General features: G+C 42.7%; 8 protein-coding genes across 20 annotated transcripts; 1 reads left to right on the forward strand and 7 right to left on the reverse strand.

Moving 5' to 3' along the window:
* The first annotated feature begins 3486 nt into the window (after positions 1-3486).
* Positions 3487-8572, forward strand: LOC105031498 (transmembrane protein 50B). Of its 2 annotated transcripts, none has more exons than XM_010905967.4 (7): positions 3487-3657; positions 4667-4815; positions 5358-5470; positions 5757-5824; positions 6011-6103; positions 6408-6465; positions 6738-8572. In XM_010905967.4, the coding sequence occupies exons 2-7, from the start codon at positions 4717-4719 to the stop codon at positions 6781-6783; spliced, it is 477 nt and encodes a 158-aa protein (XP_010904269.1). In that variant the 5' UTR covers positions 3487-3657; positions 4667-4716; the 3' UTR covers positions 6784-8572. The 2 variants fall into 2 exon arrangements, with proteins under 2 accessions (XP_010904269.1, XP_010904268.1); XM_010905966.5 differs by lacking the exon at positions 3487-3657 and adding an exon at positions 3867-3990.
* An 803-nt stretch (positions 8573-9375) lies between these two features.
* ifngr2 (interferon gamma receptor 2) lies at positions 9376-14732 on the reverse strand. The gene is given in 7 exon segments (NM_001360751.1): positions 9376-9801; positions 11418-11575; positions 13232-13373; positions 13564-13709; positions 13908-14050; positions 14239-14350; positions 14584-14732. Coding segments are annotated over 7 exon segments (969 nt in total). The 5' UTR covers positions 14642-14732; the 3' UTR covers positions 9376-9591.
* Positions 14733-18305: 3573 nt separating this feature from the next.
* On the reverse strand, positions 18306-31391 carry LOC105031500 (interferon alpha/beta receptor 1a). Of its 2 annotated transcripts, none has more exons than XM_010905971.4 (6): positions 31326-31391; positions 25636-25762; positions 25115-25293; positions 24688-24851; positions 19764-19914; positions 18306-19656 (listed from the first exon to the last, which is right to left on the reverse strand). In XM_010905971.4, exons 1-6 carry the CDS (start codon positions 31348-31350, stop codon positions 19346-19348), a joined length of 957 nt encoding a protein of 318 aa, XP_010904273.2. In that variant the 5' UTR covers positions 31351-31391; the 3' UTR covers positions 18306-19345. The 2 variants fall into 2 exon arrangements, with proteins under 2 accessions (XP_010904273.2, XP_010904272.2); XM_010905970.4 differs by lacking the exon at positions 31326-31391 and adding an exon at positions 31158-31312.
* Positions 31392-37898: 6507 nt separating this feature from the next.
* Positions 37899-48977, reverse strand: LOC105031501 (interferon alpha/beta receptor 1b). 2 transcript variants are annotated; one of them, XM_010905972.5, is made up of 7 exons: positions 48695-48977; positions 45113-45239; positions 44791-44978; positions 43359-43516; positions 42619-42772; positions 40492-40649; positions 37899-38767 (listed from the first exon to the last, which is right to left on the reverse strand). In XM_010905972.5, exons 1-7 carry the CDS (start codon positions 48834-48836, stop codon positions 38396-38398), a joined length of 1299 nt encoding a protein of 432 aa, XP_010904274.2. In that variant the 5' UTR covers positions 48837-48977; the 3' UTR covers positions 37899-38395. The 2 variants fall into 2 exon arrangements, with proteins under 2 accessions (XP_010904274.2, XP_010904275.1); XM_010905973.5 differs by having other exon boundaries at positions 48580-48794.
* Positions 48978-49700: 723 nt separating this feature from the next.
* LOC105031502 (interleukin-10 receptor subunit beta) lies at positions 49701-60539 on the reverse strand. 2 transcript variants are annotated; one of them, XM_010905975.4, is made up of 7 exons: positions 60184-60539; positions 59671-59794; positions 56452-56621; positions 53489-53643; positions 52064-52175; positions 51413-51564; positions 49701-50094 (listed from the first exon to the last, which is right to left on the reverse strand). In XM_010905975.4, exons 1-7 carry the CDS (start codon positions 60248-60250, stop codon positions 49969-49971), a joined length of 906 nt encoding a protein of 301 aa, XP_010904277.1. In that variant the 5' UTR covers positions 60251-60539; the 3' UTR covers positions 49701-49968. The 2 variants fall into 2 exon arrangements, with proteins under 2 accessions (XP_010904277.1, XP_010904276.1); XM_010905974.5 differs by having other exon boundaries at positions 52064-52208; positions 60184-60536.
* Positions 60540-61224: 685 nt separating this feature from the next.
* crfb2 (cytokine receptor family member b2) lies at positions 61225-76460 on the reverse strand. The gene is made up of 14 exons (XM_034288871.1): positions 75667-76460; positions 75162-75345; positions 74362-74543; positions 73960-74099; positions 73543-73708; positions 70635-70747; positions 68357-69024; positions 66277-66281; positions 66050-66100; positions 65703-65829; positions 64707-64879; positions 64178-64335; positions 61684-61837; positions 61225-61418 (listed from the first exon to the last, which is right to left on the reverse strand). Exons 1-14 carry the CDS (start codon positions 75713-75715, stop codon positions 61273-61275), a joined length of 2316 nt encoding a protein of 771 aa, XP_034144762.1. The 5' UTR covers positions 75716-76460; the 3' UTR covers positions 61225-61272.
* A 7668-nt stretch (positions 76461-84128) lies between these two features.
* On the reverse strand, positions 84129-92447 carry crfb1 (cytokine receptor family member b1). The gene is made up of 8 exons (XM_029116056.2): positions 92230-92447; positions 91727-91825; positions 91043-91163; positions 89104-89261; positions 88776-88918; positions 86935-87094; positions 86598-86725; positions 84129-86080 (listed from the first exon to the last, which is right to left on the reverse strand). Exons 2-8 carry the CDS (start codon positions 91773-91775, stop codon positions 84806-84808), a joined length of 2034 nt encoding a protein of 677 aa, XP_028971889.2. The 5' UTR covers positions 91776-91825; positions 92230-92447; the 3' UTR covers positions 84129-84805.
* A 5318-nt stretch (positions 92448-97765) lies between these two features.
* Positions 97766-110139, reverse strand: LOC105031507 (uncharacterized protein C21orf62). Of its 9 annotated transcripts, none has more exons than XM_020041520.3 (3): positions 109904-110139; positions 102439-102611; positions 97766-100705 (listed from the first exon to the last, which is right to left on the reverse strand). In XM_020041520.3, the coding sequence occupies exon 3, from the start codon at positions 100640-100642 to the stop codon at positions 99905-99907; it is 738 nt and encodes a 245-aa protein (XP_019897079.1). In that variant the 5' UTR covers positions 100643-100705; positions 102439-102611; positions 109904-110139; the 3' UTR covers positions 97766-99904. The 9 variants fall into 9 exon arrangements, with proteins under 9 accessions (XP_019897079.1, XP_019897078.1, XP_019897077.1 ...); XM_020041519.3 differs by lacking the exon at positions 109904-110139 and adding an exon at positions 109571-109598; XM_020041518.3 differs by lacking the exon at positions 109904-110139 and adding an exon at positions 105752-106916.
* Positions 110140-125667: the final 15528 nt, after the last annotated feature.

Consider the following 125667-nt stretch of genomic DNA (forward strand, 5'->3'; position numbering starts at 1 on the left):
TGTGGTGGAACGGGAGCTTCGTGCCCTGGATGTGCATCCCACAAATCTCCATCAACTGCAAGATGCTATCCTATCAATATGGGCCAACATTTCTAAAGAATGCTTTCAGCACCTTGTTGAATCAATGCCACGTAGAATTAAGGCAGTTCTGAAGGCGAAAGGGAGTCAAACACAGTATTAGTATGGTGTTCCTAATAATCCTTTAGGTGAGTGTATATACAGGTGCTGGTCATAAAATTAGAATAGCATCAAAAAGTTGATTTATTTCCGTAATTCCATTCAAAAAGTGAAACTTGTATATTATATTCATTAATTACACACAGACTGATATATTTCAAATGTTTATTTCTTTTAATTGTGATGATTATAACTGACAACTAATGAAAATCCCAAATTCAGTATCTCTGAAAATTTGAATATTACTTAAGACCATTACAAAAAAAATATTTTTAGAAATGTTGGCCAAATGAAAAGTATGAACAGGAAAAGTATGAGCATGAACAGCACTCAATACTTAGTTGGGACTCCTTATGCCTGAATTACTGCAGCAATGTGGCATGGCATGGAGTCGATCAGTCTGTGGCACTGCTCAGGTGTTATGAGAGCCCAGGTTGCTCTGATAGTGGCCTTCAGCTCTTCTGCATTGTTGGGTCTGGCGTATCGCATCTTCCTCTTCACAATACCCCATAGATTTTCTATAGGGTTAAGGTCAGGCGAGTTTGCTGGCCAATTAAGAACAGGGATACCATGGTCCTTAAACCAGGTACTGGTAGCTTTGGCACTGTGTGCAGGTGCCAAGTCCTGTTGGAAAATGAAATCTGCATCTCCATAAAGTTGGTTAGCAGCAGGAAGCATGAAGTGCTCTAAAACTTCCTGGTAGATGGCTACGTTGACCTTGGACCTCAGAGAACACAGTGGACCAACACCAGCAGATGACATGTCACCCCAAACCATCACTGACTGTGGAAACCTTACACTGGACTTCAAGCAACGTGGATTCTTTGCCTCTCATCTCTTCCTCCAGACTCTGAGTCCTTGATTTCCAAAGGAAATGCAACATTTACTTTCATCAGAGAACATAACTCAGCAGCAGTCCAGTCCTTTTTGTCTTTAGCCCAGGTGAGATGTTTCTGACCCTGTATCTTGTTCAAAAGTGGCTTGATACAAGGAATGCAACAGCTGAAACCCATGTCTTGCATACGTTTGTGCGTGATGGTTCTTGAAGCACTGACTCCAGCTGCAGTTCACTCTTTGTGAAACTCCCCCTAATTTTTTAATGGGTTTTGTTTCACAATCCTCTTCAGGGTGCAGTTATCCCTATTGCTTGTACACTTTTTTCTACCACATCTTTTCCTTCCCTTCGCCTCTCTATTAATGTGCTTGGACACAGAGCTCTGTGAACAGCCAGCCTCTTTAGCTATGAGCTTTTGTGTCTTATCCTCCTTGTGCAAGGCGTCAATGGTCGTCTTTTGGACAGCTGTCAAGTCAGCAGTCTTCCCCATGATTCATTAGTTGTCAGTTATAATCATCAAAATTTAAAGAAAAAAACACTTGAATTATAATTGTCTCTGTGGAATGAATGTTTAAATTATACAAGTTTCACTTTTTGAATGGAATTACTGAAATAAATAAACTTTTTGATGATATTCTAATTTTATGACCAGCACCTGTGTATATATATATATATGACCAGCACCTGTATACATGTGACAACACTGTGTAGGGACTGAGATGAGGGTGTCCCTAGTACACCCCTCACATTTTTGCAAATATTTGATTATATCTTTTCATGTGACAACACTGAACAAATGACACTTTGCTAAAATGTTAAGTAGTGAGTTTACAGCTTGTAAAACAGTGTACATTTGCTGTCCCCTCAAAATAACTCAACACACAGCCATTAATGTCTAAACCCCTGGCAACAAAAGTGAGTACACCCCTAAGTGAAAATGTCCAAATTGGGCCCAAAGTGTCAATAATTTGTGTGGCCACCATAATTATCCAGCACTGCCTTTAGCTTTTTGGGCATGGAGTTCACCAGAGCTTCATAGATTGCCACTGGAGTCCTCGCGGAGCTGGTGGATGTTAGAGACCTTGCGCTCCTCCACCTTCCATTTGAGGATGCCCCGCAGATGCTCAACAGGGTTTAGGTCTGGAGACATACTTGGCCAGTCCATCACCTTTACCCTCAGCTTCTTTAGCAAGGCAGTGGTTGTCTTGGAGGTGTGTTTGCGGTTGTTATCATGTTGGAATACTGCCCTGTGGCCCAGTCTCTGAAGGGAGGGGATCATGCTTTGCGTCAGCATGTAACAGTACATGTTGGCATTCATGGTTCCCTCAATTAACTGTAGATCCCCAGTGCCAGCAGCATTCAATCAGCCCCAGACCATGACAGCCCACCACCATGCTTGCCTGTAGGAAAGACACACTTGTCTTTGTACTCCTCACCTGGTTGCCACCACACACACTTGACACCATCTGAGCCAAATACGTTTATCTTGGTCTCATCAGACCACAGGACATGGTTCCAGTAATTCTGGTCCTTAGTCTTCTTGTTTTCTGCAAACTGTTTTCGGGCTTTCTTGTGCATCATCTTTAGAAGAGGCTTCCTTTAGGGATGACAGCCTTGCAGACCAATTTGATGCAGTGTGTAGCGTATGGTCTGACCACTAACAGGCTGACCCCCCCACCCCTTCAACCTCTGCAGAACGCGGGCAGCACTCATACGTCTATTTCTCAAAGACAACCTCTGGATATGATTCTGAGCATGTGCGCTCAATTTCTTTGGTCGACCATGGCGAGGCCTGTTCTGAGTGGAACCTGTCCTGGTAAACCGCTGTATGGTCTTGGCCACCGTGCTGCACCTAAGTTTCAGGGTCTTGGCAATCTTCTTATAGCCAATCTTCTTTTTTTCAGATCCTCAGAGAGTTCTTTGCCATAAGGTGCCATGTTGAACTTCCAGTGACCAGTATGAGGGAGTGTGAGAGCGATAACATCAAATTTAACACACCTGCTCCCCATTCACACCTGAGACTTTGTTACACTAACGAGTCACATGACACCGAGGAGGGAAAATGGCTAATTGGGCCCAATTTGGACATTTTCACTTAGGGGTGTACTAACTTTTTTTGCCAGCGGTTTAGAGATTAATGGTTGTGTGTTGTGTTATTTTGAGGGGACAGCATATGTACACTGTTATACATGCTGTACACTCACTACTTTACATTGTAGCAAAGTATCATTTCTTCAGTGTTGTCACAAAAATGTGAGGGGTGTACTAGGGACACCCTCATCTCAGTCCCTATTTTTTACACTGTATTAGTTTTTGATGGGCGCAAGGGTCAGTTTGATTAATATGCTGATGTATCCTTTTGGATCTTAGGAATGCTCCCTCTAATTTGTCTGGAGTCCAGTTGAATCTCTAAGCTATTAGACCACACTTCAGGACAACCTGGCCGGATGATTTTAGCTGTCCCCGTTCCCAAATTCCACCAGATGGTGTTGGGGAAGTAGGTTTCCTCCAAGGTTACCACTCTAAAAGAAGTTGTTCCTAGCCATGTCACGACAACCAACAGTTTTATCTACTACAGATCCCCATACTCATGCACTACAGTCGGTTACTGGATATACAGTGTGCAGCAACCAGGATGTATTCAGGTGAGAATATGCACAGAGCTCGGATTCCCATTTGAATTAACTTTAGTCTCTATTTACCTGATCAAAGCCTTCAGTAAATCATTAAAACAAGCTTACATTTTATTGCTAGTAGTACAGCTACATTTTTAAACAACAGAAAGTATAAGACTATCAGTTAAGAGATCTGTTTGAGATACTTATTTAACACGACACTTTAAATTCGCTGTAAGCGGAACTTGTCATTGGTCACTCTAGTGTCGTAGCACAAACCTCCTTGATACAATGTAGTTAGCTAGTGCCTTGTTATTGTAGCTAATATTGCTTTTAAACCTAACTGAAACAATTGCAATTGAGGTGAGCAGTATAGTATTTTTCTACGAATAATTTAAATGCATTTTCATTCAATTTTGACACGTTATATCTCATCTTGTCCAGGAAGCGCTTAGCTATACCTAGCTAGTTGACGACAAAATACTCTAGCCTTAGCCAGCTAGCTATACGAATGGCAAATCTTATGATACAGCTGTTTATTATTTGCTAATATTTATAGCTAATGTCAATAATACATTTCACTGACTAGCTATTGTAACTGTTGGAATTTCGCATTTAACTAAATATGATTAATGTGATATTCACGCCTGGTATAGTAAAGCATGTGCCTGTGGTCTGAGCCTGCTAATAATGGAACTTAGCTAACAACAAGCATCTGACTAGCTAGCGAATCCTACTGTGTTTAGCTGGCACATACTGGTGACACTTGGTCTTTGCTTCTCCCACTAGTTTACTACACTTACTAGACAGACGTAAGCACCCCCTGTTCCTAGTGGAATATTCTACAGTATGGTCAGCTCTCTACAGTGCCGCAGGATTTTGTTCCAATCAGTGCAAGGGACATGTTTTCATAGTTTGCGAAGTTCCACCTTGCCACGTTCATTACTATATTGGACACAAACTTGATTTGATTACCAAACCAAGCCCGGAGAGTGGAGTGTACCAGTAGGTTAATGTTACACCTAAATGTCTGTCTTAGGGACTGACTGAGAGCACCGTAAGACCAACGTGGGGGAAAAAGGGCTGAAGATGGCTGGCTTCCTAGATAACGTACGCCTCCCAGAGTGTGAGTGCATTGACTGGGGGGAGAGACGGAATGCAGTGGCATCCATCGTAGCTGGTGTTTTGGTAAGTGGTGGAGGGGAATGTGTGTGTGTCTCTGTAACAACACATTTCCTGGAAATTTCAACAAAATAATTCTCTAGCACAAAAACATGTCATGTTTTTAACATGACATTTTCAACATGACATGTTTTAACATGTGACAATCTTGTCACTGAGCAATCAAAGCAAATTGGCATTGATCGGAATAAGATAATTCGATTCGCCACTGTCATAGTTCTCTCGGGTATTGTTGTCTTTTAATTTCCTCGATGTGGATGGAAATTGGTAAACATGCCAACAAATAACTTATTTTTAGCCTGTAATAACGAATTTATTTCTTTGATGCTCTTCTTTGATATATATTATTTAGTAGTAATTTACAATTAAAGTTTTATTATTTCCTGTCTAATTCTGCCGTTCTGTCTTTTTATCCCTGGCTTTCTTTCTCCCTCCTTCAGTTTCTTGTTCCCTGTGTGTTTCTTTCTGTGTATTACCCTCTCGATTAAATTCTCAAACACCTTAATTGGCATGGGAAGAAAAGTTTTTCCTTTCTGTGTCTCTGTCAGTTCTTCACTGGCTGGTGGATCATGATAGATGCAGCGGTCACCTACCCAACCCAGGTGGAGATGAATCATGCCTTCCACACATGTGGCGTCTTCTCCACTCTAGCCTTCTTCATGTGAGAAACACAACACACTTTCACTTGGCTATCAAAATGGAGACGCCAAAATTGACTGCCATTAACCTAACTTAGCCTAGCCCTAATGCCTAACTCTAAACTTAACCACAAACCCCAACTCTTAAGCTGACCTCTAACATTATTTATAACCTTTACCCTAAATCTATGGGGACTGATGAGAAGTCCCTCAGGATTAAGTTATTGTTTACTATCCTTAACTGCTCGTTAAGAGTATGAACACACAGTGTTGTTGCGGGCAACCAGGAGCAGTGTTTCTGTTTTCCAGGATCAATGCTGTGTCTAACGGCCAGGTACGAGGTGACACTTATGGAGAGGGCTGCTTCGGCCGGACAGGTTTGTTTTTCTTAGCATTGCTCACCATTAATTTAAAATAAATATAAAAAATATGATGTCAACAGGCAACGTTTTAGCAGATAGGAGATTTCATTAGACCATTGTCTGGTTTGTCTCTCCCTCACGGGTGTTATTTATCTTCGGGCACTGATGTTTCCTTTCCGTGTTCACATTTTGTTTCTGCAGGAGCTCGTCTATGGCTGTTTATCGGTTTCATGATGATGTTCGGTTCCCTCATCGCCTCCATCTGGATACTATTTGGAGGATTCGTGGTACCTAGTGAGTCTCCACATCTGACTAATGGCTTTTTCTTTCTGTTACAAAGACCAGGAAGGTATACACTGTCCAGGGAAGGGCTAATGACTTGCAGGGAGGCCAAACCTTTGCTGACTATTGGCAGGCAGTGGCGAGGCCGCATCGGTAACCAGGGCTGTGTTTCGCGTGACCTCTGGGTGACGTGCCGTCCAGTCCCTTTTTTTCCTTCGTTCGTGGCGTTTTCATGAGGCTCCATTTCCAGCTGTGATGCTTTTAGGCTTTTATATTAATGGTCTCTTTCTTTTGTTTTGTCAATTTATCTTTGTAGAGAAAGATGTGTATCCAGGACTGGCAGTGTTCTTCCAGAATGCTTTGATATTTTTCAGGTAAGTAGAGGCTCATAGGTGTGTAATAGCTGGTGCTGCTGGTGTTTTTCCACATCACTGTGGAAAAACACCAGCTGTCAGGCGGGAGGAAATTACAGTAGCTAAGTCCCTTCCATCAGAATTCAAGATCCAGACAGATTACTATACTGACACATTTTTGACCAAAACAATCTTTCTACCATTACTGTGTAATTACAAGTGTATATTAAGCACAATTTCTCAAGGAACCGAGCTAAACTCTTTACATCCAAACCCTTTCTGTTTCTCTGTAGCACGCTGATCTACAAGTTTGGACGAACCGAGGATCTGTGGGCTTAGACAAATGCACGCAGACACACACACTGTTGCAACCCTTGGTTTTACCAGTCAAGGCCAAAACATTAGCTTGGATCTGTTTAGCCATTTTCACATATGATAATTTTACTTTGTTTTCTCTCTCTCTCTCTGACTCACTCACACACACTCTTCCTGAAATAATTTCCTTTGAACATATTTATTATGTGACTATTTACCACTGTTCTGTTGTGTCTGAAGGTGTTTGTAATAGTCTGACAGTAGAAAATGAGTGTTGACATCAGCCTCTCGCACACACCTTGTGTTATGTGTTTCAACAGCACTGCAGAGTTGTAACATAGCATGGTATGGTTAGGGCAAAAATCACTCTGAGAAATATAATCTTAATGTTGTTTGATTGTCCTCGTCCACCCATTTTCCAGAGCACATCTTGTGTATTGTTGGTTATCCCTCTGTAATTTCTCATCTCCCCACAATAATGTATTTATGTAAATGTGTTGCGTAAGACTTAAATGACAAGAGCACAAGCCAACACAGAGAGAACTAATCTTCTTAAAGTTGTCGGTGGCCTGTAGTCCCATGCACTGCATTCTTGTATACATTTTAAGCGGTGTTTATCCGAAATCCCTTTGCTGTATATTTTAAACAAATCATTTCTGTAAAATGTCTTTTCATACCACGACCAGTTCTCCTGTTTTGAACGGAGTAGCCGTCGTTCCGTCTCAGGATTTGTCGTTTTTAAACAGTCTTGTCTTATAGAGCATTGAAACCCTAACCCCCCCACCTGGGTCTGAACACCTCCTTGTCATCCACATGGACATGGGTGCACTAGCTTAGGTCCAGTAAGGAGCTGCATCTGGATCTCATACTATTGTGGCAACTACTGTATTACTGTAGATCTACTAGAAGCTTCAAGTACTGCTGCGCTTACAATGCTATAGCTGTCTGTCCTGTATCTTAAAGCATGCTTTAGGTCAGGGCTGCTGAGTCCTGTTCCTGGAGAGCTGCCACCCTCTAGGTTTTCTAATAAGATTCTAATAATGAGCTAAATGAAAAGCAGGGGGGGTATGTGTATGAGTGACAGGCTCCCTCTAGGCAACATGGGTAGTGTCCACTTCCTAGTTAGCATTCAAGCCAGCGGACGAAGGCAAGGGCCAAAGCACAGAAGGATCGACTGTCGGTTTGGTTTTGTAGGGGTGCTTCTGACTACCCCTGACAATGTGTGTGATAACCGTTCTATTTAGGACTTGCGTTAAGAGCCGTGTGCCCGTGTCTGACGGTGCACAAACTATTCAAGCTACTGTCTTTTTTTTTATATATATATATTTTTGGTTTGTTTAAAGGGCGCGCATTTAAAAATGCACAGGGTTGAGCTGGAGGTGGACGTTGCAGTCGTCAAACTAACTCAGGAGCTGGGAAGTAGCTAGGACCCTCAATTCTACTTAGGCCATGAAGTCTTAAAGTAGCAGCATTGACAGATGCAGCGTGGTTGGTTCTATACTTCCAAGAAAGTTAAACACATGACTTGACTTGAATTTATTATGTGGCCTGCTAAACATCCAGTATTCATGTCAACATTAAGCTGAGTCTGTAGTTCAAAGTGAATGAACTATGACTGGTGAATGAGCAGCCATTGTGAAGTGTTATAGACATTATGTGCACATTGGTGTTATGTCTATGGAATATGTCATTGGCCAGTGTTTTGTAGTAGTTCTCTGACCTTGATCATTTACTTAACGTTACCTATACTTCTGAATGACGGCTGTGGAATAAGTGGTCATGTAAACTGCTTTAATAAACATTTTAGATTAAATGTTTGCATGTTATGTTTAATTGCTTCTTGGAAGAGTATAAATTAATCTGCAGTCTACAGTGTCAGGAAATGATAAATCTATTTATTACAAATCAGTGACAATCAATGCGTTTCCAAGACACTTATTTACGGGAAGAACCAAAGCAATACAATTATTCACATAAAAGCTGATTAAAAATGAATTACCTTAAATGTTTTAGTTAAGAAAAACATTATGGTTGACAAAATGGTTAAAAACATTTTAACATCTATTTTCTGTTCTTCTAGGAGACAGCATACCCGATTCAAAAAACATTAGGCTCTTCACCTGTGACACAGGCATGCTAGTTCAGGGACTACAACTAAACAACAGGACATCCAGGGGTCACTAATGCTCAGACTCTGTTTCAATATAAAGTGCAACAAATGAGAAGGCTCTGCGAAAGGTCTCAAGTTCAAAACCACTTTTAACATTTATGGTTGGGATTGTAAACTTTGCAATGTGACAGATGTAGCAACAGCCAGAATGAAGAGACTGCATGTGGACTCACCCCACTTTTGAACAATGTGTGTGTATGTAAATATATGGTACCTCAAACAGTAGTTTCAGCGATTAGTGCAAACTTAAAATAAAGTAAATTGCAGTATGTACAGATTTATAACATTATTTATATTAAACAGCAAAAATGTAACCCCAGCCCCAAAAACTAAATTAAACATGCTAGCTCAAGGATACACTACTGTTTCCCCAAATGAACCTGACAATACCCTCAAGTTTTCTATAAGATTGACTAATGGGTAATGGCACCCCCCCCCCCAAAGGTCTATTAACTGGCCTTCAAGCGGTAAGTCTATGTACTGCACCTCGGATCTTTCTCTGGCCTTGACCGAAGAGCATTCGAACAAGGACAGAAATGCCTACCAAATAGTGTGAGAGGTCTTATAAAATTGGAAACAGCGATATGGAGTGAAAACGGTCTACTGTGGTCAATCTGACTGGTGCCACACTGTTGCCAGGCTGAAATCGCAGGACGGATGGCTCATTCATAATGACCTAAGGAGGCAGCAGACGACTCTACTTCGTTAGGCGTGTTATAACCCTGTTCTCCGTCAGACGCGGAAGAGTTTGGACTAGAGTCAATCTGGTCATCTTCACTCACGACAATGGAAATGGTGTCATGGTGTTCTTCAGTTGGACTGGATGTGCTTGTGGGGAACATCAACTGCTGGTTAAAATCCCCATTGAAGAACTGGAAAAAGAAACCAATAATCAAAGATGTTAGTGTTTTCACCAGAGGCTGCACATCCTCTGGAAAACCCCATGTAAAAAAAAAAAAAAGTATTTCTGATTTAGCACACCTGATTAAGTTTCTAGACGAATCATCTATTAGGCGAGGTAGTTCAGAAAAACAATTATTTTCTTAATCCCATTATAATCCCAAATCAACTCCTAAACTCTACGTACTTCTGGAGATCGGAGAGGATTTGACAAGTGAGAGCTATCAGTTAATAGCTCTCATTTGCCCTCTGATAAGTAGGTGTAAGACTCATTGAGTCTGGACACGTTTGTGTTTCAAACTCCATTTTAATGGAGCAATGACTCCCATTGGTTAATTTCAAATTGATGCACCATTTCAAGAGATCCTCCCCCACACCACTGATGGCACGGGAACCGTTCGGTTCTCTTCTATTTGAACTTTACTTTCACAGCTCAGTCCATGATAGCCACCTAAGACAGCAAAGTCCTCTATTTAAACAATTTAGTTGTATTTAATATAGGCACTGTTGTTAATAAGATGGCTTATGTACGCTAATGCATACAATGTTTTTACAGTATAATTGTTGTAGTTAATTTGACAACCGTAATCATTTAGTGCAAAATATCCCAGCCATAAACAGATGTTGTGCAATGTCTTCAAATGAAATTAGACTGAAATGGAACAGAATCGTTAAAAGCTCATTTCTCCCTTATAACTTTTGACACAAGTCAACTTGAAAATCTTGTAATTTGAGTTCTGATAAATATTCAGATCTCAGTGATTCAAGCTGATTCGTATTCAGGAGAGTTTGTAGTTCCCCAAAACATACAGTCATAAAAATAAAAACGTCACCATCTGTTGGGTTTTCACAGGGCACCACAAAAGTGATGTACAATACTGCGTCAGGAACTACGTTCTGCTTTAGAAACCCGTCACCCACTGTTGTAGATCCTGTTACATTCTCTAAAGCTATGGTGAAGTCTGGCTACACCACTAGTTTTACCACTAGTATTTAGTCTGGTGAAAAGTTTTTCTTGACAGAAGCCTATGGTTCACCACTAACATGACAAGCTGCATCTGAGATAGAGGGCAAATGGATATAGTTGGGTTCTTTGGGGTGGTTCTTCATGTCTCCTGGGTTCAGGGCCTCAGAGAACATGTAAGGTATCTCTGTGAGGGGACATTTCTTATGTCCACCCATTTCCAACCTGTATTTGCTTTTATTATTTTCACCCTGTGGTCCATCTAAGACTATTAACTTAATCTCCATACATTTTTTGATGTAACATGGTCCAAAGTTTTCATTTAATTGGGTCCAGGCAACGGCCCGTCATTGGCAACATCAACACATTTTTGCTTCCTGTCCCCAATTTCCCGGCCGTCCTCAGAAAACTAAGACAAGCGAGACATTTGACTCGACTGGCGTGTTGCGAGGCCTTCTGATTACACGGGTGATCCTCGCCGTTCAAAATATAATTTATTTCAGCAAAGGGCGGCTAGGTCGCTGGGACAAGTACTTCGGGTTTGAGACACACCTTGACCAAGACACTGGTTTCCGTGGAACGGAGACGATGAAGAACGGACATTTATTTAAATGAGGAACCCACCTCGCGATAGTGATCTGGTAGCCGCAGGGGACGTGGATGGAGCTGTTTGATTTTCTCGTAGTGCTTGTGGAACAGGAATATCAGGCCTACTGCCACAGTGCCCAAGAGGACGGAAATGAACACGCATATCAGCGAAATCCTGATCCGTTTCGTACTTTCTGTACACAAAGACAAATCACACACAGGGAGACAGAGAGAAAGGCCTTGTTTAAACAAGTTATTGAAAAATGTTTTTCACCACCCATCCCCAAGTTCGTGAGGTCCAATGTTCTCTACAACGCTGCCTGATTCCATAGACTCCAAACAGGCTCCGATGAGTTTAAGATTGCGGCATGGAGCTCCTAGCCATTGCAGACCAATCACATAAGATCGTTCCACATCTTTTGTCTGAGCTGACCAGATTGGACAAAAGACCCATTATGTGGTTGTGGGGAAAGCAATGCATACCCAAATTCAGTTGCTACGTGGAGCTAGAGTGAGAGAGACAAAGAGGAATCTCTCAGCTGCCTGGCATTACAGGAGTAACTCAATTGGGATGAGAGGGGTTAATGTTGCAATGCTCTTAATTCTTTCAGTACTTTGGCAGGTATAATAATCGCCAGGTGTGTAATCATAAACACACGTTGCTATTTTGACAAATGTTGCTCCAAGAATTTCCCCCTTTTCAATTTCTAGGATTTTCTAGGCAGGACCAACAAACGTGTCTGTATAGGTAAAATATTTTTCACCAGTTCAAATGTTTGCTCAATGAATTCTGCTGTTCTCTCCTTGCGTGTCATGCTGTTCATTTAGTTGACATCTCTTACCTGGGATTGTCACATTTGGCATAGAGCCTGTAGCAATGTTTCCTTATTCAGCTTACCGGTTTTCCACCAGGCGCCTCTCTGCCTAACCTCTTAACCTATTTCTGTGTCTTTCTGCAAAGCTGAAGTCACTTAGCGCTAGCTTGTTACAGTCAATGCTATTACCAACCACACAAGCTATTACCAACCACACAAGCAGGTAACGCTTGCTTGCATTTCATACCAATGTAGCCATTGGTATGAAATTGGCTTGACCAAAATAAGTTGGCTAGTACAGCTCTGATCGCGGGAAAGGGCGACTTAACATCGTGCCACATGTTCCCCTGCATTGATAGATGTTGTTAACCTATTTAAAGACATGTTATTATACAGTTGCCACTTCAATGTCACTTTATCTGTGACATCACAATGAGGTTAAAGTGCACTGCCATGGCGACAGCTACACTGTCTGATGAGACAAAGCCAAGGAAAAAAAATCTACATTTTACTAGAGTTACTGACTCTTATTGGGGGTTATTTCTTAGCAAGGAATTAAGACGATACTTAAAAGGGAATAATCCTGCTTTAAATGTTTACAAGAATTGAAACAATAACACTACTTGTCTCCTCTTTTAACGAACAAGACCAGAATAGCATTAGGTAGTGTAGGTTGGTTTGGGCTGGGGAGTACTGCACGTGGCTAAAGCGAGTATACGGAGACTACACGTCACTGCAAACTGATAGACGGACCAGAGAGAAAGTTGAACTATGGAATATCTCCGGCTCTCCAAATAACTTTGTGGAAGTAAAGATTCAAAATAATAACTTAAGAAATCAAATGTAGATTTCTTCTGGTCATTTACCCATATCACTTTGCTAATAGTACAGTAAAGAATCTTACACACAGGCTCTTTTACACATCGTGTGAACCTTACACAGATCTGATTTCAAGTTCCCAGGCACTCAAAGTATTCTAATAGGAGTATCATACATCATGACGGCTCCAGCCAGAGAGGTAATACAAAGCCTCACCTGACTCCGGGATGATGGCACACTGCGAAGGGCTGGGAATCCCAAACGCCTTTTGGTAACAGGTATACCGGGCCTGTACACAGTACTTCCCTCCCACATCCAGGTTTTGTAGCATCACAGAGGACCTAGATCTTTTGGAACCCTGGTAAAACAAAAATAACTGAGATGTTGGGAAAGAAATGACGGAAGGCAGTCTACTACAGGCATGACGTGGCTCGCCAAACTGGCTTTTTGTTCCAGGAAAGCACCATCATTCCTGGTAGCTTGCCAATGGATTCAGCACTGTGATGAAAATGGCTGGTTGAAAAGCCTGGCTTCCAAATGCTACTCACTTTGAGCTCTTCTCCCTCTCTGCCGTATTCAACCTGGTATTGAAAATGGTCTGCATACTCTTCAGACAAATTGTTGTTCTTCCTCCAGGTGACCAACAGGAGGCCTGCCTGTGCAGTCAGCTGAACTTCAGGGCTACATGACATAGCTAGGTGAGCCAGAGAGGAGGAGAACGGGGGTTAAAATGTGATTGTAAAAAAAAAAAAGCCAATGAAACTTCCTAAAGCCAACCACTGTGCTCGCTATCAGTGAGCTGAGGAAGATTTTAAGCAGGGGTGACAAGACACTGAACAACGACATCTCGTTTATTATTAAGTTTCATGAGTGGAGTGGACTTATTTGTTACCATGGGTACAGGCTTGGACGGATTCGGATCTGTGGTTCCCTTGCTGAGCCCAGACACGCACCATCAAACAGGCAGAAACATTATCGCAGGTTGTGCGCTCGGTCTTAACGCATCCCTTAATGTCCCGCCACTCCCCACGATCGCTAAAGAACAGGAATTAAAGAGAAGGATCAGAACAAAACAATTGTCGTTTTTCCGTAGGCCAGAAGTCCTTCCTACTGAAGTGACCGGAGCCTCAGATGAACACACTGACGCACATAGGCATGTGTGACTATTGAACATGAGTGACTCGGTGTTACTGACGACCACAACAAGATACTAACATACTCACGTTTGGGACTGAACCGTATACTTCACCCCTGGCCGGTCTGTGTAGAGGCTCCAACGAACACCACTCGTGTCCACACGCACGTCACGTGGGGGGGGCACCTCCTGTGACCACGCTACAGACCAAAGAGTTAACAGTTAAAATATTTAAAAAGGTGATACAGTCTGTTAAATAAAATCGCGCCAGGCAACCGAGTACATTAAACAAATAAAAGAAACAAGAAATGCACTAGCTTATCTACCCACAAACGTTCTGAAGAAGTAACTTTAGCTTAGCCTCCAAATCGAAATCCGGAAGCCGTGTCAAGGAATAACTAACTTAATCCAAGAAAAAAAATAAACAGTTTACCTTGTGTGATGACTTGAAAGACAATCCAAGATGAGAGTACGCATTTCAGACAGAACATTTCAGTTGATAAGTCCAAATGTATGCGACGACAACATAGCTAGACGATGGTATTTACCTATAGCCTCATAGCGAAACCCAGCTAAATTTCTGGGATGTGTCTGGGTTGCCAGATTTGAGTATTTCCCCAGCGAAAGCCGAATCTGTCAGACTCCACTAAAAACCCTGACAAAATCCAAAGTCAATATTCATGCTATACAACCATATAATTAAATCAAACTGCAGAATTTTTTTTTCACGCACACTTTTAAAATACATTTATTTTATTTAACCAAAGAGGACAAATTGAGACCTGGGATGTTTCCCTGGGAACACTAGAGAAATGGCAAATAAATATAAATACATATAAAACATGCAAAAATACACAGACGTACACAGTTGCCAAAGGAGTCAGTAATGTTAACCGACCCTGTGACCTGATGTTATAATTTGAAACTCTGAGCTCCAACAGAGATGACAAGAAAGTTGGAAGTCAATGGAGAAGGGCTTTGTAAACTGTGAGTAGTTCAGTAGTCTATGGGTCTTTAATGACATCCGGCCAACTTTCTGGTAAAAGATGCCGTGATGAGTATTAAAACTGACAGATGTAATAAAAGGAAGACACTACGATAAACAGACTTAAGGGATCTCAGGCTCGTGTCTGTTGCACTTTGGTATATAGTATCTCCATAATCAAGAACCGGTAAAAATGGTGACTGACCAATTAACTTCCTACTAGTCAGGGAGAAGCAAGATTTATTGCTATAAAATAATTCCACTTTATATTTAAGCTTCTTAACTAGCTCCGTTACATGTTTCTTGAAGGATTTGTAAGCAGGTACAAGTTAAATTACGGAAAAATTTATTGAATAAAACGGCCACGTACGGGGGAGATTTTCCCACCTGGCAACATTGGAGTCCTTCCTACTTCCCTTTTTATTTACGCACTCTTAAAGGAGCAAGCGTTGTTAACATTTACGAACAATTGTCAGGTACTTTCTTAATTAGGCCATTTCAATAATTTACTGACAATGTGAGTAGTTAGATTACACGGGAAAGATAATATAAACTAACCTGGAAAAAATTAATACCATGGGGTCAGTAGTATCTCTATTTTACCACCACTCTTTACGTGGATGACATTTTAAGGTGATATGTTGTTATTCTCAGTATGACTACAAATGTATATAGGCCCGTGCATCTGGGTGTGAGTGGTGTGGTGTCTGTGGTGTAACTGTGGTTTCAGTACATAATGTAAGGACGAGGGGGAACAGTCAAACAAACCACACTGGAAACACCACTATATTCAAACATATAGGTACAAGTTACTATTATTAGGTTGTTATTAGGTTGTGTTTCAAAATGTTACATTTCCAAATTGGTTAGAATTTACAAAAACCAGTAGCTCCTACATAAAGGGTTTCATGACTGAGATGTTTACTTCGCTCAATTGTTGTTTACAGTGTGGAATATCCCAAAATGTGTGAAAGAATAATTCAACAGAGATATTCGTACCTGATCGATTTGGAAATGATAACTAATGTTGTCCACATTTATATGTAAGAAATTTGTGTCCTTTTGACTACCCGAACATTTGGGATGGAAGAGTGCATATACAGTAATCTGGCTGACCTTGTCTACACAACTCACTGTGAAGTAAGGAGAACCATAGGACAGCGCGCTTCTATTCCCTGTGACAGCATCTTTCTGTCCCCACAGTCTTTATTGTTTATCTATCAGAAATGTCTTTGTTAATAAAATTGTGAGCTTTAATCTGGAATATCTTTTTATTTTTTGCAGTAGCTGGGTTGACATCGCTTAATCTATACATATTATCATATACATTAAAAAACGGACCCCCTATATTTTTACAGACAAGTCCTAAATTCTGATCCCTGTAGATATTTACTGACTGAGTCCTACATGCTGGGTCCCCTAGGTATTTACTGACAGGGTCCTATGTGCTGGTCCCTATAGATAATGACTGACAGGGTCTTACATGCTGGTCCCTGTAGATAATGACTGACAGGGTCTTACATGCTGGTCCCTGTAGATAATGACTGACAGGGTCTTACATGCTGGTCCCTGTAGATAATGACTGACAGGGTCTTACATGCTGGTCCCTGTAGATAATGACTGACAGGGTCTTACATGCCGGTCCCTGTAGATAATGACTGACAGGGTCTCACATGCCGGTCCCTGTAGATAATTACTGACTGGGTCTTACATGTTGGGCTCATCAGATATTTGCCCATTCTGAAGGCCCTGCAAAGTGTGGTGAAAACCACCCAGCACATCACTGGTGCCCAGCTCCCAGCCATCTTAAACACCAGCGCAAGCGGCATCATCAGGGAACCTTCACATCCATGCCACAAAAAGTTTGTCCTCCTACCATCAGGCAGGCAGTACAGGTCTCTTCGTTACCCCACCAGCAAGCTCAGGAATTGTTTCTCAGGGACCTTGTTGCACTACTCCCTTTGTACTACTGGACTCAGTTGTTACAGGTGTGTCTACCTCTGGAACCTCACTGCTGCTATCTCTGCATTTCAGTTGCACATGCCACCTTGCACCTTCAATTTGCCTTCATTGCGCATTTAGAATTGCATTTTTGTTGTACATGTACATGTCTACCTCAGGGCCTCATTGCTTCCATCTCTGCATCCCGGTTGTACATGCTACCCCACCCCTTCATTTTGTCTCGATTGCACATTCAGAATGCCATTTGGAACTGCCATTTGTACCCACACAACTATTTATGCCACTTGTAACGTACACTATACTTAATACTTGTACACTTTCAATCAATCAATCAATCAAATTTTATGTTTAAAGCGCCTTACAACAGCCAAAAGGTGCACAAGGCGCTTTCCATTAAAAGCTTCAGTAGACAACAGAATATAAAAAATATTAAAACATATAAAAATATAAGATAAATAAAGAAAAATGTATATGTACATATATATACACATACACCCGCATACGCATATACACACACATACACACACATAAAATATATAAAATGAGCAGTCGAGTCAGAGATTACGTGTTAAAAGCCTGTCTGAACAGTTGTGTTTTCAACTGCGCTTTAAAAACACTGAACATGGTAATGTTACGCAGGGATGGTGGTAAAGCGTTCCACAGAGTTGGGCCCTGAACTGCAAATGATCGGCCTCCAAACTTTTTGTATTTGAATTTGGGAACGACCAGAGAGGTGTGTTCAGAGGAGCGGAGAGCTCTAGCAGGTTGGTAGACCGTTACTAATTCGGCGAGGTAGGCCGGGGCCAGACCATTGATGGCCTTGAATGCAAACAGCAGGACCTTGTACTCCACCCTAAACCGCACCGGAAGCCAATGGAGCGAGCAGAGGACTGGGGTGATGTGTGAGCGTTTGGAGGTGTTTGAGAGGAGACGTGCTGCTGCATTTTGTACCAGTTGAAAAATGCCTCCTCTGTTGCTTTAATTGCACATCTAGTATTGCCATTTGTACTGCATTGGCCTTCTTTGCACATCTGTACATTCCCATTGTAATATACATATACTTAATACTTGTACATTTTCTGCCCTCTTCTATTTGCACTTCTGGTTGGATGTTAACTGCATTTGGTTGTACTGTTCTTATACTTGTTCAATGACAAAAAAGTTTAACCTAATCAAATCTAATATGAAGCTTTCAAAGTAAATGTGGAAACATTTCCTTTAATTTGACAAGCCAGGACAGACTGGCGGACATACATACATACATTCAGACATACATACTGTACAATGAAAAAATCTATATAATATAAATGTTTTATACATTTACAATGTGTATAAACTTTGCATCAACATTCTCACTTACAGTGTACAAAATTAACATGATGAACATGACTTAGTAGTACCAGTCAGTTAGGAAACATGTCACTCAAGAGTATTTCTTTAGTTTTACTCTTTTGGTAGCAATCTTTTTTTTTTTTTAACAAATCAAAATACATTTCATATTGTAGATTCCTCAAAGTAGACAACTTTTGCCTTGATGGCAACTTTGCACACTTCGCATTCTCTCAATCAGCTTCATGAGGTAGTCACCTGGAATGCATTTAAATTAACAGGGGTGGCCTTAAAAATAAATGTGTAGAATCGCTTTACTTCTAAATAAAAGTTACTGTGGGTAGACAGAGGGTGACTGGGTAAGATAGGTTGGGTAACAGACACATCTCAACATCAGCTGTTTAGGAGACTGCGTGAATCTGGCCTTTATGGTGTAACATACCCTTGTAAATACTACACACATTAATGTAAATAATTCTAAATGTTTCAATTGAACCCCCTTGTCCAGTACCAGGCCAGTCAGGGAGTTAATACGTCCATGGCAAAAAGAGTTACTGCATAAACACCGCAATGCCAGTTTGAGTGAATAGAGCCCTTAACTAGAGGCAAAGTTCCTTTGTTTGTGGTAACTAGTCTGCACACATTGCATTGGCTGGCTCAATCGGAAGGGACCACTTCATTAAACTCTTTCAGTTTGGGGGGGGGGCAACCTGACATGGACACAAAAAATACCCTAAAAGTTTGGTCATGAGGTCTAGCCTGCCTTCTTCAGTGTAGCCATGTACCACTAGCAAATGCTCTCCACCCCATTTTACACCACTTTCCTTTCCAAAAAATATAAAACACCTGAGAAAATACATGGGGACGACGACAAGTCAATTAATTATTCCCTTTATCATAGGCTATCACTTACATTACTCTAGCTTGACTGGATGGTGGAAAAGCCATTGTGCTGCTCCGCCTCTGTGAATTCCTGACCATTGACCCACTGCTGTTGATGCTGTTTTGTCAGTTCGACCTGTTTAGCCACCACAGACATAACTGTGCAGCACTCCTCCAAAGGAAACAGGATTAGGGATGTGGGATCCTGCGATTTCTGCAGTATATTGCCAGGAAATGTGTATTTTGAGAGGATGCTTTTATTCCTCCGGCAGTAATTGTAGTACACCAGAGCCACACAGCTCAGCAGAATAAGCAGTACCAGCAACACCAACCACACATGAGGGTGTCCTTAGAGGGACAAACAGAGCGGGTGTCAATACGGATATTCACCAAAAAATAGGAAATATTTTTTCTTTAATACTGTGGATTGAAAATCGTGGGTAAATGGCTCCTACTTTTTCCCAAGGTCCTCACACACTGTGGCGATGTGGGGGGGCTGGTCTTGTTCCAATCTTTGTTGAATGCGTTGACACGCAGGCAGTACTCTGTCCAGGGTTTTAGAGGGGACAGTGTTCTCTCTGTGGTATCAACAACCTTCTCTTGCTTCTACATGAGGGAGACAGAAGAGGGAGCTAGAGATATTGAACCCTAGATATTGAACCCCATGAGCTATAGATGACCAAAGCACTGCTCTATGCCACAGAGTAAAGTTAAACAACCAAGTTGAAGGACCTAGGACTAAGCATAATTAACAATTATAATAAACCATTTCATTATTTAAACTGTTATGAATCAAACTGATTATCTAAACTATGATGAAATGTATGGAATCCCAGGAATGACAAATGTCAGTAAAAGGTTATTTGATGAGTAAATTATTTAAAAGGATAGTGACGTATAAAAAAAGAGTTGAATAATTCTTTGCCTACTATAAGCCAACAATTCATCATTCATTCATTCATCTTACGCTTATCCGGGGCCGGGTCGCGGGGGCAGCAGTCTAAGCAGAGAGCAGACTTCCCTCTCCCCAGACACTTCCTCTAGCTCTTCCGGGGGGACACCGAGGCTTTCCCAGGCCAGCCGGGAGACATAGTCCCTCCAGCGTGTCCTAGGTCTTCCCCGGGGTCTCCTCCCGGTGGGACAGGCCCGGAACAGATGGCCAAGCCACCTCTCGATGTGGAGGAGCAGTGGCTCTACTCTGAGCTCCTCCCGGGTGACCGAGCTTCTCACCCTATCTCTAAGGGATTGCCCAGCCACCCTGCGGAGAAAGCTCATTTCGGCCGCCTGTATCCAGGATCTTGTCCTTTCGGTCATGACCCAAAGCTCATGACCATAGGTGAGAGTAGGAACGTAGATTGACCGGTAAATCGAGAGCTTCGCCTTGCGGCTCAGCTCTTTCTTCACCACGACAGACCGATACATCGACCGCATTACTGCAGAAGCTGCACCGATCCGTCTGTCAATCTCCCGTTCCATCCTTCCCTCACTCGTGAACAAGACCCCTAGATACTTAAACTCCTCCACTTGAGGCAAGAACTCTCCACCAACCTGAAGTGGGCAAGCCACCCTTTTCCGACTGAGGACCATGGCCTCGGATTTGGAGGTACTGATTTTCATCCCGACCGCTTCACACTCGGCTGCAAACTGTCCCAGTGCATGCAGAAGGTCCTGGTTTGAAGGGGCCAACACGACAACATAATCCGCAAAGAGCAGAGACGAAATCGTGTGGTCCCCAAACCTGAAACCCTCTGGCCCCTGGCTGCACCTAGAAATTCTGTCCATAAAAATTACGAACAGAACCGGCGACAAAGGGCAGCCCTGCTGGAGTCCAACATGCACCGGGAACAAGTCTGACTTACTGCCGGCAATGCGAACCTCCTGCTTCGGTTGTACAGGGACCTGACAGCCCTTAGCAAAGGACCCAGGACCTCATACTCCCGAAGCACCCTCCACAGGATGCCGCGAGGGACACAGTCGAATGCCTTCTCCAAATCCACAAAACACATGTGGATTGGTTGGGCAAACTCCCATGAACCCTCCATCATCCTGTAGAGGGTATAGAGCTGGTCCAGTGTTCCACGGCCCGGACAAAAACCACACTGTTCCTCCTGAATCCGAGGTTCTACTATCGCCCGTATTTTCCTCTCCAGTACCCTGGCATAGACTTTACCAGGGAGGCTGAGAAGTGTGATCCCCCTGTAGTTGGAACACACCCTCCGGTCCCCCTTCTTAAAAAGAGGGACCACCACCCCGGTCTGCCATCGCAGAGGCACTGTCCCCGACCGCCACGCGATGCTGCAGAGGCTTGTCAACCAAGACAGCCCCACAACATCCAGAGACTTGAGGTACTCAAGGCGGATCTCATCCACCCCCGATGCCTTGCCACCGAGGAGATTTTTGACTACCTCAGTGACTTCAGCCCGGGTGATGGACAAGTCCACCTCTGAGCCCTCAGCCTCTGCTTCCTCAATGGAAGACGTAACGGCGGGATTGAGGAGATCCTTGAAGTACTCCTTCCACTGCCCGACGACATCCCAAGTTGAGGTCAACAGCTGCCCACCTCCACTATAAACAGCGTTGGTAGGGCACTGTTTCCCTCTCCGGAGGCGCCGGATGGTTTGCCAGAATCTCTTCGAAGCCACCCAATAGTCCTTCTCCATGGCCTCACCGAACTCCTCCCAGGCCCGAGTTTTTGAGTCCACAACCACCCGGGCTGCAGTCCGCTTGGCCTGCCGGTACCCGTCAGCTGCCTCAGGAGTCCCACAAGCCAACCAGGCCTGATAGGACTCCTTCTTCAGCTTGACGGCATCCCTTACTTCTGGTGTCCACCACCGGGTTCGGGGATTGCCGCCACGACAGGCACCGGAGACCTTACGTCCACAGCTCCGAACGGCCGCTTCGACAATGGCGGTGTAGAACATGGTCCACTCGGACTCAATATCTCCAGCCTCCCTCGGGATCCAGTCGAAACTCTGCCGGAGGTGGGAGTTAAAGATCTCTCTGACAGGAGACTCGGCCAGACGTTCCCAGCAGACTCTTACAGTACGCTTGGGTCTGCCAAGTCTATCCAGCTTCCTCCCCCGCCATCGGATCCAACTCACCACCAGGTGGTGATCAGTTGACAGCTCCGCCCCTCTCTTTACCAGAGTGTCCAAGACATACGGCCGCAGGTCAGATGAAACGACAACAAAGTCGATCATCGACCTATGGCCTAGGGTATCCTGGTGCCACGTACACTGATGGACACCCTTATGCTTGAACATGGTGTTCGTTATGGACAAACTGTGACTAGCACAGAAGTCCAATAACTGAATACCACTCAGGTTCAGATCAGGGGGGCCGTTCCACCCAATCATGGCCCTCCAGGTGTCACTGTCGTTGCCCACATGGGCGTTGAAGTCCCCCAGTAGAACGATGGAGTCCCCAGTTGGAGCACAAACGGCCCGTAGGCACAAACAACAGTGAGAGACCTATCCCCGACCCGTAGGCGAAGGGAAACGACCCTCTCGTTCACTGGGGTAAACTCCAACACATGGCGGCAGAGCTGGGGAGCTATAAGCAAACCCACACCAGCCCGCCGCCTCTCACCATGGGCAACTCCAGAGTGGTGAAGAGTCCATCCTCTCTCAAGGAGTGTGGTTCCAGAGCCCAAGCCGTGCGTAGAGGTGATCCCGACTATCTCTAGTCGGAACCATAAGCCAACAAAATAAATGAGTAAATGATAAATGGAAGAGTAAAATACATGATATAATTTTATTCATAAGCCAACAAAATGAATACAATTAAATAATGTATTTTACTCTTCCATTTATCATTTTTCTCACCGATTATATTTTTCAACACCTCACTTTGACTATTTTCTCATGCCTAGATCAGTTGAATAATTTATCTATTTCCTCATGAGACATTTCCCATTTCCTCATGTAAGATATCACATTTTCTTCGTGTCTCATTATGATTATAAAGATGTGTCATAAACCATGCAGGGTATAGATTGGTTAGATCTAACCGTAAATGCTGAATACAGACTAGAGAAATTATTTATTTATTTTTCGTCATATCCCCGTCTCCTCTCCAGCTGTTGTGCAATGTATATTAGTCAGACGAGTCTTAAAGTTAGCCTATGTGTGTTAGCTCTGTTTTGACACATAGCATACAAAGTACCGGTTTATTTGATTAGCAGCTGTACTCAATGTAGGCCGGAGTTTGTCTGGGCTGGCTTAGTCAATTAGAGGGAGCGTAAAGGGAGTGAGGTACAATAAGAAGAGAGGCGGCGCGAGACTAAGAATTTGGTTTGAGGATATGGTTGTTTCGTTCATTTGAACGACTGGCAGCGGGGGGTCTACCCAAGCTCGCAATACGCTGTTAGTTTTACGTTCGCAAAGAAAAATAGATCAAGGCAGTAGCATTATAAAGACCTGTTTGTGACTGATAATTATGTAACATGGTAGCAGTGGCGTAGTGAGGACGCCGGGCTGTGGTGCAACCTGTCCTTATAAGGCCCGATCCTGACGTAGATTTACCTCACAGCTGGCGTCTGAATGTGATAACCACATAGAACACAATGTCAAATAAATATACACAAAAATATTTAATAAACAGGCCAAGCACGGGCCCCCCCAGCCACCGCCTGCATCGCTGACAGCTACGACACTGCATGGCAGGTCTAACACAATTAATGTAGTAGTAGATGTTTTATTGTAACGATAAACACAGATGAAATCGTACACTGAGTGTAATATAAATGGTGAGTAAATGATAAATGGAAGTGTAATATAAATATGTATTTATTTTGTTGGCTTATACAGTAGCAGGCAAAGGAAATGATAAAAAAAATAATATATATCATATATATTTCACTATCATTTTAAATAATTTACTTGTCAAATTTGGCATTCCCGGGATTCCATAGAAATGTAACCTGACAGAAAGTTTGAGGAAGAACATTTGTTCAGCACATACTTCCTGTTTCCAGCCCTTCTTATAACACTTCTAAGTTACATAGCCTAACTACACAAAATGAGCACATTGAAGAACACAGAAGAAACAGAAATTTTGAAAAATGAAAATATTTAGCTTTGACAAAACGTTACACTGTTTCAATCTGCGTTTGTTAAAGTTTTTTATAACTGGTTTCAAGCATCCATTTAGTATGATATGGCAATCCTGGAAAAGGCAAGACAGTGTGTCTCAGAGAGAAGCTGAGTAAAGTGAAATTATTTCCGCTATTTAGTGCATCCAAATGGACTGCACTGCATGAACAATGGACTTTCCTCCTCAAGTTTTGCGGCTCTTCCATTGTATGAGGAAGGGAACATTGTCTTCACAAACCCCTACCCCTACACTACCTGTTTATACAAAGCCAGTGGAGCTACTGACCTGGCTAGGATGGTCTTTCTCCCAGTACTGCAGTGTGAAGTACAGTCTTGAACTCAGCAGAGAACCCATGGGGGTGTTCTTCTCAGTCATTGGCTCCCGGAAGCTCACGGTTACCATGGCGTCCCCTGGTTCCACCTCAACATGCGATGGTGGACCTAAGGCCGCTGAAACACAGGGACACACCGGCCTTTGTTACAAGCTATTCAGTGGCACTTAAAAGCATCCACTGTTTGTATTCCGTAGGCTAGGTTTTTTCCAACCCGGCACGTACACACCTAGTGCAAACTATCACCACAATACACTTCAGACCGTGGTTTATTTTTTATAGGCAATGTTGAAGCTCTTGCAGCTGGGCTGAAACAAAAGCCTGAACAGAGCCACACAAGCGTGGATGTTCACGTTCTGGCGCCGTGGCTGCCGGTCTCACCGTCTTCGTCGGGAACAAACTTCTTCCGGGACCAGTTTGACCTCTGACCCCCGACCTCCGCCATCACGGTCAGTACATATGATGCAGAGTACTCGAGCTCTTCAGAGAAGTCACACATCCGCTCAGTAGTCCTGACACACTTCCCCACAGAGAGCGTTGGGTCCCACTCGAGATTAGACCTGTGATGAGACATGGAGAAACAAAGTTATGTCAGCTTTTTGGCAGGGTTCTCGACTTGCCCCTCGTCATTCTGCTACAGCCTCAATAGTGAACACTCTTTTAAAGTCACTTGGATCCTTTCCTCTTGTTCCAAAATCGAGGTCAACTGGGCCTGCTCAGTATTTTAACACACGCCACAGAGCATGACAGGAAGTTAATTGCTTAATTGGGTCACGCAGTACACCAGTGTGGAAGCATTTGCATTCGTTATGTTCCCCCATTCCATAATTATAATTTTTTTGTCATTCGTATGTGCAGAATACTGTACATGCCCCCCCCCCCTAAAAAGAGGTTGTACTCACAAGGTGTATTTTGCAGTGAAATGGACGCTGTCATTGGTCAGGGAGTGATTCCAGTCCCATCTCAGGATGTATCGAGTGTTCATTGCATCCATGGTCAGGTTGTGGGGGCCAGGCAGAGCAGCAAACACTGGGGGAGACGCAACACACAAAATCATGTCAGAATTTCAGAGGGTTGTACTTCTTCAATTCCTGTGGTCTTTTATGCCCAACCAGGATGTATGTATTAAACTTTGATGTTTAATACATTTTTGCGTGCATAAGATTGCAGCCGAAATAATCTTGATAATGTTGATTCTCTCCACTGCGATACCCAGAACGCTTCGCTTGTAGCATACTGCTGGGAGTGTCGGTGGGCGAACTAATGTCATAATAGCAGAAACAACAGCTTATTACAATGGTTAAAATTGGAATAGAAATTTATTTTAATACATTGTTACATTTATATATCTCTACATAGTTCATGTGCCTCATTGATGTAATTCTTAAAACCTGCAATCCTAGCGAGCAAACCAGCCTGCTAAAATGAGGTAGCAATCTAACGTATCTAACTGAAGTTCTGTTCTTTTAATTGTACGGAGAGCATTTCACAACCACCTATGCAAAATCCCATGATTGGTTAGTCCCTAGCGAAAGGCGTGGGTAATTTGAATAAAGTTGGAAACTTCAGATTTAAAAAAGGTAAAGGGTGTGCACTGTTCCCCACACTCCCCCGATGAAAAATATATACTTTTTATAATCAAGATTAGACCTATTGTAGGAGCTATTGAAATTAAAATGTTCCATCAAAAAACTTAAGGTTTTGAAAATATAAAGGGTGTGCATTGTTCCTTACCCTCCCCCGATCAAGTATATACCATTTGTACAGTCATGGTTTATCTATTTTTAGAGCTATTGAAATTACAAAGTAGTTAAAATTAGGTCAGTCAAGTCAGAGTTGACACGGAGTAAAGCATGTGCACGAGGAGATAAAAAGCCCTCATTAATGGAACGCAGATAACGTGTCATCATAGCAACTGGAGTAAAAGGTCTCGAACCCCTACTTCTCCCCAGTTGAGTTAGAAATATTAATGAATGCATATACAGAATCTGAAAAAATCTAGAAAAAAAGCAATACAGTAGCAGCAGCAAACGAACGTGAGCTAGCGTGGCATAAAATTGCTGACCGAGACAATGCGTGATTATTAATTAAAAAAGTCTCATATCCAGTGTTCCACTCATTAAACATTTATATAATGTGTGTGTGTGGGTGTAATATCAAGTTCAGAGTTTATTTATCAAATGCACTGAAATAACAAAGCCTCATTCTGAACAGTGAACTTCTTGTGACATGGCACACAACATCTACATAGAATTAATTAAGAAATGTATAAAGCAAAAATATAACAAAAATATACATAACAATGTAAACTAGCAGCAATTTTAAAGAGAGTTGAATGGGGAATATGAACAATATGGGTAGAAGTATTGAATATTATAAATACAGCTCCGTAAAAAAAAATTCTTTCCTTTCCAAAAAATTGGAAAATGAAGGTTTTGAGTGAGGAACAGAAGGGTTAAAATTAGGAGACGACTGCAAATTGAACTCTTCTGTCCTCACTTCTGTCCCCAAAACTTCCTTTTCAACTTTTTTGGAAAGGAAAGAAAAAGGTGCAGTGGTCTCTTAATTTTTATTTTTTTATAATATGAGTGTAATATGCCTATTCAGACTTCACCACCCTCTGCAGGGACTTGGGATCTGCAGGAGAGCTGCTGCCGTACCAGGCATTAATGCAGCCTGAGAGGATGGGGCACCTGTAGAAGTTGATTTTACAGACATGCCAAACTTGAGTCACCTCAGGAAGTACAGTGGGGAGAACAAGTATTTGATACACTGCCGATTTTGCAGGTTTTCCAACTTAGAAAGCATGTAGAAGTCTGTAATTTATATTATAGGTACTCTTCAACTGTGAGTGACGGGATCTAAAACAAAAATACAGAAAATCACATTGTTTTTAAGTAAGTATTTGATACATCAGAAAAGCAGAACTTAATTACAGAGATCATACATTTCCTGTAGTTCTTGACCAGGTTTGCACATACTGCAGCAGGGATTTTGGCACCAGGGATTTGGTCTCCCATACAGACCTTCTCCAGATCCTTCAGGTTTCGGGGCTGTCGCTGGGCAATACAGACTTTCAGCTCCCTCCAACGATGTTCTATTGGGTTCAGGTCTGGAGACTGGCTAGGCCACTCCAGGACCTTGAGATGCTTCTTACAGAGACACTCCTTAGTTGCCCTGGCTGTGTGTTTCAGGTCGTTGTCATGCTGGAAGACCCAGCCAAGACCCATCTTCAATGCTCTTACTGAGGGAAGGAGGTTGTTGGCCAAGATCTTGCGATACTCAATGTTGCCCTAATCGTCCCTGAATGCATTGCGTGTACTTGGTGGGGAGCTGTATGCGTTCTGCTGGACAAAACCCCTCTCTATCTAGATGGAGGGGAGGACAGTGCTTGTTATTTTGGGCTTGAGACTGGAAGTGTTATAAGGTTCAGACCGCAGGTTGAGTAAGATAGGGAAATGTTGTTTAACATTGTTGTTCGACAAGTGTTGCGCAATAATGTCACGAGGCACACAAGCCCATGTAGGTTTTAAGGGGAATTGTTCCCCCTCCTGAACATGGAATTTTTCCTCCTATCAGAAAGCATACAGCATCCTGTTGTGCACTTTGTCACCCAGCAGGCCGAAAGCCTTTTCATCTAGACTCTTTTTAAAGAAAAACAAACCGGTCTGTGAGAGATGGAATTCTTCCTGGTTGGTAGGTGATCAAATACTAATGTCATGCAGTAAAATGCAAATTATTTAAAAATCATACCATGTGATTTTCTGGAATTTTTATTCCGTCTCTCACAGTTGATGTGTACTTATGATAAAACTTACAGACCTCTACATGCTTTGTAAGTAGCAAAACAGGCAGTGTATCAAATACTCTCCCCACTGTATAGTTGCTTTTGGGCCGTTTTCACTGCTGGGTTCGCTTGCCTGGACCAAGTGAGAATCTGTTTATGAAGGTGCAACCCAACAGGCACTAAACGTACTTGGCAGCAACTGAAGATGACAATTATTTACTGAAGGAGCTGTGATAGGTATATGGGTGTAGCCAATCACCCATGGAAATATTAACTGATTAGAGCTTCAAGTCCCAAAGCTTCATACTAAATAAACTGATTACTGCAATTCTTTTGGACTTCTTTTCTGATGAGTCTTGTGGGTCTGTGACCTGGGATCACTACAAAAGTGTACAGTACATGTTTCAGTGCAAGTCACATCTCTGACAGACGGCTGCCTTGGACATATGCTCAGCGTCACCAATGTTATACAGAAAACTGCAACACAAAAAAGTTGTTCCAAACTGAGAGCATATCCACAATGTGTCATAGGAACGATATGAGAGCTGAGAATACTGTTCAGACAAATCAGGCCCGGATCCACAGGGGGCAATGCCGGGCATTGAAAAAGTGTTCTCATCTGCCTGTATGGCAACAAATGATGTCTCGCCCATCTCCTTCCTGTACACTTGCACAGTCTAACAGTTCATTTTGAACAGTGTTGGATGTCCCTTTGAAGGTGGGCTGAGCATCTTAGTGCCTCTGAAGTCTCAAACTACACTCACAGTCTCGAAAATGCATGTGAATATTCCAGGATTCATGGAGTCCACTGAATCATCATGGCCCCGCAGTGCTGTTTCACATTTTCCACAAAGTTTAATACTTGTTATGATCTGACTGAGCACATAACCTGTTTTCCTCTACCTTTTATGCTGCTCAATGGAGCGCCTGTGTGCACAGTCAATTTGGGCAGCGACATTTAATCTTCCAAGTAAGCCCAATTACACAACATTGTCCAGATGATTCCCGCTGCTCTCATGTTTAGCAATCCTCAAAATCTTTGTAACCCGTCCTCGAACAAATAGCAGACATGGAAAACAGAAGTGTCTTCTTTTGTATGCTAAGCGTTAGCCACTTTTTCTTCGAAAACTTTTTCACTCCACATTAAACCTGCGGTTACTTTTACCATCCGTTTGAGTGATGACAAAATCCCATGGCTGATGGGCACCAAGTCGCTTTACTTCAAGTTTCTCCTCCAAATTAAGGGTTACAAACTGGTACTCGAGTATGAAATTATTCATTTTTTCAAGTTATCTGGCCTTTGTGAAGCTAACAAGCTAGCTAAGACAATCTACCCTCCTCGCTCTTCTTGCCGACTAATGTTGGCGCCAGACAGACAGACAGACAATCAAGTCTGAAATACGAAATGACGCTGTAGTGGGGCTACCGGCTGTCAGTCCCACTTGGCATCAAATTCGTGTGATCTACATTGATCACACTAACATTCTGAGCATGCGTATTCAAATTTTCACACGTAAAATGTACATTGCATTGTGAGAGAGGGGCTAGCCCCACATTCACGCTTAGCCTATGGCCTATACCTCTGCGAACTCGAGCGCAGTCTGGAGCAGCAAGACAGGGACCAGTGAACATGAAATAAAAGCCTAACACAAATGGTATGCAATTTAGGAAGAGGCTATATTCATAGATAATAAATTATAGGAAGTAATCTTCGAGAAATAAAAATAACAATTTTGTTGCAGTTCTTTCTGTTGGCAACTGAGCCTTTCGATTGATATAGATGGTGACGAGTGTCAGTATGGTGACGAGTGTCAGTGATGGTGACGAGTGTCAGTGTTTCCATGATTATCTATTAAAGTTATTGTCTTTCGGATTCGATGTGGCCTTCAGTGGTGTTGAGCTCATTGCTTTTCGCGTATGGCCCTGTAGGCACATTGGTTCTGAGCTTAGTTGCATTCTTAATTTAGGTTTGTAAATGTGACAGTGGTAATTGTACATGTGTGTGAGAGAGGAGAGCAATTACACAAGGTCTCTCTCTCTCCCCCCCAGTATGTGTACTACAACACCTGGTAGAAGCAAGCCAGTTAAGTGTTTTGTGGAGCCACGCTGTTTATTGATGTGTTAAATAAACACACGAGTAGCAAGGGGAGTTTTGTAGCTTTACTGGTATGTATCCTATATTTTGAAATGGTTTGTGCCCCACTAATTTTTTAAGTATAAAACGCCACTGTACAATACAATCTGCCAAACGCTACCACAACCAGCATCCGTCCTCAGATCGCTTCTTTTTCTGCATACACAGCGGTTAGTTCTCTATATAAGCACATGCAACATCGTATACACTTTTGTAATAACAATGAGACCAATATTGGATTAAATGATTACTTCGTTAAAGAGCTATTGAGATTTCAAGAGCCATGTGTTCAATCTAACTTTGCCGCAGTGCAAACGCTCGGTGTATAATTTGATGTTGTCATGACAATCAAACTCCTACACATTCATTATTGTACCGTGCATTCAAATATCAGTTACAAATACTGGTAACAACGATTGAGTTTTGAAAGCACGCTCGTTCACGTAGTGGATCAGTATGTGTCTATCATTCATTGCAGTTTCATTTTGATTTACAAGACTTACCGGAGTATGCAAGGAAAGCTGCCCAAAAGTAATAACTGCCTAAAAATAATAGCATAACTACATTCTTTATTTTGAACCTTCTTCTCGTAACATCATGCCTAACTGGGTCAATCACAAAAACACACCCTGTGTGATTTGTGAAGGAACTGGCTAGACAGGAAATCATACCTTTCTGTTCTTCGCTTTCATTCATCAGCGTCTTGTGAGCAACATTAAAGAAACGTAGGAAATGTTCAGGAGAGTGGATAGAGTAATTATATGCAAAGAAATCAAGGGGCACTGTGTATTTGCAATTGTTGCTGGTGTTTTACTCCACCCATACCATTGGCCACAATGTAACTCAATGGATATGAAATATATATTGCTCTATAAAAAAAAACTATTCTATATGCCGCAGTGAATGTATTGCAGGAAATGTTCAGGAGACTCTAAAGATTTATTATATGCAAAAAAAATCAAGGGGCACTGTGTATTTGCAATTGTTGCTGGTGTTTTACTCCACGCATACCATTGGCCACATTCCAAATTGCTGAATAGCCTTTAGATCCATTATTCCTTTTGTTGATTATCACCACTTGGTGATTACTTAACAATTCAGCCAATGATCTAATGTAGTTGTCAATGACATATATTAACTGGTCATTAGCCTGTTGTACCACCTTTAGAGATGTAGGTGAGTTTTATACCTTTTAGATTAGCAAAATAATTTTTACAACAAAGTCAAATCATAACCAATTTCCAACTATTACATGCTAGAATAAGTTCAACTTGATCAACTCTTTTAGAAGGATATATTTTATTGCAACTACATTCCAGTTATAGCATAATTTGAGACAAAAATATGTATTTGTCCTTATATTGAAAGATACATGTTTTAATTGAGACGTATGAAGGCTTGTATTGTACAGTGAGGGGGAAAAAATATTGATCCCCTGCTGATTTTGTACAAAAGACACCTGTCCACATAAGCAATCAATCAGATTCCAAACTCTCCACCATGGCCAAGACCAAAGAGCTGTCCAAGGATGTCAGGGACAAGATTGTAGACCTACACAAGGCTGGAATGGGCTACAAGACCATCACCAAGCAGCTTGGTGAGAAGGTGACAACAGTTGGTGTGATTATCCGCAAATGGAAGAAACACTAAAGAACTGTCAAACTCCCTGGGACTGGGGCTCCATGCAAGATCTCCCCTTATGGAGTTACAATGATCATGAGAACGGTGGGGAACAGCCCAGAACTACACGAGATGATCTTGTCAATGATCTCAAGGCAGCTGGGACCATAGTCACCAAGAAAACAATTGGTAACACACTACGCCGTGAAGGACTGAAATCCTGCAGCGCCCGCAAGGTCCCCCTGCTCAAGAAAGCACATGTACAGGCCGAAGTTTGCCAATGAACATCTGAATGATTCAGAGAACTGGGTGAAAGTTTTGTGGTCAGATGAGACCAAAAATCGAGCTCTTTGGCATCAACTCAACTTGCTGTGCTTGGAGGAGGTGCCTATGACCCCAAAAACACCTTCCCCACCGTCAAACATGGAGGTGGAAACATTATGTTTTGGGGGTGTTTTTCTGCTAAGGGGACAGGACAACTTCGCTGCATCAAAGGGACGATGGACGGGGCCATGTAACGTCAAATCTTGGGTGAGAACCTCCTTCTCTCAGCCAGGGCATTGAAAATGGGTCTTGGATGGGTATTCCAGCATGCCAATGACCCAAAACACATGGCCGAGGCAACAAAGGAGTGGCTCAAGAAGAAGCACATTAAGGTCCTGGAGTGGCCTAGCCAGTCTCCAGACCTTAATCCCATAGAAAATCTGTGAAAGAAGCTGAAGGTTCGAGTTGCCAGGTATAGAGTCTCCTGAACATTTCCTACATTACATTCACTGTGGCGTATAGATTTTTTTTTATAGCCCAATATATATTTCATATGCATTGAGTTACATTGTGGCCAATAGGATCTAGGATGGGTGGAGTAAAATGCCAGCAACAATTGCAAATACACAAAGCCCCTTGATTTCTTTGCATATCATTATTCTATCCACTCTAATGAACATTTCCTACAATACATTTTTACCATATACACTAAGCAAAGTGTCAAAATCGATACATTTAATATTATTAAAATCGCGTTTTACAGCGGGCTTCTATTTTGAAGGCAAAATCCGAAACCCGGAACTAATGTTGCCAGCATGACGCTAATGGATGGTTGCTAGGGATCAAGTGTCTTGGGAACAACATTAAGCAAATTTATTTACATTAACATTTAGAAAATTAGGAAATTCTCTAAATAAAGGAGTCCAACGTATTACTTCAAAACTGAAATAAATTGAGTTTGTTAATTGTTTAAGAAAATACACATCAAAACATTGACAACAATTCATATATGATCATATTTAAGAGTAATTTCAATAAAAAGTTTATATTAAAACACGTTCCAAGGGCAAAATTCAGACAATGCCAATGACTGAATATGGAAAACATATTGCCTCATAGCTCATAAACTATGGAATATTCCAGAGAAAGCAATGTAGGAAATGTTCAGGAGAGTGTGAAGAGTACGACAAACCTGTCTAATCATGGGTAATGGTGTGCTACATCTAGCAACAGAATGTTTTCCACACCCTCTTTTTTCACAATGTAACTCAATGGATATGAAAAACATTGACTCATACAGAAAAAAACAATACATTCACAGCAGTGTATAGAACAGTTTTTTTTTTGTATAAGGCAATATGTATTTCAAATCCATTGAGTTGCATTGTGCACAATGGGATGGGTGCAGTAAAATGCCAGCAACAACTGCAAATACACAGTGCCCCTTGATTTTTTTGCATATAGAGAACAATAGAGTCTCTTAATTTTTTTTGTATAGGGCAATATGTACAGTGGATATAAAAAGTCTATACCCCTGTTAAAATGCCAGGTTTTTGTGATGTTAAAGAATGAGACCAAGAAATCATGTCAGAACTTTTTCCACTTTTAATGTGACCTATAATGTGAACAATTCAATTGAAAAACAAACTCAAATCTTTGAGAGAGAAAAATAGCCCAAATGCCTATTCTTAGTTTTCAGGTCTATTATTGCTCTGAGCCTGGCGGGCAAAACATTTTTACGTAACGGTTGCCAGAGTCAGTGACCGAGAAGGGCCCAAGAATGGCATACTGTAACCAGGCTTTTTTTGTGGCATTGGCGCAGGAAAGGCTTCTATCTGGCAATTCGACCATGCAGCAAATTTTCGTTCAAGTATTGTCGTGTTGTGCTCTTTGAAACAACCACACATCTTTTTCCAGAGCAGCCTGCATTTCTCCTGGGGTTAACTGTGGGTTTTTCTTTGTATCTCGAACAATTCTTGTGGCAGTTTTGGCTGAAATCTTTCTTGGTTTATTTGACCTTGGCTTGGTATCAAGAGTTCCCCGAATTTTCCACTTCTTAATAAGTGATTAAACAGTAGTGACTTTGGATATATTTTTATATCCTTTTCCATCTTTATAAAGTTCCATTACCTTGTTACGCAGGTCTGTTGACAGTTATTTTCTGCTCCCTATGGCTCAGTATCTAGTCTGCTCAGTGCATCCATGTGAGAGCCAACAAACTCATTGACTATTTATACACAGACACTAATTGCACTTTAAAAAGCCACAGGTGTGGGAAATTCACCTTTGATTGCCATTTTCACCTGTGTGTCACCTTGTGTGTCTGTAGCAAGGCCAAACATTCAAGGGTATGTCAACTTTTGATCAGGGCCATTTGGGGGATTTTCTTTATCATTATGATGTAAAAAGGAGCTAAAAAGCTGTGACAATAAATGGCTTCATATGATCACTATTCTTAAATAAAAAATAAATAAAAAAACATGATCAGTCATATTTAAAAAAATCTATGCCAAAACTTCATTTCTGCCAGGGTATGCCAACTTAAGAGCACAACTGTATATATACTCACCTAAAGGATTATTAGTAACACCTGTTCAATTTCTCATTAATGCAATTATCTAATCAACCAATTACATCGCAGTTGCTTCAATGCATTTAGGGGTGTGGTCCTGGTCAAGACAATCTCCTGAACTCCAAAATGAATGTCAGAATGGGATAGGTAGGTGATTTAAGCAATTTTGAGCATGGCATAGTTGTTGGTGCAAGACAGGCTGGTATTTCACAATCTCCTCAGTTACTGGGATTTTCACGCACAACCATTTCTAAGGTTTACAAAGAATGGTGTGAAAAGGGAAAAACATCCAGTCCTGTGGGGGCGACAATGCCTTGTTGATGCTAGAGGTCAGAGGAGAATGGGCCGACTGATTCAAGCTGATAGAAGAGCAACTTTGACTGAAATAACCACTTGTTACAACCGAGGTATGCAGCAAAGCATTTGTGAAGCCACAACACGCACAACCTTGAGGCGGATGGGCTACAACAGCAGAAGACCCCACAGAGTACCACTCATCTCCACACAAATAGGAAAAAGAGGCTACAATTTGCACAAGCTCACCAAAATTGGACAGTTGAAGACTGGAAGAATGTTGCCTGGTCTGATGAGTCTCGATTTCTGTTGAGACATTCAGATGGTAGAGTAAGAATTTGGCGTAAACAGAATGAGAACATGGATCCATCATGCCTTGTTACCACTGTGCAGGCTGGTAGTGGTGTAATGGTGTGGGGGATGTTTTCTTGGCACACTTTAGGCCCCTTAGTGTCAATTGGGCATCGTTTAAATGCCACGGCCTACCTGAGCATTGTTTCTGACCATGTCCCTCCCTTTATGACCACCATGTACCCATCCTCTGATGGCTACTTCCAGCAGGATAATGCACCATGTCACAAAGCTCAAATCATTTCAAATTGGTTTCTTGAACATGACAATGAGTTCACTGTACTGAAATGGCCTCCACAGTCACCAGATCTCAACCCAATAGGGCATCTTTGGGATGTGGTGGAATGGGAGCTTCGTGCCCTGGATGTGCATCCCACAAATCTCCATCAACTGCAAGATGCTATCCTATCAATATGGGCCAACATTTCTAAAGAATGCTTTCAGCACCTTGTTGAATCAATGCCACGTAGAATTAAGGCAGTTCTGAAGGCGAAAGGGGGTCAAACACAGTATTAGTATGGTGTTCCTAATAATCCTTTAAGTAGTCAATAGCTACATATATCAGAATTAAACATGGGTTACATTCAATTTGGAATTACATTTGGTCTATAGCTATTAAATCAAGCATTGCATTAATGTTATAGTTAAATATTTTGAATCAGGATAGGATGGACTACAATCCACAGCTTTTAGTTTTCCAAAATTTGATGTAAGCTTGTATGTAAAGCTTCAATAGCCCCTACCAAACTGTGCCATGACTATGACTAAGTTTTTCAAATGTCAAATGTGCAATTATTCAATTAAATACAATTAAACTGAACTTTTTGGTAATTGGCTAAGCAGCAAATGCCCATTACATTACTCATCCATAAGTTATACGTATTAACAAATAATATATAAATATACCATTTGTGTTTCATTAGGTATCGATTCTAGTCCATCTATGGATTGAAAATACAAAATCTTCATAGTCAGAATACTTTTCTTTATAGCAATTGATGAGAAAAAAAATCAACCATTTAAAAAAATAAATAATACATCTCTTGCGATAACATGCAATAACATACATCAGTATACAATAAACACATGGTTAAGGTAGAATGAGATCCTTTATTTAACAGTAACATGGTTTGGTTTGCACACACCCTGATCACTTTTCAAAGATTAAATATTCTGCTCCTATAGATATCACAGTATAAAAAAAATTACAGACATGCATTACATGCACTAATAACAGCTTTAGCAGGTAATATGAAGAGCTTGAACTAGCCTTTATATGAAGCGAATGGAATACATACTTGCATTGACTGCGGCTTTTCAGCGCAGAGATGGACGTTCTGGTTAAATGGTGGTTACAATTTCATTAAATGTCACATTAATCCACTTAATAATGCTTAATAAGTATTATTACCCACATGATGGTTAATAAGATGTTGAATTTAAAGGAAAAACACTCTCAGGGTGGTGGTGGGGGGTTCACAGATGAGTTCTCAGCTCAGAGAACAGATAGAGAGAAAGTGGCTTGAAAGACCTTCTAGCCCATACAGAGATTCAGTGGTTCTTTAAGACTCAGGACTCACAACTAACAACAGTTGGACCAAAGTACATTTTAACAAAGTTGAGGTCATGGTCAGAGGCCATCAGAGAGAAAACTAAGACACGTTTTAATTCCAGATTCTATAAGAATCATAAAAAGGACAATGCATTAAACCTGAACAGAAATTCTATTCAGTATACTGGCACAAATACACGCACACGCTCACACACGCACAAGTTTGTACAGCTACCCTCATGGGGACCAGAAAATAGAAATCGCATGCTCCCTTGCCCTAATCTTAACCCTAAACCTAACCTTAACCTAACCTAACCCCAATAAAGTAACATTATTGTCTAAACTTTACCTAGATGTAATGCCTAACCTTAACCCAAAATTTAACCAACAACGCCTGCCTGGACCTTAAAGAAACCCCAATTCTAACTGTAAAATCAATTGTAAGTTTGACCCTAAACCAGAAATTGACTTTTGCCTCACGGGGACCGGCAAAAGGTCCCAATGAGGCAAATTTTTTCAGATTTTACATTTGGTCCCCATGAGTTCAGTAAGACCACACACACACACACACACACACACACACACACACACACACACACACACACACACACACACACACACACACACACACACACACACACACACACACACACACACACAAGCTGCAGTACACAGCCATCAGCCACGTGGCGACAGAAAGGAGTCACATTAAAACGCCAGCAGACCCTCTGTGCCGCCGTCCAGAGCAGAGACCTGCTACCGGTGAAAGCAGGCAGCCGGTACACCTCCAGGAAAACACTGTTGGATGGTTGGATTGAGTGCGCCATGACGATGGAGGCGGAGGAAAAGTGTTGCGGTCTGAAGTGCCGTCTTCGCTGTAACATCTGAGACGGGCGTAGCTGTTTTCCCCCGCCAAGGATTCCAACATTAAATGTCACTTGTGGCTAGGGATGGAACCTAAAGGAGGTATATTAGCCCTTCTTAGCATCAGTACATTTTAAAGAGATGTTTTAGCTCTGTGAGACGGCATCTTCCTTCACGTTCGTGGAGCCGGAAGTCGGGACCAATCCATTATAATTATCCAATCATCAACAATGGCCAAAAAGGTCGCCAACGCCCTCGTCCACAACTCCATCTACAGGGGTTTTCCCAATCTCCTCCATCTGCACCTTCTCCGCCATCTGCCAGGAGTCCACTTCCTGGTCTCTCCCGATTGGCTCACTCCCAGCGCTGCTGCAACAGTGCTGCTGGGCGGAGCCTCCCTCTGTGGAGTACATGCCAGAGTCCCCGCTGCCCTGGCGGATGTGCCTGCCGCCGTCCTGCTCCGACTCCGTGACGGGAGGGGGGACGTGGACCTCCAGCAGCACCACCTCGGGACACACACTCAGCCTGTCGCAGCACAACTCCGAGTCCGGGGTGAGGAGGCAGGGCAGGTCCGAGCTGGGGGAGTCGCTGAGGTACTGAGGGAAGGGAGTAAGATTAGGCGAAAAGTTTATAGAAGAACAAGGCCGGACTCCATTTGCTAATTGAACAGCCCCTAAGCATTTGCCCCTCGCCCCTTTACCTGTGGAGAATCCCCAAATAAAACCAATGCAGTTTAATTTGCCATCCTAAGTTCCAGCCCCATTTAAAAAAGCATTTAGCTTGAGGAAATTAAGGGACAAATCCGCTCCGGGTCAAGATCACCCACAGCGGTGAAGTGTGACATTTAATCTACACTTGATTTGTGTCAAGGTCAAATCTCTTTGGTCATAGATGATCAGAGATCATCACTCTCCCTTGCTTGGGTAAATGGACTCGAATGTCATTCAAGGGCTGAGGGTGTAGCGTCCCGAGGGTGTAGGGTTCAGGGGGTGTAGCGTCCCGAGGGTGTAGGGTTCAGGGGGTGTAGCGTCCCGAGGGTGTAGGGTTCAGGGGGTGTAGCGTCCCGAGGGTGTAGGGTTCAGGGGGTGTAGCGTCCCGAGGGTGTAGGGTTCAGGGGGTGTAGCGTCTTGATGGTGTAGGGTTCATTGTTAACAGTCTAATCCCAACCTCACAGAGACCCCACCCACCCACAGACAAAGAGGGTGTGTGTGTGTGTGTGTGTGTGTGTGTGTGTCTGTCTGTATTTGAGAGCGTGTGCTTGTGTTCTCTCATTCATGTCCAACGAGCATCTGCAACAGGCGGTATGGAATATTTTATTAGCATAACCTGATGTAACGTAGATAGAACAATTATATATAACTGTCAGTATCACGTTTGTTCATACACATATTTACTACCATCTTTATTTACCTTTTTTGTTTTTTAAACTGTTTGTTTGTTTTGATTCGTCCACATTTGGCTGACAAAAGAGAGGCAAGCTGTACCCAGTTTGGAATGTGTGTGTGTGTGTGTGTGTGTGTGTGTGAAGGACAACAGGTGCGTCCCTCCATTCTCTCATCTGTACTCCAGTTCCCACTGCTCCCATGCTCTGTATAATGAGCGGGGGGTGTTTCTCTCATGTGGAGGGCAGGAGGACCTGTGACCTTTCCTTGACTCTCCTGAAGGACTATGGGAACCCATCGTATCTCTCAGGGGAGTGAGAATCTCAGCACAGTCACATTACGCTGTGCAACTTTGATTCACCCCCCCCCCCCCCCCCCCCCCCGCGCGCTCAGAAAACAATGAATCATTGACTTCAAATGTTGTGATGAGAATGGAACCATAAAAAGAGAGTCGGCGTGTTTGGAATAAAGTCTGTTTTGAACTCACAAGCCTCGCTGTCTGAGAAATATCTTTGAGGCATATTTCCATGTATTTTATTTTTTTTTTGAAAATTTGGATTTTTATATTTCAGCCCAAAATGTGTTGAACGGGGGAAATATACTGTACTCGCAGAAAACAAATATGATACCTGATCAAATAATGATATTACTTTCAAATGCAATGTTTCTGGGCTATATTGTGGTAAATTTGCAGAATAAAATTTTCTTAATAATAAAAAGGTTCTGACAAAATCAGCCAGCAGCTAAATCTAGTTCTCCACCTGCAGCATATAGCCTACATCCTGGATGTGTGTGTGTGTCTCTCTGGTGTGCCAGCCCATGAACAACCCACATCCTGGACGTGTGTGTGTGTGTGTGTGTGTGTGTGTGTGTGTGTGTGTGTGTGTGTGCCAGCCCATGAACACCCCACACCTTGGACGTGTGTGTGTGTAGCTTACCTCCTGGATGTGATAAGGCAGCTGGTTTGAGGGGTAGAAGGTGTTTTTGAGGACCTTGTAGCACCTGAATCCGGTGTAGCAGAGCAGCAACACCAACAGGAAACACACCACCAGAGCGATCAGGAAGTACAGGAAGATCTGCCAATGTGGCGTGTCACCTGAGGTTGAGGACACACAGGCACACTTTACAGTGACTTTACAGAGTCTTGTTTACTGCAACAATGACTTAAGAGACTTGTGAGACCACATTACTTGAAACCGCCAAGACTAAAACAGATTTGCAATGGGTTCCTATACTAGTGATACATCTGCGATCCTTAGAAAGATATTAATACACAAAGACAAGTAACTGTGTGACTTCAGGGGCAAGGCCACTTTGCTATAAACGGGCCTGAGTGCCAGGGACCCAAGCTATTTAACATTAGTATTGATGCTGTGCGTTGAAAGTTCACTCATTTAGGTAAGATCTGGTTATATACAAATCTACCCACAAGAGCCATCCCTACCCACAACAGTGTCTCAGTAATGTATGGAGATCGCATGACGGTAGCCAGAGTCATGCTTGGCCTTGAGGGTGTTCTGCAGACAGTCTTTGGAATTCCCTAACTACTTCAATGTAGTTTACCTTTTTCCTTTTACCTACTTTGGACTGTTAAGCACTAACTTACATGTGGTTATTAAAGGATTCAATCTTTGGCTTTCTTTTCTTACTTGCGATTTAGGAAGTGTTCAGGTTTTGGATTTCTTCACATTTTCATGCAATACCATTTTATGTTTTGATTTAACAACCATTATAAAACCCACATCCATGAGATATTTTTATATAAAAACATAAATTGTTGTTATAAATACAAATGAAAATGCTTTCCTTCTTTTTAGGTTCAGTAACCCTTTAATTCGTGAGTATACCTGGCAAGAAGTACAGACGCATTTCTGTGGTGCACAGGAAAACAAACACCCATTGGACAAATGAAAACTATTCTGATATTCTGCCAGGATTGCTCCCTTATACTTAAAATCTAATTTAGAGAGTCTAAAAACAGTCTCCATTAGCACCATCTGCTACCACACACAAAAACAGTGGTCTCTGCACACACAGAAAAGAGCATTCTCATTGCCTCTTCTGACAGCTGACTGATATGTTGTGTACGTGTCTAATGACAAACTTTGACAAATTACTTATACTGACAAAGTAGTGGATTCCTCATGCAGACATTTTTTAATAAAGGTCGGTTTAAATGTTCAGATGGGAGGAGATATATAAGCGGCAGTTCCAGGATAAAAACCTCTCACAGCAAAACAACCAAACTGTGGACCTTATGAAGTACAGGAAGGAACTCGAGTGCGTGTACGTCCACAGACAGTGGTGGTAGTACGTTTCCCCAGGTCCAGGTATCCAAGGCGTTTGTCCCAGGACCGTCAATCCGGGATGAAGCACATGGACTCACACTAAGAGGTTAGGAGACAGGTTGCATCTGCAAGCACTGAGGCAGCTGAACACGTCACAAATTCTGCTCACGCAAACGCGCACTCTCTTAGTGTAAATATGTACATGATCTAATTGGTTCTGATAGGGCGATGCTGCCATTTATCAATATTGTTCATCCATTTGTTCTCTATACACAAACACTGCCACAAACACAGGCATTTTGGGAGCTAGATCACACGGCTATTGACTACAAATACTCTGTTGGATGGTTGGATTGAGTGCGCCATGGCGATGGAGGCGGAGGAAAGCAGTGTTCGCTGTCTGAATTTTTTTTTGTAGATCGGATGTTTTTCATAGCTAGGTGACACTGGCATTGGCAACGTTTTGGGGGAAAGACTAACAATTTATCAAGAGGCCGTTGGGATGAGACTACAGGAATACATTTTCCCCGGTTGCATTTATGTTGGCGTGCGCCGATTCTAAACAGACAGAGAAGCATTGTTATAATGCTCTTCCCACAGTCCCATTATATTTTACCAAGACATGCCGGCGGATACTCGGACTAGAAAGCATTGGAATTGTCTTAACATTAGCAGCGAAACCTTTCCTGGCGAGCCTGGCCACAGGCCATGTTTTTATGCGAGGGCATTAAGATAACCCGGCGCGTCTCGGATTCGGTGTGACGTGTAAGTTCTTACCCTCAGTCTGCATGCACATGGGCGCTATGTAGCGACTGGCCTTGTTGTAGTAGTCATAGCGGGCCTGGACCGTGACACAGTACCAGGACCAGGCGTCCAGCCCGGGGAGGGTCACCAGGGTGCTGGATGTGTTTAGCACTTCCCGCTTCAGGCCCTGAACATGCAAACGGGAGGAAAAGGACGGGTGTGGTCAAAGACAGAGAGCAGACAGTGTTGTGCTTCCTCCTCGGCAAAACCACAAACCAGTGACCACAGTAGGAACACAGGTGTGTTCTTTTTTTTTTAGGTTGAGGTTTAGGCTGCTGTGGTGAAAGTCGGCTAAATGACCGAAATGTATGTATACTTTGCTTATATTTAGTATTTGTACGGTCTTCCTTACAGAACTGACTTCTCCTCATAACTAATGTATTAATAAGAATCCACTCACTACTTAGCTGTGTGGTTGTTTCACCAAGCGTTCTTAAAATGTATGCACTTACTGCCGGTCGCTCAGGAGAAGAATGTCTGCTAAATGACTAATGTGTTTCCACTAGTCACATGCTCACTGAGTTGAAGCCCAGGTGACTTTAGGGACCACAGAAAAGGGGAAGCGTGAGCTGCAGTAACTAAAAAAAGGTTGTTCCTTAAACATTTTGACTTCTCCCCCGAAAGAGAAGAACGTCCTGGTTGTGTTGTCTAGTTTTAGCTTCGAGCATCTGCTGAAGTGTGAAAGACAGACTCCCTCCCTCCCACCCTAGTACCTGGGGATCATCCCACTGGCTCCAGTACTCTATGCGGTAATACAGGGCGAGGAGATCGCTCATGGAGCCCTGGGTGCTGGTCAGCGGGGGGGAGATGCACACGTCCAGCAGGTTACCAGCAGGCGCCAGCTCCACCCTGGACGGAGGCCCCAGCACAGCTGGGCAGGGAACAGAGTTACAACACGCACGTGCAGTAACAGTCACACTCACCGTCAGTTGTCACCACACAAAAAGGTTGCAATGGCACGAATAACAGTGATGATGGCACGAATAACAGTGATGATGGCACGAATAACAGTGATGATGGCACGAATAACAGTGATGATGGCACTAATAACAGTGATGATGGCACGAATAACAGTGATGATGGCACGAATAACAGTGATGATGGCACGAATAACAGTGATGATGGCACGAATAACAGTGATGATGGCACGAATAACAGTGATGATGGCACGAATAACAGTGATGATGGCACGAATAACAGTGATGATGGCACGAATAACAGTGATGATGGCACGAATAACAGTGATGATGGCACTAATAACAGTGATGATGGCACGAATAACAGTGATGATGGCACGAATAACAGTGATGATGGCACGAATAACAGTGATGATGGCACTAATAACAGTGATGATGGCACTAATAACAGTGATGATGGCACTAATAACAGTGATGATGGCACTAATAACAGTGATGATGGCACTAATAACAGTGATGATGGCACTAATAACAGTGATGATGGCAATAATAACAGTGATGATGGCAATAATAACAGTGATGATGGCAATAATTAGAATCAAAAGGGTGCTTACATTGGCCTAACTTCACACCAGTACAAATGTGTGTGATCTGGATTTGTCAACGGGAAACCCCCAGCCGTGAACTCCCCCTGACACCCTTTTGGAGAATTAATCTTCGTGGTAGGATAAGGTTTTATACTTGTGTTCTTTCTAGTGAGAATGAGTTGAGGGCGGAGAAGCAACTGCAAGAGCTCAAGGTTGCTTAGCAAAGGATGTCTCATGTCTCAGTGGTGCTGCCTCCCTACTTGTTATCTAGTTCTGTCAACTCTATGTTTCATAGATGCGTTTCGTAGATTCCCAAAGAACTGCGCCTGACACATTTTTGCAAAAGTTTACAATTCATACAATCTCGTTCACACTAAAGTTGACGTGAACCTCTGGGTTACAATTACTTCTCCCAGTAAAGAACTTCCCTTGCCAAACGCAGGAGAGGTCATAATATTGTGTTATAAACTAAATCTCTAGGTTACATCTCTTCTCTCAAAGTGTTTAGTCCATGACATTTACAACTGGCTGTCGACCTGTGTCGTTAGGATATCACTGGTGTGTAGTTGCTGCAGCAGTCTGATTTCAGTGTTATCTCAAGCCTGCCTAATGTCTCCCTTGGCCTATCATCAAGATCTCACCATCTTTATGAGGGCAGAAGTCTTTTTGGACCCATTCAGAGGCGAGTCCGTCCACGCTGGCTTGCACCCTGAACACATACATGCCAAGGTAGAGCAGATCAGAGCCGGTGAAGTCACAGAAGGTGGCAGTGGTCCCATTGCATACAGAAACCCAGGGCGGGCTCTTCTTCCTCGCCAACTTGAACTTCCTGCGGGAGTAGAGAGGGACACTGATGACAGACAGGTCATGACACTCAGTTTTAAATATTAGACCGACCACCATTTAAAATACACATTTCACATGTGGGGTTGGTGGGAGTCTCATGGTGTGTGTGTGACTTACGCTATGTACTCCGCAGTGAAGGTAGCAGGGCTGCCAGTGTTGTTCTGGTCCCAGTCCCAAATCAATATGTACTGTGTGTTCATGGACGACAGGGTTACGTTCTGAGGTACAGGCACCTCTCCAAGCACTGACACAGAAATGGAAGAAGTTGTACTTAAGAGGCTAATTTGGTTGTGGAACATCGTGGAACCTTTATATGTATTACATTTTTAAATTTACAACCACACATCAAAGATCCCCCTCCTGTAGACCAGAATAAGAAACGCTTTTAAAAAAAAAAAAAAGACACAAAGAAAACAAAACACTCCCCTGTGGTTAAAAAAGAAAGAACGGGATAGCAACAATGATACTGACATCACAAACAAGTTGTGCTAGTCTAGATGAAGGCTTTCGGCCTGCTGGGTGACAAAGTGCACAACAGGATGCTGTATGCTTTCTGATAGGAGGAAAAATTCCATGTTCAGGAGGGGGAACAATTCCCCTTAAAACCTACATGGGCTTGCGTGCCTCGTGACATTATTGCGCAACACTTGTCGAACAACACTGTTAAACAACATTTCCCTATCTTACTCAACCAGCGGTCTGAACCTTGTAACACTTCCAGTCTCAAGCCCAAAATAACAAGCACTGTCCTCCCCTCCATCTAGATAGAGAGGGGTTTGATCCAGCAGAACGCATACAGCTCCCCACCAAGTACACGCAATGCATTCAGGGACGATTAGGGCAACATTGAGTCAGCTGGGCTTTATGAGCAATTGCATAAGTGGTAATAATCAATAAAACCCTAGCATGTCTTGAGGCACGCGCCCTCGAAACACAGCCTTTGCCCTTCGAATAAACATTAGAGTGTGTATGTCACATGGCATGAAGGTGTGGCTGAAAGCGGACCGTGGTTGACACTGCCTTTCAGAAACACCGCAGTCTGTATATTGCTGTATAGCTGGAATTAAACCAGTCCAACAGCTGAAGACCGAGAGTGTTTGAGTACAGAGTCTTAAAGGTATCAAATGACTCAGCTTTAAGGAATTATACACCCTTAGGAACAGCAGCATAACCTGCGAAACTCACTACTAAGCAATGAAACTACTTGAGCGCTTTGGAAGCATGGATTTTAGGCGCCTCAGGTTAACAGAGCGGGTGGACCTCCGTTCATCCCGGGCTTAGATCCACCACACATCCCATTACATTGTGCTGCAAGGCATTAGGCCACTGATTCAAGGGAATCGAGCCGAATGACACATTTCTGAAATTAATGAATTATTGGCACCCTTGGTTTTCAGTACTTTGCATGTCCTTCCACTGCGATGGTCACAACAAGCCTTCATCCATTGGGTTTGAGATCGGAAAAACACACGGGAAGCAATATGAAAATTATTCCTCTATGCTGAATCTTTTCAAATACTTCAGAACCTTTGTTCTATGCTTATGGACTACTCTTTTCAATTCAAACCCCAGCTTTTCAATGAGATTCATGTCCAAAGACTGAGATGGCCTCAGACATTTTTTGAAAGATGAGTAGTCTTAACTGAGTAATATTTAATAGAGTAGAAATGTATTCCCAGTCCCATACTATAATGCTGTATATTGCTTAATTACAAACTGTTTCAGCAGCACCTTTATTAAAGGAGTGTGCGACACAAATCGTCACAGCATTCTCTGTTGAAAATAAATAAAGTCTACTCTTATTTACATTACATTTATTCATATCCACTTTATACTGTATATATATATCATATCCACCTACCTCATGTACATTACATGTGTACAGAAATTACTTATTTATTCATTCCAACATCGTTTGCACTCTGCTCCATTACGCATGCACGCACGCACACGCACACACACAAACATATATAGATCACATCCACCGTCATTATGTAAATAATACAAATAATATATACAAATATATTTATTTCCAGCTCCCTTTATACCCTGCTCATTGCACTATTGTCTCATCAGTCTTATTATGTTATTGTTTTATTATGTGTACTGTATATTGCAGTCGGTGACTCTGGCTGACTGTCCTTTGTTTAAGTTTTTTTATGAGTAAGCACATCATGAGCCTGTATAATCCAGAGTCAAATTCCTTGTATGTGTACACATACCTGGCAAATAAAGCTGATTCTGATACGGAAATTATCATGCAAACTGCAGGATCAAAGTCATGCCACGGAATAATTTGGGTTTATGATAGAACATACAATTGAAGTTAGTGTTAGAATTGTGGTTCTTTAGATCAGTGGTTCCCAACCAGGGGTACTAGGACCCCTGGGGGTACTTGGCCTTTCCACAGCAGGTACTTGAAAACACTCATGACACCATAGACTTACTAGTGAAATGAACATGAGGGGGTACTTCAGGGGGGACTCCAAGCAGTGCAAATTCTTTTTGGGGGTACAGTAACTGAAAAGGGTTGGGAGCCACTGCTTTAGATATTACAGGTTAGGCTTAGGCCTTAGGACTAGGTTGAGTTTAGACAAAGCAGTTGGGTTATTGGGGGTTATGGTTAAGGTAAGGTTTTAGGGAATAGGGAACATTGACTTGTGAAAAGGATAAAAAACGACAGAAACACTTTGAAAACCTCTATGGCAGATTGTGTGCTAGAAACCATAACTTGCATATTTTCATTGTTCATTTTTTGTGTGCATAAAATATAACTATTTACCTGTGTTAATTTCAGTTGGACACAGAGAACCACTTGTGTGTAGAAGGGGTGACAGGCTATGGATATCCCCAGGTGTTTTAATACTCAAAGTGAACCATGCGGCTGTTCTCTCAATAATAATGTGCCTCTTGTTTAAGGTTGTTTCCAAATTTCTAAATGGAGCCTATGTTACCAAGAAATGGGCGAATTGATGATGTGTAGACAATGCCCGGTATTATTTATTTAACCCGTGCACAGTGAGAAATGCACTCTTTCCCAGTCCACTTGGACCTCAGCCCTTGGAATATATTGAACAAATGTATATAAAGTGACCTCCGTGGTCAAAAACAATGTTGACTTCAGAAGCGCACAAGAGGGATTTTCGATTGCTCCACATAATTTCAATAAATCTCCTCCAACCTTAATGGACAAATCATAACCGAAAATAATGTATGTGCATTTTTCACCGTCAGAATAAACCTACCGAACCCATTAAGTTAAAATATGAATATGTTCCTTCATCCGTTTCTACGCGTACTAACAACTGGGTAATTTTAAAGTTATGTCCCTACGTTGGTTGACCAGGAGCCATTACTACGCAATCCAACAGCTAATAGTATCTCCTACCACGCACCTACCCAGAAAGGATGGCAGAACCTACCTACCAATTTAACATTAGCTATTATTTCTTAACTAGCAGTATAATTTTAAAAATAAAAACAGAAAAACACAATGAGTTTGAATACCAACATTCACATCAAATGCAATATTAGCTAGTTGACGCTAACAAACTACATTAGCCAACATTACAGCAGCTACTTACCCACACCGTTTCGAATTGTAAGAAAGCCGAGGACAAGAGCAATGTACAGGTGCATCTTGAAGAAACACTGTTTACGAAGATCCTAATGTTGGCACCTTGTCTCTGTTGGGCTCACCATTTGTTGTTGCGAACAGTAGCAACATAATAAATATCCGCCGCAACCATGGGTTGATCCCTGTAAATCGGCCCGTTCTTAGGTCCAGCACTTCTTCTTCTGTGGGGGTAAACGGCGGTTGGCATCCAACGTTTTGGTGCATTACCGCCACCTACTGTAAAGGAGTGTGGGTCAGCTCCAGGGAGGACCTAAATTCTCCCTGCCAACCCAGTTTCTCTCAGGAACATAAACAGACACCTAACCACAGCACCCGAACACCCCCTCCCCAACATAGATCCTAGACTCAACATGTTCACCCCCTCTGCCCTCAGACCCTGTTGCAACCTCTCCCTCTCATAGAGTCTGCACACCTGCGTGAAGTTGAGCCCCCACCCAACGCAAAACGTCGTCAAACTATACTCAGTCGTTAGTGCTGGTTTGTGCTGTTTCGGCTTTTTAGATATTAAAATAATATCACTCAGCCAAAATAGTCTCGTTCGTTTGTGCTTCATTGGTGCTGGTTTGTGCCGGTAAAAGTTTCGTTTGTGCTGCGTTGGGTTTTAAAATATTAGAAATTGCAGAAATTGTTTCTATTCGGATAGAAACAAAGCTATTGATTCTGTGATTAACTTTGTTATTCTATCTGGGAAATTCTTCATACATAAGCTATTTGAAATCTGTACCCAAATGTAATGTATTTTTAATTGAACATGAATATCTATTGAAATCTTTAGAATTGGTTAGTGCCAAAGAGAATATTCTGTTTTAGCAACACTGTAATAACTTACAAAAATGTAACCCCTGATGTCACTTTATTTGTAACTCTCAAAGCAAATGATACAATGTTATCCCTAACTTTTTAGTTGTTTCTTAGACTTTTGTTATTTTTGTAGCTTTTCTTTTGTAAATAACTTTATTTAGAATTTATTTAAGAAGAATTGATTTATGTTTCATTATTTATTTTCTATGTTTCTCTGATGTATTTATCATGACCAGACTGTACAGATTCACCCATCACAATAATCTGTTTTAAAATGATTAATGTACATTTACTTGTATGTGTCTAATCTTGGTCCCGCACACACGCACACACAACAAATGGTACTAAAGTAAAAAAATAAATAAAAAACACATACTTCATAAAATAATAATTGTGTTGAATCAAATGTTAATTTTAACACTCAAATGTTGAATATCCTTCATTAAAATGATGTACATGGCCGAAACAATGATCACTTTGTAAGGCATGGTGTCAGTTGGAATCGTATTCTCCGTTTCCATTGTAGTCCTTCTTCTCATTTTTTCAGAGGGAATAATGTCTCCCTTCCCGCAGAGCAGATGATGACCTCGTGGTACACCTCATCGGGCGGGGGACTCTTGTGCATGGCCAGGAACGAGGAGCACCGCTTGTCCAACATGTGCTGCGTTTGAGTGAGGAGAGGAGGGGCAAGTCAGACTCCACTAATGGCCCTGCGATGCACATTATAAACCTGGCACTAATGTGTGGCCGTTTACTAACGTTCTACCTTGCATATTTGGGATTCAATCCAGAAACCCTTGGTTACCGGCCATCTTCCAAATACTTTCTAAGGTTAAGGTTAGGGATAGAATGAGGTGTAAAGTTAAGGCGAGTGTTGGTAGACAGTTTAAAGGTTAGTGGTAGTTTGGAAAGTATCTATGTATTGGTAACACTATATAGAGAGTCAGTCTAGAAACCATTCGGTCACTCGTCAGATTCTATATCCACTTAGCTAACTGCTGCCTGATAACTAACCAGTTAAGAACACTAGAATGTTGACAGCCTTCCACTCTTTCACTTTTATGTTCTGCTGAAATGGAAGACTTAGCTGCGCACAGCTTCATTCACATTTTATCTGCCTCATTCCCCCAGTAATTCTAACAATGGGTGGCATCATAAACATGGCATAAATCAGGTTGGATAAGAATGCATTCACAATCAACAAGACACTAAGTATGACAACACACTACACATTTGTGCACGTCTGCCATTTAGCAGACGATGTGAGGGATTTCTCTGTAAGTTGCTTATAGTCACACGTGTTTTACGAATATATCAATATGCATGTTTAATTAATCACTTTATGAAATATAATTAATATGAAATCCAGACACACTGACAGCGACTTCCCGAATGTTATACTCCGCCCACACACACACACCTGGACAGTGAGCTCTCATCATGATATGTACATCTTGACCCGGGGGTCATCATGAGTGGCCTCCTCAATATGGTATAAACCTGTACCTAGACAGTTATGACCCTAAAATGTATGACTGTGTTGAGTTCATTGGAAATATGACCCAAAAATGAACCATAAGGTTGTCGTGAGTTAGTAGTTTTAATTAAGAACACTCAGGAAGAAACAGAGAACAAAGAAGAGGGCCCCCATCTCAGGGGACTCTCAAAAGGATGGTCAGATGGCATTATGGGTAAAAGTTTTTGTATAAAAGCCATGGTCCCGGACTTAGAATTTGGGTGTATCTGCAGAAGGGCTTTGATGTCTGTCACTCTCCTATGATTTTCATTAAAGTCTATAGGATTCACAAGTTCCTGAGTTGAAGTGCTTTTTGTTTTAGCCGTTGTGGACTTGGTTTTCCACGACAACGGCAGCGCACCATTTCTTTCTCCTTACTATCCTGGCATTGCAGGCACCATTCACCACCTCCACCGGAGATATGGAAGACCCCCGCCCCCCAGGACCATGGACACATACTGACCTCTGTGAAATGTTCAGGCAAGTGGGCCTTGGTTCCCAAGAAGCGGACCAATCGGTAGCAGAGCCAGACAACCAGTACCATGCCACCTATGACCAAGGCAATCATGACAAACACCAAGAAGGCCAGTAACCAGGGATTGACCAAGTAGTTGGCTGTGGGTGGGGTTAGAAGACGTGACGTAGAATTACACAGTAGGAAATTACCTCAAGGCCAATGTATCAAAATGAAATACTGTATTAATTTAACCACTAATTACTTTTAATGGGCTGTCAGGTGCATTTAATTACCAATATGTAAATGGGTAGTGGAATGACACCCGGGTGCTATCAGATTTCTGATACCATTGTGTAGCAAAAGGAAGCCTGAATCATTTTGGGCCAGGTTTAAAATGAAAAACCTATGCATTGAGTATAATTGTTTTTTTCCTGTATAGAAAACGACTACTTACTTTCTAAACTTGTAACAAGTTACAAAATACATCAGACTGTATTTCATCAAAGCATAAAACAAAACACAAGTGTTTCAAACACTACCCATCTTTTCCAGGGAGCGCACTAGTACTTGTGAGAACCGAACAAAGTCATCCGATCTAATGTTTGTTATCGGTGTTGAACACAAAGAGAAGAACGCGAGAAAGCAACTCGCCCTCACCCTCAGCGGTTCCCTCGCAGGTCACGTTGCTGGGCTGGCTGTGTTTGAAGAACCTCTGTGTTAAAACCATCACCGAAATACAGTACTTGCTCAGCGGCTCTAGTTCCAGGACCTTTTTATAATAGGAGGTGTTAACATGTCTGGCCTTAAGGGAGGGACAGAGAAATAATGAGCAATAGTGAGGGAAGATCTGAACAGGATCCTAAATCACCCCCTTTCCCCCTAGATCCTGCACTCGCACGCTTACACATGCCCATTTGCACGAGTGTCCCAAAGGTGACTGAGCGAGTTTTCAAGTGTGTAGTGGCTAATTGGACCATCCGTTGTCCCCTTTGACACATCTGCCACACTGTTACAGAAGTGTAATTACTCCAAAGTACACAGAGCTATGAAAGCAAGGCCTGCCCATCCATGATATCAACATTATGGTTTGATCGATGTAGGCAGAGGAAGCCAAATGGTTAAAGCTTCGGGACAAAAAAAAGTATGTTTTGTAAGACTGCCACAGCCTTTTAACAAACTTTTTTTTATTCATATAATTTTATTTTAACAGTCTGTGTGCAGGCATGCATATGTGTGAAACTACTTTTACCTTGGTTCCCTTATGCCCACATGATCAGTTCAAAAGCTCAGATAAATGAATCATATTTTTTTTTTCTAGATCTGTCATTAAATAAGCATACTGACTAAACACCCAAGCAGCAATGTTCTGTATTGTCCCATTTCCTGGCATAGTGCAAATGAAATGTATAGTGTCTTCAGAAAGTATTCAGACCACTTCACATTCTCCAAATTTTTTTGCCTTGAATTGATATAACAAATATGTGTTGCAACATTTCCGTTGAGTAATAACCTTGAAAAGGGGTTTCTTAGGCCTTTGCCTGCCATAATAACCACTGTGAACGGAGTTCAATACAAAAAACATGGGTACAGTATATTAAGTTAGATTACGAAAATGGTGTTACATGGAAAATAAATATGCTTAAATATAATATGCAAGTTAACAGAGTAAGCTGTCGTGTGTCTTTTAGGCATGCTGATTAAGTAACCTGGACAGCGATGCTCTCTGGCATTTTCAATTAGGACCCCCCAGTGAAAAATATTGCCAATTAGCTTTGAACAACTGCATTTGGGCAGTTTCTCATATTTTTCTTTGCAGATCCTCACAGATTGTGTCAGATTAGAAGTGAACTCTTTAGGTCTCTCCACAAATGTTCAATAGGGTTCAAGTGTCATTTATTTCCACTAAATTGACACACATTTCGAAACAAGTTTTGCTTTGTCAGTATTGGGTATGGTGAGCAGATTGATGGCATTTAAAAAAATCATTATAGATTCAGTTGAACACAAACAAATATCTATAAAGTGAAGGGGTCCGAATACTTTCCAAAGCAACTAACCCCAGAAGTAAAAAGGCCAGCGTACCTTTTCCTCCTGGCCTTCTATCCAGTAGGTGATGCGAAAGATCGCATGGTTGTAGACGTCTCTAAACCTCCTGATCCTAAACACTGGATCTTGGATGTTAACTTCAATTTCTGTACCAGTGGAGACTAGCGTCACACTGGGAGGTCCAAGAATGGCTGTGGGGAAAGAGTGGTTGGTAAGGAAATCAGCATTCAGGAAGTGAACTCCCCTCAGGTCATGTATGAAGACACGGCATTACCATATTCTATTAAAGAGGAAACGCCGCCAGGCTCTTTACATTGTGTATTTGACTTACCAATCAATCAAATGTATTTATAAAGGCCTTTTTACATAAGCAGATGTCACAAAGTGCTTTTACAAAACACCTAGCCTTAAACCCCAAAGGAGCAAACAATAGTTGTGTTGAATTTCAGTGGCTAGGAAAAACTCCCTAAAAATGCCAAAATTTAGGAAGAAACCTAGAGAGGACCCAGGGAACACTGTGGCCCTATCTGGGGGAGGCCCCGGACAGGGCCCAACAGGCAGGAAATCAATCCACCCACATTGCCAAGTATCAACCAAAGGGACACCCACCAACCGCAACCACCCTGAATGAGGGCAGAGTATTGCCAGCAGCGTACAACGCATTTGCACAAGTGCGTAACAGAGAGACAACAACAAGCCAGTGACTCCTCCCCTGAGAGGCATTGGAGGGAGGGCATCCCAATGGCGATGAGAGCCCACCTGGCAAGACAGCAAGGGTGGACAGTATCAAGCCTTCCTGGTCACCTTCACGCCCCCGGGCCAGGCTACATCTAATCATAGACCGTGCTGTAGAGATGAGTCTTTAATAGATACTTCACAGTTTGCACTGAGTTTGTATTTCTAACCTTAATTGGCAGATCATTCCACAGTAGTGGAGCTCTATGAGAAAAGGCCCTGCCTCCGGCTCTCTGTTTAGAGATTCTAGGTACAATTAAAAGGCCTGCATCTTGCGATTGTAGGTTACGTGTAGGTATGTATGGCTGGATCATTTCAGCAAGATAAATTGATTTATAGGTTAACAATAAAACCTTAAAATCAGCCCTAACCCTAACAGGCAGCCAGTGTAAAGACGCTAGTACAGGAGTAATGTGTTCACATTTTTTTGTTCGAGTTAGGATTCTAGCAGCCGTGTGCAGCACTATTTTAAGTTTATTTATTGATTTGTCAGGGTAACCACAAAGTAGATCACTGCAGTAATCTAGTCTAGAAGTAACAAAAGCATGGATTAGTTTTTCTGCATCAGTTTTTGATAAAACGTTTCTGATTTTTGCAATGTTTCAAAGATGAAAATAAGCAACGTTTTCTAGCTTTGCACAAATTCAGCCCTGCCCCTAGGAGCCTGTTTGGAACCGTGCACTTCAACCCAGCTGCTCTTTGACATTCTTTTTGTAGGTCACTTGATGTCATCCTATGGTTATTGAGTGACATTAAAATGTAATCTCGGTCAGTGGACAGTTGTTTTTGCCCTGTGCCAGTCTGTAGCTTTGTTGTCTCCAATGTCTGCTGCTTGACTATGAACCGCCGTCTTTGAGATTTTCAGGATGGAAGCAACCTGACGCTCACGGTATCCCTCTGCCAGTAAATCCAGAATTGAACACTTCTTTTTCTCACTCAAAGCCTTTCTTTTCAACTCTTTTGTCATGCTGAATAGTTATTTTTTTAATTAAAATTACATTTGAGGTACTACTTGCACTGTTTTTGCCATCCAGCTGGTCCTATTGCAAGAGGATAGTGATGACCACAGCAGTAGTTTTTATAATTTTCCTAATTAAATTAGATTGGCTTCAGGTAATCACCTAATCAGTACCTCATTAAGTAAAATGAGGTGTGCCTGTGTTGGAATTTAACAGACATTGGAATGAAATGGCTCCCATACATGTTGAGATGCTGATTTAAGAAAAATTAGGAGTGGTCACTTAATTTTTTCCAGAGCTGTAGTTAACAAGGCCATACGATGGGGAAGCACCACCCCTATTAACTTTCAATGACAGAAAAGTGTCGACAAGCGACCTGGGTGGGGACGACCTGGGTCCATTTCCAGCATGAATCAGTAATTGACATAAGTGTAAACCAAATGTTATGTAATATTAGCCACCAGGGATGTCAATGATATCTTCCACTGTTTCACGCAGAGCCTTTTTTCATGCTATGTGCATCCATGTAAATAAAAAGGGTAATATCAGACAATTACTCCCTTAAACTTATTTTGGGGTGTAATTCGACAGTTGAGGAATGGCTGAGTGGACATGTAGCTGGGCGACAGCTATGAAAGGACAGATTGGATAAAGATAGCAGAGAAACACAATTTGAAAAGTTGGACAGGAAATTGAATCAGGGTTTTTGGTGCAGATAAATATTAAGCTCTCCTGCATCAGCCTGGAATATTACCAATATGCCCCCATTTTGTCAGCTGATTTTTGGCAGTGGCTAAATTTAGCTGAAATTTGCTACAGCTTTTCAAAGAAAACAAAACAAGGGATTACTATTTATCTTGGGCCCAAAGGCTACTTTAAGGGTGAATAGCCCACAAACAAAAATGTTAAATAAATGTCCTTTAAGTAATCATTTATTTCTGTTGACAACATTTAATAATACAAAAAGGTGTTCATATTATCGGGCGGTGTGTTACCGGGCCCTTGCTTACAGGTTCTCTTAAAGCATGATAATAATAATAATAATACATTTTATTTATAATGCACTTTATATCAATTAAATGACCTCAAAGTGCTACAATGCATTAGCCTAAAAGCATAGAAGCGACATTAAAATAACACAATTAAACAAAAAAGGCTTTTCTAAAAAGATGGGTTTTCAGGCCCTTTTTAAAAGAGTCCACAGTCTGTGGGGCCCTTAGATGAACAGGGAGAGCATTCCACAGAGCTGGTGCAACTGAGCAGAAGGCACGATGACCCAGAGTCAATCAGGAAGTATGAACTCACTTTGCTCGTCCATGACAAACTCCTTTGTCTTCACCCAGGGTGACGTGTCCCCGTCCTGTTCAGCTCTCACCTGGAACACGTACACTCCCAGTGGGTTCAGATGAGGGGTGAAGTCACAGCTGGGGGCTGTCGTATTGAAACACACAGCCTTAAAGCTTCCGATCAATGACCTTTGAACCAAAAAAATAATAATAATCTGACAGTTACTTTGTTGTCCCTGGATGTTGTCGCCAGCCTTTGTACTCCCCAAAACCCATCTAACAGGGGCTTTGCAACAAAAAGGCAGGGTAAATTTTCCTGAGATATTTGCACCAATTTTCTAGAAAGTCAGTGAGTCCAGCATCAGTGTGAGCAAGTACTGTATGAGATCAGTATGTGTCATTACACACAGTACGCCAGAATAATAGTGTCTGTTTTGTATGCTGTGACAATACCAGACTTCCGCAAAGACAGTAAAAACCTGACATATTATTCCCCTCAAGGTTTTGTTCAGTCCATCCCCACTAGGGAAAAGGCAATTTAAGACTTACAGTTGAGCTCAGAAGTTTGCATACCCATATATACATATGTACCATTTGTAAAGAAAACATGAGCGAGTTGGCAAAATACATGTATTTTATTTCTTATGGGATTCACATCGAACTGTAGTTCATAACAGAATGGGACAATTATAAAGCAAAACATGGCAACGAAGATTTTTTTTTACTGACCCCGGTTCAAAAGTCTGCATACCCTTAGTTCTTAATACTGTGTATTGCCCCATTTAGCATCAATGACAGGTTGCCCTCTCCTGCCCTGGAGCCGCCACCTCGACCCGCTGCGCCCTCTCCTGCCCTGGAGCCTCCTGCCCTGGAGCCCGCGCCTTTGGGGGGGGGGGGGGGGGGGGGTTACTTTCACATCCTGGCTATGCCCCTAGCCATCTCTGCGCTGGGCTCGGGGCATAGTCAGGACAAGACAGGAGGTGGCACCTCTAGGAATAATCATTGAGAATTGAGCAATTGCTAGCAAGACTGGAGATGCCAGAAACAGTCGCAATATAACTGTATACAGTTTCAGTTAAGGCTTACTATAACGTAACTACTGTATGTTAAGCCAGCAAATGTGTTTGTCTTTCCTTACCCAAAACGCATGCATGGATGCGTACTTCGGAAATCCACCAGAAACAGTCGCAATATAACCTTAACTGTTTTATTTCAGGCTTACTATAATGTAGATACTAATGGTTTTAGCCAGCAAAGTTCGCATCTACACTCACCTAAAGGATTATTAGGAACACCATACTAATACTGTGTTTGACCCCTTTTCGCATTCAGAACTGACTTAATTCCACGTGGCATTGATTCAACAAGGTGCTGAAAGCATTCTTTAGAAATGTTGGCCCATATTGATAGGATAGCGTCTTGCAGTTGATTTGTAGATTTGTGGGATGGACATCCAGGGCACGAAGCTCCCGTTCCACCACATCCCAAATATGCTCTATTGGGTTGAGATCTGGTGACTGTGGGGGCCATTTCAGTACAGTGAACTCATTGTCATGTTCAAGAAACCAATTTGAAATTATCCGAGCTTTGTGACATGGTGCATTATCCTGCTGGAAGTAGCCATCAGAGGATGGGTACATGGTGGCCATAAAGGGATGGACATGGTCAGAAACAATGCTCAAGTAGGGTGTGGCATTTAAACAATGCCCAATTGGCACTAAGGGGCCTAAAGTGTGCCAAGAAAACATCCCCCACACCATTACACCACCACCACCAGCCTGCACAGTGGTAACAAGGCATGATGGATCCATGTTCTCATTCTGTTTACGCCAAATTCTGACTCTACCATCTGAATGTCTCAACAGAAATTGAGACTCATCAGACCAGGCAACATTCTTCCAGTCTTCAACTGTCCAATTTTGGTGAGCTTGTGCAAATTGTAGCCTCTTTTTTCTATTTGTAGTGGAGATGAGTGGTACCCGGTGGGGTCTTCTGCTGTTGTAGCCCACCCGCCTCAAGGTTGTGCGTGTTGTGGCTTCACAAATGCTTTGCTGCATACCTCGGTTGTAACGAGTGGTTATTTCAGTCAAAGTTGCTCTTCTATCAGCTTGAATCAGTTGGCCCATTCTCCTCTGACCTCTAGCATCAACAAGGCATTTTCGCCCACAGGACTGCCGCATACTGGATGTTTTTCCCTTTTCACACCATTCTTTGTAAACCCTAGAAATGGTTGTGCGTGAAAATCCCAGTAACTGAGCAGATTGTGAAATACTCAGACCGGCCCGTCTGGCACCAACAACCATGCCACCCTCAAAATTGCTTAAATCACCTTTCTTTCCCATTCTGACATTCAGTTTGGAGTTCAGGAGATTGTCTTGACCAGGACCACACCCCTAAATGCATTGAAGCAACTGCCATGTGATTGGATGATTAGATAATTGCATTAATGAGAAATTGAACAGGTGTTCCTAATAATCCTTTAGGTGAGTGTATATGGAATAATTAATAATGCGTACTTCACTTCGCCTGCGAGGAGTTATGATCTTGGGACCTATAGTTTACAAGTCCGCTTCTCTAACCACTAAGCTATTTACCAAGGGGTTGGCGGTCAGTCACTCAGTAAGAGACATTCCCTCTTCTTGGCTGGCTCCACTTACGCAGTCTGGCAAAAACACCATCTGACAAAAAACTGGATAAAAACTTCCACATATTTATATGGGATCACCACTACGGAAATTTCATGGAGAGATATTGGCTGCTGTGGTTTGATGTTCAGTGGAACAGAAACAGTGCTGTATCTGAGTGACCAGTTGAGAAGCACAGATGGGTTGTAGGCTGGTGGAATGACTGGCCTTTGTTGCTTCAAGCATGTTAAAGTCCGTGCAAGGACATTCATGACTCTTTCTCATTGAAATATTAGTCCTAAAAACTTGTCGTTTTTCCCATTCATGTTGCCTATGGAGAATCGCCTGGTCTCTTGATGCGTTTACATGACATACATTTACTTAACACACATAACAAATACAAATCAATTATGATTGTGTGGTCACGTTTTACTCTCCTGGTGGGAACCAAAAATACCTGTTTGTTTTTAAGGGATATGGTTAACTTTCTGCTCAGTAAAGCTCCCCATACTGTCAAGGCATATTTTCCATATTAACAGTTATGTTAAAAAAAAAAGTGGATGCATTTGATCTCCACACTACACTGCTGATTTCCGAAGACGGTATCCACTAACCTGTACTCTGCTCTGTAGGTCATGTTTTCTGTTTGATTCTCTGAGGCATTCCACTCCAACACGAGCCCCATGTTGACAGAGTTAATCCTTACGTTCGTAGGTGGCTGGAGCTCGGCTAACACACCTGAAAATCAAGAAGTACCGGTCAGTTCAATTCAGATGTTTTAAATTACATCAATTAATTATTATTTGACAGATTGTATCGGATCTTTTCACTGAATCTGAATTGGACTGCCTATGTAAACCACGTCTGGATTGCTCGACACAGCGAACATATTAAAAGTATTAAAAGATGGGAAGACGCGTATTTATTCCAAATATTCTCACTACATTGTTCATCGGTCAACAAATGTAAGAGACAGCCATTTTAAATTATTATCTACAAAATAATAAGTTAAACAATGAGTCCTAACAGTGAATGGTGAAAACATTCGAGTATATAGGTTACATATACAAGTCTCTAGAAATCACGTAGTTAATCTATGGTGAAATCTAAAGACCAATAATACTGACCTGTCAATCCATGTGAAGTTAAATATAGTAGTTGGACAAACACATTATATAAAACTGTATATTGCATATTGTCCCAGAGACTTTCAATGTAATCCAAAAACACAGAAGTGTTCTTTTGGCAATATTTCCTTGCCGCGGTCCTTTGGCATTTTTAATGGGCGGAGATTTACCTCGAAATCGAAACTAGTCACCATGTTAATACAGAAGCTTATACCTAAGGGGCTTATTCATTCCGCGAAAAAAAAAACGTTTTCCTAGAAACGGTTTCGTCAAGCAGACTTTATATTGGACAAATTCATCTAGTTCCATACCAGTTTTGTTAAATAAAACGATCCACAGCTAGAACGTTTTTCTCGGCATAATGAATACACCCCCAACGTGTGGTTCGGGGAAACGTAACTATCATATAGTGACGCAGGTGGCATTTCCTTACTTTGCTATCTTCCAAGAAATTGTCAAAAATCACATTTAAATAATACAACGGAGGCCTAGATTTCCACCTTTTATTAAAGACCAAAAAACATTTGCATAATATTATTATAATTCAATACAGGAATATATTACAGGAATTCTCAGTTTCAGTGACAATAGTCGAGTGAACATGCTTATTTTCGTAAGATTAACAATTAAAATGTTATTCAGTTTTCACTTAAATCAATGATTTGATGTATTCTTGAATTAGAGGTTAAAGGAGACCTAAAGTAGGGCTTCCAGGCAATGCCCTTGGACACTCTCCAACCCTAATCTAGATTTAATCAGTTGGTTGAAATCCATGTCGTGTTTTCTTCAACTGGGTTCGCAAAGAAAACCTAAAGAATAACAGCTCTACAGGAACAGGGTGAACAGGCCTGGCACAATTAATCTTTCTCCACGTTAATGGGAATGACGTGGTAGTCCGACCCAAGTATGGGGAACCTGACGCCAAAGACAGCACGTTGAAGAGGTCAGACTACTGCAGGCAGAAAGTGCAAACACAAAGGCTTTAGGTCTTCCACCTAAAGCCCTTCGGCCTAACACAGTTATGGAAAATTCCTTTCCTGTAAATACATTTTTATGTGTAATGTAACTGAATTAGAGTCAGGTAACGTTTCAGCCAATAGCAGAGTACAGTGACCAAAGAAATGTTTTGAGGACAGGGCTGTGCAGATAAAGCAGGTGACCAATGTAGACCAGAACTCCACAGCACAGCGCTACCAACAGGCTGAAGGCGCACAGTCCACTTAGAAGCACAGTCACTGTTGGGAACAGAAAGACACCAAGGGTTAGCAGCTATCAGACATAAGCAGTGATGCTAAACATGGGCCGCGGCCACTGCAGGTGACTGTGTCCTCCCACTGTCATCGGCCATTGCTGTGAGTAACCTGTGCTGTGATTGGCCGGTGTCATAACGCTATGGCTACTAGCACCGCCGTGACAACTCTCACAGACAGAAGCATACAACATGCGTCTCAGGCAAAAAACGTAATCTCTTAGTGTGTGTCGTTATCTCAGATACTGTACTCTTGTTGACGTCCGCAGGGCTGGTGAAGGCACAACGGGGCTTAGCGGGGACAGAGTGTGCGCCGAAGGCCATAGCCGGGGTTACAGTGACGCAATACTCCGCCCGTGGTTCCAGGTAGCGGACCACAGTGTCCCCGGTGACGGTGAGGCTGAACTGTAAAAAATTAAAATAAAAACGGAGAGATATTGGCTGCTGTGGTTTGATGTTCAGTGGAACAGAAACAGTGCTGTATCTGAGTGACCAGTTGAGAAGCACAGATGGGTTTGTAGGTTGGTGGAATGACTGGCCTTTGTTGCTTCAAGCATGTTAAAGTCTGTGCAAGGACATTCATGACCCTTTCTCATTGAAATATTAGTCCTAAAAACGAGTCGTTTTTCCATTCATGTTGCCTATAGAGAATCGCCCGGTCTCTTGAGAACTGACCACTGATAGTGAGATAGTGAGTTATGCCCTCCCATTTGTAAGTAAACCTAAATAACCTTGTACCCCCCTTGTACCATGTTGATGTTTTCAGAAAGTAAACAGTTCCACACCTGTTGCTGTTCAAGATAACCACCAATGATAGGTGGCAGAAAGAGGTCCCTTCCCTAATCTGTGTGGGCGTGCTTTTACTCAAAACAAAAAGCAGGCTTCTTTGAACACAGAGAAGCAAGGCTCCTGAGAGAAAACTGTGGGCAAAACCACAATAATCTATGTCTGCAGCTTGAGAGATAAACAACCGCAAGAGGAAGAATCTAAATGATTCCTATTATAAACAAATCTGATAGTTAAGGTTAGGGTATTGATAAGAAAATATCTGTTTTCATCAAAGAGATCGAGTGGCTGTGGCCACGTTCTCAGAGCTTTCTGTCTCTGGCAGGCGAATGTAGGCTGTGACTCTTCTCATGTCCTTACACTGTATGATGTACACTGCTCAAAACAGTTAAGGGAACATGTTATCATCACAGTATCATCACAGTATAACACCAAGTCAAATAAACATCAGGGATATCAATCTGTCAATTAGGAAGCAAACGTGATTGTGTATCAGTGTCAACTGTTTCAGTGCAAATGAAAGTGACAGCAGGTGGACAGGAGAGGCAACAGCAAGACAACCCCCAAAAAGGGAATGGTTTTTGCAGGTGGTGGCCACAGACAATTGCTCTCTCCTCATCCTTCCTGGCTGATTCCTCTCTAGTTACGCGTTTTGCTAGTGTCCTTGTCACTACTGGTAGCATGAGGTGGTACCTGTAGCCCATTCAGGTTCACAGGTCGTCCAGCTCCTGTGTTTGCTGTGTCTCTCTGATGGCAATTCCATCAAATAGAACTCTTTTTAAGGCAGGTAAGGCAGAGATCAAAATGCTCTTAATTACAATAACAGTTTATTATATAATATTTGCAAATAGAGACAGAAAGACATTAACACAAGAACGCTGAGAGTCTGTCTGAAGAACAGTTCAGAAAACCTCCTCCTTTTTGTATAGGTAAGAAAGTGTTACAACATCTGACATTTCATCAATACATGTTAATCTAGCCTAAACAAGTTAGTTTTATTCCTCTTTATCAGTTTCACTCTCCAGCCAAGGTTTCATCCAAATGCAGGTTGCCCACCTGCATTTTACAAATACCTCTTGACAATTGTCCACCATATCTTTATGAAGTTCCATTTCCTTGTTACGCAGGTCTTTTGACAGTTATTTTCTGCTCCCCATGGCTCAGTATCTAGCCTGCTCAGTGCATCCACATGAGAGCTAACAAACTCATTGACTATTTATACACAGACACTAATTGCACTTTAAAAAGCCACAGGCGTGGGAAATTCACCATTAATTGCCATTTTAGCCTGTGTGTGTCACCTTGTATCTGTAAAAAGGCCAAACATTCAAGGGTATGTCAACTTTTGATCAGGGCCATTTGAGAACATTTCTGTTATCAATATAATTTATTAAAAAGGAGCCAAGCAACTATGTGATAGTAAATGGCTTCATATGATCACTATGCCTAAATAAAAGACAGTTTTTTGCATGATCAGTCATATTTTCAAAATCAATGCCAGAATTTCACAATTTCTGCCAGGGTATGCAAACTTATGAGCACACCTGTATTTTGTTCATGGAGACCCGATGTGTGATTTAAGTGTTCCCTTCATTTTTTTAAGCAGTGTAGTAGGCCTTAGGTCAAACCCTTATGTGACAGGGCAAAGTGACTAGGACAGGAGCTCACCAGATTGGAGTATCAACTCCCCAGAATACCTTCTGCTTCAGATCCTGTCGCTCTTACAGAATATTAGCTCAAAGGTGTTACTAAACTCCCACACCAAATCATCAACAAAACCTGCACCCAAAATGGCTACTAAACTCCCACACCCAAAATGGTCAGTCCAAGTCAAGGACAGCGCGCGATTATGATCAAATCGGCCCGTAGATGCAGGTTAGAAAGACAAATAATTGATTGCCGCCCTCTGGCTGACAACGGAAAGATGTGTTTTTTCTGAACGCCTAAATCCCGTCCTACCTGAGATCCATCTCTAGTCCGGCGCACCTGACAGGTGAAACTCCTGTAGAAGAGCAGTTTCAGGGGGTGCTGCATGCCCTTCAATGTAGGCCAAGTGATGTTCAGACGCAGGCAGTTCCCACAACCCGACACAGACACCAGAGGAGGGCTAAACACCGCTGCGGCAGATTCAGGGGTCAGAGGTTAAAGTGCAAACAATACAGGTATGAATGGAACAAGGACCACTGTAACAGATTAGATTACAGAGGTCCATTTACAAACAAGGCTACACTAAACTAATGCTGTGACCTGCATTGGCATTTTGTAAGTTCTCTTTGGCAAGCAACAGTATTCACCAACGTTATGTCAAAAATGTGGTGGTGTCTCAGACACAGTGGGCATTCAACTGATTAACACAAGTTACTGGTGTACAGAGATAATTCCTAATACTGTTGATGGAGTTGACAAAATGTTTTCCTCAGAACACCATTCTGTAGCATTTTGTCTACTGGGCAGAATTCCAATGATCAGACATTCAACAGCCTCTTACTATCAGTCAGGGGGTTGAAGAACATAGAGAGCGTCCAGTTGGACTTTTGGCTTGGGGTGAAAGCCTGGACACGGGCCTGGTAGTGCATGAAGGAGTCCTTCCACGTGTTAGTGAGGTCACATGACTGGGTGGTCAACCCAGCACAGCGCTTTACCGTCCGCCACCTGAAATTCCTGGTGCAGGAACACCAACAATTAGTTTGAGAAGCAGAGAGAAAGCAACATTAAACAAAACAAAGGCCACATTGTGTCCACACTGCCGTACATTGACCATTGAAGTTATTCAGTATTTGCCGTTGAATAAAACATTTTTTTATAGGGCTGCGGTCCTTAAACCTGCCCTTGGGGATCAGATATTTCATGTTTTTGTTGTAGATGCGACGGACAGCCCCGTCATCTCCCGCTTTCCCTTTCCTCCACGAACACATCCCGGACTTGTCTTGTCTCTGATTATCACTCACAGCAGGTCCTAATTCAGTCTTCAGTATGTGTTTAAATGTTGCTCCTCTGCTCCCCTCATTTGTCTGTCATTGTTCCTTGTCTCTGCGTGTTTTGGGTCAGTCGTGAGTGTTTCGTTTTCTTTAAGTCTCTATTTTTGATTCAGTTAGTTTAAGTGCTCTGTCTTATTTTCTATTAAACTACAACATCGACTCTGCCACTCTGCCTGTGCCTGGTTCCTCCTCTCCACCACTATCATGACAGAAGTCCTATACTGAATAATTTGACTCACCTAATCAAGATCACAACTTAAAGTTGTGGACAACTGGATTACAACTTCATGTGTTAGAGGTTTATGAACCCCTGGAATGGCTTGATGGTTAAACAAGTAACTGAAACAACTGCTAGAGCGAACACCCCCCGGCTGACAAGGAGATGCGTTGTCATTAACTCCCTGGGCAACTCAGTCGACCCTACCTGAAATGAAAAGTGCTTATTCAGCGGCTACATTGTTAAGTAACAAGACCACATTGAACTTATAGTGTTGATGGGAGATTACTTGAGGCTGAACTGAACTGTGAAGTGTGAGTTGACAGGAGAGCCTTGACCAGGCAGCCAGATCAGTGTGTGCTCCAGGTTGAATGAGACTATGGATACATTGGTAGGAGCTGGGAGCATGGACACCACTGCAAAGCACGCACGCACACACACACGCACACGCACACGCACACACACACACACGAGAGAGAGGGGAAAAGAAAACAAAGCAAAATGTTTTAAGTTAAAGGCTAAAGGGATAAGAAAAGATTAACAGCAGAAGTTGGGCACACAGTAACATTTCCAGAAATGTACATTTCAAAGAGCAATTACAAATAACACAGATGCAGGAAAAACAAAATAGCCTACCCAGGGGTGTGCACAAAAGTAACAAGGTCAAAGGACTCATATTCCAGGTGCCTGATCAGGCGGAGGAGGACAGGTCCGGACGATTCTCTTTAGATTGCAATATGCTAGGGCTAGAAGCAGCTGGGGCTCATGTAATGGAGTAAGTTTCTTTTTCCTCCGAAGTCCTTCCCCGAGGTTTCCAACAGTCAAACCACACATCATACAGCTACATTGCCCCTCTTACTCACTCTGTCTGCATGTTTGAAGGGGACATCCAACACCAGATTGAAGATTTCTATTTGTAATCGTGTCAGTTTCTTTTTCATATATATATATATATATTATTATTATTATTTTTTTTTCTGTTTGTATTTAAATGTATGCTACTTTCATTGTCTCAGTTTGAAGTTGTAAGTACAGAATTTATGATTTAAAGCTTAATAATTTACAAAATTGAGTGTCCTCAACATTTCTGAATGTACATATCTACGTTCCTACTCTCACCTATGGTCATGAGCTTTGGGTCATGACCGAAAGGACAAGATCCCGGATACAGGCGGCCGAAATGAGCTTTCTCCGCAGGGTGGCTGGGCGATCCCTTAGAGATAGGGTGAGAAGCTCGGTCACCCGGGAGGAGCTCAGAGTAGAGCCCCTGCTCCTCCACATCGAGAGGGGTCAGCTGAGGTGGCTTGGGCATCTTTTTCGGATGCCTCCGGAACGCCTTCCTGGGAAGGTGTTCTGGTCCCGTCCCACCGGGAGGAGACCCCGGGGAAGACCTAGGACACGCTGGAGGGACTATGTCTCCCGGCTGGCCTGGGAACGCCTCGGTGTCCCCCCGGAAGAGCTAGAGGAAGTGTCTGGGGAGAGGGAAGTCTGGGCATCCCTGCTTAGACTGCTGCCCCCGCGACCCGGCCCCGGATAAGCGGAAGAAGATGGATGGATGGATGGACATATTAAAAAACTAAAACAGTACATCATTTTTAAATGTTTTACTTAAAAAATACATAATACACAATTTGTAACATAATACACAATTTGTAATATTACACTTTACAGTTTGGTTTTGGCAAATTTGAAATCTCAATCTCAAAAGACACCTGCACATAAAAAAAGAAAATATTTTAACCAGAACGCAACATTTCAAATTAACGTTGCCAGTAAACATTGAATTCACATCAATCGTGTGATTAAGGACAGAATACTGACATTTGATGGCTAAAAATATAACGGTCTCATTATAGATGAGACTCAAACAAAGGAAAGATCAATGAAGCCCATGGGAGGGTCATTTACCTCACTGAACCCCAGAGAAATGTGCCTGCATGTACAGTACGAAGTATGCATATTTCACACTACATTGAGGTAAAAAAAAAACTAATAATCAGAGTATAACGGTACGAGGGTCAACCCGCAATGTGTCACCGCCGTCGCACTTCATACAGTTTAGAAATGTTGTCATAGTGATAAAAACATTAAAAAAAATACATCAGACTTGAGTAACTACATTGTAACTCGGATGTTACAGTAAATAAAACATAACATACTGGATGTATATCCACTAATTAACAGTTTTGATCAGTGTGTGTGGTGATGACAGACTCCTCCTTCTATCCCACAGGCTCGGTGAACCACTGAGGTCTTCATTGCATTGGAGATTATGTTTCTGAAACTGAAAACAATAGCCAATACGGTCTGTGGCAACATGACCACAAAGTACTAGCCACCCCCTTGTCATTTTAGATCAAGGCTTTCTTATTCGAGTTAAGACATGAATATGACCTATGAGCAGATAATATTAGCACTCAATGTAACGTCTTTTTCATATAAAGAGCAAAGTGTAAACTTCAGAATGGCCTTAATGAACAAGGTGTTGACAGTTATCCTGTCTTTAAAAGACCAAAATTCCGGTTAGATGGTGCCTCCTGCATTGTCCCAGTCCTGACCAAAAGGTGCTTCCTGAAACACCTGCACAGTGATACTGAACCATGAATGTTTAATCCAAAAAAGGATGTGAAACAGAGGATCTGCTGGGAGCAAACACAGCATCTTTGGTCCATGTCAGTTGTCAATGACAGGGGTCAGCAGGAATCCAAACCCAGAATTCCAGTGATTTGTGCCTTGCTCACTGCTAAACAAATGGCACCAGTTATCAATATAGAGTTTCTTTTGACTAGTTTAGTTTGAAGCTAATGAGATCTGAGGGACACAGGTTAAAAAACAGAATACCATACACTGATCTCTAGATCAAAACAGTGCACCGAATGTCCACTAGTAGGCTCCTGGCGCTGCAAGCACCATTGTTCGACCAACTGATTTGTCTTTCATCGCCGCAAATAACACTGGCTCTCCTCTTCCATGTCAGCAGTGGAGACATGTGTCTGTGTGCTGACAGGTTCTGGGGCCCAGAACTCAACGACAGAGGGCAGGAAGGGGGTCGTTGGATCGGGGGAATCCCTCACGGAGGCGCCCTGTGGCTCTGGTCCCGCCACATCCACCAGCGGCCTCACCTCCTCACGACCACCCAGGGTGACAGAGAGCAGGCTGATTTCCAGGCAGCCCTCCTCCTCCTCCTCCATTGGAAGTAAGCCCTCCACCATCCCCGCAGATCTCTCCGAGGACAGACTGGACCTCGGGTCCAGGGCCTGTGAGCGGCCCCGGTCCAAATCCGGCAGACGGTTGTCAGACAGAGAGAGAGGGGAGAGGGGGCAGATGGACAGTGTCTCGCCGGGGGACGGAAGGTCCGCGGACGAGGAGGTGTGGTAGGACTTGTTAGGTCCAGAGGAGGAGGCGGAGGAGGAAAGAGAGTCACGAGAGGTCAGGGCTGCCTCAGTGCCTCTGCGTGTCTCGTACTCGGCTTCGCCGCTGCAACTGGTTCCCTCTGCCTCGGTCTCCACCTCGCTGTCGTCGCATCCCGACGGGGGCAACACCTGCACGGGGGAGAACCGTTCTTTGCAGTCAGGCTCCGGGAGATGGTGCTCCTGGTGTTTGATGGAGATCTGCAGAAAGGGGGTGGAGATGTTTGTTACTGTGATTAGGGGGTGGAGATGTTTGTTACTGTGATTAGGGGGTGAGTGGTCAGGCAGTATCATCTCAAAGTCACCACGGAAAACGCATAACTCATACCAGGGGAAAAAACCCAGAACACGCAGATGTTAATCACCACTGTGCATGTTCTTGCTTCACAGTGGAACAAATCAAACAGACAGGAAACAACCTAGATTTCATTAGCAGACTGTCAGGCTAGCCCGCACCCCACCCCGCCCCCACCCCATCTAAGACACACTCATGTGCGTTCTCATTTCACCCTGGTTCCTCACAAATGCTAACATCACACGTCGCCTTCCGCACATGTTCGAGTTAACAACGCTTATGCAAATGGGGGGGGATTTCCAGCATCACAACCCAAGTAAGAGACGGCAGACAGACTTCAGGGAAATGCTGCTTCTTCAACCCAAGTGAGCGAGGCAGGATGACGGTCGCCGTGGCAGCTGTCTGCAGCCACCTGCCCCATCTAACTACGGAACCGCGGCTCAACCACAGCGGATGTAGCGCCCAGGAAGCGTACGTTGTAGGGGTATTTTCATAAAATGTTGTTATTTCACATTAACCCGACGAAGAGTAGACCGAACGTCTCATGTGATCTCTTGCATATCAATTGGGTGTTCATGAAATATTTAACCAGGGCTCATATAATTTTCCCAAACAGTCCAATTGTCTTTGTATTTTTCCACATTTAATTGTTAAGAGAGACTGATGAAGAATAAGGTACACAGTTTGGATTTCTATGTGTGTCAAGGTCAACAGTTGTGCTCAGTTTTTCTTCTTACTATACTGATGTGACTGAGGAGCAACAGTTTATTTCATCTTGATGTCAGAATGACCTGTTGCTTGTCCTTGAATGCCTTGGGAGGATGTCTGAGCCCATAGATGAGGAAGCCCTTCGACTTCAGAGAATATGCTGAGGGAGCGAAACCCAGAGGGTTGTGAAAAACATTCATAGAAGATTCGAGAAGGATCCATCCAGAAATTAGCATAATGGGAGGACCTAATATCATTGTATAACCACAGTGTATAAAAATGTGTGTTTAAGGTTTGGAAGTTGGTTGTTCTGCAGATCAGCACGGCTTTAAGATGTCAAAGTCTACTTTTGGATTCGAATTCTAGTCTTTGCATCTTTTTTGTCTGGAAATCTGAAGTGTTTTCCACGACAACGTGTGCCGACACAACAAAGAGGCGGCCTGCGTGCAACACCTGCCAACATTTATTGTGTTCCGGCAGACACCAGTTTGAGCCGTGGGTCGACAGGCCCCCGAGCTGAGTTTTGTGATGTGATTTGGGCCGAGATGCGTCGCGTGCTACGAGTTGGCGCCCCCTTTTCCCAGACCGCTGCCCAATCCAATAGCCCAAACAAGCTCTTCCTTCCTGCTACCGAGCTTCTCTCAGGCCCCGCCCCTTCGGTCTTTGCACTGTACGCTCTTTGGGGGATTGTTAATGGAGCAGCCTGTAAAGCACTAAAGTAATTCCTACTGATCTACTAAACCAACACTGGGATGGACAGTAGCAAGGCAGGGTAGTTTATAGAATATACAGAACCAGTAAATCTCACCAGTACATCCGGAAGGGGTGGTTTCAAACAGATATATCCAGTGTGAAACAGCAGGGATACACAGAGAAACATCAAAACCACAGCCGCACATACTGCCACCAAAACCTCTTTTTCTGTGGAGAGACATTCAGCCAGAGAAAAGACCATTAGCATGTAACATTGGAGATCTAACATGTAGCACAACGAGTAGCATAGTTCCTGTTTATTATGCATTTTGTCAATGATGACTTGATTGAAACATGATTCTGCGTCTTCACCTCCCCCATTATCGACAGCCTATGGACATTCAATCTAAATTATAGACCCCTCCGCCCACTAATCAGTGTTTTCTGCAGACACCCAGCCACACTTGATAACTATGAAGACAAACTGCAACTATCACAGTGATTGGCAATGTCTCTACACCTAAACCATTAGACCACAAAGATTTGTCCTGCTCAACAAATGTGCCTGTGTAACTATTGAGATTTTATAGTACAACATTTGTACTCCCACTATATTGTTGTTCTCCATTAATTACAATAAACATTTATTCAGCCATTTTGTCTGCTTGCTTTGGCATCTGTTATGTTTGCTCACATTTTTGTCAATATACCATCTAATGCTGTGGAAGCCAACCTGACCTTTGTAAATTATTAACCTTGAACGGCTCACAAATGTATGTTATACTGAGTGACATTAAATGCCATTCCAATGTCGGGATAAAAAGTATTTCAAGACACCAAACCTCACTACAGTTCTGAATCCTCACAGTCTCGTAATAGAAGGCATGTTAACCCCCACACAATTATGCAGAAGGGGTGGACTAAACTTTGCTTTCGGGGTTTAGCTTTTGCCTTTTGATTTGAATAGCTCCTTCGATTCTGACAACTGGTAACGAATAGGGCCCGGTTTCCCAAAACACTAAGATGATCGTAAGATGCACGTAAGTGACTCGTTATTTTATAAGTGCGTTTCCCCGAAAGCATTGTTAATTAAGTGGCACGTAACATCGCAAGTTAATTAACGAGTGTTCGGGACCACTCATAAGTCCAACTTAACAGGCATTTTACCGTTTTTTTTATTCAACAGCGCCTCCCTCAACATGTGAGGAGTGACCCCAAACAGTTAATATCAAGGCAATAAAACGAATAAAACGTACAAAAACCATTTAGATTCAAACAAATTCGATAATAAGTGCATGACTGGATGTAAATGTAATTTAATGCAATTGGTCAACTGAGGATAAAGAAAAACGTACGTAAAACAAGAAATTGGCTAATTAAGAAAAAGTGTTCAAAATTAACCGATCACAAGTCTGAAATCACGCATCGTACTGGCACTTTATTTGATGTATAGGTGCTTGTGCCTCTACCTCGTCAAGAAGTACATTGGTTTCTTCAACTCAGAATGCATGTTTTCTCTTGGGTTCCATATGTATTCTAAACAATTAGAATAGATTTTTCCAACAATGCTTTATATTCCCAATCAATCATGTGGTGATTGCTATGTGATTTAAGTAACATATATTCTATATAGCTACCGGAGAAACTGATAATTGGATGTCACATGATCGATTTCCGGATATATCTTTTTTAATTGTCCACTCCACTGGTTGCAAATAACAGTTTCGTCCACCATAAATTTCACTACTTCTTCGAGTTTTACATTTTCTGACTGATGCCTAGTATAGTTGAATACATCGCCAGCGATATTATATGTTTTAATATAAGCAAGCAAGCTCTATTGAAATGCAGTAGGCTATATTTCAGAACGTAGTCACGCCATAATTCAATTCCAAGCCCCAAAGATGGCCTAATTCCATTCCAAACGGCTGTAGCGTGGTATTTACGATACACTTTATGAAGAGCGACCTACGTAGTGGTTTGGGCGTTAGGTCCATCGTAACAAAGTCCATCTGCTACGCTATCGGGAAAGCGGGCCTAGGTCTGAAAGTTTTAGTTTATAGTGTAAACACGCTTTAGACATAGAACATTTTACACACCACATCGTTCAGCTTTTACAACATTATACACAGTGAACTCTAAAGGCATTTGTACAGTGACACAGGGACATTTAGGGCTCGGGATTCACTGGATTTTACACTTAACATAAAAACACTTTGGATTTGACCCTTCACAATAACTATGATGTTAAAGTGCCAACTTGACATTAATGCACAATGTGTACATAGCCCCTCCATTTTAACAGAGACTGTTGGCTCCACAGCTCTCTCTTATTGGGCAGCTGTGTTTGTCTGCAGTGTTGTTGCACGCACAGGGGAGCTGTCGATGTCCAGGATTTACATTTGCACTTGGAGCCTGCTGCTGGTGTCGGACAGCATTTGGACAGAAGAACAAATAAACAACATGCCACCACTTCTGCAAAATATGGCGGAGGGATACTGTGTTTTGGGCCTGTATGGCTGCAACTGGCTCACTTGTCTTCATTGATGATGGGACAAAGACAGTAAACAAGTTGCAATAGCGACCAAGTGGTTTTTCCGAGGTGAAAGAGTCAACCACCCAAGTCCAATGGAGCACGCCTTTCACAAGCTGGGAGACTAAACTAATGGTAAGAAATGCCTTGGAGGCAAGCAATACTGGCCCGGCAGTGAACCACCAGGTGTCATGTCCATCGCCTTCTGGCAGAGGATATCTGGCCAAGTTAATCGGTCATAATACTTTTGGCACCCTAACATGGAGGGGACTATGTACAAAACATACTGCTACATCTAAATGGTTTATCTGACATGGATGAAAAAACCCTCAAACGTCAAGTTGACAGTCTGCACTTTAACCCCACACTCTAAATCACTCTAAATCGTCTAATAATTCCAAATCCAAAAGGTGCTGGAATACAATCCCGCCCGACTGAAAAAAGAAAATGTGTCACTGTCCATATACTTTGACCTGTGCATCTATGGTACCTGCAGTGGGGTTGGCAGAAGTGGAGGCACAGTGTGGTTGGCTGTAGGAAGAGTTCTTTGCGGTTCGCTCTTCATTGCCTAAGATCTGGACGGAGACACAGTACTGTCTGCCCGGGGCCAGGTCCTTCAGAACCTCTCCCTTCAGAGACTTGGTGTGCATGGTGTACTGGACACACAATGGAAACCAATCAAACCACGCTTGAACATACAGGAGAGACATAAAGCACAGCAGCAACAAAACCCAGCATCACAAATGAACAGACAGGCACCTGATGATGGTCTGGTACCTACAGTGCATCTTCATTAAAAAACATTTTTTTTAAAACACTGGCGACACTTCAGATCTTCAAAAGGCTGGGCCAGTCATGAGGAAGTGTGGGGAACACGGTGTATTTGAGGGACTCAGGCTGTACTCACCGCGCGACCCTTACTGGTGATTATGAGTGCGTAGGTGAATTTGTTATAAATGTCTTCCAGGGAACCAATGGGAGGCCTCAGGTCCACGCACAGTGTGCCATTACAGGCCCTCACGGTCACCTTGGGCGGGTCCAGGTAAGCTACAAGCCACACAGAGGGACAGAATGCACTTAAGCTCCTCTAAAGGCTCTGCTGATGGCAGGCGTGTTTTTGTAGAGCGGAGGCCATGCAGGCCTATGAGTGTTTAATAAGCATGCTCTGGCCTGCTCATCCTCAGAACACGACTCCGAAACGCTTTGACCCCTGCACACTTGATCCCCAACCCCCTGCTTTCCGCCAGAACCCCCGAAATGGATCGGCTGGCTTTCCTCTGGGCATGATTTTGGAAAAGTTGCGACTCACTGTTGTCAATGGGTAGAAATCCCTTGGGGTTTCCTATAGAATTTGATGATTGGTTCCCCAGCACAGCATACACTTGGTAGTAGTAGATGTTGTCTATTTCAGAGAAGTCCTTAGTCAGGTTGCACACCAGAGGGGACTGCACGTGTTCACAACCAGCAACTTCCTTCCAAGGCAATCCACTCCTGCAGGAGAAAAGGGGAGGGAAAGAGAAAGACAGAGGACACAGCTACTGTTCTTATTTTTCTCAGGAAAAACACTGAAATCACAGCAGGGAGATTTATGACATATTGCCATGAGAAAATGGTAGCCGGGACTGCAAACAAAGGTGTAAATAATGTAACAAACAATCACAGAGATGTACTTAAGCAATAACGCATAAGGTTGGCTGGACTATATACGGCTAAAATCTGTTCATACGCCCAACTCACTGCAGAAGGCCTGGACCCAGTGCTTAGTCGTGGTACATAGGCAATGTATCACAAACCCCAGAGAGGCCTTACTGCGATTATAAACTGGTTACCAATGCAACTAGAGCTGTAAAAAGAGATGTGATGTCACACCCATGGTAGAAGGTCTCATACACCACAGCTATCAGCAAATCAGAATTTGAACTATCCAGTTAATAATACATATTAGACTATGGTAGCCATTGAATACTCGTTGCTGATTGGCCAATAATCAGAGAGCTCTAACCTATTAAAAATGACTAATTGGAACTTGCTAATTTAAAAAATTTTTTTTTTACCCATAACAAGATCAGGGAGCAAGACAGAGAAACGAAAGAGTCACTCGGATCTTACCGGAAATCTTTAATCATCACCCGATAGTGCACCCCAGGTGGTGTTCCCAGGCCCGGAGCCCACGTCAGGAGATGGATGAAATGGTTGGAGGACAGATTCACATTGACTGGATCGGGCAGAGCACACGTCCCTGAGACAAACCATGACAGAAAGACGGGCAGTGTCAGGGCCTTCTGTGTCTTCCCTGCACACACACACACACACACACACGCATGCGCACGCACGCGCACACACACACACACACACACACACACACGCGCACACACAGACACAGACACGCTGTCACATGCCTGCAGCGTTATGTATGCCTACACAATGAACGTTGGCCACACCCTGTTTTAAACATTGCACTGGTTGGCCAGCTGAGTCCCCGCAGTTACTTTAGGGTGGGGTGGCACAATGAAATGACCCCCCCCCCTCCACCAACCACCAAAAAAAGAAAATCACAGTGGAACAAATAATTTGGTAAGTACAGGTACAAGACAAGCCCCGACCCGTGTCTCACCTGAAAGTGCCCGCAGCAACCAGATGAGTATCCAAATCAGGGGAGTCATGGCACCATGGCCACCGCGCCCTCACTGGCCTCAGCACTCAGACGACAGCATTACCACAGCGGTCTCACTTTCATGGAGACAAGGCTCCCACGTCGCCCCCGAGGGCCACCCCCTTCCAGCTGGGGGTGGGGCAGATGCATGGTCTCTTTGGGGGTGCTGGCGTTGGACGGCTGAACGTGTAGTCAGGGTTTATACTGTATTTGGGGTGGAAGTGTCTTGGATTCAGTGTGCATTGCTTCAAATACGTTCCATGAGAATTTATGATGAAAGAAATTAGAAATCTACGCAGAATGGATTATTTTCTTTTCACAAGAACACAAACATGACGGCTAGAAAATAATTAAGCCCTCTGCTAGGAGCAGGGTTTTATGCTGTATTTGCTGTATGCGGTATTATAACTGATTTTGTATTTCAAATTAAACACTGTAATTGCAAGGCTTTGTGTACAATTCATTATAAATATACTGACTGCAGCCAAAAGTTGTAGCCAAAGATATTTTGATGTTGTTTATAAGCAAATTCAAAGACACATTTAAAAAAAAAAAAAAAAAAAACTCATCCAAAGTAACCAAACACACTGTGGTTTTGTGGTATTCACGCACAGTGACGTTGTCTCTGTACTTCCGCCTTTAAGAGTTCTGATCAATGGAACTGCCATCACACAGTCTTTCATAGAAAAGCAGTTTGGTAAATCTGTCAGATTGCAAGGACATCTCCTGTGCACAGCCCTCTTCAGATCACCCCACAGATCTTCAATTGGATTAAGGTCTGGGCTCTGGCTGGGCCATTCCAAAACGTAATCTTCTTCTGGAGAAGCCATGCTTTTGTGGATTTGGATGTGTGCTTTGGGTCGTTGTCGTGCTGAAAGGTAAACTTTCTCTTCAGCTTTCTAACGGAAATGTTGTGCCAAAATTGCCTGGTATTTGGAACTGTTCATAATTCCCTCCTCCCTGACTAAGGCCCCGGATCCGGCTGAAGAAAAACAGCCCCAAAGCATGATGCTGCCACCACCATGCTTCACTGTGGGTATGGTGTTCTTTGGGTGATGTGCAGTGTTGTTTTTGTGCCAAACATACCTGTTGGAATTATGGCCAAAAGATCAACCGTGGTTTCATCAGACCATAACACATTTTCCCACATGCTTTTGGGGGACTTGATGTTTGTTTTTGCAAACTTCAACCGGGATTGGATGATTTTCTTTCTAAAAAAAGGCTTCCGTCTTGCCACCCTACCCCATTCTTATGAAGAATACGGGAGATTTTTGTCACATGTAGCACACAGCCAGTACTTGCCAGAAATTCCTGCAGTTCCTTTAATGTTGCTGTAGGCCTCTTGGAAGCCTCCCAGACCAGTTTTCTTCTAGTCTTTTCATAAATCTTTGAGGGACCTCCAGTTCTTGGTAATGTCTCTGTAGCGCCATATTTTCTCCACTTGATGATGACGGTCTTCACTGTGTTCCATGGTATATCTAATGCTTTGGAAATTATTTTGTACCCTTCTCCTGACTGATATCTTTCAACAATGAGATCCCTCAGATGCTTAAAAAGCTCTCTGCGGACCATGGCTTTTGCTCTGAGATGCAACTAAGAAAATGTCAGGAAAATCCTACTAGAACAGCTGAACTTTATTTGTGATTAATCATTCACTTTAAAAGATGACAGGTGTGTAATGACTATTTAACATGAGTTTGGTTAATTCAGAACACAGCCACATCCCCAGTTATAAGAGGGTGTACACACTTATGCAACCAGGTTATTGTAAGGGGCTTCGCTCCTATTGGTTTACCCTCTCTGCCAATAGGCAGTCACTGAAAATGTAAATATGCAAATAGCACCTCTCTAGGCCATCTGCCCCATGGCTACAAAAGATGTGCTCACACCCCAATCTGCCTCCCGTCATACCTTTCTTCACGAGAAAAGCAGTCAGAGACAGGTCAGGGCATGAACCCTATGGGTGACGCTCCACTCATAGAACTGGGGTTACGAAAGTAACCATCGTTCTATATCGTGAAGCTTTGCCCATAGGGGCCCATAGGGGACCTATTGGTTTAGGGCAAAGCGAGCAAGCCCAAGATGTACTCCCTGCCTGTCACCCACCTCACCAAAGAGATAAGTGCCAAACAGGACGGCCCAGGCGTGGAAACCACGACACAGAACCGCTTCCATCCTGCACCCACTAAGCACATACGGTTGCGTGCTGATCACAGCCCCCAAACTAATGTACACACAGCACCAACCCAACCGGTACCTCCTCAATCAGCCTCGACTGAAAAGAAGCGGCCAAGGCCAGCCCATAGAACACGCCGAGACCCGGACTCGGCGCACAAGGAGACGCTCCAGCACACAAAATGCGAGGGCCACACAACAAAGCGCACAGGTACCCCGGAGCAGCGGACGGACCCACGTCAATGGTGCCGACCCAGCAGCTCAACGGGCCCAATTCACACCCCAGACTCAGCCACACTGAGCACAGAGTGAGCCAACGTGCCTGTGGCCATGTCACGCAAGTAAACGGCGTACAAACGGCGACGGCGTCCCCCAAGACGCGGCGGCACAAATGTCCTCCACCCCCACGCCCCTAAACAGTGCGGTTGAGGCCCCGAACCCACTAGGCGTAGGAACACCACGTGACCTGTAGGCAAGATCAATCGCCTCACACAACCAGTGGGACAGACGCTGTTTCGACAACGTGACACACAAAGAGCCGGGGCGCGGTCCGCACCGCGGCCGTGCGCTGCACATACTGTGCCAAAGCGCGGACCGGACACAACCGATGCAACCGCTCCTCCCCCGCACCCACATGGGGAGGGGGAGAAAACGCCCACAACACCATCTTCATGGAACGAAAAGACGCCTTGATCACCTTGGGCAGAAAGGCCGGGTTAGGGAGCAACACGGCCCTGCTGCCATCACCATTATTGGTGAGACAGCCAGGCTGCGTCAACAGCGCACACAGGTCACTGACCCTCTTAGCAGGGGTCCGAGCCAACAAAAGCGCTGTTTTAAGGGACAGCATCCGCAACGGTATCTGATCAAGAGGTTCGAACAGCGCGTCGCACAGCGCCTCCAGAACCAAAGCCAAATCCCACTGAGGCAACGTCCGCCTGGCCACCGGCCGCAAACGGCGGGACCCGGCCCGAAACCATTTAACCAAGGGGTGGCTAAACACAGACACCACGCCGTCCCGAAGCGTCTCCAGATCTCGGCCACAATGTCGGGATGAAGACGCCACTCGTCGTCCCGGGGGCCTCCCCGAGAGTGCAAGTCCGCGCCCATATTGAGCTCTCCGGGAATGTGAAGGGCCCTCAGACACCCTCCATGAACAGCCCAAGGCGGGGCCCCCCCGAAAGGGAGAGGATGACGCATGCGTCACCTGTGTCGAGCCGTCTGTCTCCCCACCGGTTACAACCGTAACCAAGGAGACAGAGGCTCCAGCAGGCGGCGCATCTGAGTGCAGCTGACCTGACACCACAGAAGGGCGAGCAGAGAAGTCTGCCCTCCCCAATGGAAACCTGCCCGGACCCCCATCCCACAGACTCATGGAGTCGGACACCTCTGACCTCAGGCAGATACTGAGGGCAGGAAGACTGCTCACTAACCAAACCCAAGCCAACAGCGGCCGTCTGAAATGAAGGCTCACTCACAGGTAAATAAGGTGAGGAGCTCCCCACCAAACGCACACAGTCAGACACGCCGTTTTTTAAACTGAGGGGCCTTACGACTCCCGTCGTTCTGTCGGTGTGGAGGAGGAGGAGGGGACAACCACTGGGGACGAGGTTCCCTCACCTCCCATTGCGCAGGACGTGTTGCGTCCTGTTTAGCTGCCCCCGCTGCCTTGGCACAGCGATGTTCTGCCCGGCGGCGTAGGCGCCCCCCAGGCCTCCGCGAAGCCTCAGGAGGAGCAGAGGATGCCGCCAACGAAGAAGGGACAGGCAAGAGGGGCCCCAAGCGAAGACGCTCCTCTCTGTCCCTCTTCTGGCGCACCAGGGCCTCTGTGACCGTAACCCCGAACAAGGCGTTCTCCTGAAGTGGAGCATTCAGAAAAGGAACATTCGCCGGCTCCTTCAGGGAGGTCAAGGCCAACCATAGGTGCCGGACCTGCACCACCGATGTTGCCATCACCTTACCAGCCGGTAGGGAACTGGCCTGAGTCAGCTTCATGATGGCCGCCGAGGCACGTGCCACCTCGCTGACCTCAGCCAGGGATAAAGAGGTGCGGCCCTCAGTCAGCCTAGCCACAGCCGCAGCTAGGAGGCCCACATTATTGCAGGCCGCAAGAGACTGCACCGAGAGAGTGTATTGTTTCTCTGCCAGGCTGGTGGAGAGACGGTCTCTCACTGAAGGCAGGGCTGGGCGCTTGTCAGACCAGGTGCTCAGTCCCGGAACCAGGGAGGACGCCAGAGAGGTTTCCAGAGGCGGAATGCCCTTACTCAGTGCCTCCAACCTCCCCTCCACTGCACGGTTTTCACGGTTCCCCTGGTCACAAAAGGCACACTCCACGCCTCCTCTGCGTACTTACGCAGAGAGGGGACCTCTGGCGCCGTCGTCGGTGCCTGCGGCGGGCCCGTGTCCATTGGGCAGCCTCAAACAGGTCATCCCCCTCCTCTGGCGCAGGCACCGGCATGGGGATGCGCAGGCACAGAGATGGCAGCGAATAAGTCCTCTTTCACTGCCGGGGGCCGACACCCCTGTCCACAGGGGCGGCGACCTCCTCCTCCGAGTAGGAAGAGGAAGAGCTAGAACGCCGCCGCTCCCGCTCACCCGAGCGGGAGGGAGCAGTTCCAGAGGTGGGCGGAGCCGTCACTGGGGAGGTCTTATCAGCCGGTGCCCCCAACACCTGAAAGGAGTCCTCCTCGGAGAGGAGAGAGAGGACGTCAGCGAGTGGGACCTCTTCAGTGAAATATGCCAGCCGCTCCAACCTCACTGGCAAGGGGAGGACAGCGCAAGCGGAGCATACGAGCTCCTCTGTAGCCCCCTCACGAGCGTGCTGCGGCCCCAAACACGCACCACACAGAGTGTGCGTGTCCACGGCCGGGTCCAGCTCGTCACAACGGCAGGCTGACAATGAAGCCACGGGCCGGGGTGCCATCATCGAAGAGGCCGCTCCAGCGGCGGAAGAAGGTGAAGTCATCCTTGACTGTTGTTGAAAATCACCAAATTGCATTAAACTTTCTCATGAAAAAAGAAGGGAGGCAGATTGGGGTGTGAGCACCTCTTTTATAGCCATGGGGCAGAAATTTGCATATTTAAATTTTCAGTGATTGCCTATTGGCAGAGAGGGTAAACCAATAGGAGCGAAGCCCCTATGTGTAAGGGCATTCCGCCTCTGGAAACCTCTCTGGCGTCCTCCCTGGTTCCGGGACTGAGCACCTGGTCTGACAAGCGCCCAGCCCTGCCTTCAGGGAGAGGCCGTCTCTCCACCAGCCTGGCAAAGCTTCACGATATAGAACACTAGTTTCAATAGCAGATTAAACCACCCACACCCACTCAGCCTACACAATCCTCCCCAGTCCCACCTACAGCTACATTAATGGTTCGGGACTATGGAGTCAATTTCACGCCGTATTGAATTCAAAATAAAACTAATCGTTAACATGTCAAATGAAATCATTTTAAATAAAAGCAAACTCATAATTTACAACTAAAACCACACTCGAAAATAATTCTGCGTGTTTATAATACATTTTACATTCAATACTTTTGGCAGGCAATGACGAAACATATTTAGTGTATGTCCCCAATTACGACATAGTAAATAAATATTGCCAGGTCAAAAGGTGTTATCTTTTTTTGTGAATCCAATGAGAAACTGCCTGCATTGTACTGCAACCGGCCAAGTTGTGTTGGGTGGAACTTTTACTTTCCTTTTCAATCACATTGCAATCTAAAATGGATAATTAGCCAAAGCCCTTATAGTACATTGTATGTTAAAAGTACTGTTCCGTTTATGCAATTCAACAGTTTCAGTTCTCTAACTAACAAACCATGGCCAAAATAAGTGCTAGTGTGAAAAACAAAAGACAACCGCTAACATGGTTTGATGCTATCTATCCCTAGCTTCTTGTTAACTGACTAAAAACAATGCAAATGCATACCAGCTTACTTCATTCTTTAAAAAAAAACAACGCATAATGAAACATTTCAAACACATACCGGTTTCTGAAGATGTTTATATTTCCCAGGGGTGGCAAAGATAAAATAATAATAACAAAGGGTCTTTATCTCGTTTCAACTGCCGCTCCAAGGTAACACATGAATGGTTGATAGCATGACACGCGGAATCACGTGACCTCTTCCTGTACCATGGGTTGCCAGTTAAGCAACTTATTCCCGGAATTAACAATACAAACCCGCCCACAAGGACTGAAAAGAAGCTTTCCTATAAAACATTCATACATACGTGTATAAATTCCAGTTAAAAATATTTCGATGTGGATCCCATTCACATTTCCTTAGCAACGATGTGCTACATGTACTTTCTAGTAAGAATAAAAATCACCTCGTTTCCATTCAATATAGGATGTCAGATCGCAAATATTTAGGTGTAGCCAGACACATTTATTTAAGTGTTTTTATTGCGTATTTCAGGATGAGTTATCCTCCTGCTTGCTGAACATTTTTTACAGGAGGAATGTAGAGAGCACACCTCTGCATCTGCATTGTGCCTGAACACACATTTGTTTTTGTATTTTCCCTATTCCCTAAACCTAACCCTTACCTTAACCTCAATTAACCAACTATTCATACCCAAACTTGACCCTGTAATTCCTAAACCTTCAAGTAATCTGAAAACTAACCCCAACACTACGTGTCACCGTGACCCTAAACACAAGGCCAGAAATGGCATTTTTCCTAGTGGGGACCAATTAATGTTCAGGGTTACAGTAAAACAATGTGAAATGTTTGGTGGTCCCTTGTGACAAGCATCGGGGAAACCCTGCTTTAGCTCACTCACTCAGCATGCCTGCCAGTCTGCAGCAGAGACAGTGAAATTAAGAGATAAATAAGGTAATTTGTGTCGGTCAAGCAAAATCCTGCCATCCGCACCCTACATATTTTCACCCACAATATTGTAGCAAAACAATGGAGCCAGGATTGCCAGTTCTGAAAAGTTTTTTAGTGACCACTCAAAAGCCCAATCTAAAAAAACAACCCCAAAATTGTTGTTTTGTTTTGCTGACGACGCACATCATGACATAATTATAACAACACACAACTTCCTTGCATGCATTTCCTGAAGACATTAGGGTTTAAGATCAAAAGATGAGTATGACATAAGAGTTCAGAATTATTAACAATTCCCTGGTAGTTTTGCTGCAATTTTGACTCAATAGCCACTTGCTATTGATTCAACCCAGTAAATGAAATAAACAGCGACACTGCTGCACTAAATTACCAATTATCAGCTTTATGTGGAAAAACACAAACATTTTAATAAGATACCCCCCTCCAAAAAAATAATATTCTACACAGAAAGTCTCAATTAAATTATATTTTTATTAACTTACACTTACATTCAATAGACGTATGAAACAAGTGAGTGCATGAGGCATTAAGGAATGTATTATTATACCAAGTATGCATACTAATTATGACATATACATATATATACACATATACACACACATTTAAAAAAAATTTTTTTAACGTTTTGTCCATTGAAATAACATCATATTGATCAGAAATACAGTGTAGACACTGTTAATGTTTTTAATGACTATTGTAGCTGGAAACAACTGATTTTATGGCCCATTATCAGCAACCATCAGTCCTGTGTTCCAATGGCACCTTATGTTCAATATTCCAAGTTTATCATTTTAAAAGGCTAATCGATCATTAGAAAACCCTTTTGCAATAATGTTACCACCACTCAAAATGGTTGTGCTGATTAAAGAAGCAATACAACTGGCCTTCTTTAGACTAATATCTTCAGCATCAGCGTTTTTGGGTTCAATACAGGCACAACATGGGCAGAAACAAATAACTTTCTTCTGAAACTCCTCAGTCTATTCTTGTTCTGAGAAATGAAGGCAAGAAACTAGAGGTACACTATGTACCAGTCCCAAAACAGTACAGCGCAAACTGGCTTTGACCAGAATAGAAAGAGGAGTGGGAGGCCCCGGTGCACAACTGAGCCAGATGATGAATACATTTGTATTCACCAGTCCTCAACTGGCAGCTTCATTAAATACTACCCACAAAACACCAGTCTCAACGTCAACAGTGAAGAGGCGACTTCAGGATGCTGGCCTTCTACCCAGAGTTGCAAAGAAAAAGCCATAATCTCAGACTGGCCAATAAAAAGAAAAGATTAAGATGTGCAAAAGAACACAGACAACAGATGGAGGAAGAACTCTGCCTAGAATAGACACTAATGTATTTGTCCTCTTGAACAGTTGTGCACTGGGGCCTCCCACTCCTCTTTCTATTCTGATTAGAGCCAGTTTGCGTTGTTCTGTAAAGTGACCACAAACTTTTGAACGGCAGTTTATATACATATAACGTATATACATTGTCTATTTACATGTATGCACTCTAACAACAATGTCCAATGTACCCAGAAAACTCTTCTGAATTTAAGAAGTTGCAAGAGCAAAGATGCATGCAGAAGTGTGGAAAATGTAAGAGGGAGCTCTCCCAAACCCCACTCTGGTTTATATCCCAACCCTGAAGTTGTGGGGGTTGGTTAGCTAACATGAAGATGCCAATACTAGTCCTGCGGGATTTACCCCTTATTGGTTAGGGACACATTCCAATCTGTTCCTGAGGCCATCTCATATGACAGAGTGGTGTTATCTCCAGCATCAAGCAAGCTAGGCAGTTAAAAGCAACCCTTTTGTCCCTGCATTCACACGTTACATAAACATATGTTAACCATAACATTGCATTGATAGCCTACTAGTACAGAAATTAAGTACACAGGTATAAATGTCTACGCAAAATAATGAAGAATCATTGAATAAGTAAACAAACATAGAATTGACATTGTTCAGTACCTTCACCAGAATGTGTCGCTGTGCTGCTCGCAGCATATCTGCATATCCAGAGATTGTCTCTGTGCTGCTCGCACCCTGTATGTCCAAAATGTGTCTCATGTGCTGCTGTCAGTAAATTTAGAGTGCGTCTGTGTACTGCTGTCAGCATGTCTGTCTGTATATCCAGAGTGTGTCTCTGTGGTTCTGTCAGCATGTCTGTCTGTATATCCAGAGTGTGTCTCTGTGGTTCTGTCAGCATGTCTGTCTGTATATCCAGATTGTGTCTCTGTGGTTCTGTCAGCATGTCGGTCTGTATATCCAGATTGTGTCTCTGTGGTTCTGTCAGCATGTCTGTCTGTATATCCAGAGTGTGTCTCTGTGGTTCTGTCAGCATGTCTGTCTGTATATCCAGATTGTGTCTCTGTGGTTCTGTCAGCATGTCGGTCTGTATATCCAGATTGTGTCTCTGTGGTTCTGTCAGCATGTCTGTCTGTATATCCAGATTGTGTCTCTGTGGTTCTGTCAGCATGTCGGTCTGTATATCCAGATTGTGTCTCTGTGGTTCTGTCAGCATGTCGGTCTGTATATCCAGATTGTGTCTCTGTGGTTCTGTCAGCATGTCGGTCTGTATATCCAGATTGTGTTTCGGTGGTTCTGTCAGCATGTCGGTCTGTATATCCGGAATGTGTCTCTGTGCTGTCCATCTTTGGCGGGATCAGTCCTAGATCTGTGCTTTTCAGGAAATCCCTCAGTGATCCTTTGCTGCCTAGCTGGGACGATCCCTGTAATGGGTCTATGGAAAGAAGTGGCTTCTGCTCCTGTTTAGAAAAGTCAAATATAATAGCTGTGTCACTCTCTTCCTCATCTTCTTCCTCCTCCTCCTCATTATTCTTTTTAAATGCCCCCAGGGTCACAGAGAACAGATTGATGTTCCCAGATGTCTCCTCTTCCTCCTCCTCTTTGTCTTGCTCGTCGTTGTCAAGGCTGGAAATTACCACTGAATTTTCACCTTTGGCCTCTCCCTGAGCCAGACCTCCAAACAACTCAGGAGCCTCCTCTTCCTCCTCAACGGCTACCTTAAAACTAAATCCCCCAGAATGCACTAACTTGCCGGCCCCTGGTTCACATTGTGACAGTGTGGTGTTGGAGCTGCCATCAGAAGAGAGGCCTGTGGCGTGGTCCATGTAGCCACAGATTCCTCCCTCCTCCTCCTCCTCCTCCTCCTCCTCCTCCTCTTCCTCCCCATTAGCCATGAGGTTCGGGTTCTCTCTGTTGTGGTTAGTGTTTGGTCTGTGTGCCTTCTCTCTTTCCACTGTCGCTGATAATATAGTTATCCGGTTAGTGGTGATCCTCTCTGGGGTGAAGTAGTAGTGACTGGGCACCATGGCATCCTGCAATGCATTGTGGGGAAAGAATGTGCCCATGTTACGGTTTGTAGACCACATTGCCTGAAGCTGTCAAAAATCTGATGCGGGTTTTAAAACATATATTACACATTTAAAGTAAATATGCAGATATGGTTCATTATAAAAGTCAAATGGCAGTAGTCATATCGGAATGTATTGGGAAAAATACTTGGAAAGTAACATTTTGTGGACTTGTATGATTAGGAACAACTAAAAGCTTTTTTTTATTTGAAAAGACTTGAATACACAGAAAAAAATATTTGTTCATACTAGATATTAAAATATGCATCTATTTGGAGACAGTGTTTACATGCCTTTTAAAGCCTGCACAAGGATATATGCTTTTCTAGTGCATTACTCCACATTAGGCTTTTCAGGTTACACCTAGAGAATATACAGGCTCTAGCCAATATATTGTCTACCGAATAGATCTGTTTAGTTTTTTAGAATTTCATGTTTCACAGATTTCACAACTTGTAACCAAACTGAGGGTTTTGTTCACCTGTGCTATAAGCAGAGGAATCTTCGGCTTACACAGGAATCCTGTGTATATCAGGCCAGACGTGAAAAATATCACACCGACCCCACCCACAATGAAAAGGACAGCAGCCACAGCTACAGAGCCAGGGACTGGGAAAGAGACACACGGACAGAAATATTTATTCATAACATGCTATGCCTCTGTCCGAGGTTCACTGAATGGACAGAATGACTGTGATCAGTAGCAACACAACTGAACCCTAACTGAACACAAGCTGTAATATCTGGCAGGGAAAATGTGTGGATGGAACACTGAGCAATACAGCTCTAGATGAGTAACGATGTCACAGTATATTAACCTCTATCGGGCTCCAGAACACTGGTGTAAGCACACTGCCAACCAGATGGCCGTGTGTTGTGGTTGATGGAAATCTTCATGTGCACATTCACACAGTACTCTACGCCGACCTTCAGGTTATCCAACTTGAAACTGTAATTTCTCTCCTCGATCTTTTTGGCCTGAAGACAAAAATGAAATTGGTAGTAGTGGTGCAAAATCTATACTTAGATGAAGTTTCCCTCGCCTTGGGTTGTGTCTGAGGGTCCCTGATGAACGTATGCTGGATGGTTTGAATCCTGAATGTTGATTGGCTGAAAGCTGTGGTATATGTAAAGCACTAGGGGGTGTGGTATATGGGCAATATAACACGGTTAAGAGCTGTTCTTATGGGGCGATGCATAGCGGAGTGCCTGGACACAACACTTAGCCATGGTATATTGGCATTACATCAAAATAACCTAGTTTCCAATGTAATTACAGCAATAAAATGAGATGTCATGTCATAGCCATGGTTAATGTTCTCATATACCACGGCTCTCAGCTAATCAGCAACAAGGATTCGAATCACCCAGTTCATTAGACTGTATGCCACGGGTATGACAAAACAAGGAACAGGTCATGAAAGGTTGTTGTGTACAGCTAATTACAGGTGTGCTCATAAGTTTGCATACCCTGGCAGAAATTGTGATACTTTGGCATTGATTTTAAAAAAATATGACTGATCATGCAAAAACATTTATTTAAGGATAGTGACCGTATGAAGCCATTAATTATCACATAGTTGTTTGGTTCCTTTTTAAATCATAATGATAACAGAAATCGCCCAAATGGCCCTGATCAAAAGTTTACATACCCTTGAATGTTTGGACTTGTTTCAGACACACAATGTGACACACTCAGGTTAAAATAGCAATTAAAGCAATTTCCAACACCTGTGACTTTTTAAATTGCAATTATTGTCTGTGTATAAATAGTCAATGAGTTTGTTGGCTCTCACATGGATGCACTGAGCAGTACATGGGGAGCAAAAACCGAACTGTCAAAAGACCTGCGTAACAAGGTAATGGAACATTATACAAATGGAAAAGGATATAAAAAGATAGCAACGCCTTACAAATGCCAGTCAGTACTGTTCAATCACTTATTAAGAAGTGGGAATTTCAGGGATTTCTTGATACCAAGCCAAGGTCAGGTAGACCAAGAAAGATTTCAGCCAAAACTGACAGAAGAATTGTTCGGGGTGCAAAGAAAAACCCACAGGTAACCTCAGGAGTAATACAGGCTGCTCTGGAAAAAGACGTTGTGGTTGTTTCAAGGAGCACAATACGACGATACTTGAACAAAAATTAGCTACATGGTTGAGTTGCCAGAAAGAAGAATTTACTACGCCAATGCTACAAAAAAAAAGCTGGTTACAATATGCCCGGCAATATCTTGACACGGCTCACAGTAATTTGGAGTGACGAGACCAAAATAAAGATTTATGGTCACAACCAGAAGGACTGTGTTTGGAGTGGGGTTAACAAGGCCTATAGTGAACAGAATACAAGGGGTCAGTGCATTTTCTTCTTTGATGCCATGTTTTTTTTCTTTTTGTGCCATTCTGTATTCAGGATCCAAACCCCCCTGGTTTATAAATACCAATAAGGCCTTTTTGGTATCTCCAATACTGGAGAGGCTCTGGCTAGCATTGTCAGATTACACGATTAAACAAAAAACCTGAAGCATACAAAGCTGTGCTGCATGCAGACACTTGCTCCAAAACACAACTACGTTTGACCGTGCCAAATAACACAATTAAATACAAAAATAACAAATACAATTTCACACTGCAATGAAGAAAGGACATGTTTCGTTTACCTTTGTCTCTCCAGCTCTCTTCCAGAAGACATCAAAAGATATCAGGGTTTGAAACACCTTTTTAACAGACTCGTCCAGTGTGATGTTTAATCCCAGGCAGTTACCACATCCAACCAAAGAAATTGTTGGAGAATCGACAACGGCTATGGAAGATAAACATGATGGCATGGTAAAAGATCATCTCGCACTCAGTGAAACATTTCAAACAGACTTGTGACGACTGACACGTCGACACACGTCCACATCCAAACACAATTCCCAGTTCAAAATGACCAGTAAAGAAATATATTTGTGTCCATTATGAGGACAAAATGGTGAGGTGACATACTTTCTGCGTAGGGGCTGAAGGAAGTATTAACCAGGGCCGACACTGAGCCGTTGTGGGAGGCCTGAACCCTGATGGCGTACTTTTGTTTGGGATTCAGTGTCAGTGATTGACTTGTCAAGATGGTTTCATGTTTGAGAACAAACTTCCCATTGTCATTCCTGTAGAGACAAAACACAGAGGGTCATTTTGGTGCAGTCAAATAAAAGCAAAAAGAAGTACCCTGACCTGTAATTGTTTATTGACAAAACACAATTATTTTTGTTGGACTCCATGAAGTCAGGCAAGACCTCAACAAGATTCGGTAACCCTAACACTCCTAAACCCAACCCTAACCCCCCTTCTAAACCTAACCCTCCTTTTAAACCCAACCGTAACCCTCCTTCTAAACCCAACCCTAACCCTCCTTCTAAACCCAACCCTAACCCTCCTTCTAAACCCAACCCTAACCCTCCTTCTAAACCCAACCCTAACCCTCCTTCTAAACCCAACCCTAACCCTCCTTCTAAACCCAACCCTAACCCTCCTTCTAAACCCAACCCTAACCCTCCTTCTAAACCTAACCCTAACCCTCCTTCTAAACCTAACCCTCCAACTAAACCCAACCATAACCCTCCTAAACCCAACCCTAACCCTCCAACTAAACCCAACCCTCCTTCTAACCCTAGCCCTTCTAAACCCAACCCCAACCCTCCTTCTAAACCCAACCCTCCCTCTAAACCCTTGTCGATAGTATTACTATCTATAGAACATCTACAGATGAAAATTGGGATTCACAAAATAAAGTGTGACCCAAGATTCTATTGTTTGCATATACATCTAGTGGATATACCCATGATTATTCCCTACTGAACAGCCTTCTGGCCATTCCGGTCAACCCTGAATACAATCTATGCTGAAAGGTCAATGGCCAAAATACACATTAAGTGTGATGTGCAGCCAGAGTGCTCTGAATCCATATAAAATTGGCAGTCTGGTTAAGATTCCATAGAAGATTTTAGTATTTATACATGGTATATTTTAAATAAAAGAAGTCTGATTTCAGTGAGCTCAGCTGCCTGGTACGCTGTAGATTCCCCAGGCCCACAGCAGAAAGGGGATGTGGTTAAGTATATTGAATTCATTGAAAACTTTTTTTCGTGGTAACACCTGTGCAGCGTTATTGGGTTCTTGGAGTCTAAGGTCAGGAATCTAACTGGTCAATTGACTCCGACCAGCAGTGTGAGCCAATCATGTTCATGTTGTCATGCTCTTGCTAAATTTACAAAATCCCTTTTAGAATGTCCTAAAATTACATATTAAGAAACATTAAAAATTACATTTTCTACAGAAGAACAACTTACATGTCTCGGATCTCAAACAAAATATCTAACATTACCCTTCTTGTTCAAGTACCATCTTCTAGAATTACACACATGGCCGACTGACAATTTATGGTTAATACAATACATGGGCGTTAAGAAAAGGCCAACTGAGTTTCCAATCTCCTCAGAAGTATCTGAGTAGACACTGTGGGTGGAACTGACTCCCGTGAATATGAAGTGCTGTATCTATGGCCAAGTGGAAGCAATACTTGAGAAAAATCACTTCCGACTTCCACAACACACTTTTCTGTAGACGGATAGTTGAACTGGGGAAGGTAATATTACTAAAAAGCAAAGTCTGTGGTTAAAGAAAAGCTTAGCCAAAACAACAAAAACCAAAAAAAACACTAACACGTTTTTCTATGATCATCTGCCTTAAAAGGAAAAAGTCAGTAACACAATTATAGTAGCATCACAGCTGACATGTGACACACCCCACAAACTGTAAAGTTCGCATTTTCCATTTTAACCAACTCTGCCGCTACATTTATGGTGAGGTAATCTACGTTTATTTTGCCAATATCATAGCACGCGTAGCTACAGTGCAGGAAGGAGAACTTGGGTGTGTGGTTGGCAACCTGAAGTAGATCTTGTAGGTGGTCCCGGGCGGTGTGCCTGGACCTGGGCTCCAGTGTAGAACATGGCTGAAGTTCTTGGACTTTACGTACACATTGACTGGAGCTAGGAGGGTGCCGATGACTAAGAGAAAAAAGGGGACACAGTCCCTTGTCAAATTCAGACACAAGGATATCAACATGACTAATACAACTGAACTGCCCACAAATTGGTTTGTGAGAGCCAATGGAAACTGCAGTATGTTATACAAACCCAGACAGACAGGTAGAGTAAATAAGTAACTTGTGGCCAGTTGTAAAAACACTGCAATACATTTGCCATAGAATTAACAATGAGAATACCTGAATGGACATTAACCTTCTCATGATGGCATTTAAGACGTCATGAGAAGGTTCAAATTTTATCTGCTGAGAATGTCTGCCATTGTCACCCCATTCTAAAAGGGTTCATTGAATACATGACATTGAATAAATGAGTTGAGGTTGTGTGTCAAAGATGCAGTGGGGAAAAGACAATCATCACTAATGTCCACTTTACTTTGTCTTGGACTATGTGCCACTGACAGCATCTTTCTACTATCTGGGCAGTTAACCTTTTCATTGCATAGATTCTTTATCAAGACTGTGACAAGCATACGGTCAGATTTGGACCTGTTTTGAAACCAATAACAGGTGTGGAAAACATACCATAGGAAGACAGTGATATAAAAAAGATAGATCGCAGGAAATGTTTCATATCTTCTTATTCATGATACACCATATCTTTGATCACAGTCAGTCACCGTTCTGAAAAACAAAAATATTAAATTACAAAAGTGTATTGCTCACACTTTAATCCATTCCCTCAAATGTTTTATTAATTGCTTTTTCATTAGCCACTGTAAATCTGAAACGTTCCCTGCCCCGGCAAAGTCTTGTAAAAACTTATCGGTTCAGACACCACACAAAAAAAGTATCGGTGGCTGTACAGTACTTAGACATAAACCTGATTTGCCTGCACGGAGTAGACGTAAACACATTTATTATTCTAAAGCCTGGCCTATATCTCAAAATCATTAAACACAATACTAGAAATTCAAATTAGCTCTACAACGCAATTTCAAACTATAAAAACATGTTTAACAGGCTACTCTGTTGTGATAAATACGGCAAAAAAAGTTAATTAATCTATGATAATGAATAAAATGTACCTGAACTGAAGAAGTTGCGTTCCCAAATGTATCCCGTCAGAAGCATAGTTCTTCAAAACCCAAACCTCCTTCTAAACCCAACCCTAACTCTCCTGGGTGTGTAGCAGAAGCGAAATTAAAAAAACAGTAGTGAACAACCATAGTAGTAGATTAAGCCTAGGTTTTTTGTCGCTGGACTTTCCAAACGTCAGCCGTTCCAGCATTATAACACTGATATCACGTGATCCACTGGAAGATATCTTTCAAAATAAATGTCACACAGTATTTGTTTTACATTGAATAATTAACTGCAGAAATGCATCGTAACCCTGTCTAGTTTTGCGAAGCCACACATTCAATTTCGTCTCGCCTCGTTAGCAACAAGCGAGGCCTGGTTTAAGAGGCTAAACCTATGGAATCCTATCCCTTGTCATTCTATAATAGATGTGCTTTCCAAACGTCAGCACTACAACTGTACTACCACTCTATGGGAGCAACAGTGATATCACGTGGACACAAAGATATATTTCTAAATAAAAGTCCTAGAAGTTTTTATTTTAAATAATTATTCGCTTCTAGAACTTTCATTTACAATATTGGTTTAATTAATAGATAACAGTACTGGTTTTCTGTAAAATTTTATGATTCGTTTTTTGTCCCCGGTAAAAAAACTAAAGACCTTACAAAATATAATTTAAACATGTTTTGATCTTAACCGTACATATTTCATAAATGTGTCCTAAGTACATTTGTTTAGGTCCCTGTTTTAGTCTTCAGTGTCAGTATGCTTTAATGTATGGTGTGATTTCAGGCATGCTGTCTCATATTTTCTCTAATGGACAGGTCCAATAGCATGATACCATTAACCGGATGCACACACAACAAGGGTATGGGCTGCTGTAAACATTTAGGAAATCAAAGCCCGTTCAAGTGGCATTTGCTGGCAGTGTCTCGTTGTTGCAACTTACCATTAAAACTTGTTTGTTCAGGATTGAATCGAACACCAGACTTGAATTGAATAGGCCTTTCTATCAGTGTTATTCATATAACACACCCCTTTTAGAAATGCTTTCTTTGTACCACACCTGTATATTCATGTTTGGTATTATGTAATGTTCCATGTGTTGCCAGGTTACGAAGAAGAGTATTGCTGCTGCTTTTGGCACTAGTCAATGATGAGTCCTTAATCTCCCTCTTCCTACAAATGTCTCTCCTCCTGGACAACCTTGTCAGGTCCTGGCTGGGGGCCTCTTGGCATCTCTATGTGTATTGGGGTCACAGTCAGGGCCTGACCACTGCTGTTTTTGATTGTCCCCAATTAGAAGTAGTTGCCCCTCGTTGCCTCTAATTGAGGACCCTAATCTGAGTCGGATCCTGCTGTAACAGAGTCCAGCACCTCTCAGATTTTCCTCAGTTTGTTCACATGACTTGTCCTTTTCAATCACTGTGTTTTCTTTGCACTGTAAACATTATACTAAAACCAATCAGAGTTCATAAAGTCGCCTATTCCTGCAGCCTCTTGTGGCCTCAGCACTGCCTGACAAGATGGTGAAAGTTTTAGCTTTTGTTGTCCGACTCCTCTATTTGCAATACAGATGTGCTTTATTTGTATCAATTTGCCAACCGGATCCATGTCTGTCGCACGGCCCAATGTGTTCCGGGACCTCCCGATTTACAAATGAAGCACTGTGCCTGACGCCATCTGTCAAGCCTGGTGGAGGCAATGTGATGGTCTAGGTGGGTGGTGGTAATGTGGGAGATTGGTACAGGGTGAAGGGATCTTGAAGAAAGACTGTCACTCCTTTTTGCAATGCCATGTCATACCCTGTGGACTGCAATTGATTGGAGCCAGTTTCATCCTACAATTGGACGCAAAGCACAGCTCCAAACTATGCAATAACTATTTAGGGAAGAAGCACAGCTGGTATTCTGTCTGTAATGAGGTGGCCAGCACAGTCACCGAATCTCAAACCTATTGAGCTGTTGTGGGAGCAACTTGACCTTATGGGAAGAAGTGCCAATCAAGCCAATCCAACTTGTGGGAGGTGCTTCAGATAAGCGCTAGTCTGTCTTGGGTTCCCTTCATGATTTTGCCCACTCTGTAGTCCAGCCACATTTTAGCTCAGTTGTTGCATATAATGTATAATATGTTCATAACAGTCAATTTACAAAATAAGTGTATAGCAATGTTATGCATGTTTATAACAATGCACAGCACTATAGCACGTGCGAAAGTATAAATCCTGAAAACAGTGATTTAAAACAACTCCAGTGACAGTGCTTTCTAGTAAAAAATGCATATTACAAATCATATTTCAGGATTTCTCATCATTATTTAATTATTAGTTGTTATTAAATTAATTTATAGTTAACACTGTTTTTGATACAAATGTCAATGTCTTATTTTTAAAATATATATTTTTTTACAACCTGTACTCAAACCGTGTGTTCTGTTTCAAGGTTTATTTGTTAAATGCGCCGAAGAAAACAGCGTCATCCTGCACAAAGAAATTCTTGTGACTTGGCACACGACAATAACGTACTATGAATTATGAAAAAAAAAATAGCCACCGTGGAAGAATATTTTCAAGTTTAGTTTCACTAAAACGTTTCACAAGATGAGTGGGGAAGAATGAGTCCCAACACATTTCGCGTAATCCAAAATATGCAACATGCGACAATGGATCAAGAATGAAGGACTGCTTTTTTGAACATATTTTTCCGCGCAGACCATTATTTGTTGTTTAATGTCGCTGATTTTATGGAGCTCGTTTCTGTACAATCACGTGATCTCTGGAAAGCTCCCCAAAGGAAATACTTTCGGAACTGTGGAGAGGCGTGCCGACGTGTGCCTGCCTTCTCGTCTTTCGATTGGTGGATACGTCTTATTACTAATACTAGCTTGAATATTTAATGAGCTGTGTTGACTTCCAACGCCACGTATTCAACGGTGAGTTGCTATGCGAGACCAAAAGGGGCAAGTTGTCGCGTGTTTCTCCTCAATGTGAGGCCAGATTGCCCTTTTCACTGACTATTTAAAGTGGCTCCCATAAGTATTCACCCCCTTGGGCTGTTCCACATTTCGTTGTTACATTTGGAATACTTTTGAGAGCTGACCGTATCCACCATAGACATATTAAAGAGTAGACGCCGCATCGACCGCTACTTCCTACTGGCGCTGACGAGCCGTGGGGCCGCCCTCTTGGACCGGTCAGCCGCTCCACTCAGTGTAATCTGTTTTGGCAGGTGAAATGAGCTGTCAGCGCATTTAATTAATCATACCTTACTGATTTTCACGCGATTTTTTTTGCTGCAAAGGTCATACATGTAGCTATGATACAGGATACATGGTTCAGGGTATTTTTATATTCATAGTGGGCTTAACACTAATATAATTTTCTGACATATGATATAAAGTGACCAGACGTCCGAGATCAAAACTGGGAACATTATCCCCAAAAAGGGAGAGAAACAGGGACATTTCCAGTTTGACTATCATTCTGATTGATACACTTAATGTGTAAATAGTGGCAGTAAAGTCATATATATATATTTTTTTTTTCTTCTCTCTCTCTCTCTCTCTCTCTCTCTCTCTCTTTAATTTCGCAGCCCCCCCCCCTCCCAACATACACACACAGGTCCCAGTACTGTCTAAAATAGCAGGATGAAATGAAAAGTGACAGTTTTTATTTAAACTGCACATTTACTATGTTGAGTCTTATCAGTACCTCCACAGCAATAAAGTCGGTCGCGTTTTAATAAAGGAGGTGGGACACAACCTTGTCTACCTTAAAGCAGACATAGATCTTATTCAGAGCCTTAAAGTGCCTCATCACCGGTCCTGGGTTTTAGTTTAATCGTCGGGTGAAATACAAACAGCTGGGTGCTCATGTGTTGCTGGACCAGGGCGATCTTGCAGCCATGCAGGTGCAATACTTTGGAAGGTGAAGTGTTGATTGTTTTGATAGTAAAAAAAACATCTATGTATTTTGTAATATTAGTTTGCAACTAGCAACTATTTTATAATGGGCAATTTTCTAATGTAGGTTGAGAATATTTGGGTATGCGACATTAGCACTACCATTATTGGATTGTGCTACTAATACTATTTAGTTCTGATGACATGTAGCCTATTTTAGCTTTAGTTTCTGAGGCTAGGCTATATATATATATATATATATATATATATATATATATATATATATATATATATATATATATAGATCTGGGGAGAGTTTTTTATTTTTTAAACTAATGTTAGGCTATTATCTGGATTTTTTTCAACACACAGATAATCATAATAAACATTTTTAGTTTAAGGCTGCCCTGCACTTCGTACCATGAACTAACTGAATTAACTGGTTGTCATTAACGTTACCAAACAAACACTACAATGCCATGTCATCTCCGCACCTCCAATCATAGCCTACCTGAAGTTCTCCTGGCACTGCTGTCAATCCTTTTCAGGACCCGACGTCTCTTCAGGGCCTCCCCCGGGTAGGGCCACAGTGTCACCGGACCCCCCCGTCTCAGTTTCCAAGGTGTTACGCTGCTATATTATTGTGCTGGGGGACATGAGGGATGTACTACTAACTTTTCTCAGTTTCCTCCAATTTTAAATTTTAGAAGGAGATGAGGTCCTGGTCCACACCTGCGGATTACCTGGTTTGGGGGGACCGTTGCTGTTCCTGTCCTTGTCCACCTGGTCATACTTCTGACCTAGTCTAAAATCAAATATACTCTGGATTTAGCCAAGAGAAATTTATTTATTATTCCAATTGGACTCTTAATATCTCACCCGGCACAGCCAGAAGAGGACTGGCCACCCCTCTGAGCCTGGGTCCTCTCTAGGTTTCTTCCAAAAATTCGACCTTCTTAGGGAGTTTTTCCTAGCCACTGAAATTCAACACTACTGTTGTTTGCTCCTTGGGGTTTAAGGCCGGGTGTCTCTGTAAAGCACTTTGTGACAACTGCTGTTGTAAAAAGCGCTTTATAAATACATTTTGATTGATTGATTGATTGATTCATAGGTCTTCCATAGCCCAACCACAAAGTAGGATGTGGGTTTTCCTCCGTCGGCTTTTTGTCCACAAAATGAAATTAGCTCACATACAGGGTTTTGGGTGGTCTCTTCGTGGCTAGGTTTTTCAGACACTTTCTTTTGTATTCCCCATATTGTTGGCAGCCACAGATTTAGTTTAGTGGTTGTTAGTACAGCCGCGAACAGCGCAACTGGTACCTAGAGCTCCGCAATGATATTTTATAAAAATAATAATTCCAACAAATGTTAAAACTAAAACCAGTGTTAGTTAAATTATAGTTTAAAATAAACTCTGTCTTTCTCTATCACTCTGGCTGGGGCTGACATTAGCGTTACTAGGAAACGGCTCTTTCCGCTATCTCACCGGAAGTTGCACCCATAATCATTTCTACAGTCGCCACCCCGAGAATAAGGTGGATACAGCTGGTCTCTCTCTCACGACACAAATAACTTTCTACATTAAGCTACAGAATGCTTATACAATAACGTGTGCAGAAAGAGACCACAATCCTCGGGTCACGTAGAAACAAATGTGTACTGATTTACTTTATTAACAAACAATAATCTGCCAAACCAAATTATATACAAATCAAATCCACCAAACGATTTTTAAATAAAATCCCTTTCAGTTTTCTTTGTAATACAAGACATTTCATTGATAACCCATAGATATGTACTCAGAATTACTTACAGTATACATTCAGTCCCCGCACCGCAGAACCTGTACTCAGTCTGTACTCAGTCAGTACTCATCAATATTAGATTTGTACCTGCTGTTGCAAAACATAAATGGTATACTTTGAGTAGTTTTTGTGATACATTGAAGAATACATGATTAAATCCAAGTTACTTTAAAATCAAAGTTCCATCCGGTAAAATGTGAGTCAATAACACTACTTAGGCCACTAAGAAGGACATAATACAGCAACAACAACAACAAAAAACTGCCGCTGATACCATTAAATTTGACGTTAAAATTAATTCAAATTGTGACCGTGAGTTTGACTGAGAATTCAGCTACAGTGCAGACGGTGGGAGATTCATTTTTGCATTGACCTAGCAAGCACAAATGTGCTCTGACCTTTTACCAGACCGGACAGAGTAATGCCAGTTTTCCTGTCCGTATTGAGTCAGTGCCTTGTGTCAGGGATACGGATCCTAAAATAAACAGTTACTAGCGAGTTTACACCTAATAGCACCCTATTTGCTAACTGGACTATAGCATTAAAAGAGGGGAGGATGCAGAGTACTGCTGTGTTACTGTCCAACCCCAAGGCATCAATGGAACCTGAGGTCTCCGTAGCAACCATTCACACAATGTAGATGAAAAATCTGTGCACTTATGCACACGTACACTTGCAGTGACAAGCACACATAGGAATACACACACACACAGACACACTACAGAAACATATGCATGTGTACACAAGCACACATAGGAATACACACACACAGACACACTACAGAAACATATGCATGTGTACACAAGCACACCGAGAGACTTCAAAGGATCTGTAGAACAGTGTAGGCTGCAGTCTTTGTGAGAGTAGTTTTAAATTAATGTTGTTCTTTCTCAAGGTGTAAGCTTGAAATGGACATCAGATTGGTACCATTCTTTTCTCAGTAAGTAATATAGTCCATTTTATTTTACCAGTTAGATTCATTTACTTTTCTAACTTGGTATAAGTAGGCCTGACCAGGGTACAGACATGGCCATTGGTGGGACATGAGCAGGTGAATCTGTTCAACAGCCTCGTTGCCTTATGTCCGGCACCTTCTGCACCTGGACACGCTTAAGCTCATGCCATGACGCATTCCAGAACACCAGAAAGCAGACGGACAAAACATCCATCCTCACGGGACAACATGGATCCCAATCAGACCAGTCCGCAATGCTTTTCAATCAGCTTCAAATTGAATAAAAACCCAACCAAGTCCAGCTTAAAGTGGGTCCAGAACTGGACAGTTGAACAGCCACACAAAATGAAGTGCATGGCCCTCAAACCAGACTGGGTTTTAACCAGAAAGACCAATTTAAATGGCAACCATCATAACCTTTTAAAAATGCCATATTTATATTCATAATCTTCACCCAGTGACAACTGTCCCTACATTCGCAACCATAACTAGGCTCTTACTCAGTCCAGCGGACGGATGGCGTCCTTGTCTCGTTCTCAACCTCTTCAGACCTCATCCCCTCTAAACAGTATGTAGATCTCTCTTCTTCTCCACCCTTTTCTTGTGTCGAAATTCGAAGGAGGCCTCCATCTTTTTCTCACAGAAGGTTGTGTCGTCCTGTCCAGAGTGTTTTCTTGATTACTTGAGAAGTGTTCGTTTTCTTTCATTTTTTAGCAACACTCTGCATTCAAGTCCCTCCAGTAACACCGGGTTGGACGGTCCTCTTGGAATCACTACCTCTGTGTGACACACCCAACCCACCCAGTGCACTTTAACAGACAGAGCTTGGTGGACCTCACACAGCCTCGGAAGTGCACAGGCCATCTGGCATTTAGGACAGTGACATGCAATGAAACGCAGACCTCCAGGAAGAAAGAAGAGAAATTGGCCAGCCTGTTAGAAACACTGGGGGGGCCGATGTCAGGTGCCAGTCCAGCCCTCCCCCCCAGCCCTGCTCCCTGCACTGCGACTTCCGTCCTAGTAGATGAAGGTGAGGAGGGTGTCCTTTTGGCGGTCTTGGGGGGTGTAGGGGTCCTGGAACGGCGGCAGGTGGGGGAAGTGCTGTGGGAGGGCAAGCAAAGGAGGGGCGCTCACACTGTAGGCCTTCAGGGGTGACAGCCCGTTCAGCACCGACACATCCAGGATGGACATGTGCAGCACGGCGGAGGAAGAGGAAGCCGAGGAGGGGGCGGGGGAGGAGAGGGACCCCACGCCCCCTGTGTCCCCGAACCCGGTGGCGATGGTGAGGGCCTGCTCCGGGTGCACGGCTCCCCGGGCGGCGCTGTACAAGCTCAGCCTGCGGAGCCCCCTCAGGGCCAGGTATCGGCCGGGGTGGCTCACGCGACCGGCACCGCAGAAGGACAGGCGCAGGTCGGCCACCGTGCTGCCGTTCAGCAGCTCCGCGAGGACCCAGGGGTTCGTGAACCACACGGTCAGACCGCCCTCCTCCCTCAGGCCCCCGCGGGCCAGGTCAGAGCGCGGCACAGTGCGACAGCCGCACCGAATGTTGGCCAGCGCCTCGTCGCAGTCCCGGATTGGGGCGGGGCAGCTGCAGTTACGCAGGCCGTTGCTGGCGCTGTCGAAGAGCAGGGTCCTGTTCGCCGGGCTGGCTGTCGGGGAGACGGCCATGGGGGGGAGGAGGACCCACAGAGTCCAAAATAGCCACGACAGCAGGGCAGGGGGGCGGAGGTGAGAGGAGGCCCTGTTTAGAGACATCTCCACAGCAACCAAACGGACTACATCTTCACCGAGGGGATATCCTGAAGCCTGTATGCAAATCTGTAAAATATGAAGGAAATGTGAGAACATTCTCTTTGTAGTCAGTAAAGCGCTCATTTACATTTCAACCATACAATCACTCACTAGCTGCCTGTAATGAACATCTGCAGTTTATTGGTTAGGTGGCAGAGAGACACAGCCAGCTGAATTCAGCTCTTTGTTTCTAGGCCAGTCAGGACTGCCGCGAACGTAACTTAGCCTTTTCATTTTACTGACTGACTTTATTGGGAAAATTTCCTTCCAGAGCCCTGGCCTACAGCTCCTGGCATACGGCTGTCTGTGAAAGTGCCTGCAACGTGGTGCTGTGTTGCGGTAAAGGCAGTAGCCTGCCGCATTAAAACTAGCAGGAAAAAGAAAACACTGTGTCTTTCTTTCCCCGTCGAGGAGTGGCGGAAAAGTGAAATGAATAAGCTGTCTTGACATCCAGGAGCATATTGCCCCTGATAAAAAAAAATAAAAATAATCCTATGTTGTGATTGGCATCATGGTTGGGCAAAATTTCCTGGAAAAAAGGATAGAAAATAATCCTTTTTAAAAACTGAATATAGCGCTGATTAACAGCAGCTTGGCAGATTCAGAGGAGGATATGTTGGTTTAAAATCAAAACCGATATGGTGGATAAACCATGTCTATTGCCCCAAAACTGACTGTTATTGTTATTATTATTTAACATACTTACTGTTACTGGCTTGCGTTTGGCCCACCAACGCAGTTATCTTAGGCTGAATTGACTGACTGTAAGTCGCTTTGCATGCAACCGTCTGAGAAGTGACCACCACAAAAAACATTCATCCTGATCCTCTGAGTAGCATCAACCATGTTGAATCCATCACAGAACACAAACACATTCTCAGTGTTTAGGCGGAGTATACTGAACGGCCTCAAACCTAAATGGAACAAAAACCTCTGCGACACCGAGTTCACTTACACCCACTCTGCGCAGAGCGGTCCGTCGGCGACTCTGTATGGTCGAGTCTCCTGATCCCTGTTGAGCACACGGACCACAGCCGGTCTGCGTTGCCGTGAGGCCCCAGTGTCTCGGGCTGTTGCTTCTCCGTGGCCCACCCCCATTCACACGTCTGCAATAGCAGAGCTGGGAGCGGCTCTATAAGCTACCGTTCAGGTTGCCTTCCTTCTCACGTTCCTCTCATGTCACCCCAAACTGAACCTCGCCCCCTGTCCTCCCTCTCCTCTCCCTCTCTCACCCCTCTCACATCCCTTCCCTCTCCTCCTCCCCTCCCTTTCCTCTCCTCCTCCCCTCCCGTTCCTCTCCTCCTCCCCTCCCGTGCCTTTCTCCATTCACACCGCTGTAGGCTCCAGCTGTTGGCCTGGATGCTGAGAGGGAAGGAAGAGAGAAGGAGACGGAGGGAGGGAGAAGGAGAGGGAGGGAGGGAGCGAGAAGGAGAGGGAGGGAGGGATGGAGAAGGAGAGGGAGGGAGGGAGGGAGAAGGTGGCTGCAGTTCCAGACGTTTGTTAGGAGAGGAACAGAGCATTCCTCTGACATCATGTTCCACATGCAACCGCAAGCACCCACCCAATTCCTCCCCCTCTCTTTCTCTTTCCTTCTCTGCCTCTCCAAATCCTCAAATCTCTGGTGTTCCTCTAAACCCTCTCTCTCTCACACTCTCGTTTTCAGTTTTCTATACTCACAAGGACACACACAGATATAAGTCACTTGCACTAGTTACCATGAGATGAGATTTTACTTGATTATTAAATGTATGGCTACTTACACGCTGGCAACGGTCAGGGAGGCATGTTCTAGTCTTTTTTCGCTTCTCGGTTGTTAATTTTTAGCTCCGTTCCTGACGTAGCAGCTCAGCCTTCTGCTGGCAGAGCCACTGACACTCCTCAACCCTGTTTAGCAAACACACGGCTGAAAATCACTCAGCCTAGTATGAGAACCCTAGAGTGAGGGAAAGAGAGGAGAGAGGGAAAGAGAGAGAAGGAGAGAGAGAGAGAGAGAAGAGAGAGAGAGGGGTGGAGAGAAAGATTGAGGGGGATGGGGAACTTACTGAAAACGGTATGGTTAGGCCAGCCACAGGCAGTCTTCAGTGATGACAAACACAAACACGTTGCCCATGACCCACTCATGTCACTTGGTTACGCTTCCTCGCTCCCTCTCTTTCTTCCCTTGCTTTCCATTCTCCTTATTCACTGGCTCCTCCTTGCCCTCCTTGTAAATGATCCTTCTCAAGCAGCCCCCCCCCCCAGAAAAAAGTTTCCCACACCATTCAGACAAGTCCACAGCAAGTCACTGAAAACGGCTGCTCTAGACGACAATCAAACCATGCTATTAGAATATCTTAGAATAACATGTTTTCCAAAATATGTCATTTAAATGCTTTTATTAGACTTCAAGCAGCCAATGGAACACAGGCCATAAAAATATCAGAATTTAAGCATTTGGGAGGTCACTGGAGGTAGAGGTACGGAGAGCAGGACAGATCTCAGCAGTGGTCCGACACAGTTCTTGTCTTCCCCAAATGACCAAATTATTGCTGTATTATTATGCGGTGGGACTAGGTGTCAGCCTGTCCCGTCTTATGTTGCATTAGTTCACGTGACGGGGGACAAAGGTCTGTCGGAAAAATATGTTCACGAATACCTTTTGAATCCACGGAATTCTCTCTGTAACTTTCCTGGTGCCCTTGGACCACGCCTCAGGACGACCAGGCCCAAAGGACTGGTGGCTGTCCCTGTCCAAAGTGCTACTGATTTGGATTCAAAATAATATCAAACTGACAACAGAAGTGATTTGATATGCCAGTGAGCACTGTTAGGTCAGTAATCAGAAAGTATAAGCTGCATCACACCGGCCGAGCACTGCCAAGAAAAGGCCATACCTCAGCACGGCACTCAAAGGAAACATCGTCAGAGAAAATTAAATGTATCAGTAAGAAATATGTTTTAATATTACATTTGTAATCCGGTAATATGAGAAGATTGGTCACAAAACTAAATATTCCCATGGCCAGTCAGTTTCTTTACACTCTATACATGTTTTTTTTTCGGGTTTCGGGTGCAACTCATGTCAAGACAACTAGTAAGACATTACCATATTTATTACAGAGAACACAGTGACAAGGGCTTTTTGTGAAAGTACTGAAACAAAACAACACACATTATTCATTCACCCAGGACCTATAAAGAAAGAAGAATATAATTGATACTTTTACCAACTCTTTTTAGATGCTAACTAGTAGCTTTGTTTCAAAATGGGCATGCTATGCTCTGGATTAACTGGACACAGGATTGTCAGTTATTTTGTGAATGTACTTGCCTAGTTCAAAGTTTATCAATCAACATAAAAGCAGAAATCCCCGTTTTGGGACTGGGTGACTGATACAAAAATAAAATGTTACCCATAATTCATTATTCCTCAGTAGCCTAGGTTATTGATGTAGTTTTAAATCATGGTCAACTGTGACCTCTTGTGGCGGGTACTGATATTTCAGGTGACGCCAATTTCTCAGCACTGCTAAGGAGCTCTTCCCTCACGTCTTCATGGGAGAAGTTGTTTTAAAGTTGCTGTTCAGGCCGAACCCAGCCATAATGATGATGAGGATATCTTAGCTAAATTACTGCCCCTCATGCGTGGGTGGTACTGCTTTTAGCTATCGAGAGAGTTTTCCATATTCTACTGCGAAAGATCATACTAGGATGCATATTTGTCCTGGATGCTTATTTGTTCTCTCAGATGTCATTGAATGCACCCAACTACAGTGACCACCTTTTTGTTATTTTGGTTCTGTACTTTAGCTCTTTGAGTTTGAAAGGATAATAGTCTTGATTTTAGACTTTGCTATTGGCTTTGGAGGTTGTTGTTGGGGTGTGACAACATGAAGAAGACAGCAGTGTCGATGCAAATGAGCTGGCCGTCATAAATGAAATGAGAATCAATCAATTAGGAACTTTGCCAAAACCCTGGGCATGCCCAAGTCAACAGTTTGGTTAATCAGTAACAAGAAGAAAGAAAACCAGTGATTTATGTCAAAAGACCTGGTAGACTAAAGAAGACCACTGTAGTGGATGTCCGGAGAATACTCTCTATGGTGAAGAAAACCTCCCTGACCACAGCTCAACAGATCAAAAACACTGTCCTGGATGAAGGTGTAGATCTGTCAAATCTGCCATATATAGAAGACTACACCACCAGACTACACCAGGACTACAGAGGGTAAACTACAAGATGCAAACCACTGATAAGCCTGAAGAACAGAAAGGCGTGAGATTACCCTTTGCTAAAAAGCACCTGAAAGAACCCCAAGAGTTCTGGCCCATGATCCACAGCATACCACCACATACCACCACATACCATCTGAATCTAATTGAACATGCATTTGACATGCTGAAGAGGAGACTGAAGGCAATAAGTCCCTGAAACAAGCAGGAACGGAAAATGGCTGCAGTACAGGCCTGTCAGAGCATCACCAGGGAGGATACCCAATACAGGCCTGGCAGAGCATCACCAGGGAGGATACCCAGTACAGGCAGAGCATCACCAGGGAGGATACCCAGTCCAGGCAGAGCATCACCAGGGAGGATACCCAACACAGGCTTGGCAGAGCATAACCAGGGAATATACCCAATACAGGCTTGGCAGAGCATCACCAGAGCGGATACCCAATACAGGCTTGGCAGAGCATCACCAGGTAAGATACCCAATACAGGCTTCTCTAAAAATCCTGTTTCTAGTGACACATCTGACACAAGCTACCTGATGGAACTGCGATAAACGACGAATGTCAGCAATCAAAATAAACTTTCTACTACAGAAACCATGTCTATTTTCCTAATACATTTTTATTGGTATACTATTGATATGTGATGACAATTTTCAGTTGTAAAACCTACTTAACTTGGCCAGATCAAATAAAAAACTTTACAATCAAGGGTTTCCTTGTTCTCTGATTCCAGATAAATTGTCATTGCAAAGATGATGCAGGCCAACAGTCGTACCTCATTCCCTCCTTCAAAGAAGATGCAGGCCAACAGTCATGCCACATTCCCTCCTACAAAGACAATGCTGGCCAACAGTCCTACCTCATTCCCTCCTACAAAGACGATGCAGGCCTACAGTCGTTCCTCATTCCCTCCTACAAAGACGATGCGGGCCAACAGTCATGCCTCATTCCCTCCTTCCAAGACGATGCAGGCCAACAGTCATGCCTCATTCCCTCTGTCAAAGACGATGCGGGTCAACAGTGATACCTCATTCCCTCCTTCGTGCAAAGGATGCAAAGGATAAGCAACCAAATATTAACAATGATTAACAATGAACCGAAATAACAAAAAAAGAGGTCTTATTGTCACTGTCCAGTGAATTATGGTGCTCAGTGTATGTGCTGAAGCAGCACAGGCATCCGCAACTGAGGTTTGTGGATAAAGCCTCACTGTTCAACAGGTTTCACCTGCCTCTCCCCTCATCCAGGTGACTTAGAAGGCCATCTGACTGGATGGACCTACTCCAGCTGGTATGTACAAGGTAAGAGACAATTACCAAGTCGGTGACCCAGGTAACTGTGACTTATTTTACAGAGCCCCAGTTTTGCTGAAAAAGACTACTGTGAGTGAACACGTGCCAACACACAACTTGTGGTGTCTACTGTGACCAGAGTGCCAGGATGCAGTTCACCAGGTGTAGTTCACAAGAGTGCCATGAAGCCATCCGAGGCCAGGCGTAGTTCACCAGAGTGCCAAGAAACCATCCGAGGCCAGGCGTAGTTCACCAGAGTACCATGAAGCCATCCGAGGCCAGGCGTAGTTCACCAGAGTGCCATGAAGCCATCCGAGGCCAGGCGTAGTTCACCAGAGTGCCATGAAGCCATCCGAGGCCAGGCGTAGTTCACCAGAGTGCCATGAAGCCATCCGAGGCCAGGCGTAGTTCACCAGAGTGCCATGAAGCCATCCGAGGCCAGGCGTAGTTCACCAGAGTGCCATGAAGCCATCCGAGGCCAGGCGTAGTTCACCAGAGTGCCATGAAGCCATCCGAGGCCAGGCGTAGTTCACACAAGCATGACTCGCATCACTACAAGCTGATGTTTCACTGATTATTCAGGACGCCCCCCCTCTTCCTTTCCCCTCAGCATCCAGCCTCCAGCGTAAACAGAGAAAGGGAGGGTGGGGAGGAGGAGAGTATGGGGATGGGATGAGAGATGGAATACACATACAGTTTCTGTATAAAGTATCAGAGACTGAATAAAGCACAACACCGTTTCCAAAAAAGCAGGATCACTGTGTAAAATGTAAAGAAAAACAGAATGCTAATAACTTAAACCCTATATTCAACAGAAAATAGTACAAAGACAACATATCAAATATTGAAACTAAGACATTTTATTGTTCCTAAAGAAATATATGTCCATTTTGAAAATGATGCCAGCAACACATTTCTAAAAAGCAACAAAAGACTGGAAATCTTGTGTAATGCTAAAACGAAAACCTGTTGGAACATCTCACAACTAATTTGGTTAATTGGCAACAGCTCAGTAACATGATTGGGTATAAAAAGAGCATCCCAGAGAGGATGAGACTTTCAGAAGTTAAGATGGGGAGAGGTTCATCGCTCTGTGAAAGACGGTGCAGACAAATAGTGCAACAATTTAAGAATAACGTTTTTCAACATAAAACTGCAAAGAGTTTAGGGATTTCATCATCTATGGTACATAATATAATTAAAAGATTCAGAGCATCTGGACACATTTCTATATGCAAGGGACAAGGCCGAAAACCAATATTGTATGGCTGTGATCTTTGGGCCCTTAGTGTTGTCAGTGCTGCACTGCATTAAATACAGACAAGATAGGGGAAAACACTGCATGTGCTCAGGAACACTTCCTAAAAACATTGTCTGTGAACACAGTTTGTCGCTAAATCCACAAATTCAAATTAAAACTACCATGCAAAGAAGAAACAATATACAAACAAAATCCAGAAATGCTGCCAAATTCTCTGGCCTGAGCTCATTTAAGATTGATTGAGGCAAAATGGAGAACTATCTTGTGGTCTGACATCTGGAATCTTGGACGCTGCGTCCTCTAGGCAAAAAAGGAGATGGACCACCTGGTTTCTTTTCAGCACATAGTTCAAAAGCCAGCATCTGTGATGTTGTGGGGTGCATTAGTGCACATGGCATGGGTGACTTGCACATCTGTGAAGGCACCATTAATGCTGAACAATAAATCCTGTTTTTTTTAGCAAACTGGGCTGCCATTCAGATTACTTCTTTTAGCAGTACAAAGCCAAACCACATTCTGCATGTATTACAACATCATGGCTCTGTAGTAACATATTCCTGGGGCTAAACTGACCAGCCTGCAGTCCAGACCTGTCACCCATTGATAACATTTGAAACATTATTAAATGAAAAATATGACAAAGACCCCAAACTGTTGAGCTGCTGAAATCCAATATCAAGCAAGAATGGGAATACAATCTACTTTCAAATTGGCCTTCTCAGTTCCCAAATGCTTACAGAGTATTGCTAAAAGTAGAGGTGATGCCGAACATTGGTAAACTTTTCTGAAACATGGGCATGTCTTTTTCCAAAAACAGTAACATTTCACAGTTTCAACATTTGATGTGTGGTCTTTGTACTCTTTTCAGTTAAATGTAGGGATAAATAATTGCCTTTTACGCAGCGTCCCAACTGTTTTGGAAACAACATTGTAATAATGACTGTGAAAATCCTCTTGCTAAAGTTCATGACGCACTTGAGTTCCCAATTCTACTCAAACTACGGACGTTTGAAGAGGCTACTGGCAAGCACACTTACTTCCTGTTAACAGAGAAAAACCTGTGACTCATTCCACAAAGCACACTAAGACATTTTGCTTGATGACCAAAATGACAATGTTTGCCTCAGTAAGCTGCATCCAATTATCTTTGTATTGGGGGCCCGGCAGTGTTGAAATAGCAACCAAGACGTCCATTCGTCCTGGGCAGAGTAGACACAACAGATGGAAACATTGGTCTGAGTGAGATCACTTCTGGGCCTGCATGTTTCCCGTAAAAGTGTCTTGGCTAGAGAGCATGTGCCAGTGTTTCTCGCCAGGACAGTGGAAGACACTGCTTGTTGCTGCCATGGAGTATTAGCCCATGGGTGGGGCGCTGGTCCTCTACAGAACACACATCAGGACACACTAGGCAGGCTTCCAGGAAACAAAGTTAATTGCTTTGCTATTTGTGTCACTGAGAATATTTTTTCTTCTCCCTTTTTTCTTTCTCCTGCCTGTATCCCCAGTCACATGCCACCTCACTGCGCTAACTTTTTACATTGCAGTGAGTTAGCTGAGAGACGACTCATAAAACCCTGTTTAATTATTTCCTAATGGCTTATGTAACTCACATACAGTTTGCAAAGAGCTTACAGCTCGGCGAAATTCTGCTTACTCAAAATTACTTAATGCTTATTCTAATAGGGATTAAACATTTTGTAAGGTTCATGTGGTTTAATTAGACACAATAACCAAGTCCTTTACATTCCTCACTATCAAATAGACATGTTTGACCTGTCATAAGATCCTTTCAATTCTGATTCTACTGTGATTCAATCATAGGGGAATTTTTCCTTTCTCCAAAAGCACCTGTATTTACGACTTCTAGTGTGTTCTCATGTTAAAATATCAGCGCCTCGCACTTTACGCTATAAAGCAAGGCATAGTTACCAGAAGGCGACAAATATTTACAAGACATAACATAAAAGAAAAAATCCCCTCAGTTGTCTCCCGAACCACACAAACATGCAATGTTCTACATTGACCAAGTTATAGAGACAAGACAAGCACTGTGCATTAGGCAAACCACGTAGGACACGGTAACAATGACCAGGAGCTGTTACTGAACATTATTCATCCTCCTTACCTCAAAATCTGACAGACACTGGACAAGAACATCAATGAACACACACAATAATAACTCATATAAACTCTCTCACTCTGTGCTGAGTAAATGCAATGGATGTACAGGAACTTTCACATCCTCATCCACGTTTCCTTCCCCTTTTCATCTGAGGATTGCCTTCCAGTTTCTCTAACTGACAGAACGTTTGAATTCTCTTTAGGCTCAACCAACGTTCTGACAGTCCATTAATTTTCCTCATCCACCTCATTTTATTCCCGCCAATCTTTTTCTGAGCCTTGTTTTTGAGTTCCTCTATTTTATAGGATGTCGGGCTTCTCTTAAGATTGATCCTACCTTTTTGACGATCTGTTAACTCTCCTTTCCTCTTCCACCTCTTTTCATTTCCATCCTTTTTTTTTGGAGCCTTATCTTCGAGTTCCTCTCTGTTATCGCCGTCTTTCTATGCCCCTCACTTCAGTCTGTCCCTTGGGAATTCTGCTTCAGATCTCCAAGGATCAGGATGGGAATTTACAGGCACGGAGTCTGGCTAGATGGTGTGCTGCTGTGCCTTTCACTCCCTCGCTCTCTGTTTCTCCCTCTCTTTCTGTAACCCCCCCCCCACAGGGTCTCCGTAGTAACCTCCTGCCATAGCCCTGCCGGCTTCATTATTAAACCAGTGGGACAAGGCCGCACACTGCCAATACAAACAAGTTTCATTTGTGTGGATGTGTGAGTGTGTGTGTCTTTGTCTGCATGGACTTGGCACAGAGTGGCAAATTTCAAGGTACACAGGAGTGTGTGTTTTCTTGGAAATAAACCTCCTGACTGTAGAGACGCATTAAGACCTCCTGACTGCAGAGACACATTAAGACCTTCTGAATGTAGAGGCACAATAAGACCTCCTGAATCTAGAGGCACAATAAGACCTCCTGAATCTAGAGGCACATTAAGACCTTCTGAATGTAGAAGCACATGAAGACCTTCTGAATGTAGAGGCACAATAAGACCTCCTGAATGTTGAGGCACAATAAGACCTCCTGAATGTAGAGGCACATTAAGACCTCCTGAATCTAGAGGCACATTAAGACCTTCTGAATGTAGAGGCACATTAAGACCTCCTGAATCTAGAGGCACAATAAGACCTGCATGTAGAGGAACAATAAGACCTCCTGAATGTTGAGGCACATTAAGACCTCTTGAATGTAGAGGCACATGGAGACCTCCTGTAGTGTGTAACGGGTGTAGTGAGCGACAGGACCACTGCCCCCTTTTTTCCCTTTCCAAAAAAGTTGAAAAGGAAAGTTTTGAGTGAGTAACAGAAGTGTTCAATTTGCAGCGGTCTCTTAATTTTAACCCTTCTGTTCCTCACTCAAAACCTTCCTTTTGGAATTTTTTTGAAAGGAAAGAAAAAGGTGCAGTGGTCTCTTCATTTTTTCCAGAGCTGTATTTGTATATTAAAACACTACCCAGATAAACATCTGTAGACTTTTGGACAGTTCTCCTCACGCATCACCAGCTGGTCCCAAGCCTGTGTCATATCCCAGAAGCCTCTGCACTCTCTTTATAAACAAGCACTTAAAATCCTGGACAGGACAACCTCAGCAATACCACCCTCGCCACTGTACACTGTCTAAGTCCAATAAGAAAAAAAATCTAAGATAACGACCTTTGTCCCCGCTCACACACATTGCCATGATTTTATAACCACATCTCATCTTGTAGTATTATGTCACAACTTACCACCCCAAACAACACTCTTGGAAAACAACACTCTTGGAAAACAACACTCTTGGAAAACAACACTCTTGGAAAACAACAATCCCCGTATCTGTGTAGTGTCAATTCTACTAGATTGTCTGTCAAACATATCTAATGTATCTCTAAAGTTCCCTTCTTCATATGTAGCGTGCAAGCTAGCAAGTTTATTTATGTAGCACAATTCATACATAGAAGCAATTCAATGTGCTTTACAAAGAATAAGAGATATATACAATTAAAATGGAATAAAAAGAAATACTAGGATGAAAACAATAAACAACAATTATACATCATAATAATAAAAATTGAATAAGAAAATAGAAAATATTGCCATCGGACCATGTTTGTCACTAGTGGAGTGGAAGTCTGTGTAGCTCCCCTCTTGTTTTCTGTTAGTAGTGAACCAAATGTAATTTGTTACAGTTACAAGTAATCTGTCCACAACTGTAGTCAGTAATGTCACTTTTGGAAAACTCAAACTCAGTAACATAATCTAATAAATTTCTGTTATTTTTAAGATTACTTTCATATTAGAAGACAAAAATACAAAAATACAACCAATTGGACAACAGCTATCACCAAATCAATCACTATTAGAGTTTTCATAAACCTATAAATGAATTTTACCTTACGGGCTGTATACAGAGCCTTTGGAAAGCATTCAGACCCATTCAGTTGTGTTGTGGACATATAACTGATTATATAAATTAGAAAATTGCCTTGAATCTACACCCAATACCCCACAATGACACAGAGTTTACACAATATTAGAACATTATGCCAATTTATATGAAAATGGAAACCTGAAAAAGTCCACACACATCAGTATTCAGCCTATTTGCCACGACACTGGAAATTGAGCTCAGATGCACCCTGTGTCATTTGATTGTCCTTGAGGTGTCTCTAGAACTTGATCTGAGTCCATCTGTGACAGATTCATACTAAAAATTTCTCCGTAGACATCCAATACAAAGTTGTGTCGAGGCATACCTCAGATGTTTATCCCTGTATTTAATTGAAAATAGTACAAAGAAAACATATGAGATATTTTTAAAACAATACATTATTCGTTTGGAGTTTGATGCCAGCAACATGTTTAAAAAATATTGGGACAGGGGCATGTTTATTACTGTGATGCATCTCCTCTTCTTTTAACAACACTGTAAGCATTTCGGAACTGATGAGACCAATTGCTGTAGTTTTGAAAGTGAAATGGTTTCCATTCTTGCTTAAAATAGGATTTCAGCTGCTCAACAGTTCTGGGTCTCCCTTGTCATATTTTTCATTTCATTATGTGCCAAATGCTTTCAAAGGTTGACAGGTCTGGACTGCAGGTAGCCATTTCTACGGAGCCATGCTGTTGTAATATGTGCAGAATGTGGTTTGGCATTTGTCTTGCTGAAATAAGCAAGGCCTTCCCTGGAAAATATGTTGTCTAGATGGCAGCATATACTGCTCCAAAAACCTGTATATATTGTTCAGCATTCGTTTTGACATGTCACCTATGCCATGTGCCAAATCACCTATGCCATGTGCCAAATCACCTATGCCATGTGCCAAGTCACCTATGCCTTGTGCCAAATCACCTATGCCATGTGCCAAGTCACCTATTCCATGTGCCAAGTCACCTATGCCATGTGCACGAATGCACCCCATAACATCCCAGATGCAGGCTTTTGAAATGTGCATTAATAACAAACCGTCCATCATTTCTAAAAATAATTTCAGATTTTGATTTATCAGATCAGAGGACAATTTTCCACTTCGCCTCAGTAAATCTTTAATGAGCTCGGTCCCAGAGAAGACGGCAGCATTTCTGGATCTTGTTAATATCTGGTTTCTTCTTTGCATGGCAGAGTTTTAACTTGCATTTGTGGATGCAGCGACATACTGTGCTCACAGAGAATGTATTTCATTAGTGTCCCTGAGCCTGTGGAGTGATTTCCACTACAGAATCATGTCTGTTTTTAATGCAGTGCAGCCTGAGGCCCGAAGATCACGGCCATCCAATATTGGTTTTTGGCCCTGTCCCTTGTGTACAGAGATTTCTCCGGATTTTCTGAATCTTTTAATGATATTATGTACTGTAGATTATAAGAGCCCTAAACTCCTTGCAATTTTATTTTGAGAAATGCTATTCTTAAATTGTTGCACCATCTTTACTTGTGAAAGACTAATCCCCTCTGGGATGCTCTTTTTATACCCACTGTAAAGTCTTTCGTCAGGTCGCGCCCTCTGCCCTGCTCTAGCTCACCAGAAGACAACCCACTTCCTAGTTCACGTGGACGCAGTGCACTCCCTAAACCACAATCACCTGAATTCTAAACACCTGTTGTTATGGAAATTTTGAACTGGTATATTTGTTGGGGCACATTGGGTTTGAATGGTTATGAGATTTGTAAATAAAATAGTGTTTGTTTCGCCGCGTTTGTTTTTTGCTGCGTTTGATGTTGTGTAAGCTTTGTGATAAGTTTTTGGCAACGGTGTTTATGTTTATGGTACATGTACATGTGAACGGATGTTTCTTGGAGTGTTATTAGGTTTTCAGACGACTAGCGTTTTCGTTCGGTGATGGGCTGATTGGAGTTAGATGGACGTGGTAACGTATGGGAGTTGCAGGTGGCATGATGTGAAGTTGTTTGGAAGGCGTAGGCTACGGTGTGTAGACGGTGTAGAGTGATGGAAGCATTGGGAAAGTTTGTGTGGAGTATATTGATCTGTGTTGTAGTTTTTTTTGCTCAGGTTCGATGGCTCGTTCTCCTCTGATCGCCCGTCACCCCACCCCGCGGAGTTCAGCTGGACCGATACATGGTCCCATCCCGCTCGGGACTCTGCATTGTTGGAGTCGTACAGTCGACGTAGCCAAGCTATATGGACCTTTTACGTTGTTTGAGTCAAGAAAAGTTCCATAAGTGGGGAGTTGTACACACCAGGTGTACACATCCGTAATCTCCGGTGTTTGCGGGTGAGACCAAAGAAGACTACAGACCTGGTGTTGAGGAAGAGACTTTGCTAACCGCTACGTTTAAATTTATGAAGCTACCGCTAGACATTCGACTGGAAATTGGATTTGGGAAGATGCCTGTGCGAATCAAGACAACGACTGTACAGATGTATTGTTCCCGCAAGAATAGAGAACAGTTTCGGCTTCTCTTTGGCCTCGCCATGAGCGATCCAACGGGAACACGCAGGAACGCTGAACCGCCTGAGGGAGGTGTGCGGACGGTCAGACAGGAGACGGACGGAGGGAGCATCAACCGGTGAGATTGTTCCTTAATACAGTTTTCATTTGCTTTAGTAAACAATGTGGTTGGTTTTTGTCAGATTTGTTGGTTTTGTGGACGTTGATAGATGGATTTGAGAAAGTATGGTAACTAGAAGTTATTTTTGAGGTGTTTTGGTTAATAGCGAATGTAGTTAGAAACATGTCGTTTTTGTTTTGTCCTGACACCCATTCCTGTGCCGCTAACCTTTTTGCGTTGCTATTACTGCTGAATTATAAGCAGTTGGATTGCTTGAAAATCTGTAATTTAGGTTGGACTTAAATATGCATTTGAGATTGGATCTCATACTTTCAGTGCCTGTAGAAGGGAGTAGGGATTGCTCCTGTAAATTGTTGGTCAGCTTATGGTTTGGATCAGTGGTTATGCTACAGAAGTTTATGCGCGCGCCACTTCGGTGTGTGGTTGTGGCCCGGGCATTTGTCATTGTCTGGTTGTGATCGGTCTAGTAAATGCACTTGTCCATTTTGGTATTCCCTGTGCACGAGGGATCCGATTGGCTGCATTGAGTATTCCAGGGGTCTCCAAACTATTCCACGGAGGGCCGAGTGTCTGCAGGTTTTCGCTCTCTCCTTGTATTAGATTGACTAATTAGGTTACTAATTGGTTCGTTTCTACCCTCACCTGGTTTCTTAGGTGTGAACTGGGAACCAATTTATAGGAAAAACCAAAAACCAGCAGACACATGGCCCTCCGTGGAATGGTTTGGAGACCCCTGGAGTATTCCTTCATAGAATATTAGATCTCGTTTACCGAGGTTGGTGTTAACTTGGAAGTTTTGTAATAGCAATGTTTTGTCTTGTTTGGTGTGCGTTTGGGTGAACGCTTACATTGCGTTGTTAATATGGTTATTATGTGAGGCCTGCTCTTTCGGCTTTTGCCTTTGTGCTGAAATTGCGAACTTGAATTTGCCTTCTAGTGTTGTGCTGATGGCTGGCACACGTGGGAGTGTTAGCCTGATAACTTCGCTTTGAATATGGAAATAATGTCCTTAATGTAATTAGAGGAATAGATTGGAAATTGGTATAATGATGCTTCTCTGATTTGGTAAACTATGGTCTCGTGGTTTCGTAATGAGGGGTTAAAATATTGTTTTCTCTCTCCTTGTATGGAGTGGGATGCAGACCATAGCGAAAGTTTTAATTTTAAGATAACTCTGTTTCCAATGAAGACTGGATTCAGCAAATATAGTCATAGCCTGCAAAAGAGGGTAAAATGCCTACGGCCTGTTTATTCCCCAAATAACCAAAGCATGTTTATTCCCAGAATAAATAACCCATAGGATTAGATGTTTTATTTTAAACGTTCAATTGGATTTGGTTCATTATTTACTTTCGCTTAGTTTGTATTTACCAACGATAACTGGGATACTACTTTTTTTAAAACCTACGCCTGATGCTCGTTGCTGGCGTTTAAATTCTATCCTGGGGTTCGCTCACTGATTGTTCCTTGATTTTAGTGAAGTCATATGTCTGTTTTCTGTTGACTTGTTGTGTAGATATTGATGAGCAGATGTATTTTTTATTTTTAATGAAATGCGAAACTATAGGATGGGTTGGACACCACATCTGAATCTTCAGTTAACAAACGATGTAGGCTAAATTGATAGTATAGTCTGAAGACCATAAACAAACATTTGGCCTTGTTAAATGGCTCACCATATATGTGTGGAGCTCAGAGCTTCAGGAAGGGTGGGCAGGTCCACTGGGATGGCTTCCGCCACCCTTAACACTATATCAAGGTAGCATATTACTAAGGGTTGAATTCGAGTGTTCAGCCTGTTCTCACCCATGTTAATTTTACCAACACAAGCATATTCAGTTTTGGGTTAATCAGACATTAAGTGAAAGCTAAATAAGTTTCCTCTCACTGGCTTTAATGTTTACATTTATGATTTCGAATCAAATTGTAGTAAGGGTGGAGACCTTAAGTCATCCAACATTGTTAATTGCTAGTACAAATTTGATGTCTTTGCATGAGATATGCATGGAAGTAGCGATTTTGGCAGTCCGCCACTATTTTGAATGACATAGACTTACATCTAAAATTGAGTGAATTCCCTAGACTTTAGGAGGTACATTGAGTCATGAGGTTTGTTGGTCTCAACTTAGTTTGGCCGTTGCCTGTGGAAATGCTAATTTGGGAGATGTTTCAATATGCTTCCCTCACACGAGCGACACGTGTGGTGTAATCGTTTTTTATTTTCGCATTTGTTTTTCTTGGATTTTCAGTTTGCGCCTTTTTATTGAATGCATGTTAGGATTTTCTTTTCATTTTTGGTCCTGTAATGGTTCTGCTTTCACTTTGAGTCATTTCCGTTAACTCTGTCGTGAAAGCAGGGGGGATTGTATGAAATGATTATTTATGATGATAAAGAGTTGAACTTAGAGTTCAAAGTGAATTTAATAGGTATTTAGAGTTACATGAAGAATTTTTGTTTTTCTGTTTCCAAAAGTTATTACAGAAAATTGGCATGTTAAAATCAACATCCCTTTACAGTGTTTGTCTAATTAGGTTTTTGAGGTTATGGTTGAGTAGAATACATCTTGCCATTTTGAAATGGTTTAGCTAAGAAATAACTAATTTGATGGGAGTGTTACTGTTCAGTTTGTATAATATTTGATTAGAAGTAATCATATTAATCTCATGCATTATGGAATAAGTGGGTAAAAACGTGCAGGGAGCACATTTTGTTATTCCTTACATGTTTACTAAATTTTGCCATGTTTTAATTGATACTGAGGAAGTAATTCTGCATCGGGTTATGTTTCTAGAAAACCAAGTTGAGAGGTCTTACATAGTCTAAATTGTACATAGAGGTACAGACCCCCTGGTGCGCTCAACTCACTGACGAAAAAACCAGTGTGTTGGGGGGAGCTGTTTGAGATAGGTTTTTTAACTCTTTTAGAAGAGAAACAGACTTATTGGTGACATTATCAAAATTGGGTATTCTAATATAATTTCTGTCATAGTAGACAATCATTGGAATGTTGATGGTTAACAGATGTTTCTGTGAGGTGAATAATGAGACAAAATTTTTTGTTTACTATTGTCTGGCCTCGAGAACACTACTCTGTTCTATGAGATTGGACTTATCCTTAGGTTAGTAGACCACACCCCACTCCAGGGAGAGCTCTGGAGAGATGGGGGGGGGGGGGGTCATGATTTATGACAGGATTACAGAAGTGTCTTTTAGGTGCTAGGATTATAGGAGACTTGGAGACATTCACACTGAGTTTCATCTTGTAGAGAAATTAGGCTAAATAACAGTTATGTTAGCTGACCTTCAAGATGGTGTGAAATGTTTTGATTTGCAATAAGGTATTTGATCCTTTATGTGACACAATGGTGAATTTGATTGTAGTTCTGATACAACACAATCAGATGTAATTTATATAGCAACTGTGATCTGGTTAAATGAACTGAGAATTGTCCATGAACTACTCTTTGAGAATGGTACTTCAATGTAAGCAAACTATCTTAACTGATGAGTTATTGGAACAGTAATGGGGAATTGTGTTCTTCTGTTCTTTGTGTTGGTTGTTAAACCAACTATAGAAAATAGTGGAATTGTTATTTTGCTACACTAGCAGAACAGAAGCACCAGAGATGTTAATGTTTTAACGATACTGTTACTGATTACAACTGTTCTAATCTATTTTGACAAAGGAAGTAGAGAGATATTGGAAATATAGGGTTTAGTGTTTGATAGTATGTGATTCTAATGTATCAGCGAGATGCAACAAGCTAACGTAATGGACATATGTGATGGTGTACTGTGCAGTTGCAATTAATCTTCTCAAGGATAATTCACACTTCAGATACAGGACACTTGAAAGCGATTCAGCAATAGAGGACTTGTTGGAGCCCAGAGAGAGACTGAGCTTGGCTTAAAAGGACAACTGTGAGGTGGCTGAGGTGAGATGGATCTCACAGACACACAGACAGACTGTCCTACAGCTGAGAGAGGAGTCGACTCTGGCTCGCTGCACGTCTAGGTGCCGCACGTCTACAGGATGCTGGTTTCCTGTGAGCTGGACTGACTCGAGTCCTGATGATTCTGCAATGTGATGGAGAATGTAACCTCCGGTCGAGAGGATGGAGACACTGCTGAGAGAGGAACCTGGGGTCGACGACACACGCAACAGGTGTGTGAAAGCTGTCTACCAACTCCCATTGAAGGCCTGCTGTACGACATCAAGTCTGGAGACTGGGTAGTCATCAAGGACTGCAAGAGAAAGCACTGGAGCAAGCCACGCTGGTTGGGTCCATACCAAGTTCAACTGGTCACTCACTCTGCGGTCAAAGTTGCTGAACACCACACACTGTAAGAAGGCTCCATGATTAGAAGATACGGCGAAATAATGGGTAAACTGAAGTTACCTAAGGGTGGCGTGGGTTGTGGTGCTAGTAACCAACAACTCCAACACATCCTGCGACCATGGAGCCAGAGAGACAAGGACCATGGAACTCCTTCAGGAGGTCTGGCGGAATGAGATGCACCATCGGGTGCCTGCTGATTTTTAAGTATTATCATCGTCATACCGATAGTGTGGATCTCCAAACCGCACTGTGACGATCATGGACAGATTGTAAATATGACTCCTAATGAAGCAAGGAAAGAGACATTTGTACACCATGAGAAGAGGCCCGAACCACAGATACAGACAGGGTCTGATTTCGAACAGACTTTGTTAATCTCTTGTGACATGATGAGCTGCCCCCCGGATGGGGATTGCTATGTGCTGACAAGCCCAGTGTTGAAGGATAATGAGTGGTATTGGACTCACCTGAATACAGGAGGGAACTCTGTTTCCCTCACACCATTTTTCCAACCATGTGAATAGGTGGAGATGTTATGATATGTTTATTGTACTGTTAACATTTCCAAACCACTAGGAGTAATCCAGGATTACTGATGTTTCGGTACCAATGGGGGTACCACCACTTGCAGATCACCCGACTTCCCTAAAGGTAGACCCGCTATGATATGTCCCTTAACAGTTGCACATACTACTGTAGCTTCTACTCCTGCACCACGTTGTTCTGAACCAGGTAGAGTAAGGAGAGCACTGTTAGAGCCAGACAACATAGCCCTTAGGATAAAGGTTGACTATGCAAAACACAAGAACATGACTAATTGTTGGATTTGCCAACACATACCAACATCTTCACGTTCTCCTATGTTAACCCCTAACCCATTTTCAGTAGCAGACTGGCAGGCATATGGTTGGGCGGATGTGGCAGCACAAATTATGCCGCCAGATAAGGACTGTTCCATTCCCCGTCAGCCATTCCTGACCGACAGAGTGGGGCTAACATTGGATTTGGTCTGTATGGTAATGGTCCAGGAGCAGAACATTTGTGATGACTTTGGAAGTACATCTAATTGGCATGAGTGGACTTTGTAACAGGGATAAATTGTAGGATGCATTCAGTAATATGTGTTTACACTCTCACGTGTCGATGCTGCATATCCCATACTGTCAATATGTCACCTGAAATAATTTCCTTTGACCTATGATTTTAACATACAAGTTTTGTTGTACTATGTCATTATACTGAATTATAACAATGTGTGATATTGGAGTTTATACGAAGGTAATCGTCTAGAAGAATGTAAAGGAGGATCCAGACATTTCAGATTTGTTCCGTTCTATAATCATTAAGGGTAATGATATTGACTGGGTCATGTTGTTAAAGAGTACTGTTTTGTTGCATTCTACATCCTAATGAGTGAACTGTTTAAGGTTTGATACCAAGGTTTGACATGGTATCAAAGAGGATGCAGTGTTATGGAAATTTTGAACTAAGGTGCATTTGAGAAATGTCTGTCTTTCTATTGGCTGATATGTAAATCTGTACTTTGATTGGGACACACATGTCTGTATAATATCAGAGGATTATTAGGTATTTCTGCCTAGAAGAAGGATGTATTCTTTGTCGTCCTATACATGTATGAATTAGTTACTAGTTAAAGATACCGAGAGGGGTCTGGTGTTTGAATAGGAGACATCCTTGACCGGCACGGGTGGTTTAGAGGGGTACTCGTAAATCTGTATAACCCTTTAATGTCTCTGTTGACTATCCAGACATTGTCTCCCCTCAGGAGTTGATAAGGTGGGGGGACAGCCCGCCCTTTGGGTAAACTCTTGTGACAAGACCGATGGCAGCATCTTACCACACCCCTTTTTCTATGTAATAAATACGGATTGTTCATGTATGGAGTTAGAGACACCTCAGACGATTGTGTGTGTAAGCGGTTGACGTCTCTCATAATAGTCTCTGTGCATAATAGTTAATAAAACGGTTATAATGTACAAAGATAATTTTGTCTCTGTGTCCCTTACTCCGAGTGTCGATACATTGGAATTTCCATCACACTGTGCACATACTCCTGTCCCTAATCACCGTCCCATATAGTTCAGTTCCCCTGGTTGTTTGTGAGGTATTGCCTGTTTATCGGCAACAGTGGTTATCTGTATTTGAGTCTCCTGGTAATACATGTTTGCTTATCTGTCCTACGACCTTGATCTCCTGCCTGCTCCTTTTGTACTGTTGCTCTCCGCGGACTGTCTACCTGTTTTTTGGACTCCTACTTCCTGCCCTGTGTTCTGTAACTCTGTGAAATAAACAGCGTTTCTGCGCTTGGATCCAACATCCCGACTCTGTGTTCATTACAACCAGTCATGTTTCTGAGCTGTTGCCAAATAACCTAATTAGGTGTGATATGTTCCAACATATATTTCAGCATCACACAACTGTTCCTATCTTTTGTAGCCCCTGTCCCAGTTTTTTTTAAACATGTTGCTGTCATCAAATTCAATGTGTAATTTGATGACAATAACATTCTTCAGTTTCAAGATTTCATATGTTGTCTTTGTACCATTTTCTATTGAACATAGGGTTCAAAGGATTTGCATATCATTGCATTCTGTTTTTATTTCCCTTTAACATAGAGCCCCAACTGTTCTGGAAACAGGGTTGTAATATTTGTTACAGAACAGTGGACACATTGTGGCCAGGGCTTCTTTCTTGACTTACTGTAAACACTTTGATATGATGGAATCATAAGCAGCTGTGCCAAAACAAACCATACAGTGAATAACCTGAAAGACAAGATGTGATTAGCACTGAATAGGCTACTCCATACACACACACACACACACACACACACACACTTTTTATCCTCCATATGTGGAGGTTGATCACCAATTTGATTGCTAAAGTCACTGTTAAATTCACTACATTATCAGGGACTCTGGGATTGAATCAGATACTCTAACCACTGGGCTTACCCTGCCACCCTTGTCGTTAAAGAGAGGTCATCTGGTGTAGTGGCTACAAGATGGAGATCTGATTCTGCTGGGACGGGCGTGGCTGCTAGAGAAAACAGACTGGATCTGTTTTCTTAGGTGTGTGTGTGATGACTCACTCCTTGCTGCCAAGTTTGCCATATTTGGAATGTTCTGTGAAGACGCCTGATAGCTTTGTTTTACTGACCGGGGGGGAAATATATTGACAGCCGTGACAGCCTGAATCATTGTGATACACGCCCACAGAAAGTGTATTAAAATGTTCCAGATGACACAACAAATGACGTAATTGGGTCTTTTGAAACAAGTTCTTCTCAGTTGGGAGGGGCAGATGAGGGGCTGGAAGTTTTGTACTGTAATACAGTCCAGACACACAGCTCAGCAGTAGGAATCGTCCGCTTGTACTGTGCCTATTCATTCCCTCCAGGCTGTGTGGTGTATGTGGAAATAGAAACTTGCTTTACAACCACTCCTGAAACAGTGTTTAATGTTTTGATGCACTACAGGTTAGCATCAAATCAACTTCCTTGTAACTTTTATTTCTTTTAGATTATATTTTCTTTCCCTTATTATGGACGTCCATATCGTGGACGATGCTGGTTATGATGTATACTGGCTAGTGATGAGTGTTTTGGTGAACGCTGGTTGCAGAATGGCACTGGTGAGAGGAGACGTTGAAACCCCCAGAAGGCAGTCCTCCGAGGGAAGGACCGACTTTAATTGAACAACAGGAACATGACCAACATGCACACAGTTCGTTGGTCAGAAAAATGCCAACGATGGGTGGATCCGCTTGTAAACACTGTGAAACCTACCACCGCAGACTGTGATTCACAAATAAAAATAATTTTATCACAGTTCTAGCAAAATGATAGTGAAAACTCTGAGTGTCCTCATTTTACGCTGGCAAATGTGATTAATGAGCAGCAAGATTCCAAATATCAGGTTAGTTAAACTATGCACATTTTCTGTACAACTACAAAAGTAATTCCAATTCTGCAAATATTAACCCTAACCTATTTATATAACTAGGTACAGTGTTTATTGTGTTATTCCCGCAAAATGATTCCTCCCCCAAAGACCACAATCCAGACAACCTATGCTAAATCTTCTTTAATACATTTGCATTAAAAATATATATATTTCACACAGCCACCAAACACTTATTGATTGATTTGTTTTGCCTATTTTAACATGTATTTTTCATACAGTAATTTATTCACATTCACCTTCCATGCGGCTTCATCATCGCCAGCAGTATTGTGTAGGTCCGCACGCACCGCACGCGATGAAAATAGGGTAAATACTGGCAATTAGCAAATGATAAAAATTCTAATAAAATTACAAACCGGACAAAGCTAACATGAATACAGTAGTTAACTGTTCAACTTACAGATTACATATTTTGTCTTGCTCGACAATGCCTCATCAATGGTGCGTTCTTTGCGTAAACCATGCGTTGACGCAAAAGTTGTCTTTATCAATGTTGAACAAATCGTTACCGAAGGTACTGCAAACGAATGTACAGTAATCTCTTAGTTGATTCTTATCTTGATTTGTAGCAACAAAATTACTTGGACTGCCTTGAACTGTTGTCACCTTTTCCATGGCTTGGCGAGTTGAATAAGTTGCTGGAATGCATTCTTGATGCTATACCGAAATGTTAGATTTTGATTACAACTACCAGTAAAACACATTTGGGTCATTCCTGGGATTCGGTAATATTTCAACTAGGACTTTAAAAATAAAAAAATAAAAATTAAACTACATATGATTAAATTTCTAAATACCCCACATTATTAGGCACACATCAAGCCTTCAAAAAATAATATATTCCCACCTCAGGCATTAAAGACTTTTTATTATTTTCAGATTTTTTTTCAGATTTGTACACCTTTTTTTCTCAACCCCGTAACACAAAATGTAATTAGTTTAAACAGGATTTTAAACAAAACTTGTTATAAAACAAACATCTACCAACTGCTCATGTGTCCCTCATACCAATTCAATGACTTCAAATGTAAAATGTATGATAATTTTCACATTTGCATGTGATGGAAGATACAAATATACACATTGTTTGTCCGAGGTCTCTTTATTTTAGTAAGAACATTTTTTATTTAGATGTTTCACTAAAACCACAAAATTGTCTTCCTTATTTTATTTTCCAAAAATATTAATGTGACAGGGTTGGGAATTCTGTGATGGGGTTGAATACTGTAACAGGGTGAGAATATTGTGATGGGGTTGAATACTGTAACAGGGTTGAGAATACTGTGATGGGGTTGAATACTGTAACAGGGTTGAGAATACTGTGATGGGGTTGAATACTGTAACAGGGTTGAGAATACTGTGATGGGGTTGAATACTGTAACAGGGTTGAAAGGACACATTGGCCTACTTTTAATTTCTATTTGTTTAATACGAAAATCCCTCTTTGAGACTCAAACAAAACACTATTTTATTTTAGGCAACCATGTAATAAAGACATAGTCATATTTCGTTTTTTAAGTTTTTTTTATGATAAAAATTATTTAAATGTAATAATTATTTGTATTCATTATAAAGGACATACCAAATTATTGTGAAAAGCTTTTAACATTTCATTTTGGTGAAATCTAGGGGACTGAAATATTACCGAATCCCAGGAATGACCCATTTACAATTGCTAAGTAAAAAGTGGTCGTGCGTTTAAAAAAGAAGTGGGTTGTTCCAATCCTCTTAATTTCACTGATCATTGAAATTCATCACACCCTCACCCCTGGTCATTTCTTTTTTTTGTGTCAGTAATGCACATCACTACAATACAGCGCTCGTTTTCCGTTTTCTGTTATTTCAAGCTGGGAGAAATTTACAGAAATCACACTATTCACTCTCAGTTTCTCACTTAAGATACTGAAAATTAGCACTTGTCAAGGTAGGCGGAGAAAGAGGAGGTGCTGCGGAACAGGGTCCGTTTATTTTGGTTTAATCAAGTGCACCAAGCTCGCTAGTTGACATGGACGTTAATTACCTATACCTAGCTTACTTCCAGACCAGACCAGACTTAGCTGGCTGGCTAGTTAGATGAGTTTCCCTTAAATTGCGTTTGTGGCAAAATAATTATTTATAGTTACGGATGAAAAAACGAATTAGGTGAGTGACTTGATAATGTTAATGCAGCCAGCCAACATCAGAGTTTTTCCTGGCTCAGAATGGGCCTTTGGGGGGGGGGGGGGGGTGACAATTGAAAGATTGGAAGTGGGGGGGAGTTTGAGTTTGAGGGACAGGGGTGTGGGGTTGGGAGAAGCAGTCAGTTGCAGAGGTCACATCCTGCTGCAGAGCACTAAAAGGATCTGACCAGGCCACGGCATTCTATAGGCCTAAAATAAAAATTATTTGACCATTTTACCTTGATTACGATGAATGAATTATTATTTAGATTTTAGTTTTATAATGTGAAGTTTACATTGTAACATTGTAATATCAAGCACATTGTAACATTAATAAAGGTGCTTGACCAATACCCACACTGAAGAGCAGATGTGGAGACCCAAAATGTTGGCAAAGTGTCACTGATACCATGGCCATAATGTCTGGATTTAAGATGAGGAAAGTGTTTAATAAATGTTCAAAGAAACCATAATTTCTAATTATTTAGAGGTTCTTTAGTTTCTTTTCATACTATGTACGTGTATGACAGCACTATGAAAAGGTATTTTTATTTCTATTTTTCCATATGTGTCCCTGGCTTAAAATGTATGGCTGTTCAGCCATTTTGATT

Source organism: Esox lucius, chromosome 20, assembly GCF_011004845.1.
Source record: "Esox lucius isolate fEsoLuc1 chromosome 20, fEsoLuc1.pri, whole genome shotgun sequence".
Classification (NCBI taxonomy): Eukaryota; Metazoa; Chordata; class Actinopteri; order Esociformes; family Esocidae; genus Esox; species Esox lucius.

What these genes read in the sequence shown, in the direction of transcription:
- LOC105031502 (XM_010905974.5), bottom strand. Translation starts at nt 60,250, where the DNA reads ATGCAATATACAGTTTTATATAATGTGTTTGTCCAACTACTATATTTA. An exon ending in ACCTACAGAGCAGAGTACAG is followed by an intron (nt 56,622 to 59,670) that starts GTTAGTGGATAC and finishes TTTGGTTCAAAG; the next exon opens with GTCATTGATCGGAAGCTTTA. An exon ending in TAGAAGGCCAGGAGGAAAAG is followed by an intron (nt 52,209 to 53,488) that starts GTACGCTGGCCT and finishes CCCTCCCTTAAG; the next exon opens with GCCAGACATGTTAACACCTC.
- LOC105031507 (XM_020041522.3), bottom strand. Translation starts at nt 100,642, where the DNA reads ATGTCTCTAAACAGGGCCTCCTCTCACCTCCGCCCCCCTGCCCTGCTG.
- crfb2 (XM_034288871.1), bottom strand. Translation starts at nt 75,715, where the DNA reads ATGACTCCCCTGATTTGGATACTCATCTGGTTGCTGCGGGCACTTTCA. An exon ending in ACTTTTGTGCACACCCCTGG is followed by an intron (nt 65,830 to 66,049) that starts GTAGGCTATTTT and finishes CGTGCTTTGCAG; the next exon opens with TGGTGTCCATGCTCCCAGCT. An exon ending in GGACTAGAGATGGATCTCAG is followed by an intron (nt 61,838 to 64,177) that starts GTAGGACGGGAT and finishes AATTTTTTACAG; the next exon opens with TTCAGCCTCACCGTCACCGG.
- LOC105031498 (XM_010905967.4), top strand. Translation starts at nt 4,717, where the DNA reads ATGGCTGGCTTCCTAGATAACGTACGCCTCCCAGAGTGTGAGTGCATT. An exon ending in TGGAGGATTCGTGGTACCTA is followed by an intron (nt 6,104 to 6,407) that starts GTGAGTCTCCAC and finishes TTATCTTTGTAG; the next exon opens with AGAAAGATGTGTATCCAGGA. An exon ending in AATGCTTTGATATTTTTCAG is followed by an intron (nt 6,466 to 6,737) that starts GTAAGTAGAGGC and finishes GTTTCTCTGTAG; the next exon opens with CACGCTGATCTACAAGTTTG.
- LOC105031501 (XM_010905972.5), bottom strand. Translation starts at nt 48,836, where the DNA reads ATGCACCAAAACGTTGGATGCCAACCGCCGTTTACCCCCACAGAAGAA. An exon ending in GCCAGTGGGATGATCCCCAG is followed by an intron (nt 42,773 to 43,358) that starts GTACTAGGGTGG and finishes TTGCATGTTCAG; the next exon opens with GGCCTGAAGCGGGAAGTGCT. An exon ending in TGCCTTATCACATCCAGGAG is followed by an intron (nt 38,768 to 40,491) that starts GTAAGCTACACA and finishes CCCTTCCCTCAG; the next exon opens with TACCTCAGCGACTCCCCCAG.
- LOC105031500 (XM_010905970.4), bottom strand. Translation starts at nt 31,212, where the DNA reads ATGCTATTATTTTTAGGCAGTTATTACTTTTGGGCAGCTTTCCTTGCA. An exon ending in AGCTTTCCTTGCATACTCCG is followed by an intron (nt 25,763 to 31,157) that starts GTAAGTCTTGTA and finishes CGTCTCCCCCAG; the next exon opens with TGTTTGCTGCTCTGCCTGGC. An exon ending in TGTGAGGACCTTGGGAAAAA is followed by an intron (nt 19,657 to 19,763) that starts GTAGGAGCCATT and finishes TGTCCCTCTAAG; the next exon opens with GACACCCTCATGTGTGGTTG.
- crfb1 (XM_029116056.2), bottom strand. Translation starts at nt 91,775, where the DNA reads ATGAAACATTTCCTGCGATCTATCTTTTTTATATCACTGTCTTCCTAT. An exon ending in CTTCAGCCCCTACGCAGAAA is followed by an intron (nt 88,919 to 89,103) that starts GTATGTCACCTC and finishes TATCTTCCATAG; the next exon opens with CCGTTGTCGATTCTCCAACA. An exon ending in TTCCTCTGCTTATAGCACAG is followed by an intron (nt 86,081 to 86,597) that starts GTGAACAAAACC and finishes AATGCATTGCAG; the next exon opens with GATGCCATGGTGCCCAGTCA.